Here is a 121,896-nt window from a genome sequence, read left to right on the forward strand (position 1 = left end):
TAATTTTTTTAAACCCAAAACAGAGAGTGAAATAATTACAGCATCATCTGCATAAAGTAATAAAAAGAGTGGGCTATTGTTTAAATAAGGAGTATGAGTGGTTGCGTTTTGAAGAAATAATGGTAGGTCAGATAGAAATAAATTAAATAGGGTAGGGGCCAAGATACAGCCTTGCCTAACTCCTCAATTATTCAGAATAGGACCTGCAAGTCTACCATCTTTTGATACTTTAACATATATTTGGTTATTAGAATGTAAACTTTGAATCAGTGTAAGTAGATATGGGTCGATACCAAGGTGTTCTAGTTTAGTCCATAGTTTATTGCGGTCGACCGAATCAAAGGCACTTTTTAAATCCACAAATGCCACAAAGAGTTTTCGTTTATTTCTCATGACATATTTATCCACAAGATGACTTAACACTAGACACTGGTCAAGAGTTGACGAGCCTGCCTTAAAACCAGCCTGCTCTTTACCAGGTAGACCTTTTGTCAGCATCCATTCTTCCAATTTAATAAGCAGAGATTTGGCATAGATTTTACTTATGCATGGTAAGAAACTTATAGGCCTGTAGTTCTCTTGGCAATTCCTATCACCTTTTTTAAAGATCGGTACCACTATTGAGTTGTTCCACGACTTAGGTACAAGAGCTGAGTGATAGATAGAATTAAAAAGCGGTACAAGTTTATTGGCCCACCATTCTACATCTAATCTCAACAGGTCTATTGGAATGCCATCCATACCAGGTGATTTCCCTTGCTTAAACGAAAAGATTATCCTTTTCATCTCCTCAACAGTAATTTGAAATTGTGTGGTTTTTGCCAGAGAAAATTTAAAATTTTCCTTTTTACAAACTTGGTGATCATAAAAAACAGCAGTAAAATGTGAAATCCAAGCCTCATCGCTTATATTAGGGAAATCAGTGATATCTTTTATTGAGAGAAGTGACCAAAAAGTTTTGGTATCTTTAATTTCTAATGCAGTAACAATTTTAGACCATTTGGCTAGTGCGAACTCAGATTTTTTTTCCAGGAGCATGTTCTTAAAAGCTTTTTTCATTTCAAAATAAGTCTTCCAGAGACCTTGAGAGTTGGTAATGTAGGCTTCTTTTAGACAAGTTCTAAGTTCTTTCTTATAGTTAATACAATCTTTATCAAACCAGTTATACTTATTTGAAGGTTTATTGCTGAACTGAGGGTCTAAAAAAGAAGAAAATAATTCCTGGATAGTCTTATAATAACAATCATTATCCTCCAAGGGCATCAAATTTTGGTTAGCCACAGGTTCGAGAATAACTGGGTTATTTTCAAATACTGCTAATAGATCCTCCCTATTTTTATCACTTATATAAACTCTTTTGGCATAGATAGTCTTATCAATACTAATAAGAGGACTAATATCATTATTTCTAGGATTCCTGTACATCTCTAAAACTATTGGGAAGTGGTCACTTTCTGAGCGAGGTACAACTGTAAAAGAGGCAACTTCATTTAACATTTCAACGGAAACTAGAGAATAGTCAATTACGCTCCTACCCCTTTTGGAGCTGAAGGTAAAATTTCCTGGAATATCTGGCCACATTGAGCCATTCGAAAATGAGAGGTTAAATTCTAAAACCAATTGTAAGAGTTTTCCTCCCGCTTTATTAATAATGATGTCCTTTGAATTCCTCCCTATTCTCAATGGAAGTGGGGCATCTTCAGCTAGATTTGAGACATAGTGTTTATAGAGAGCTGTATTATCTGATCCAATTTGAGCATTGGTGTCTCCCATTACAATCAGGGGGATATTTGGGGATTTACTACGTATTAAATACAACTCTTCAGAGACTATATTCCAACCATAATCTGGTCTAATTTCTAACTCTAAGGGAGGAAAATATATATTTAAAAGAAGAGTTTCCCTGTAAACAATGGAAAATGATAACAGTTGTGCATACTGTCCAATATTTCTGATATAATTAATTTGAAGGTTAGAAGACTGTTTGATACCACAGATCAAACCAGCTTTAGGGCGACCTTTTGTTGACATTTTAGTAGCAGGTAAATTATAAGTAATAAAATTAGGAATATTTAAAGATTTAAGAGACCAGGTTTCCTGCAGACGTATTATATCATAAGACTCAAGAAAATTTATAAAATCAGAATCAGCTAATTTACATGAGAGTCCAGCTACATTCCAGGACATAATAGAAAGAGTTTGGAGAGATCTTTGATTTAAGGGTGCTAGTGAGGTATGCGTGGTGCATTCCAGATGTCACACCAAGTTCCTCTGATTCTTACTATTAGCCCTTTCAGCGGGTTCAGATAGTTCAGATGCTAATTCGATGATGTTTAAAGATGTATTCAGTATGCTCACATTTGAGGAGGGTGGAATGCTAAGATTGCAACCTGGCGCACCCATGCTGGGGACTTTATTTGGGGAGCCCAATTCAGTCTCATTTAATTATCTCATTTTATCCCATGCTAATGTAGTGACCAGGTTTGCCTCTGAGATGGGAGATATTTATTAAAGTTTCAAAAAAGGTTACAAAGAAAAAGTTACAAAATGGAAAAGGAAAGAAAAGAAAAAAGGAAAAAGGAAAAAAAAGAAAAAATACAAAAATACAAAGAAATACAAAGTACAGAAAAATAAATAAAGAACAGTTAAAAACAAATCAATCTTTTCATGTCATATATTTCATTTGCTTGTTTCCCTGACCTCCTCACACCTCCCTTTTTTGTATTCCAGTTCGATTAGTTAGTTCAGCAAACTCTTTCCCTCCTTGTTTTTATCTTTACCCTTTACCTTAATGTGTTATAACTTTACATTTTCACCTAATAACAATCCATTCTTACATACTCCTTTATAACATTGCTGCCAAAACCACTTAACTTCACTCCGACATCAATCTAACATTCCTTAATTTTGCAGTATTTGTCTAAGTAGTCTTTAAATTTCTTCCAATCTTCTTCCACCAACTCTTTTCCCTGGTCTCGGATTCTGCCAGTCATTTCCGCCAGTTCCATATAGTCCATAACCTTCATCTGCCATTCTTCCAGGGTGGGTAAATCTTGTGTCTTCCAATACTTCGCGATGAGTATTCTTGCTGCTGTTGTTGCATACATAAAAAAAGTTCTATCCTTCTTTAACACCAATTGGCCGACCATGCTCAGGAGAAAGGCCTCTAGTTTCTTCAAGAAGGTATATTTAAATACCTTTTTCATTTCATTATATATCATCTCCCAGAAAGCCTTAATCTTTGGGCACGTCCACCAAAGGTGAAAGAATGTACCTTCCTTTTCTTTACATTTCCAACATTTGTTATCGGGCAAATGGTATATTTTTGCAAGCTTGACTGGTGTCATGTACCACCTGTATATTATTTTCATAATATTCTCTCTTAAGGCATTGCATGCCGTAAATTTCATACCTGTGGTCCATAACTGTTCCCAGTCAGCCAACATAATATTATGTCCGACATCTTGTGCCCATTTTATCATAGCAGATTTCACCGTTTCATCCTGAGTATTCCATTTCAACAGCAAGTTATACATTCTTGATAGTATCTTAGTTTTGGGATCTAACAGTTCTGTTTCCAATTTTGATTTTTCCACCTGGAAGCCAATTTTCTTGTCTAGGTTGTAGGCCTCCCTTATTTGATAATAATGAAGCCAATCTCGCACTTTGTCTTTTAGTTTCTCAAAACTCTGCAGTTTCAATTTATCTTCTTCTTGTTCCAAAATCTCCCAATATTTCGGCCATTTGGCCTCCATATTGAGCTTTTTCTGAGCCTTCGCTTCCATCGGTGATAACCACCTTGGGGTTTTATTTTCAATTAAGTCTTTATATCTTATCCAAACATTGAACAATGCTTTCCTGACAATATGGTTTTTAAATGCTTTATGTGCTTTGACCTTATCATACCACAAATATGCATGCCACCCAAATACATTATTGAAACCTTCTAAATCCAAAATGTCTGTGTTCTCAAGAAGCAGCCATTCTTTCAGCCAGCAAAATGCTGCTGATTCATAATAAAGTTTAAGGTCTGGCAGGGCAAATCCCCCTCTTTCCTTTGCATCAGTTAATATTTTAAATTTTATTCTGGGCTTCTTGCCCTGCCAGACAAATCTAGAAATATCTCTCTGCCACTTCTTGAAACAGTCCATTTTGTCCAAAATTTGCAATGATTGGAACAAAAACAACATTCTTGGCAATACATTCATTTTTATAGCAGCAATACGGCCTAGCAAGGAAAGCTTCAAATTTGACCATATTTCTAAATCCTTTTTCACTTCTGACCAACATTTTTCATAGTTGTCTTTAAATAAATTTAAGTTCTTAGCGGTCATATTAACCCCCAGGTATTTTACTTTCTTAGCCAATGTTAAACCTGTCTCCTTCTGAAACCTCTCTTTCTCAATCGGTGTTAGATTTTTCTCTAGAACCTTAGTTTTTAACTTGTTCAACTTAAATCCTGCAACTTGACCAAATTCTTGAATCAATTCCAATACTCTTTTGGTACTAGATTCTGGCTCCTGTAATGTCAGTACTAAATCATCTGCAAATGCTTTCAATTTGTACTGTTTGGCTCCGACTTGTATACCTTTAACCAATTGGTCCCTTCTGATCATATTTAGGAGAACCTCCAGGACCGAAATAAAGAGCAGTGGGGAAATTGGGCAACCTTGTCGTGTCCCTTTCTCTATCTTAAATTCCTCTGTCACCACATTGTTAACAATTAGTTTAGCCTTTTGTTCTGAATAAATTGCACCTATACCATTTCCAAAACCTTGACCAACCCCCATCCCCTGAAGATTTTTCTTCATAAAACTCCAAGAAATGTTGTCAAAAGCTTTCTCCGCATCTCCAAATATTAAAACTGCTTTAGTATTAATGTTCACTTGTAGTTTTTCTAAGATATTAATTATATTTCTCGTGTTGTCAGACAAGTGTCTGCCCGGGAGAAAGCCAGCTTGGTCTTTATGTATCTCTTCCGCTAATACTTTTTTTAATCTTTTAGCCAAAATATCTGCAAAGATTTTGTAATCCACATTAAGCAGAGATATGGGGCGGTAGTTCTTAACTTGTGTCTTTTCAGACTCAGTTTTCGGTATAAGTGTAATGTAAGCTTCCTTCCACGACTCTGGTGCTTTCCCCCCCTCCAAAATTCCATTACAAACTTCCTTTAGTGGTTGAATTATCCAATCTTTCAAAGATCTATAATATTTTGAAGTTAAGCTGTCCGGCCCTGGAGATTTGCCCAGTTGCATATTCTGGATGGCACCTTCTACCTCCTGTTCCGTTATTTTATAGTTCAACATTAACTTATTTTCTTGAGAGATTTTTTGTAGTCCATTTGTTTTTAAAAATTGATCTATACCAACCTCTTTCTGTGGCCCTTGTGTACATAATTGTTTAAAGTATCTCTGGAAACATTTTCTAATCTCCACTGGATTCTGTATATTCTTTCCTTCCACTTCCAAATTTGTAATGGTGTTAAGTTTTTGTCTTTTTTTCATTTGCCAGGCTAACAATTTCCCACATTTATTAGCCGATTCAAATGTCTTTTGTCTCATCTGTTTAATTTTCCACTCTATTTCCTGATTCATCATTTTCATATATTGAACTTGATGTAACTTTATTTCTCTCAGAATCTCTTGTGACTTTGGTTTCGCTCTCAGTTTCTTCTCACCTTCTTTTATTTTCTCCAAGATTTTGTTTTCCCCCCCCTCATTTTGAATTCTCTTCTTTATTGCATTCTGTTCAATCAGAAACCCCCTCATAACCGCTTTGCTTGCGTCCCAGATTACTCTTTTTTCAATGGTAGTATTCATATTTATCTCAAAATAATCTCTCAGAGTTTTTTGGGCCTTCTTGGTAACCTCTTCGTCTCTAAACAAGGTGTCATTCATCCTCCATCTGAAGGAGCCAATTGGTGTTAGTTTCATCTCCATTTTCACAGCATTATGGTCGGAGCAAGTTTTAGGGCAAATTTCCACTTTTCTAGTCTTTGGAGCCAGTCCTCTAGTTTTCCAAATTTGGTCAATTATTGTCCATGTCATTTTGGCTTCAGAGAAGAAAGTTCCCTCTCTACCCAAGGGGTTCTTTGTTCTCCAAATGTCAACTAAGTCCATATTGTCAGTCATCTCAAAGAAGGTTTTTTGGTAGTCTGCCGTCCTTGGTAACTACCTGTCTCTGTGCCTTATCCATATTTGTAGATACCACTCCATTCATATCTCCCATCATGATGATATTATAGTCCAGATAGTCCAACAAGGTCTCATGCAACTTTTTAAAGAATTCAGATTTCCCCTCATTTGGTGCATAAACTCCTACTATCAAAAATTTCTCTCCTTGTGTTTGAATTTCAATTGCCACAAATCTTCCTTGATCATCTTTGAAGATAAATTTCGGTGATAGGCTCTCTTTTGCATAAATCACTACTCCTCTTTTTTTAACCTTGTCCGATGAGATAAACTCTTGACCCAATCTTTTATTGATCAATACTTTTCTATGTAGCCTTATCACATGTGTTTCCTGTAAACAAATCAAGTCCAATTGTTCCTTTTTTAATAAATGAAAGACTTTTTTCCTTTTCTGCGGGGAGTTAAAACCATTAATGTTCCAACTTAATAGTTGCAGAGCCATGATGTAGTTACTTTGTTTTTCCTCCAACTGCACCCAGTAATTGTTCTTGTTCTGTCGGTGGTATCACTTTCTCTGAGTTGTCCAATCCAAAAGGTAGTGTTGCTATGTCTAGTATTCCTGTTTTTAGTGCTCTTGGCTCTTCTCCAGATTCTTTCTGCAGGTCTTCTCCGTGATCTTTCAAAAATCTTTCTTTATCGTCCGCATCTTATTTTTATCTTTCTTCCTTTAAAGCTAAAGGATAGGCCTTGGGGAAATTCCCACCTGAAAATAATTTTATTGCTTCTCAGCAGGGCAACCAGATCTCCGTAGTTGGACCTAAGATCCAGAAGGTATTTCGGGATGTCTTTAAATATCTCCACTCTTGATTGATGTATTTCCAAGGTCTTCTGAAAATGCAGACTCAAGATTTTGTCTCTCTCCTCTTTTGTTCGGAGGGTGATCAAACAGTCTCTCACCCTGTTCTTTTCCCCCCCTCTTCCAAGCCTAAAAGCACTTACTATCTTAAAATCTTGATTCTCTGAATCTAGGTTCCAAAAGTCTGCAAATTCCTGCATAAGAAAGTCACTTAGGTTGCCTTTCTCAAGTTCAGGTACGGCCCTGATCCTCAAGTTTGTTTGTTTTTCCTTCAATTCAGTCATAGACAACATCGACCTATGGTCCTCAAGTTGCCTACATATTGGTGGTATCTTCTCTACGGCAACTGCTTTTTCCTTTGCTTCTTCAGCTGTCTTTCGGGTCAAAGTAGATTCCTGTAGCAATTTCTCAACAGTTTCTGTATTAGTATTCACCTTCTGTCCCAAATTATTAATGCTTGTAGTGTTTTGATCAATTTTAGTTGATGCTTCAGCTACTTGTTTACTTAATTTTTCCAAAGATTCATTGATTTTGCCTAATGCCAAAGCTAAAACATCTTCAGATGCCATTCCTTTTGACTTAAGTTGAACAGATGCTGCCCCTGGTGGTGCAGAAGGGCCAGATGCTGATGCTCTTCGCTGCTGCCACGATTTACCAGACCTTGTTGTTTTTTCTTGAAGCAAGTCTATTTTTTCTTTTTCATTTGCCATAACACTTTAATTGGAGCTCAAGGTCGATCCCACAGCCAGAGTTTGTTTTGAAGTGGAAAATTCCCCTGGCCAGTTGTTGTAACAATTTCAAACTTCCTCTAGGGGGACACAGTAACAGTCAATTTGTGAATTTCCAGTTGATCTTCCATAAGTTTTCCCATTGGGCCATGGTTATTGAATGGCCAAAATCCTGGGACCACCTCACCATTGCTACTGTTACCTTCTCCTCCTTGACTGTCCAGTCAAGGAGGAGTCGATAAGTTTTGGAAAGAGTTTTTCTTTTAGAATTTACACGATCAGATTCGAATCGGGAAGTTTCTGTTGAGAACCCCCTTTGTTTGTCAGATTTAAATTTTTTAAATAACTGATGGTATTGGAACCAGTCTGAGATGTGTTCTCTTATTTCCTCAAAGTTTTTTAATTTTATTTGGTTATCTTCATTTTTTAGAAGTGTTTTATATGTTGGCCAGCTTTCCTGAGTATTTTTCCTTTTTACTGCTATGGCTTCTATTGGAGATGTCCACCACGGCACTTTAGGCTCCATCAGGTCTTTATATTTTTCCCATACAGCAAAGAGTGACTTTCTTATTATATGATTGGTAAAATTTTTATGAATTTCCCCTTTCCATATATCAGGTAGGTGTGCCATCCCCAACGGTTTTCAAAACCTTCCAGGTCCAGGAGGTCCGGATCCTGCAATGTGCACCAATCTTTTAGCCAGGTGAAACAGGCTGCCTCGTAGTAAAGTTTAAGGTCGGGTAGAGAAAAGCCTCCTCTCTCTTTTATGTCTATTAAGATCAGGTGTTTAATCCTAGGCTTCTTCCCTTCCCACAGGAATTTGGAAATATCTTGAGACAACCTGCTTCACCCAGTATTGGAATCATTTGAAATAAAAAGATTAATTTTGGAAGCACATTCATCTTTATAATGGAAATCCTACCCAGAAATGTTAATTTTAATTTACTCCAGGTTTCAAAGTTTTTTCTAATCTCTAACCAAGTTTTGGTGTAATTATCCTGAAATAAGTTTATGTTCTTGGGGGGATCCAAATACCCAGGTATTTCGCTTTTGAGGAGATTTTCAGGCCCAATATTTTTTCTAAGTCGTCCTTTTCTTCCATGGTTACATTTTTAACAAGCATTTTTGTTTTTGTTATGTTCAGCTTAAAGCCTGCCACTTCTCCAAATTCTTTAATCAATTCCAGCACTCTTTTCAGACTTTCTTTAGGGTTTTCACTCATAACAAGTAAATCGTCCGCAAAAGCTTTAATTTTATATGATTTGTTTCCCAGAGTGATACCTTTAACAAGCTGATCCTTTCTTATCTGATTGTTCAAGACTTCCATCACCAAGATAAATATCAGTGGTGACTGTGGGCAGCCCTGTCTGGTTCCCTTGTTTATTTTGCACTCCTCAGTAATTCTTCTGTTGATGATCAATTTTGCATATTGTTCTGAATAGATGGCATTTATTCCTTTACAAATATTTTCTCCCAGTCCAATTTCTTCCATTAATTTTTTCATAAACTTCCAGGACACGTTGTCAAAAGCTTTTTCAGCGTCCATCAACATAATAGCTGCTGGTTTATCAATTTTAATATCCAGATATTCTAACACATTAATCACACATCTAATATTGGATTGCATAAATCGTCTGGGAAGAAATCCGGTTTGATCTTTATGAATTATCTTTTTCAGCACCATTTTTAATCTATTCGCAAGTATGTCTGCAAATATCTTGTAATCGTTATTTAGCAGTGCAATGGGTCTGTAATTGGCTATGTTTGAGGCATCTGTTCCCTGTTTGTGGATAAGAGTAATAAAGCTGTCCTTCCAGGGTTTTGGTAGCTTTCCATTTGTCAGAATATTATTCATTAGGTCTTTCATGGGAAGAAATAATGCTTGTTCTAACTTTTTATAGTAATTAGCTGGGAGACCATCTGGGCCCGGTGTCTTTCCTAATTTTGATCTCTGTATAGCTTGTTGCACCTCCATAGCTGTTATTGGTGAGTTCAAAATTTCAGTTTTTTCCTTAGGTATTATTGGTAGTTTATTTTTGCCCAAATAATCAATTATTTTTTCTAGATTCTCTGGACCTTCTTTATATAGATTTCCAAAAAAACTAGCAAAGTTTTTACTAATTTCCTTCGGTTCTTAAATCCATTTGTCTTCAATTTTAATTTTATTGATAATTCTATCTTCCTTTTTCTTCTTTAATTGCCAGGCCAGAGGTTTGCCAGGTTTATTTGCAAACTCAAAATTTCTATGTCTAGGTGTTATTTCTAGGTGTTAGTAGAAGAAATTCATAAAGACCAAGCGGGCTTTCTCCCGGGCAGACATTTGTCTGATAATACGAGGAATACAATTAATATTCTAGAAAAATTAAAGTGAATATCAATACTAAGGCAGTTTTGATATTTGTGGATGCAGAGAAAGCCTTTGACAATATTTCTTGGAGTTTTATGAAAAAGAATCTACAGGGGATGGGAGTAAGTTAAGGTTTTGAAAATGGTATAGGTGCAATTTATTCAGAACAAAAGGCAAAATTAATTGTGAATAATGTAGTGACAGAAGAGTTTAAGATTGAGAAAGGGACACGACAAGGCTGCCCAATTTCCCCATTGCTCTTTATATCGGTCCTTGAGGTTTTGTTAAACATGATTAGAAAGGACCAAGAGGTTAAAGGTATACAAGTGGGAGCTAAACAGTACAAACTGAAAGCATTTGCTGATGACTTAGTATTGACTTTACAGGAGCCAGAAGCTAGTACTAAAAGGGTATTGGAATTGATTCAAGAATTTGGACAGGTAGCAGGTTTCAAGTTGAATAAGATGAAAACTAAAGTTTTAGAGAAAAATCTAACTGTGAATGAGAGAGAGAAGTTTCAGGAGGAGACAGGATTAACATTGCTTAAGAAAGTGAAATACCTAGGGGTTAACATGACTGCCAAAAATGTGAATTTATTTAAGGATAATTATGAAAAATGTTGGATTGAAGTGAAAAAGGACTTAGAAATATGGACAAATCTGAAGTTATCATTGTTAGGCCGAATTGCTGTGATAAAAATGAATTTTGGACAAGATGGATTGTTTCAAGGAGAGGCAGAAAGATATTTCTAGATTTGTCTGGCAGGGCAAGAAGACTCGAATAAAATTTAAGATACTAACTGATGCTAAAGAAAGAGGTGGATTTGCCCTGCCAGACCTTAAACTCTATTATGAAGAAAGGAGGAGGAGTGGCGTTATATGTCAGGGATGCATATATCTGTGAAGAGATCCAAGATTTAGAACCTCAAAGCCAAAGTGAGAGCATTTGGGTCTAAATTAAGGGAGAGAAGAATAACAGTGACCTCATTGTGGGAGTTTACTATAGATCCGCAAGCCAAACGGAGGACATAGATGATGCCTTCCTGGAACAGATGGCCAAGCATGCAAAAGGAAGGGAGATAGTAGTAATGGAGGACTTCAATTACCCAGATATTTGTTGGATGTCAAACTCAGCCAAGAGTCAAACAGATTCCTCACTGGCCTTGCAGACAACTTCATTGTCCAGAAAGTGGGAGAAGCAACAAGAGGAACAGCCATTTTAGATCTGGTCCTAACCAATGTTGATGACCTGGTTAGTGGGGTAGAAGTGGAAGGATCATTAGGCGCGAGTGATCATGCTCTTCTGAAGTTTACTATACAGCGGAAAGGAGCAGCCAAGCATACTAGGACTCAATTTCTTGACTTTAAGAAAGCCGACTTCATAAAACTTAGGGAAGTGCTGGGTCAGATCCCATGGACAGTAATACTAAAAGGAAAGGGAGTTCATGATGGCTGGGAGTTTGTTAAGAGGGAGATAGTAAAAGCACAACTTCAGGCAATACCATTGAGACGGAAACATGGAAGGTGCCTAAAGAAGCCAGGGTGGCTATCTAAAGAACTTTTAACTGAGTTAAGATTAAAAAAGGATGTGTACAAAATATGGAAAAGGGGGGAAACCACCAAAGAGGAATTCAAACAAATAGCCAGCACGTGTAGACACAAAGTCAGAAAGCTAAAGCACAGAATGAACTCAGGCTTGCTAGAGAGGTTAAAAGAAACAAAAAAGGCTTTTATGGGTATGTTCGTAGCAAAAGGAAGAACAAAGAAACAGTGGGGTCACTCAGAGGAGAAGATGGTGAAATGCAAACAGGAGACACAGAAAGGGCTGAACTCCTCAATGCCTTCTTTGCCTCAGTCTTCTCCGATAAAGAAAACAATGCCCAACCTGAAGAATTTGGAGCAAATGATTCAGCAGAGGAAACACAGCCCAGAATAACTAAGGAGATAGTACAAGAATACTTGGTTAGTTTAGATGTATTCAAGTCTCCAGGGCCAGATGAACTGCATCCAAGTGTATTAAAAGAACTGGCAGATGTGATCTCAGAACCACTGGCAGTCATCTTTGAGAATTCCTGGAGAACAGGCAAAGTCCCGGCAGACTGGAGGAGGGCAAATGTCCCTATTTTCAAAAAGGGGAAAAGAGAGGACCCAAATAATTACTGCCCAGTCAGTCTGACATCAATACCAGGGAAGATTCTGGAGCAGATCATTAAGCAAACAGTCTGTGAGCACCTAGAAAGGAATGCTGTGATCACCAATAGTCAGCATGGATTTCTGAAAAATAAGTCGTGTCAGACTAACCTGATCTCGTTTTTTGACAGAATTACAACCCTGGTGATCGCAGTCTGACTGACTGGGCAGTAATTATTTGGGTCCTGAAATAAGTGAATGAAAGATAAGATAATGAAATTGTTTGGCGTGTTTTAAATTATTTTCATTTAGTTCTGTTAGTCTAATGTGTTAGTGTTATGTAGTGTTTTTATGTTATATTATGTAGTGTTTTTGTATTGTATTGTATTGTTTATTTCGTTTTGTTTAAATTGTTGGAAAAGCAATAAATATTATTTTTTTAAAAAAAAATTCTATGTCTCAGCCATTTTATCTTCCATTCTATCTCTTTATTTATTATCATGGAGAATTGGAGATTTTACTTTCTTGGGCTCCATGATCACTGCAGATGGTGACAGCAGTCATGAAATTAAAAGACCCCTGCTCCTTGGGAGAAAAGCAATGACAAACCTAGATAGCATCTTAAAAAGCAGAGCCATCACCTTGCCAACTGGACCATAAAGAAGGCTGATTGCCAAAGAATTGATTCTTTTGAATTATGGAGCACCCTGTTGCAACAGTTTTAATAAAGATCACACTTACTGGCTGCTTTGCTTCTCAATATTCTCTGGTTGGCCTCTGTTATTTTCTCCTACCGATAGGGAACCCACTTAAGGACTCTATATGGGCTCTTGGGTACCCCATAAGGGGAAAAGGGCAGATTTTGTTTACAACATTGGGCTCCATGATCCCTGCAGATGGTGACACGAAATTAAAAGACGCCTGCTTCTTGGGAGAAAAGCAATGACAAACCTAGACAGCATCTTAAAAAGCAGAGACATCACCTTGCCGACAAAGGTCCGTATAGTTAAAGCTCTGGTTTTCCTAGTAGTGATGTATGGAAGTGAGAGCTGATCGCTGAAGAATTGAGGCTCTAGAATTATGGTGCTGGAGGAGACTCTTGAGAGTCCCATGGACTGCAAAAAGATCAAATCTATTCATTCTGAAGGAAATCAGCCCTGAGTGCTCACTAGAAGGACAGATCCTGAAGCTGAGGCTCCAATACTTTGGCCACCTCATGAGAAAAGAAGACTCCCTGGAAAAGACCCTGATGTTGGGAAAGATGGAGGGCACAAGGAGAAGGGGACGACAGAGGACGAGATGGTTGGGCAGTGTTCTCGAAGCTACCAACATGAGTTTGACCAAAGTGTGGGAGGCAGTGGAAGACAGGAGTGCCTGGCGTGCTCTGGTCCAGGGGGTCACGAAGAGTCGTACACGACTAAACGACTAAACAACAATAGAACAATGTGTGAAGCAAACCACAGCCATCCCTTGAAATTTGCACTTCTCCAAATTTTGCAAAGCATTTCTCCTGCCATGTAATGTGTACAAAAGCACATGCTCATGGAAAGGTGTGCATAAAAATGTGTATATATTTGAAAATAACATTAAAAATGCATTGTATTAGAAAAAAATGGTTTGTAAACATGTGTACATTAGGACAAATTTACACAAAAATGCAGGTGAATTTTCATGAGGACATTTTTTGTTTTTTTCATGGTAACCTTAAAGAGAAACAGAGAGAAACTGAAATTGACAGATTTGCTCATCTCCAAGGGAAGAGTCCTGGTCTGGAGTGTGTGATAGCACTGCATGAAGGTAGCCTTCCCTAGGAAAGGAAATAGTATCTTGCTTGTGCAATGACATCCATTTCTATCCTCAGTGTAATGAGGGCCAGCAGCCCTCCTGTCAAGCCCAACCCCCACCCAGTCAGCCTCACCAAAGTTTGTTGCAACTACCACCCAGTCATAAATACCCTCTTTCTGGGAAAGGTGGTCAAGAGAGATAGGATAGGACAGTTCACCCATTCCAGTCAAGATTCAGGTCTAGCTATGGGACTGAATCGGCCCTGGGTACCTTTACAGACCCTCCAAGTGCCCCTATTTTCCAGGGGCAGTCCCTGATTTAAAGAAGCCATCCCAATTTCTGATTTGATCCCGGAATGTCCCACTTTTCCTTAGGATGCCCCTATTTTCATCACAGAAATGTTAGGGGGTATGAAATTATGCGACTCCCTGAGCCAAGGAGATAAGCAATTATACAACCTTTAGAAGACACCTGAAGGCAGCTCTGTATATGGAAGGTTTGAAATGTTTTGTTATGTTCTTACATATGTTGGAAGATGCCCAGAATGTCTGGAGCAACCCAGCCAGATGAGTGGGGTATAAATAATAACATTATGGTTATGATTATGGTGGAACAGGGTGTCCCTATTTTCATCAGAGAAATGTTGGGGTGTATTCCTTTATCAGGAGAAGGACACAGGGATTGTGACCCTGTTATCATTCCTTGATCTCTCAGTGACGTTTGAGACTGTTGCCCCCCATCCCAGTCTCTAAGTGGTGCGAGATTCCAGGGGTTAAGACACACTTACCCAGGGTCTATGTTACATTTTTGAAAATAAGGCCCAGGAGAGACTGTGGTGTCTTTAGGATATATCATTTACTTACACATATATGCAAACCTGAGCCTATTATGATGTACTTGCTGTACTATGGTCAATGCTTTTCCTGACAACAGCTAAGAGTCTCATCCGTCCACACCAGCACTTTTCCCTCTGGCCCTGCCCATCACTGATATGCACCCCCAGGAAAGTTCCCAAGGACAGGGTGAGGCCCTTGGACTGAGAAAGGTTTCCCACCTCTGTCATATGGCAGCTAACCCAGCTGAAACTCCATATTCAACACTGCTGTTAAAGCCTTTGCATCAGGCTGCCCTGTTGTCGTAGCAACTGCACACCTACACCCTGGTTAGTAAAGGTCTGGTTACCTGTTTAGTGGCTGAAGTGCAAGCTGCATAGATTTCTTTTTTGTGCTGACACCGCAAAATTTTTAATTCCTCTGACTTTTATTCTTTTTTTGTGTTTTCTGTTTCAGTTAGGATATATTCACCCATTAAGTATTAAATAAATGTTCTCAAGCTCGGTCTCACAGTAGCATATATTAATGTTTGATGGAGCAATGCCCACAGAGGGTTGCAAAGGAAGAAGAGAGCAACAATGGGAACAATCGTTCAAGTTAGCAGAATGTGGGTTGAATCTATCACTTCTCTAGAGCATCTCTCACTCCCTTTGGCTGGTGTAGCTGTAAGTAGTCCTCCAAAAGCTAATAATAATAATAATAATAATAATAATAATAATTTTTTATTTATACCCCGTCCTTCCCAGTTCAGAAACCGGGTTCAGGGCGGCTAACAACAAATTTAAAACACTTAATTGATGCAAAAAACAAAACAAAACACCAGCATAAAATACAGTATAAAACGTGAATAGCAATAAATTCAGAATTCAAAAATCAATTTAGGGGGGAAATCCATTCAATAAACGTTAGATGATCACCAGGGCTAGCTGGCTAAATTATTCCTATTTGGGCCAGCGAGGAGACTAGGGGAGAATAGCTGTGGGATCCCAGAGCGCGTAATCTTCATAAAAAGGGGAGGGGGAGGGAAGGAAGGGGAATAAAAGATCAGGCTAAGTTCAAATTGAAAGCCAGGTGGAATAGCTCTGTCTTACAGGCCCTGCGGAAGGAAGTTAAATCCTGCGGGCCCCTGGTCTCATGGGACAGAGCATTTCACCAGGTCGGAGCCATCACTGAGAAGGCCCTGGCCCTGGTAGAGGATATTGTGACTTCCTTAGGGCCCGCGCCCTCTAAACTATGATTATTCATGGACCTTAAGGTCCTCTGTGGGGCATACCAGGAGTGGCGGTCCCATAAATACAAGGGCCCTAAGCCACAAAGGGATTTAAAGGTCAAAACCAGCACCTTAAACCTGACCCGATACTCCACTGGGAGCCAGTGCAACTGGTAAAGCACTGGGTGAATATGCTCCCATGGCAGAGACCCTGTGAGGAGCCTCGCTGTAGCATTTTGCACCTGCTAGAGTTTCTGGGATAGCTTCAAGGGCAGCCCCGCGTAGAGTGAATTACAGTAGTCAAGCCTGGGGCCAGATCGGGGCGGGAGAGGTAAGGGACCAACTGCTTAATGCAACGGAGGAAAAATGTCGCCTTGGCTATTGCTGAAACCTGTGCCTCCATGGAAAGGGAGACATCAAGACTGCCTAATTAAGACTGCTTAATTAGCAAACAACTGTTTATTGAGATTTCAGACTTTAATAGGCTTAATCAGAAAATCAGAAAAAGCTTTACGTTCTCTGAACCCAAGCAGAGGCAAGTGTGCCTAACCTTATGGAACTCAACAGACTCTGGTGTGCATAGTCTCAGAGTCAGTCACAGGCCTGCTGACTTGGCCCCAGGACCATCAGCATCTGACGCCAGCACGTCCCCACAGGCGCTTGCCCTGATGCAAAAGTTTGTGGGTGCCTGGCCCCTCCCCCCACCTGATGCCTATGGTCTGTTAATTTGTTATATAGGATGGGGGGATGTTCCTTCCCTTCTCATATATATAGAATCATAGCATCATAGAACTGTAGAGTTGGAAGGGACCCAAGGGTCATCTAGTCCATCCCCCTGCAATGCAAGAATCTCAGCAAAAGCATCCCTGACAGATGGAGAACCAACCTCTGCTTGAAAACCTCCAAGGAAGGAGAGTCCACCATCTCTCACGTGAGTCTGTTCCACTGCCAAACAGCTCTTATCATCAGAAGGTTTTTCCTGATGTTCAGTCAGAAACTCCTTTCTTGTAACTTTTTTTTAACACAAGAGAATTTGGGAGACTCTGCAAAATGATGAGAGAAAATTGTGTTTTTGCTCTCCCACAATAAACATGGAAAACAAAAATTTTGTGTGAGAAAGCAGGAACGCCAGGAAACTGATTCGAAGGATAATTTCAAGTCAAGTAGTCAATAAATGCATCCAAAAAATTGCCCCTATGTTACTTATAATGTAGAATTGTGAACCACTTTGAGGTTGGGAAGGTTTCTTTAAAGCAGAGTATGTTGGTTTAAAGCAATCAATCAATCAATCAATCATCAATCAATCCTAGTGTGCTCTTATTAAATCACTATTTTCATCTGTAGATTTGTCCATTGTCTTCTTAGCATCTTTGTTTCCCTTTCCTATTGTTTATGCTTGTTTGTCAGAAGCAATCTGTGGAGGAAAAGTAGAAGCAAGGACATACAAGAAAAGGAAGCCACTGTTTGTCTCTAGAGACATTTAAAAAGCAGGACCCTCAAAGATTTCTGTATTCATCTGCAGAATGTCAAGCATGACATAAGATTAGACAGGGGTCATTTTTGCAACTGAAAGATTAATCCCCCCCACACACTTTGAAGCACACAACATTTACGAGCCTGTCCACACTCTCAAGAGTTGCTTTGTTTGCTGCATGGAATGATGACAGCCTTTGTCACCCCTTGCCTTCTTCTAGAAATGGAACTCATGGCAAGCTCTGAAATCCACCACCATCGTGGAGAGTGAGAAGCACTTACTAGGCTTTTGACACTTCAGCTGTACCCACCTTGTTTCTATAACTCTACATTGTTCTGAACTGTTTTTAGTGCCATGTTTGTAATTGTGGTAACCCACCCTGGGCCCTTGGGATGAAGGGTGGGTAGTAATTTTTAATTTTATTAATACTGCTTTTGTTTTAAGCTGTAACTTGTGTGTGCGGTGCTCATGCCGCTCTTTACAGATGAACCTTCCGAGTTCTGGATATCATTGCGTAGCACCGGGAAAACCTCAGATTCTGCTGTGTCCTTTTCTTCTGCTCTGTCTCACTGGAAGGAGAAGGGGAGGGTGATGAGGTGCAAAAATCACAGTATAGTCTGAGGCTTTGGATGCTCAGTGTATTCATTTGTGGCATTTATACTCAGCTTTTTCTCCAGGGAGCTCAGAGTGGTGCCCACAGCTCTCCTCCTCCTCATTAAATTCCCCCGACCCCCTTGGTAGGCAGAGAGGCAGTGACTGGGCCAAGGTCGCCCTGTGAGCTTCATGGCCGGGAGGCGATTATGAACCCTGGTCTCCGGAGTCCTAGTCCGACACTCTAACCACTACACACAGAGGGGTACGCTTTGCCACTCCACAACTGGGAGTGATGCCATTGACTCCTGTGGGGCTCAAGGCTTCAGCAGTAGCACCAGTGTGGCCCAGGGGCCCCATCCAGATTACTTCAGGCTATGCATGGACTCAGGAAGGACTGGCGTTCAGAGGAAGAAGAACTCCCTAAAGCCTACCCAAAATATGGAGTTTATGGATTGTCAGTTTCTTTTTCTGATGCCTTATTCTCTGGTGAAAATCATGACGATCCCATGGAGGTAAATAATTTCAAAATCGAGATGTGAGTGATCAGTATCCAACCCATTAATCCTCATTACTGTGACATAAATGGAATAATTTTTTTTAATAGATGGTGATTAGCATCATTTGTTAATCTAAACATTCTGGGGGTGTTTAATCAAAGAACAGACCTCCTAATTATTCAAATTATAGCTGTCTTCTGCCTTGCAGAAAGTAACCAAGGAGACGTCCTTACTTATGCAGAATCTAAAATATAGCAGATCCCAAGAACTGCACAACTAATTTCGGACATTGAAGAGGGATTTGGATTTCGATTGCTCAAATGGAAAGCCCTGTCACATTTCTGGAGGTTGCTTTTGAACCCAAGAAAAGCTTCAAAAACAGGTTCCATGTTGTTATATAAAACAAATTCATAGGCATTGCTGCGTGTGGCGGTCAGCTCAGCGGAATCCCATCCTCGTCGCCAGTGAAATATACTCAGAGTCGAGAGTGGATTTCATGCTCTTTATTCAGCTCATAGTGGTGAGGAGGGAATGAAAGTCCCCTCAAAGTATCTGCTTTATATACATTATTTACACAATGGGCTGCATGTGATTGGCTAATTCCGGAATTCTCCTGTAGGCCAATCAGGTTGTGGATTCACTTCTATCTGGAGCATGATTGGGTGGTTCCTGCCGACCAATCATACTGCTGCATTGTTCTAGGACCAATCAGACTGCTGCATGCTGAATCCTATTGTTCTAGGACCAATCAGACTGCTGCATTTTGGATCCTATTGTTCTAGGACCAATCACCGATGACTCAGGATCTGACAGAGAGGAGGTGCACCGAGTACAGCAGCGCACTCAAGCAGTGCACAGACCACAGCTGCCTCAACGAGAAGGAGGGAACTGTGCAAGCTGCGGGGAGAGTCACGAGAGGAGGACCTGCCGTTTCCGCAACGCAGAGTGCAGGCAGTGCAGAAAATTGGGACACATCGCCCAGGTGTGTCGGGCTCAGCCCACCCGACGCCAGGCATCAGATGACCAATCCAAGAGCCCCAGGTCCCAGGGCCCAACGCACCAAGGCAACTCAACGGAGCTCACAGACATCCAGGTATACCAGTTGCCCCACCCCAATGTAGAGAAAATTTATGTAGAGGTACAGATAGAGGGGGCCCCATGCCGCATGGAGCTTGACACGGGTTCAACTCTATCCATAATCTCGGCAAGGACCTTAAGGAAACTGTGTCCTAGTGGGGGTCCCAAACTCAGGCCGGCCCCATTCACCCTCCAGGACTTCCAGAAACGTAAGGTCCCCACAATGGGGGTGGGGACCTTCAGGGTGCAATATCGAGGGCGGACGCGGCAACTGGACTTGCTTGTGGTCAAGGGCCCCTACATTAGCTTACTGGGATTGGCATGGTTTGGACCACTGGGGCTAGCCGTCACCAGGGTGAACCACACTAGCTTACATGTGGACCTGGACACCATATGCAAGGAATCTCCGGGGGTTTTCGATGGGAAATTGGGACAGTATATGGGCCCCCCCCATTGCTCTACAGCTTGACCCTGCAGTATGACCTGTCAGGCTCAAGGCCCACGGGGTCCCGTTTGCCCTGAAACCCCGTATAGACGAGGAATTGGACCGGCTCATGGAGCAAGGAGTGCTGGAGCCGGTGCCTAATGCCCCCTGGGAAACCCCAATCGTCACACCCATCAAGCCTAATGGTTCAGTCCGCATCTGCGCAGACTACAAATGTACCATAAACAAGGCCCTCACGGCCCACGCATACCCAGTGCCAGTGGTCAGCCATGTCCTTGCCACCCTGGCTGGGTCGAAAATTTTTGGCAAGCTGGACTTGGCCCAAGCATATCAACAGCTGCCAGTAGATGAGGCCACAGCAGAGGCACAGACGATTGTGACGCACAGAGGAGCGTTCAGGGTAAAGCGGCTGCAATTCGGTGTCAGCGTGGCACCAGGCATATTCCAGAATCTAATGGACTCTCTCCTTAAAGGGATTCCTGGCGTCACCCCCTTCTTCGATGATGTGTTGATTGCCGGGCCCACACCAGAGGAGTTTGAGGACCGCCTCCGCACTGTTCTGCACCGTTTCCAGACGGTGGGTCTCAAGGTGAAGCGGGGAAAATGTCTAGTAGGAGTGCCTCAGGTGGACTTTCTGGGATTTATGGTGGACGCAGAAGGGGTCCACTCAACTGGGGACAAGGTACGGGCCATTTGTGATGCCCCAGCACCCAAGAGCAAGACTGAACTTCAGGCCTTCTTGGGACTATTGAACTTTTACCATTCCTTCCTTCCCCACAAGGCAGTGGTAGCGGAGCCCCTACACAGACTCCTGGACAAGCGGGCCCCTTGGGTGTGGCGCCAGCACCAGGAGGCCGCATTCCAGGTAGTCAAGGACTTGCTTGTCTCAAACTCGGTCTTGGCACACTTCAACGAGAGGCTGCCGGTGGTGCTAGCATGTGACGCCTCGCCCTATGGCATTGGCGCTGTCCTGGGACACCAACTCCTGGTGCTGGCCCCACACCCAAGGCCCCGACCCAGCACCTGCACGAGAGGTTATGAGCCTGGAACTGCTTCCCGACCGCCCCATTCAGGCACAAGAAGTTACACACCATTCCAAGAAAGATAGGGTCATCTCCCGGGTCCTGGACTGGGTGTGGAGGGGATGGCCCAGCAGCAGCCCCGGGCCAGAATTCACCGGCTACACAACCCGCAAACATGAACTGTCGGTCCACAAGGGGTGCCTGTTATGGGGAAGCAGGGTCGTTGTTCCCCAGCCCCTCCACAAAAGGGTCCTCACAGCCCTACACGAGACACACCCAGGGGTAGTAAGAATGAAGGCACTTGCCAGGAGTTATGTGTGGTGGCCGGGGATTGACGGAGAGATAGAGACCTGGGTCAAACACTGCCAGGCCTGCCAAGAATCCCGCCCAAATCCCCCAAGGGCCCCAGTCCAGTCCTGGGAGTCCGCCCGAGCACCATGGTCACGCCTGCATGTGGACTTTGCTGGCCCCTTTCAGGGGAAAACATTCTTCATAGTGGTGGACTCATACACCAAATGGCTGGAAGTCGCACTGTTACCATCCACTTCTACGTCCGCAGCCATCCGGGTACTATGCAGGCTGTTTGCAACCCACGGGCTCCCTGACACTCTCGTCTCAGACAACGGGACCACATTTATGTCAGGAGAATTCCAAACCTTCACAGCGCAGAACGCCATCCGACACATCCATTCGGCGCGATTCCACCCTACCACCAATGGCCAAGCAGAACGCATGGTGCAGACCACCAAGGACACCCTCCGCCGCATGACGCAAGGGGATTGGGAGTACCGCCTTGCCACATTCCTTCTAGCACAGCACAGCACCCCCAGCTCAATGACTGGCTGGAGCCCTGCTGAACTACTAATGGGTCGGCGCCTTGCAATCAGATTGAACTGCCTTCACCCCGATAGAGCTCAGGATGAGGTAGTGGTGGGGGAAGGCAGGAACCCCCGGACCTTCGAGGCCCAGGACCCAGTGTACGCAAAGAATTTTGGGGCAGGCCCTGCATGGGTACCCGCCACAGTCACCAGGGTCACTGGCCCCGTGTCGTACGAGGTGCTAATGGATGGGGGGCAATGCTGGCGCCGCCACTGTGACCAGATACGGCGACGATTCCCGGGAGAAAACCAGGAGGAGGACAGGTCAGAGGAGTCGCAAGGGAACAGAGGGGCAGTGAGGCCCATAGAGCACGAGGGGCCAGCAGGAGAGGCAGAATCAGTAAATACAGAGAGGACCTGCGAGGCCGAAAGGACATCGGAACCAGAACCACGACTGAGCGAGCTGGTTGCACCAGACCCAATGGCCCCATCACAGCCAGCATCCTTGGAACATGAGCCAGAACCTGAACCCCGGACCAGGGAACACCCCAGGCCGCAACGCACACGTAGGCCGCTGGCGTACCTTGAGGACTATGAATGTGACCTCCCGGGCAGGACTGGAACTTAGAGGGGAGGGGTGTTATGTACTGAGTTGAATAGGATCCAAACTGCAGCAGTCTGATTGGTCCTAGAACAATAGGATTCAGAATGCAGCAGTCTGATTGGTCCTAGAACAATGCAGCAGTATGATTGGTTGGCAGGAACTGACACTGAGGTCCAGCGCCAAGGGCCTTCTGGCAGTTCCCTCACTGCAAGAAGTGAGGTTACAGGGAACCAGGCAGAGGGCCTTCTCAGTAGTGGTGCCCGCCCTGTGGAATGCCCTCCCACCAGATGTCAAGGAAATAAGCAACTACCTGACTTTTAGAAGACACCTGAAGTTTAGGGAAGTAAAAAAAAGAAAGGAAAAGATTCGGTGTCATTTTTTGCTGGGAGCCGCCCAGAGTGGATGGGGAAACCCAGCCAGATGGGCGGGCTATAAATACTAAATAATTATATTGTTATTATTATTATTCTGCTCTGAGACTAAGATCTACCCAATAAGGTGTTTGGGGTTGTGTACTCAGAGCCCCCTAAGGTACAAAAGGGAATATGAAGGTGCAACATCAGGCACTACGATTGGCAGGCAGTATGAGATTGCTATAAATATTAGGACTCTAGCCCTCTGCTGTCACCTGGTCGACAAAGCAGTGTGTTATCCCTGTTGTACCTCAAGCTCCCCATCCTCAACATTCAGCAACAGAGCACAGGGGACCCTCCCCAAGGTCTGGATTCAGGTGTGGCTGCCCAGGCCCCAAACCTTCCTCTGACAGATATGAGCTGATGCACAAGCTCTCTGTGGTAGTTGATGGTTTGCAATGACTGCTTCACCCATTCATCCACTTGCGGTTGCTGACATTAAGCTTTGGACAGACATGGGCGAATCAGCCTTCAGGTTTGATGGCTAGAGTCCTTTCAAGCATTCCCACATGGTATTCCCAGAATGCAGAAGGTCCAAAAGGAAAGTGTTCAAGTTAATTAAAAATCAATAGTAGAAGTGTTCTGTTTCTGAAATAAACACATTAGATTGCAGCTGCTCTATCATCGCAGCCATGATAAATTAGCCTACCATTCATATCTCAGTGGGCTCTGAAGAGGGAACGCAAACGACACATGAGCCATGAGAGGGAACATCAATCTACTTGGCAGCTCTAAAATGAAACATCCAGTTCTGGAGGCAACTGTTTTGCAGGGGGGGTTCTTTGCTCAGTTTATTTCAGGATATACAGGCCAAAGCAGGCTTGATGGGGACTGACTCAATTTTGGTCTTGCTGAATCTCTATAAAGGGGTGAAGTGATAATTGAAAAAACAGGGCAGACGAGTGGTTTGGAAGAAGCTGAATAATAATAATAATAATAATAATGGAGGTGGTATATACAACACCACCATGTTTTGTTTTTTCTTGTTTTTTTCAGATTTAAGACAAATCTTATTATGTATCACCTTGTTTTTAACAATGTTGATTTCTTTTTAAATTCAGATCTTTTTAAAAATAATAATAATAATCTAAATGACTGCAAAGTCAGTCCAACAGATCTTTTTTCATAAAAACAATCCAAGAGGCTCACAGCAGAGCAAAGCCAGAAATTATAGATAAAGCCTAACTCTGGCAACTGACAGGAAGGGGTTTCCCCCCCTTAACCTGGTGTGCATGTGTAAAAGAGAAAGAAATCTATAAGCAAGTGATGCTATGCAGCAAGAACGAGCTAATGTGATCGGCACAGAAACAACAGAATTAGGAAGCATCATTGTTTTAAACAAAAGCAAAAGTTCCAGAAGGAATTGTCAGCTAGTATAGCAGTGCAACACTTCAGGGCATTTTTTGGCACAAAGAGGACAGATCAGTGTGATTTTTTATTCTAAGCACTAGCAGGGCTTTTGTTGCACTGCCCACTGTGATCCAAGCCAATTTTGCTTGTGTTCCTTTTACCCACAATAATTCTTAAGTACACACTCAATATCAGATTGCAGAACTAGCTGTAACATATCCAAGGGAAAACATATTAAGAGATTAAAGGAAAATAAACACAGAAAAAAGGATCATCTTACATAAATTATATGAGATAATTCTCTGTTAAAGCCCCTGATAGGATATACTAGTAGTGGCTTATGGAACACAGGAAGCTGAGTTTATTGTCTACCGTGACCAGCAGTGTTGAGGGTTTCAGACAGGGGGCATTCCCAGCTCTACCTGAAGATATTGAGGATTGAACCTGGGATCGATCTACTGCATGCAAAGCAGCAGCTCTACCACTACATGGGAATATATATATGGGGTTCAAGACAGCCTATGGGCCGTGTTCTGTGGTCTCAGGTGCATGTGGGCCAGCCAAAATCTGACAAGTCACTCCTGGTATTAAATTGTCCAAGCAAAATGGCATAGCTTAACCTGAACTTAGATATACCTCAGTCAGTAAAACATGAGACTCTTAATCTCAGGGCTGCGGTTTCAAGCCCGATGTTGGGCAAAAGATTCCTGCATTGCAGGGGGTTGGACTAGATGACCCTGGTGGTTCCCTTCCAACTCTCTGAATAGTTCTATCATTCTGTTGTATCTGAAGGCCTGTTCACAGGGAAGATGGAGCAAACTTCTTTTGTGAGAGATGCTTGTGCTGTGATTCCTGCACTAGAGGGGGGTTGGTTTAGAGGACCCATGAATCTCTCTCTCTCTCTTAGCTGGCTCCCAGTGGACAGGGACAGGGGGGATATCCCTCTGTTGAGTCGCCACTCCCGCATCCCTCCAGCTACTCACTCAGGACACCGGCAAACCTTCCAAGAGCTGTGAGAGTCTGGGGGCGGAGTCTCAAGGGGACAAAGGAGCAAGTGATCAGACGCCTGGGAATGGCCCCCGATTGCACCCGCCAGGCACCCAGGCAGCCCCAGCGGGAGGGGATGCAAAGAGGCTTCCCTGAGCTGGACGCAGTGGGCTCCAATGGGCGGCTGAGATGAGAGGAGAGGGCTGCCCCAGAGCGGGGAAGGGAGCGCGCCCTGACTCTCCTTCCTGGACACTCAGCCTGTGGCGCCCTCCAAAATCCTGGCGCCCTGGTGCCCCGTACTACTAATGTCTATGGGTAAGACTCCCCTGATCACCTCTACTCTCTGATGGTCAACTAGCAAAATGTAAAACAAAAACCAACAAACAAGTCAAGCTGGTGTTGGGAGATCTGTAAGAATTAACTTAGTTAAATTATCTTAACAGGTATAATTTATGTGCAATAATATTTTTTTTAAGGGAAAATAATAAGATAGATGTGAATTTCTGAACTAGACTAAGATCTGGGAATGAAATGAAATCTAGTCTGAACCGATTTTGCTCCTGCAGCTCTGTCCCATGGCAAATCACAATCTCTTTCTCTCTCTTTTTTTTCTCTCTCTCTTCAGACAAGCAAAAGTCAGTATTACAGTTCAAGGACACATTCCATCCAAAGAAAAGCACTCCAGGAGGGCCCAGACAAGGGCTAGTAGGAAGTGTGCCCTGGGGAAAATCCTGACCAGTTAGAGAACTTTGGGTGGCCATGTTTGGTTCCTGGACCTGAAGTTCTCCACCCTGGCTACAGATGATTCAGTCTCAAGATTCACCTGATTTCCAGGACAGGGATGGCTCTGGTGTAATATGCTGTAATATGCAGATACCAACTCAAACTTGTGTCCATGAATGAATGAGTTAACCTGAGCCCTGAGCTCTAGTTACCAGAGTGGGTGTGGCTTAGCAACCTCTGCTCCCTCTCTTTTCAGTCTGTTCTATTTGTGGAACAAATGTATGTAGGAATGAAAAACACGGCAGACGAGAGGTAGGTGTCACATGAGGCGTCTGACTGGGCAAGCCCCAGGCGTCTCACTTTTATTGAGTATTAACAAGCATTGCCACAGGTGTGCTTGTGGCTGATTGGTTGATACAAACACAAAGAAACTTGTTGCTGATTGGTTAACATAAGTACAAGGCGGGAATTACATGTGAGAGGTGGGAATTACATGTGAACATTAATCATCGATAGATTAAAGGCTGGGAAACGAGGTTGGGACTAGACAAACATGAAACCTCCTAATTAATTATAACTAAAGATTGATATAGCATAAAACAATTACTAATGATTGATCATAACATGAAAGAATATAATAATCAAGTTCTGTAGACGTGGTCAGCTATGCATTGAGAACAGGTCATCATGAACTTAAGATGAACTGAGCAAGGAAGGAATGTCTTGGTGTTTGGAACAAGTTTGTACAGTGTGTGCAGAAACAGAGAAAAGAATATAAGCGAGACTTCCCAGAATGCCAGAGAAAAGAAGCAATACTTCCCATTCCCATAAAGCCACAGTTATGTGCAGAAAAAGAACTTCCCTTCAAATGTAGAAGGAGACATGCAGCTTGGCTCCCAACTCAGCAAATGCTGCAAGTGAACTGTATCTCTCCAAAAGGGAAATTTTATAGCCTGCATCTTTGCTAACCCAAAGATTGCATGATCTTTTTTGTAAGGTAATAAAGTTCTTTTCTTTTGTATGGAACCTTGTTTTCACCTTTATTTTACTGCCAGTGGATGGGGATTTGTTTGCTGTAACTTCTGGAAACTCTGTGAGTAAAATATTGTCTTATTTGCACAGCTGTGAATCATTCTAGCCTATGTATTTTTGTGGGGAATGCTGTTTAAAATTGAGTGATGGCAGATGCAAAACTAACCAAGTTTTAATGGAGCAATCACCATTGTGCTACTGGAGAGTAGGATCTCTTTTCCAAACCTCTCTCTACAACATAATGAATATCCTGCTGTTCCTTTTTTCACCCTGTGGTAGTTAGATGTTCTTTTCAAAGGCAAGGCAATGGTACAGAAACACTATAGTACGTCATGACTGAGTGTTCAGAAAAGCAAACAATATTTTTAAAAAACTGTACAGTTTGAGACACATTTGAGATAAGGCTGTGCTGTGTGTACTATATTCCTATTATTTCTGAAGGGAGTTAGCTAACCAATGTTGCAAAACAGGGCTTTAGAGCACTGAGCTGACTTTTTATGATAATATTGTCCCAAGGTAATTTTCTAACTCTGCACTGTTGTTTGAATTCATCCCTGCCTAGACATTCTAGGATGAATAATTAAAATTGAATTCAATTGTATTTCCTAAAAATAATTAAAGCTGAGCTCAGTGCAACTCATTTATGGAAATGCAATTCACAAATTTTCTTCTAATTTTCACTGACAGCCTTTACAGGAGGAAAAAGGATTCTGAGATTTTACATAACAAAGTATGCAGCATAACGCAAGCAAGGTATTCAATCAAAGATGAGGTTCATTTTTCATCTCAATAGTATTCCCCAAGCATCCATGGCCTATTTTTAAACTCTGATTTTTCTGAAGATTTTTCTCTTATTGTTTCAAATGCAAGTAGCATGAAGGATGTATCTTCACTGAGGTGTGTAAAAGCTATGCTGAATTTTTTCAGGTAATGTTTCTCATTTGCTAGCAGAAAGACAAAACTATATGTAAACCAGGCTGGATGCATCTGATCAGTACGTCAGTGGCAGATAAAAAGGCGCCACATAAATATTGATTGGACTTTGTTAACTCTGCTAGAGATATGTTAACTAGCCTTGGAGAATATATAAGCCAGCTGCCAATATGCAGTTCCCCACAGTCTGTCATGATAAGTCAGTCATGAGACGAGTGGGGACTAGGCAAAGAATTCTGCTGTGACATCATGGCAGCTGAGCAGACCCTGCTCCATCCACCTGGAGGGATTGACAAATCTGTCCATTTCAGTTGCTTTCAGTTTTTCCATCTTAAATTCAGTTCTCCACATTTTCACATCAGTTTGCATTTTTTTAAAAAAGTTCTCATGAAAATTCATCAGCATTTTAGAATTAATTTCTCCTAATGCATTCATTTCTATGCAATTTTGCCTAATACACACATTTTTTGAAAAGCAATTTCCCCTGATAGAATGCATTTTTGTTATGTTCACCAATATAGTACATGCATTTTTGTGCATGTTACTTGGCTGGAGATTTGGAATTGCAAAATTCAGAGAAGTGTGAATTTCAAAGAAGGACTGTGTTTTCATTCAGAAGTGAAATTAGCTCTTTGAATGTGATCTGAATTGAATCTCTCCCCCAAGGGTCTGACGTAGCTCCCGCTCCCTCCGTTCCACACTTTAGCTCAACCATGTTGCTGACAGTGCATTGAATTGAAGTGAATGGAAATAATGCTTTATATGGTTTCAGGCTGATGCTAACATGGCCTGGATACTCTCTGAGGGTGGGGTGGCATATAAATATTTGTAATAATGCATGTGGATGCCTGACAGCAGGCTGGGACTACTCATGATGTCTTCCTTGTATGTTTGGCTTATAGCTCCAGAACAGCCTACACAGAACCCCAAGGGGGATTTTGTCACCAGGGAGAGAAAGATGGTTCCAGGCACGTCAGACAACGTTTCTACATGTATCACATTCACTTTATACTTCATAAGTGAATACTTGCCATTTATCCCTATAAACAATAGATGACACTGAGGCAATGAGAGCAAAGCTGGGACACATCTGATTTGGGTGGGGTACACAGGCCAAGGGGACTTTATGATACAAACCTCTCACGCATGCCACCCATCGTGATGTTGAGCAGGTAATCATAATGAGAACTGACCTGCTCTTGTGGTTAAGGGAGTATGCTTTGTGCCAGGAGGTCCACACAATATTAGAAATTGTTGGTATCTGTCTGTCTCAAGAGACAAATGAGTGCACCTCTGGGGGTGAAGTCAAACTGCTGACCTGATCAGGCTGCAAGCCTGGGCAGTGTGTACGGAGGTCCTGGGCTGCCCAGATAACCAGTCCCCCTCTCAGCCTTGCTGGTGTGGTCCAAAGGAAAGCAGAGCAATATGTTGGGCACCAGCTTGGCTGCAGAAGGAGGCATATGAAACACCATCTAACTGACTTAGAGATTTCCTTCAGATTTGTGTAGGGTTTATTCTTTAGCCTTTTGTTCTCCTGAAGATATCCTACTAGGCAGCAGAGGTTTAGGATCAGAGTTTTCTTCTCGTAGATGAGCTCCCTTCCCAGGTGGATGAGCCCCATTTGCCCCTCACTTCCCTCTACAGCACATGCAGAAACCACCTCCTTGACCATTGGACCCACTCTTGGTCTCGTCCACTCAATCCACAGGAGCCCATCTGTTTTCACATGCAGGGGAAGTCCCTAACTCACCGAGGGTTTGAGACCCATCAGCTACCCTCACCTGTTTAGCTAGTTGAAGCCATTCCCAGGGTGTGGCCACTGTCACATACTGATAGCTTCTAGTAGCCAGAGGTGGGAGTGGAGTACAGGGTGGGGACCAAAGGTGGACAAACTACCCCAGAAGAAGCACAACATGCCCCCCACCAAAGCTACTACCCCTCCTCTAACACCCCATACACCCCAACATTAGGAATAAAAATAATAAATCTCACCTTAACCATGAAGCCATTATTTGACCTTAGGCCACTGCTGTTCTCTCAGCTGCCTCCTGTGTTATGGAGATAAATATCACTGACCTATTTTCCACAAAAGCTGGGAAAATTAATTAGATAATGGGTGTGAAGTGCTTTTGGAAACTCAGAAATATATGAATCAGCATTATTGTCATCTGTTTTAATGGATGAATCCTGGATAGATGCAGAGTCGTTCTTTCAGGAAAAGCACACTGGGAATTTAGCCATTTAAGTTGTTGAATAATATGATTCCATTCTGCATTATTCCTCTGTAGCATGAAATTGCTTTTTGCTCCCTCTCTATAAATACTTTTACACTCTTTTGTCTAGGGGATAAGAGGAAGCTGATTATTTCAGTGTCTGGAAAGGAGTGCTTAAGTATTGTGCTGCTTTGGTTGTCCAAGCAAATTAGAACGGCTGCCTGCAGAGAGAAATTTCTCATTGACCAAACTGAACGCAAACATCTAAGTTCAAAATCTATGTGACGACTGCTGCTTATGCCCTCCCCTCTCTCTGGACCAGATTAATCTCTGGTGCCATTTAAACTGGCATCCACGAAGGGAGAATGTCCCTGATGTGGGATGGGATGGGGGTAGACCACAATTTGAGTTTTGCAGCTGGTTGGAAAGGAGAAGCTATATGCAGACTGTGGGGCCTCATTGTTACGAAAAAGGACCAATGCAGCAGCGAGCTCCAGGTGGCTGGAAAGCCAAACAGGATGTTGACGTTTGGGACTGTAGCGTGGGAACAAAGGAACAGTCTATTCACACCACTGAGCACCGGATGTTAGCTCAGAGTGTCATATGATCTGTACTGGAAGTACATGGGAGGAGTTATTCTTTCTCTGTTGTTGGTGTTGAGAGAGTGCAGTCATGATTTCTCTGTACTGCTGGAAGGACAGAAATAAAGGCATGTAAATACATTTCTGTCTGTCTCTCTCCCCTCCCTGGGGTGGCAGGGGAGGAGTGGTGTGTTCTTCTCACGTTGAGGAGGATCGCCGATTGAGATCTTGCCTGATCTTGCCGGGAGTCACAGACGGGGAGGTCAACAAGGAACTTAAGCCGGGTGCCTGGAGAGTGGCACATTCCTCTGACTAAGGCTTGATTCCGACAACTGGTAGCAGAGGATGGTTCTCAAGATCCATGAGAATTCAGCTTGAGAGGTAGATGGATCGTTGCCATCCTCTGCACCAAAGAAGATAAGATAACGTCTGCGTGCAGCCAGAAGCTGAACAGACGGCTGGACACCGAGAGGGGGTGTTTTCCAGGCAACGGAGCCCCAAAAGGTATGCTGAATTTCGGGCTAAAAGTGTGAACGCAGATTGATTCATTCTCTGGTTCACGGGAGCTGCGTTTGGAAAAACAGCTCTGAAAGCAAAGGCTTGCATACCAGGAATTCTTGTGGTTGATAAGATTTCCTGTACGGAGAAGAGGTATGCACAGTTGCTAGGCAACGACAGTCAGTAGGCTTGGAAAGTTACTGACTGGGTCAGTTAGAGCCTGGGATAGTGAAAGTTGTTTTTGCTTTGAAACAGCTTGCAGTTTGCCTGCCAGAGAAGGCAGTAAACAACCCAAAAGAGACTTTTGGATTTTACAGGCTCGAAAGTAAGAGCAGAGACTTGGATTCAGAATGGATGCCAAGAAGGGGGGAGGTTTACCTTATCCCCCTCCCCTGACTAATGACAATTATTCATCTTGGTCTGTAAAGATGAAGGCCCTGCTGCAGAATCAGAGGATCTTTGAGGTGATTGAGAACCCCATCCCTGCAGCACCAACGCGAGGTTGGGAATCACAGAATCTAAAGGCCAGGACGGCTATAATTCTGTGTGTCTCAGATAGCCAACTGGTGCATATTCAGAATTTAGAGTATGCGCGAGAGATTTGGGAGACGCTGCGTAGAACACATCAGAGGGATGCTGGTTCTTCAGCGTTGCTGTATTTTGAGAAGCTGACCAATCTGAGGCTTGCGCCTGATGGAGATGTTCAAGCGCACCTGACGGAGATGAAATATCTGCGCCAACAGATGGTGGAACGCAATTTCCGTCTACAGGAGGAAGTGTTTTGCTTCATGATGATAAACAGCCTGAATCGGACTTACAAAATGGTTGCCAGTCAGCTTGGTTCCCTTCCGGCTCAAGATTTGACCGCGGAGAGGGTGTGTGCCGTTGTTTTGAATGAACACGACCGCCTTGCTGCACTGGAAGTAAAGGACAGGGGGAGGGAGGAACGGAGTTCTAATTCCCCCACTGATGTTGCTACTGGAGAGAATGCTGTAGCAAGCCACTGTAAGAAGCCACGCCAGCCAAAAGGAGCTAAGGGCCGCACAGCAAAGCCTGAGGCATCAGGCAAAGGTCATACCAAGTCTTCAGTGAAACCTGCAAAGGCTTTGATGGCGAAAGGAACCACGCCAGATGTTAAGAACTTGTTTGTAATCGACACTGGATGTACTTTTCATATGTCCCCACACAGAGGACTCTTTTCAACGTTTAAGAAGCAAAGCTTCGCTGTGAAACAGGCCAACGGTCAGGAGCTGGAAGCGACCAGGATAGGGACTGTGTATCTTAAGAGTCTGAACTTGACTATAAACAATGTTTACTTGGTTCCTGAATTGAAGTTCAATCTGCTGAGTGTTTCGCAGATTGCAAAGAAAGGACTGAAACTGTCCTATGATGCTGAGAGCTGCAAGATCTTCAAAGATGGAGAGTTGTATCTTTCTGCCAGAGAGAAAGATGGACTGTATTTGTTGACTTATGCACAAAGTGATTACATGGAATGTAATTCATCTGTGTCTAACTTGATTTCTCTCGCAGGTGTGGCCAAAACGGACGCCAAGAAAATGGCCAGGGTCGACAGAGCGTTTCAGCGGGTGTATGCTGATGTGATTGGTCCTCTAGAACCATCTAGAGGCAATGCAAGATTTTATCTTGTGTGTGTGGATCATTTCTCTAACTTTGTCTGGATTTATGTGTTAAAAAGGCCACAGGAAGCCTTAAAAAGGTTTCAGGAGTTTTGTGACAAGATTGAAAATATGCATGATGCTAACATTGATTTTCTTTTCACAGATGAGAAGCAAATATTTCGTTTACAGGATTTTCAGGAGTTCCTGCAGAAGAAAGGGATAAGACACAAGGTTGCTGTTTCAGCGGAAGAGTGGAACAGGGGTGTCTGTGTACGGGTGAACAAAGAATTGCAAAAGGGGATGAAAGCGCAATTGCTTAGTTCACATCTGTCACATGAGTACTGGGCGGAGTCACTAATGTCGTTTTGTTATACGTGGTTGAGAAAGGTTTCAAAAGAGTTGGGAAGTTCTCCTTTTGAGAAACTGTTCCATAGAAAACCTTCTGTTGCCCATTTCAAGGTTTTTGGGTCTCATGTGAGGACAGAAGCTCCAGGTGGAGTAAAGAATGCCAGAGGCATTTTTGTGGGGTATGAAAAGGGTCTCTACAGAGTAATTTTGTCTGAATCTGGTCAGGTGATTCTCACAAAATTTTTAGAGAGTGCTCCTGAACAGGAGAGAGCGATAGTACACACATTTCCCACAGAGGACAATTCAGATGATGATGATGATTTTACTGACTACAGTGGTACTGAGAGCGACAGTGATAGCTCGGAGAGCTCAGTTGTCACAGTCATTGAGAGGAAATCTCACACAATGGATAGGCCTTCACAGGTGAAGGATGAACCACTGTTTACTATTGGAACTGGTTCTCCTAAGAGTCCTGAGACTGAACCAGTGAGCAGAGAGAATCAGCACCTCATACGAAGGTCTGAGAGAGTTACAAAGGGTATACCACCCAAGAGGTACTCAAATGAGTTTGCTAACTTAGCTGTTGCATGTGTTGCTGTTGTACACAACCAAGGACAGGTTGGAGCTGTGTCTAAGTCAGAGACTAAGACACAACAGAGAGTTGCTAGCCAAGGTAATGCAGATGCACTCATTCCTTGGAAGCCAGACAACCAGAGAGGTACACTAGGGAAACCAGTGGCGAGGAGTTCCAAGGGTGGAACTGTAACAACAGGGGAGTGTTATGTGTATAACAACTGTTTGTTTTCTTCTCTGGATCACGCTTTGCTTGCCGCAACACGCATTGATTCTTTTGGGGGAGGATGTTACGAAAAAGGACCAATGCAGCAGCGAGCTCCAGGTGGCTGGAAAGCCAAACAGGATGTTGACGTTTGGGACTGTAGCGTGGGAACAAAGGAACAGTCTATTCACACCACTGAGCACCGGATGTTAGCTCAGAGTGTCATATGATCTGTACTGGAAGTACATGGGAGGAGTTATTCTTTCTCTGTTGTTGGTGTTGAGAGAGTGCAGTCACGATTTCTCTGCACTGCTGGAAGGACAGAAATAAAGGCATGTAAATACATTTCTGTCTGTCTCTCTCCCCTCCCTGGGGTGGCAGGGGAGGAGTGGTGTGTTCTTCTCATGTTGAGGAGGATCGCCGATTGAGATCTCGCCTGATCTTGCCGGGAGTCGCAGACAGGGAGGTCAACAAGGAACTTAAGCCGGGTGCCTGGAGAGTGGCACATTCCTCTGACTAAGGCTTGATTCCGACACTCATATGCCCTGATTTAAAGCAGTGTGAGGACCAGGACAAAGGCTAAAGCTACCTTCTGAGTGTCAAATAAATGAAGCAACACTATATTGAAGAAATCAAATCCTTGTCTTTACCAATGAATCCGAAGGAATATCACACTTTGTGTTGAACAGATATACATACATACATACATACATACAGTGAACAAAGCAGAATCAAGACAGCAGAGGCAGAACTGGAGTTCACTGACAACTTTGATTAAAAAGAAAGGAAAAATGAACAAGAAATGGAAGAGTCACCTTTTTCTGAAGTGGGTGCAAGTTTTAGCTTGCAAGCTTAGGCAGCAAAAGTTCCAGGAAATGCAATCACAAATTCTAGTTAATTTAATTTAAAGGTAACATCATGCCAAGGAAAGTCAATTGAATAGAAGAGTACCAGTGAAGATTACCATTAATGCTGCAGATCTGTCACTGTGGCAGCAGTAGCACATGGGCCAGTTTATGCTAGTAGCAGGGAAAGTACCTAAAACTGTAACATGGTGGCTTACAGGGTGCATTATCAGCAGGTGCACCCCATGCCTCTGTTGGACTGTAGCATTTCAGATTGGTAGGGTAGAAATGAATAGCCAAAAACCTCCCGGAGAATACAAAGCTGTCATGTCAATGAGAAGAGTTCCTCTTTCATGTAGCATAGCCCAAATCTGTTTGCAGGGAAAGTGAATGCTTTCATTGCTAAACTTGTCACTTTCACTATTTGGCCCAGGACTCAAAAGTAGGGCATGGCAGCACTCTCTTGCTTGAGACTAAAATGGGCACAATTATGAGTGAATGGGCAGGTAAGCTGCCCATAGCAGAGTTTAACAACTCATCCTGAACCAGGCCTGCAAAATCTGTGACCCACCAAACTGAATGCATGTCCTATTAGTGGCCCATTCGACGCCTGTCAGCTGCTTTGTCTTCACAGTCCCCTCAAAGCAAACATTTATCAAGCTTCTGCTATACTTGGTGCTCTGCACACAGATTAGTAGGTTACAGGTTATACAGGTGTTCTGTTCCGCTCATGTTCTCCTTGTGGTGTTCTCAAAGGCATCTGGTTGGGGCAGTCTGAGCTATATAGGGCTTCAGATGGCATAACCAGCACTCTGAACTGTGCACAGAAATGGCTCAGTAGGTGGTGAAGTTGTTTTAACAAGGGGCTCACATGCTCCCTGAAAGCAGCCCCCATCAGCAGTCTGGCTGCAGCAGTCTGGACCAGAAGAAGCTTCCAAATGCTTGTCAAAGGCAGCCCCACATAGAGTGTGTTACAGTAGTTTAGCCAGGATACAAGTAAGGCATGTGTCACCGTGGCCAGATCCATCATCTCAAGGAATGGGTGTAGTTGGAGCCTAAGCCATAATTGTGCAAATGCTGTCCTGGCCACTGGTGAAACTTCTCTTCCAGGTTCAGGACATAATCCAGAAGGACCCTCAAACTGTGAGCCTGAGTCTTCAAGGAGAGTAGAACCTTATCCAGTGCAGGCTGGATCCCTCTTCCCTGATGCACCTTTTGACTGACCAGGAGAACCACAGACACTCCAAACATTCTGGATTACCCTAGAAGAGCAGTGGGCAGAAATGATAATATATTTGGTGTCTGTCTTTAAAATGCTGCCTGCGCTGTACAAAGACTTTGGATTGGACAGAACAAATTATGGCCTATTACCTCCCAATAGATCCTATTAAATTACTTCAAAGAAGAGAGGATGACACCTAAAATACGAAGGAAACTAATTACCTCTTTTCTATTAGTGGCTAAGTTCCAGTAGCATATGAATGGAAATTGAATTAAATCCCATACTCAGTGATTTGGTAAAATGTGGGACAATGGCAGCAGAATATGGAGCCAGTTGAAAGCAGCACAGAACTAATCTGGTCCAGATGAGCTCCTGGGCACTTTGTGGCCTTTGGGCGAATGGTGGGTTGTTTGACCAATGAAGGTTAAAGTCATATTCTTCTTTCAGCATACTCCGAAAGCTGGGGAATACATAACTATACAGCACAGGAACTACCAGACAAATTGCAGATCACAAGATTTTCTCTTTAATGCTACAGACTTTTTCCCCCTCTTTAAGGTTTTGCTGTAGCATGGATAAAATCCCCAGCTGCTTTTTGTGAGGCTGTGTGCATGAATGGCTTAGTGCATGAAGATAGCTTCCATTTCATGTGGCCTCTACCTGCATCTCTGTCCCATCTTGAAATGTTTCTGGGCATTATTGTTGTATGGTTGATTTTATTATACTGTTATTCTCTTCCGTTAAGAATTTTCTGGGGCAGCAGCACTAGATTTAGCTTCCATTAGATGAAACAATACAAGAGACTTATGGTGTTCACATCATCTTTGCTTTATTTTCAAATATACAAGCAGAGCAGAATAGGCATTCCTACAGCATGCAGCAAATTCACTAACCCTGCATTTGATTTCCCAGAGAGACAGCCTGCAACCTAAGTTGCTTCGCCTTCAGCCATTTCACATACTATTGCATTCCCTCCAGATTCAAATTGCAAAACTGGCTCCTACTATTGCCTGTTCCTTTCCCTCAGTCAGCATGGTATTGCTTTCCCCAAGCTCTGATGGGAATCTCAATCCAAAAACTAAAGAGAGATTCCCTAGCATCAGGAGAATATCTCTTGCCACTAGCTCTCATTCATCAATCAATCAATCAATCAATTGCTGAAGCCAGACATCAGTCGTTTTCTCAGTAAACATCTGCAATTATATCTCTTCTCTCTTGGAAGGCTCAGAGTTACAGTATATGGGGATTCCATCTGTTTCCTATTCACATCTTCCTCCCGCCCCTGTTAAGTTGTGGGTGAACATATCAGACGACACAGCGATTCTTCAAACAGCTCTTGTTTATTCACAGGCCAGGGCAGAACTGAACTGAAGGGCTCAGTCAGCCTGCTTATATAGAGCTCCAGTACCACGTTACTGTAACAACTTTCTAAAACTATCCAATCACTGAACGTCACTTTCGATCCTTCATTTGCATAACTATCTACAGTATCCCCCTGCTGGCCCAGGGTGAGAACTTCAGTACATAACACCCCTCCCCACCGAGATAAGGCGTTAGTTATAATAGTAATGGTTTCCTTATATACAGCACTACACGTAATGGTTCAATTAGGCACAAAAGCATATCGGTTACATTTCACATACTTCCACATACTTAGACCATTGTCGGAGACAAGGACATCAGGACACCCATGCGTCGCAAAGAGGCCTTGCAGCACCCGGATGACGGCCTCGGTAGTGGTGGAGGGCATCAGGGCCACCTCCAGCCATTTGGAATGGGTGTGCACCACTATCATAACGGTCCGGCCATGAAAGGGGCCGGCCAGTTCGATGTGCACCCTCGACCAGGGTGTCTTGAGCGTCTCCCAGGTGTGTCCCTTAGCTGCCGGTGGCGCAGGCCTCGATTCTTGGCACGCTTGACAGGCAGAAACCCAGGCAGTGATGGCTTCGTCCATGTTAGGCCACCAGACGTAACACCGAGCCAGCGCCTTCATTTTGACGATTCCTGGGTGGCCAACGTGCAGAGCCTCCAGGACACGTTGACGGAGTCTTTGGGGAATCACGACGCGGTCTCCCCACAGCAGACAGCCGCGATGAGCCGAGAGTTCGTGTTGTCTGGTTGCGAAGGGCTGGAACTCCGATGCAAAAGGCCCTTGTGGCCGCCCCCTCCACACCCAGTTGAGCACACAGCTGATGGTGCGATCCTGGGCAGATGCGGAGGCCACAGTAGCAGCCAATACAGGCGCTGCCGGAAGATCCTCAATCAGGAGGAGCGATGAAGCAGGAGCCGGGTCTTCCACAAACGCTGGAAGAGGGCAACGGCTGAGGGCGTCGGCATGGCCCATCGATTTCCCCGGGCGATGGACAAGTGGTAGGCAGCCAGGAAAACAGTCCATCGCAGCATGCGTGGCGAGAGGAGTTGGTCGATCACCGGCGAGGAGGCCCAGGAGCGGCTTGTGGTCAGTGATGAGGTTGAAAGTCCTGCCGTAGAGGTATTCATGGAACCTCTTCACTCCAGCCACAAGTGCCAGTGCCTCCTTGTCGAGCTGGCTGTAATTCCGTTCAGTCAGAGATAGCGTCCTGGAAAAGTAGGCGAGCAGTGCCTCTCTTCCGTCTGGAAAACGGTGACTAAGGACATCGCTGATGCCAAAAGGTGAGGCGTCGCAGCCAAGGACCAGCAGCCTGGCTTCACTGTACTGTACCAGCACACTATCCGATGAAAGGAGAGCCTTGACTGCGTTGAAGGCGGCCGTCTCCCGATGACCCCAGGACCAAGGTGTCTTCGTGCTGAGAAGTCGGTGAAGAGGCTCAGCCACCGTGGGTTTGTGGGGCAGCAACATGTTATAAAAGTTCAGCAGTCCGTCTTGTTCTTCGGGATGGGGGCCTGCTGGATAGCGCGGATCTTGGATGTGGTCGGGTGAAGGCCGGAGGCATCGATAAATAGCCCAAGAACTCCACCTGTGGAACAGCGATCTGGCACTTCTCCTTCTTTACCTTGAGTCCGGCCTCCTGGAACCTGGTCAGCACGGCGCGGAGGCGCTCGAACAGCTGCTGGTGCGAGTCTGCAGACACCAAGACGTCATCAAAATATGGTACCACGCCCGGAAGCCCTTGCAGGAGACGCTCCATAAGGCTTTGGAAGATGCCAGGAGCCACACTCACCCCGAACTGCAAACGGCGGCAACGGAATGCCCCTCGGTGGGTGACAATCGTTTGGGCTTCAGCAGTGGCATCATCGACGGGCAGTTGTTGATAGGCTTGGGCAAGGTTCAGCTTAGCAAAGACCTTACCCTCACCCAAGGAATGCAGCAGGTGTTGGACAACAGGAACCGGATAAGCATGCTGCTGAAGTGCCTTGTTGATCGTGCACTTGTAGTCAGTGCAGATTCTCACCGACCCGTCCGGCTTGACAGGCATGACGATGGGGGTTTCCCACTTGGCGTGGTCAACCGGCTCCAAAATTCCTTGGGTGATCAGCTTGTCCAGTTGTTCGTCCACCTTAGCCTTGAGAGCAAAGGGAACCCGGCGTGGCTTTAGCTTGATGGGGGCGACTTGTGGATCAAGGCTAAAGGAGATGGGCGTACCTGTATATTGTCCCAAAGTGCCATCAAAAACCTCGGCAAAGTCTTTGACCAGACCCTCAGTCTCTGCGTTAGAGATGCAGTTGATGCCGGTGACTTCCAGGCCGAGGGCATCAAACCAGTCTAGCCCTAGGAGGATTGGCTGCTGACCTTCGACCACCACCAGTCGGAGCAGGCCCGAAAAATCGATGAAGGCGATCAAGAACCGGCCAATGCCTACCACGGGAATGTTGTTTCCCTGGTAGTCTCTCAGGTGTACGCGGTGAGAGTCGAGTTGCCTTTTGGACACTCTGGGTACCAGTCTTTTGGTGGTGCTCCAAGACACGATGGACAGGGCAGACCTGGTGTCGATCTCCATGTCACATGGAGCTCCTTCAATGAGCACCGTGACGTTCAGCTTGCGTCGCGTAGGCGAGTCAGTTTGGCCAATCGTGGTTCCAGACGGGCAGCGGCAGTTGGTGAGAGCGAAACAGCTTTCCTTGGCAGACTGGAGTGAAGACTTGGACTTGCGAGGTAGTGAAGGGGGGGTGTCAGACGGAGCCGATCGGCAGACCTTAGCGATGTGGCCCCTTCTGGAACACGTCCGACAGATGGCGTCTCTGAATCGACACTTGGCACGGGAATGGTTGCCTCCGCAGCCGGCACATTCCGGTTGGCCCTTGGACTTCTGTTGGAACTTCCTGCGCTTCCCCTTTGTCTGGTGCACGTCATTGTCTTCACTGGAGGATGCCTCATCACTGCTGGCCTCTTCGTGATGCACTGGAACTCGCTTCCTAGCAAGACGCGGGCTGCTGGCCTTGCGGATCTCCTGGGCAGCTTCCAAGGCCACAGCTTCCTCAATGGCTTTCTGCAGCGTGAGGTCTGGCTTGGCGAGGAGACGCCGTTGCAGATGGATGTCCCGGACCCCGCAGACAATTCGATCCATCAGGGCATCATCTAAGTCTCGGAACTCACGGTGCATTGCAGCCTGTCAGAGGGCGGTGGTGTAGTTGTTGATTGACTCCCCCTCTGCCTGGTTCCAGTGGTAAAATGCATGGCGGGCAGCAATCTTGGACGACTTTGGCGCATAGTGGTTGCGGAGCTTCTCTTGGATCGTGTCCCATGGTGTTGCCTGGACTGCTTCAGGCACAACCAATGCTCGGCCGTCTCAAACACCTCAGGCCCACAGAGGCTGAGGAATAGGCCCCGCTTCCGTTCCTTTGATACTGCTGTCAGCTCGTTGGTTTGGAGGTAGCAGTCGAACCGAGCGAGGTAGGAGTCCTATGGTTCAGAGGCTGGCGCAAACGGCGGTAGAGGCACAAGTGAAGCAATGATTCCGATGCCGGCGTGAAGGGCAATGGATGGAACACTGTGCTCTAGCCAGAACAGTCAGCTCTGAATTGGTTCTGTTCAGTGATTTCGCTCAGTGATTCAGCTCAGTGATTCAGCTCCGTTCAGAGGATGGCTGCATCTGGCTGTGCTCTGATGTCCATCAATCCCACCTTCGTCGCCAGTGTTAAGTTGTAGGTGAACATATCAAACGACACAGCGATTCTTTCAAAGCAGCTCTTTATTTGTAAGCTGGAACAGAACTGACTGAGGAGCCCAGTCAGCCTGCTTATATAGAGCTCCAGAACAATGTAACTGTTGCCATTTTCTAAAACTATCCAATCACTGAACGTCACTTCCGATCCTTCATTTGCATACAAACTATCCAATCACTGAACGTCACTTTCAATCCTTCATTTGCATAACTATCTACAGTATCCCCCTGCTGGCCCAGGGTGAGAACTTCAGTACATAACAGTGGTGGTGATGATGGAAAATGGCATGGAAGGAGAGGATTCATAGAGAGAGAAAATTTCCCTAGAGCCATGGTTCCACACAAAGAGAGAGGGGGCTGGGGAGAGAAAGAGAGAAAGCCTGGCTAGAGTCATGCAGGAAGCTTCATAGATGTCTGGGGATTTGAACCTGGATTTCTCTGCTCTGAGACTTCCCACTGGGAGGTTTAAGTCTTCCCTCTCCAGCTATGTGAAAACATGCCCCACCCCTTGCTAGTGTAGCAGTTTGTATGAGGAACAACACCAATCTGCTAAGAGCTTCCCAGTTAAACTGTGAAGGGGTTAGGTAAGCCTCAAACTAAGTAAAAGGCATGGAAAAAAAGAAATGGCCTGTGTCTCTCACTGGCTGCTAGAGAGGCAACCCTTTCACACCCAGCAAGTGTGTCAATCAGGATCAGGCCTAGGCAAACTTGGCCCTCCAGATGTTTTGGGACTACAACTCTCATGATCCCTAGCTAATAGGACCAGTGGTCAGGGATGATGGGTGTCATAGTTCCAAAACATCTGGAGGGCTGAGTTTGCCTAGGCCTGATCAGGATAAAAGGAACAAGGTCCAGGTCTCGCATCTCTCTCATGGGTATGCTGCCTTTACTAACAACCAGGCCATAAAACATTAGAGAGCACTCAAGTAAAGGCAATCCATTAAAATGTATTTTCTTTGCATAAACCAGTAGCTGCTGACTCATGCCCTGAGGGAGGAGAAATTGTATTATTAATTTGTATTGTACCCCTTCTTCTCTAAATATGAATGACTAGCAATTCATGTTAAACCATGATCGCAGAAGAGACCTTTTGCCCTGTGTGTCACCTGGGCCTCAGAATGCGTGCATGGCAAAGCTGAGCTTTGTTTTTAAAATTATGAAGAAAGCAAGCAAGACATAACTGTGAAACTTGGGAGCGTACATGGTCTATGAAATAATAACTGTGCTATCATTTGTAAGCTATGTAGCATCCTAAGCTTGCTTACCAAGGCTCTAGTGGTACACAGTGGTCTGGGTTGCAACCTCATTTGTACAAGATGTTAGAAACGCAGAGAGTTTTCTACAATGATTGAAGAATTAATTTAGCATTCAGATCCGAAACTCAACAACCTGGTTTCTTGGCAATTTTCTCCACTGAAGTTTTCATCTTTAGGAGTCCTCTATCCTATTCTTTGGGGCTCTTTGGAGAATTCTCTCACTTTCTGAGCAAGGTTAAGAAGAACAGGTTGAGAGCAAATAATAAAATGATTGAAGGAAACCGCAATATGTATTAGCAGGTCTATTAATCCTTTAGTAAGAGGTGAAGCTCCAACTGCCCTTACATTTCCATGAGCCCCAAAATGGATGGAAATCTTCAGGATATCCATATTCATGCAAGAAACTAAGTAGCTTGGGAATTGCCTTTTATTCATACAGGCTGCAATGAAATATAAGCAGAAGCTCATTAATACAAATAGCCCAAGGAAACGGTCGAAGCATTTAGAGAAATACTTTCTGTTTACACAGAAAGTTAGTTTACACTGCAGTTAGTTACTTAGAACTAACTGTAGAACACAGCAACAAATATGGAAAGTTAGAGACTGCTTTTCTACTGGGAATAGGTTTATGGAGGACATAAAGACTATAATAACATTAATGCAACCAGTGGCGCCGCAACGGGGGTGCGGGGTGTGTGCTGTGCCCTGGATGCCATGCCTGGGGGGTGAGAAGAAGGCACCCCGCAGGGGCTCGCCCCACCGCAATGGCGTGAGCAGCCATCGCGCCGCCGCAGCTGCATGTGGAGGATTCTCTGTTCGTGCCTGCAGGCACAAGCAGAGGACCCCGGCACCATCCGTATGGCACTGGAGCAGCACCGCCAGCAAACCGCTATGTACAGCGCATGTGTAGCGTCACTACGTACGGCGCATGCATCGTACGTATCGACGCTGCACATGCGCCCTACATAGCGACACCCCACCCCAGGTATCAAGATGCCTTTGTTCGCCCCTGAATGCAACACGACAATTAAATCTGATCTACCAACCAAATCATAGTTAGCACATAAACTAATAAAAAGGGTATATCAAAATTAATTTGGGTATGTTTGTGGAGGACCTCTCACTGCTAGTGCTGGACTTATTTGGGTTCAGATTTATCTCACCAAGTTAGATGGTTCACAGTTGAATCCTTCATAGAATCACAGAATTGCAGAGTTGGAAGGGATCCTGAGGATCATCTAGTCCAACCCTCTCCAGTGCAGGAATATACAGTTGTCCCATACAAGGATTAAACCTGCAACCTTGGCATTATCTGCACCAAGCTCTAACCAACTGAGCTATTCATCTCTTTCCAAGGAGACCCCGGCAGAAGATAAAGGAAGATGCTCGGGGTGAGGATGATGCTGTGCCCCCCAGGCTCCAGCTCTAGCGCTGTTCTTGCTCCCAGATTGGCTGTCTTCTTTGAGGATGGGCAATTTGTTGCTGAGGAAAGCCACCTTGGCCCCTAGCACATCTATTAGCCAGAGAGCAGGTAACAATGAGCTCCCAAAGTAGGCAGAAGAACACTCCTTATTCTACACCATCCTAACTAGGCCCAAACAGACCCTCCTAGTCGTCTTCAGGAGGATCTCAAGCCCCAGTTGCCTCTAACATTGCCTCCGCTGTGCTGCAGGTTGACTATTCAATTAAATGAACTCAGTCTTTAACAATAAAGAAAAATAAAGAACAGCAGCAGCAAAAGAGATGGTATTCATCTCAGGTAAACTGAAATATTCCTGTAAGAAGTCTTTTCATTTCCTCTTAAGGTTTTTATTATTGAAAACTCACACAATTTCTGGGGATGATAGTCAAAGCTCATAAATCAGTTGATTTAGAACTTGACAAGGCAATGGGTAAGTGTTGTTCTGTGACAGCCTGCATTCTATCAGCTCCAGACCTTTTCACTTTCCTTTATGGTGACAATGACAGCACTGGCAGAGGAAGAGGAGGGCGGTTGGAGCGCACCACCCCTGCAGCGCGATCCCGGTGGGGTGCCATCACGGCTGCCCCCCTGCCCGCACTGGGTGCCACGGTCCTGCAGGTGGTGTGCCACACCCCCAGGACGCACACCAGCCATACCCCCGCCTGCTCTCTGCCCCCCCTGCTGCTGGAGCATGAAGCTCTGCCACTGAATGACAGCTGTGCAGGGGGAGCTGGGGGTGGAACCTTATTCACAGTGATTCAGGAGCCTATGAAGTAATTACTCAAGTGATATGATTTATTGGACACAGTAAATTAATAAAAGTGCACTCTGAAGCAAACTCAGATTCTTTTCCTATGGCATCAACACTGAAAAACAGTGATGCTCTGAAAATGAGGCTCATCATAAATTCTCTGGGGGAATTTAAACAATCGTTATGTCAAAGGGGATTCAAAACGTCTGCTCAGAAAACCTCACAAGGTGCAGCCCACCAATGGCAAATCACATTGAAATGAATGAGCTCAGCAGGCAAGACACTCCTTGGAGGGGGACATCATTCTGGAGGTGGGGAGTTGCCACAGAAAAGTCTAATAAAGCTGGTTGCTAAGAGGACGACCCTCTGGCAAGATTTGCTGGGATTAGCATTTTTGGATGTAGCAGATCTCCAGTTCAGCCAGCTGATTACAGACTCAGCCAGACTCAGCTGGCATTAAGCTCCCCACTCTGGTTCAGCCAAGGATTGTTGTTGTTGTTTAGTTGTTTTGTCGTGTCTGCCTCTTCATGACCCCCTGGACCAGAGCACGCCAGGCACTCCTGTCTTCCACTGCCTCCCACAGTTTGGTCAAACTCATGCTGGTAGCTTCGAGAACACTGTCCCACCATCTCGTCCTCTGTTGTCCCCTTCTCCTTGTGCCCTCAATCCTTCCCAACATCAGGGTCTTTTCCAGGGAGTCTTCTCTTCTCATGAGGTGGCCAAAGTCTTGGAGCCTCAGCTTCAGGATCTGTCCTTCCAGTGAGCACTCAGGGCTGATTTCCTTCAGAATGGATAGGTTTGATCTTCTTGCAGTCCATGGGACTCTCAAGAGTCTCCTCCAGCACCATAATTCTAAAGCATCAATTCTTCGGCGATCAGCTCTCACTTCCATACATCACTACTGGGAAAACCATAGTTTTAACTATACGGACCTTTGTTGGCAAGGTGATGTCTCTGCTTTTTAAGATGCTGTCTAGATTTGTCATTGCTTTTCTCCCAAGAAGCAGGCGTTTTTTAATTTTGTGTCACCATCTGCAGTGATCATGGAGCCCAATTTTGTTAACAAAATCTGCCCTTTTTCCCTTAAGGGGTATCCAAGAGCCCGTATAGAGTCTATAAGTGGGTTCCCTATCGGTAGGAGAAAATAACAGAGGCCAACCATAGAATATTGAGAAGCAAAGCAGCTAGTAAGTCTGAACTTTATTAAAACTGTTGCAACAGGGTGCTCCCCCCACATGCAGGAGAGAGGAGAAAGACCCAGAACAAAGGTGTGCCGGCCCTTATATAGACTTTTGAAATTGCCCACCCTCAAACTCAGGACCACCCCCAGAAACATTATACATCACAGAATGGGTGTAGCCCAGGACCACCCCCACCCCCCAAATACATCATACATACATCACAGAAAGAGGTGGCCTCCAGCAAAATCCTATCTGGTAGAAAACTTGTCAATGGTCACTGACTGGATCACCAAGGCAGCCTGGCCATTCTTTTGTAATGATAAATACTTAATTCCTTAATTCCTCACCCTATTCACACCTTAAATGTGCCCTTAAGGCAGTATTTGTGAGCACAGAGACAATGGGGAGGCTTTTACATTTCCTCCCTCCTTGCAGAGAAACATTTGGTCAGTTTGGGAGAGTCAAAATGGTTTCAGGACTGTCTTCCTGTACTGTTTCAGACATGTGGTTTATATATTTATGTACGTGTTTGCCTTGCACATTTAATTTATATATTTGAGACCTTAAATTCTTATAACACCAAGAAAGTAAAATCTCTCACTTCCTCAATTTCTTCCCCTTCTATTTGCCAGGAGGTGATGGGACCAGTGGCCATGATCTTAGTTATTTTGATGTTGAGCTTCAGACCATATTTTGCACTCTCCTCTTTCACCCTCATTAAGAGGTTCTTTAATTCCTCCTCAATTTCTGCCATCAATGTTGTGTCATCTGCATATCTGAGGTTGTTGATATTTCTTCCGGCAATCTTAATTCCGGCTTGGGATTCATCCAGTCCAGCCTTTTGCATGATGAATTCTGCATATAATTTAAATCAATATGTCAAGACTACACTGGCATAAACTTGCTCATCCCAACTCAGCTGGGGCTCAGCCAATATTGGTGTAAGTCTCCCCAAAAGGGTGTTATGGGGACATGGCAGAAGTGGAGCCAGAAGTTGGAGGCTTGGTCAGGATCCTAAGTCTATTTAGGTCAGTTATCTGACCTGGCAACCCAGCACAGAACACTATCATAAAGCCTTGGATTCCCACTGCGAGACTTAGGTACAGCAGAAGCAGTAGCCCTACTGCTGAACAGAGTTTGGATCTGGTGTGAGTTTGTACCAGTCATGATCTAGCTGGCTCCCAGGCTTAATAAGCAGCAAATAGACACTGTCAGTTTACAAGCAGATTTGTTAAACACAGTAATTGCACTCAGAGCAGCTCCCACAGGCTACTGTCTCTTTCAAGACGTTGAGGCATCCGGGCTCCGACCAGCACCAACAGGAAGCACGCCAGAACCCCGCCTCCCGCTTCCTTGATTGACGCCTTCCCCTGACCCTCGTTAACCTATGGGCACGGGGAGATTCTGGCTGGCCTTCTACCTAGAATTTATCTCCTCTTCTCCGGCTGAGGAGAAGAGGGATTGCAGGCAACTGTCTTCAAACAGCTGAGAAGGAAGCAAACTACTCCTTGCCCCTCTGACTCCCTGTCCCCCTCATCACCCTCATCATCGCTCTGGGGAGCCCTGTCCCTGACAGCACCAGTTTAACTTACACAGGCTTGCTTGTTTTATACCAGTTTCTTGAGCATAAGATTGCCTCTTTAGTCTACAGAAATTGACAGTCCATCCTTCATTCAACAATTGGTGGAAATCCCATGCAGAATGGTTGTTACCTGTACAATGCAAAAGTCACACTAAGAAGTGCTACATCCCTTAGCAACTGAGAAGGTTCAAAAATAATTGGTTCCAAGGGACAGATCACACTCTGCCCACATGTACTCTGCATGCAGTGGGGCAAAGGATGGGCTCACAGACTCCTCCCACTGCACTGTCATGGAGCAAGCAGGTCAGTGAATCACACAGTTCAAAGGTGGAGTCAACTCTTTATTAGAGAAACACGATCTGCACAAACTCAGCAGCTCATGCCCTGTAGGTCCTATTCCATGAAATAAGTTGCTGAGACTTAAAGCCCCCACCTCCCCACTGCCGTCTATGTCTCCTCTCCAGAGCTTCTTTCAAGCCATCAGAAATTGCACATGCATGAAGCTGCCTGCTGCTCTGCCCATTTCATCCCTTCTTCTGGTTCTGGGAGTCAGCTTGTAGCAGCAGGAGGGGGAGTCACCCATGACTTTCCACTAACTTGGTTCATCTCTGCCTCTTGACCGCCCTCCTTCCACCATCCTGCTTCAGCTTCTGCCTCTGATTCCTGACTTCTCTCTGCCACAGACTCTCCCAACTCTCTGAGCCCTGTTACCCCTTCAGCTTCCATTACCTCCTCTTCCCAGTCTTCTCCCTCTAACCACTCATCGTTGTCCCATCACCACTTCCCATGCTCTGAACCTTCTTCCCTTGGTGGCTCCACCCGGTTCCTCCTACCACTCACTCCTTTATGCCCAACCAGTCCATGCATGCACAACATTTCAGGTGGACTGATGTGCACTTGACCATGAGTATGACCCCAACCACATGGTCCATCTGCTGCAAAAAGGGATAGATTGCATGTGTGAATGTGTATAGCTGCCAGCTCTATATGCATTGTGGGCCACAGGAAGCCTAACGGTTACTCCCATATCATCAACACATGCTCCCCAGTAAAGGACATGTATTCTTATATGCTCAGATCTTCAGGGTGGGAGGTGCTGCTCTATATCCCACTACCATCAGAGGTGTGGGTGGCTGGGCAGCCTCTGGGGCAGCAATCACATTTATGGAACTTTGATTCCTGGGAAATGCACCTGGCCTCCTTCACAATATTCCCATTCCAAGTAAAAACATTTCTGCTCACAGAGGCCACTGTCCTGTGCATTTTTGAGCTGTTATTTTTGAGCTTATTAATATTCCTCTTGTGCAAATAGATGATTTCTCCTGCTGTTCTTGTTTCTGTTATATATAATTTAGTATTATATGTTTTATATTTTGTCAGTGTTAGGTGCCTTGCCTTGGGCATCTTGGAAACAAAACGAAAAGGTGGAATATAAATATTTTAACAAACATGTGAGGGGCTCTTGTTGGAACAAAATAAATAGGGTAGGAATGAAAATATAAACCAACCAGCCAATATAGAACACCCATTTCTAATTCCCAACATCCACAAATTCTCTGAAATATGATTTATCCCTTACAAAGTTAGAAGGGTTGTTTTTGTAATGAAGTTTTTCACATACACACACCAAAACACACACACACTTAAAAAAACAAAACAACAACAACCAACAACCAACAACCAAATATTGTCTGGAAACTTACCGAGTTAATATATTCCCATAGCTTCAAAGCTATCTCTGGGCAAAGAGTTCTACCTATATCCTTCTAAGAGTAGACATCCAGAACAGATACACTGTGAAATACGGTATTTCCCATTTTACAAATGTACAATTTGGCATGAATGTCACACACCACAATGATATGTAGGCATGATTAGTTTAAATGACAACTATATGGCAAAGCAATTGCTAGCCTTGTCAAGATAAAAACATGAAATTCTCTGCTCCTCTTCATGAAATAAAAGGAAAACAACTGCTGTGTCTCTGGCAGGATAACAGAGGCAGTGCCTATGGCTGCACTGTGCATAAGCAGAGAAGGATGACAGCAAAGAGGTGTCCTTAGAGGTGGACCAGGAGTGGACCCCAGGAAATTGTGACTGTATTTGCTGGTGCCTGTGAAAGTTTTGCTCCTGGAACACAATTTGTTTGAATTTTCTCCACTTAAATGGGCTTGCAAAATACTACACTTATTACTCTGAGGATTTCACTTCTTGAAGTATGCTGCAGCAGAATGAAATCAATAAGGATATAACTTCTATACTCTAACCCTCTAGAACAGATTTTCAGATGGGGCACTGGGGCATGCAAGGAGGATTGGCAAAGATAATTTCTCTTCCTCCACTAATGGTGAATTCTTCCCACTGGAGCAGCAGTGCTAAGAGACCCATCTGGATTCTGCCTTATTAAACAACTTATTTGCAGTTACAAATTCACCTTAGATTTCATCCAGAAGTTTCATTATGATAGTGACTGATTTTGCATCAAATGAGAGGGTTACTTCCATTTCTAGGAAAAACAAAAAGTAAAACTCTAGCTAACAGGCAGCTCACCCAATGTGCTTCAACCTTGGGTCCCCAGACGTTGTGGGACTACAACTACAATCATCCATAACACTTCGCCAAGCTGGCCAGGGATGATGGGTGCTGTAGTCCCACAAGATCTAGGGACCCGAAATTGAAATTCACTGAGCTAACCTCTCTTTTCTTCCAAATTGCTTTTCAAAACCCACCTGTGGATTAAAAGCAATTTTATGCCATTTTAACAGCCATGGCTCCCTCCAAGATCAAGAGAAGCAATCAGAACGCATTATGCAGCACATCACAGGGTTAATTTTGAAACATTTTTTGCTTCCGCAGAAATTTGAAGAGTTAATCGGATTCCATATCTGATTAGCCAAACCTTGACTCAGAAGCAAAACACAAATAACTTTTTGATGAGTGTTTACACAGTGTAACCCAAATCAGGCCAGTTTGTTGTTGTTGTTGTTGTTGTTGTTGTTATGTGAGCCTTCACAAAAAAATTAAATGGTGCCTAGGATTTAAGAGATGATAATTTTTGCAGCCTGCATAGACTAGAAAGGACTAGAAAGGATCCAAGATTTAGAACCTCAAAGCCAAAGTGAGAGCATTTGGGTCAAAATTAAGGGAGAGAAGAATAACAGTGACCTCATTGTGGGAGTTTACTATAGATCCCCAAGCCAAACACAGGACATAGATGATGCCTTCCTGGAACAGATGGCCAAGCATGCAAAAGGAAGGGAGATAGTAGTAATGGGGGACTTCAATTACCCGGATATTTGTTGGATGTCAAACTCAGCCAAGAGCATAAGGTCAAACAGATTCCTCACTGGCCTTGCAGACAACTTCATTGTCCAGAAAGTGGGAGAAGCAACAAGAGGAACAGCCATTTTAGATCTGGTCCTAACCAATGTTGATGACCTGGTTAGTGGGGTAGAAGTGGAAGGATCATTAGGCGCGAGTGATCATGCTCTTCTGAAGTTTACTATACAGCGGAAAGGAGCAGCCAAGCATACTAAGACTCAATTTCTCAACTTTAAGAAAGCCGACTTCATAAAACTTAGGGAAGTGCTGGGTCAGATCCCATGGACAGTAATACTAAAAGGAAAGGGAGTTCATGATGGCTGGGAGTTTGTTAAGAGGGAGATAGTAAAAGCACAACTTCAGGCAATACCATTGAGACGGAAACATGGAAGGTGCCTAAAGAAGCCAGGGTGGCTATCTAAAGAACTTTTAACTGAGTTAAGATTAAAAAAGGATGTGTACAAAATATGGAAAAGGGGGGAAACCACCAAAGAGGAATTCAAATAAATAGCCAGCACGTGTAGACACAAAGTCAGAAAGCTAAAGCACAGAATGAACTCAGGCTTGCTAGAGAGGTTAAAAGAAACAAAAAAGGCTTTTATGGGTATGTTCGTAGCAAAAGGAAGAACAAAGAAGCAGCGGGGTCACTCAGAGGAGAAGATGGTGAAATGCAAACAGGGGACACAGAAAGGGCTGAACTCAATGCCTTCTTTGCCTTAGTCTTCTCCGATAAAGAAAACAATGCCCGACCTGAAGAATTTGGAGCAAATGATTCAGCAGAGGAAACACAGCCCAGAATAACTAAGGAGATAGTACAAGAATACTTGGCTAGTCTAGATGTATTCAAGTCTCCAGGGCCAGATGAACTGCATCCAAGAGTATTAAAAGAACTGGCAGATGTGATCTCAGAACCACTGGCAGTCACCTTTGAGAATTCCTGGAAAACAGGCGAAGTCCCGGCAGACTGGAGGAGGGCAAGTGTTGTCCCTATTTTCAAAAAGGGGAAAAGAGAGGACCCAAATAATTACCGCCCAGTCAGTCTGACATCAATACCAGGGAAGATTCTGGAGCAGATCATTAAGCAAACAGTCGGTGAGCACCTAGAAAGGAATGCTGTGATCACCAATAGTCAGCATGGATTTCTGAAAAATAAGTCATGTCAGACTAACCTGATCTCGTTTTTTGACAGAATTACAAGCCTGGTAGATGAAGGGAACGCAGTGGATGTAGCCTACCTTGATTTCAGCAAGGCATTTGACAAGGTGCCCCATGATATTCTTGTAAAGAAGCTGGTAAAATGCGGTCTTGACTATGCTACCACTCAGTGGATTTGTAACTGGCTGACTGACCGAACCCAAAGGGTGCTCATCAATGGTTCCTCTTCATCCTGGAGAAGAGTGACTAGTGGGGTGCCACAGGGTTCTGTCTTGGGCCCGGTCTTATTCAACATCTTTATCAACGACTTGGATGATGGACTCAAGGGCATCCTGATCAAATTTGCAGATGACACCAAACTGGGAGGGGTGGCTAACACCCCAGAGGACAGGATCACACTTCAAAACGACCTTGACAGATTAGAGAACTGGGCCAAAACAAACAAGATGAATTTTAACAGGGAGAAATGTAAAGTATTGCACTTGGGCAAAAAAAATGAGAGGCACAAATACAAGATGGGTGACACCTGGCTTGAGAGCACTACATGTGAAAAGGATCTAGGAGTCTTGGTTGACCACAAACTTGACATGAGCCAACAGTGTGACGTGGCAGCTTAAAAAGCTAATGCAATTCTGGGCTGCATCAATAGGAGTATAGCATCTAGATCAAGGCAAGTAATAGTGCCACTGTATTCTGCTCTGGTCAGACCTCACCTGGAGTACTGTGTACAGTTCTGGGCACCACAGTTCAAGAAGGACACTGACAAACTGGAACGTGTCCAGAGGAGGGCAACCAAAATGATCAAAGGCCTGGAAACGATGCCTTATGAGGAACGGCTAAGGGAGCTGGGCATGTTTAGCCTGGAGAAGAGGAGGTTAAGGGGTGATATGATAGCCATGTTCAAATATATAAAAGGATGTCACATAGAGGAGGGAGAAAGGTTGTTTTCTGCTGCTCCAGAGAAGTGGACACAGAGCAATGGATCCAAACTACAAGAAAGAAGATTCCACCTAAACATTAGGAAGAACTTCCTGACAGTAAGAGCTGTTTGACAGTGGAATTTGCTGCCAAGGAGTGTGGTGGAGTCTCCTTCTTTGGAGGTCTTTAAGCAGAGGCTTGACAACCATATGTCAGGAGTGCTCTGATGGTGTTTCCTGCTTGGCAGGGGGTTGGACTCGATGGCCCTTGTGGTCTCTTCCAACTCTATGATTCTATGATTCTATGATAGATTTGTAGCTGGTTGACTACCGAACCCAAAGAGTGCTCAGTAAGGCTCCTTGTCACCTTGGGCAAAAGTGAGAAGTGGGGTGCTGCAGGGTTCTGTCCTGGGTCCGTTGTTGGTCAATGTCTTTATAAATGACTTGAATGAAGGAATTGAGGGGATGCTCATCAAATCTGCATATGACAGCAAGCTGGGAGCGGTAGCTAGTGCCGGTGAAGACAGAATCAGGATACAAGAAAACCGTAAGAGATTGGAGAACTGGGCCCAAGTTAACAAAATGAATTTAAATAGGGAGGATATCTTAAACTGCAGTCTGACTTCTCCAAGTGGGGACCATCCCAACCATCTTACTGCTACCATCTTTAACTTTTTGGGTTACGCCATCTCCCAGATATGTAGCTGACAGGAACCCAAAGTTTTCTGCAAATGAGTTATGGAATCTGTATGTGCCTGACACTGGTCAACAACAAATTTGTTGTCTGCATTTTTTCAGTTGATTTAGGACGAATCAGATGTGCTGAATCCAAAAATCACATTGGTTTTGCTCAATCAGGTCAAGTTTTTAAGCTATGGCCACATGTCGTTTTTTACGTTTTTGTTCACATGTACACTTGTGTGGAGCACTTTAGAAGAAGTTGGTGGGGGTAAAATGCCATGTCGAATAATTGTTTTGATTGGAAATGATTATTTTAATGACAAGAAGTATTCAGGTCCGATAGTTCTGGGTGATTATGTCGAAAAGGGATCAGTTTGAAGTGATAAAACCTCGAAATCTTCCATAAATTGGTGCACAAGTTTCATAAGGTGTGCTTACCATGCTTATTTTGGTATTAAACTTGGTGACCAGGATAAAGCTTGGGCGCCACAAGGCATGCACTGAGACTCTACATGGGTGGACCAATGGCAAGAGGAGTCTGAACTTTGAAATTCCCATGGTTTGGAGGGAGCCAACAAACCATGTCACTGACTGCTACTTCTGCACTGTTGATGTGACTGAGATCAACAGAAAGAACCAGAGCAGCCTCAAGTATCCTGATCTTCAATCAGCACGTCGTCCTGTGCCTATCTTCGGAGAACTTCCTGACATTAGTGACAAAGATGCCTCCAGTGTTGAAGGACATGAAGAAGAAGAAGTGGTTCTTGAAGATGAAGCTCCACATCCATTTTCCCAAAAGGAGTTGAATGATCTAGTTCGTGACCTCAGCTTGTCAAAGGACTCTGCCGAACTGTTGGCATCCAGATTGAAGGAAAAAAACCTCCTCTCTGACAGTGCTCACATCAGCTTCTTCTGCAACAGGCATCAAGAGAAGGACTTGGTGTACTGTGCAGATATTGTGTAGCTTCTGCTCAAGCTTGGAGTGCCACAGTACGAACCCAAAGATTGGAGACTGTTCATTGACAGCAGCAAGCGATCACTGAAATGTGTTCTGCTACACAATGGCAACCAGTTTGCCTCTATACCCCTGGCTCACTCGACTACACTGAAGGAGAACTATGAAGCGGTGAAGTATGTGCTGTAGAAAATTGGTTATGATCAGCATAAGTGGTTTATTTGTGTTGACCTGAAGATGGTGAACTTTTTGTTGGGACAACAATTACCCATGTTTTCTGTGCATGTGGGATAGTAGGGACCGTGCTCAGCATTACACGAAGAAGGACTGGCCTGTGCGGGAGGAATTGGTGCCTTGCAGAAAAAGGAACGTCATCAATGACCCTCTAGTGGACAGAGACAGAATACTCTTCCCACTGCTACACATCAAGCTCGGCTTAATCAAGCAGTTCACCAAGGCTCTGGACAAGGATGGTGACTGCTTCACTTACTTGTGCCAGGCTTTTCCAGGATTGACCATGGAGAAGTTGAAAGCTGGCATCTTTGACGGTCCTCAGATCCATCAGCTCATCAGAGATCCAGAGTTCGGAAACTCAATGAACGAAGTGGAACTGGAAGCATGGAAGGCATTTGTTCTGGTAGTGAAGAACTTTCTGGGCAACAATAAGGCCAGAAACTACGCAGAACTTGTCAACAACATGCTGACAGCTTTCAGAAACCTGGACTGCAACATGAGCGTCAAGATGCACTACCTATTTTCACATAGGTAGAACCTATGTGAAAACCTGGGTTCAATGAGTGACGAGCAGGGGGAGAGATTCCATCAGGACATGAAAGAGATGGAGACCAGGTATCAGGGTCGCTGGGACGCAGTCATGATGGCTGACTACTGTTGGACTCTGAAAAGAGACCTTCCTGCCGCTGAGCATTCCAGGAGTTCCAAGAAACGGAAGTTCAAGCCCTGAAGTTTGAAAAATGGTGAAGCAACATGCAATTTACGTGTACTTACCTTTATCAATGGGGACGCGGGTGGCGCTGTAGGTAAAACCTCAGTGCCTAGGGCTTGCCAATCGCATGGTCGGCGGTTCGAATCCCCGCGGCGGGGTGAGCTCCCGTCTTTCGGTCCCAGCTCCTGCCCACCTAGCAGTTCGAAACCACCCTTAAGTGCAAGTAGATAAATAGGTACCGCTTTATAGCGGGAAGGTAAACGGCGTTTCCGTGTGCTGCGCTGGTGCTGGCTCGCCAGAGCAGCTTCGTCACGCTGGCCATGTGACCCGGAAGTGTCTCCGGACAGCGCTGACCCCGGCCTCTTAAGTGAGATGGGTGCACAACCCTAGAGTCGGACATGACTGGCCCGTACGGGCAGGGGTACCTTTACCTTTACCTTACCTTTATCAATGCCCACCATTGAGTTTACAGTAATCGATGTTTCTATCAGGTAGTCAATATACCGTATGTTGTTGGAAAAACATTTTTTTCTCTTAAAAACATATTTAGGATGATATGTGTTGACAAAAATCAGCTGATAATGCCACAAAAATGTAATCGATTTTGTCACAAGATCTGATTTTTTTCAAATCAACATAGCACAAAAACCTGACCTGATGGAGAGAAACGGATGCCATTTCCTGATTTAGCAGTGCAAAAATACTCTAAATCATTTGTAGAAATCTAGACAACATTCAAAAAGTAAAAAAGTGTTGCCCAGTGATCATACTTCCACTCTGAAATCCTTATTTGAAAAAATCTCATCCATATAATAAAGTCTATAGTCATTCTAAAGTCTAAAGTCATTCTCCTACTGTTGGGCATACTTTCTCATCACAACAGCTGAAACTTGAAAATCATATCCTCCCCAATTCTTTCTCTTTTCTTAAGAACACACAACAGGGAAGCCAGTGTGGTAAGTGTTTGATCTGGGTCAGGTAGATCTGGCCTCAAATCCTTACTCAGCTGTAAACCTTGTTGGTTACTGTGGTGAATCATTTTCTCTTGAAGCTAAACTACACGTTGTTTGTAATTCTGTTGTACTATTTCCTTGATTTTTCTCTTTTTTTAAAAATGGAAAGTATCCATTGGAGACAAACAATAAATAATAGCAGTTGGGTCAGAACATTCAAAAGAGCTGGCAGAGATGAATGTGGGGAACCTCTGTCCCTTTGATGCTGCTGATGCCCAGGGCACAATTCAGCCAATGCGTTCCCAGCCTCACACTGAAAATCCGACATGCAAGTGAGGCTGCCCTGGTCAGAAAACTAGGCCTGGCATGCAGAGCCTCCTCAGTGGAGAGGAACTGGCCCCACCTGTTCCCACTTAACCCTTGGTGCATGAAAACAGAAAAGGATTAAACTCAGGCCTGAAAAGAAAAGGTAACACAGTAGAAATATGGTGGGGGTGGGGGTGGGAGGGAAGTGTTGTACAATAATGTGCTTTGTTTGTTTTTAAGTTGTCAGTCCCTCACGATAACCAGCAGGTCTGACATCCCTTGCTTCGAGTGTTCAAGAGCAAGATTCAGTCACTTCAGATGATGGGATGTTCAGGCTGTGAAGATAATAAATCCTGGCTGGCTGCTAGCTGCAATGGCTTGGATGCAAACAGACCCATGCATGAGTGTTGGGAACATCTTCCTGGGGTGTGTGGAGAGCCATGGCAAGAAGTGGGAAGGATACAAAAGGTCAATTGTATGTCCATTTATACACATGCAGAGAGCAGTGGGGGTTTGCAGATGTGGTTACCATGTACTACTCAAAAGTCCTGGAGCAGAGAAGAGCAGAGATGCATTTCACATTAGATTGAAATAACCAGCCAAATCTTCAATTGAAGGTTAGTGGTTGAAATACATTTCCATTTCCATCAGCCTCAGAAAGAACAGAGCCTCTTCTAGTTAGAGAAATGTCCTGTCACAGGCACACTGTTTTATTCACAAGGGTGTCTCATAAAAAGAGAATAATCATCCCTGCATGCTGACATAATTAGGATCCTAAGCACCCAAATTGCATTTACGTAGTTAAGGGACTCAGAGACCTACAAGGAAGAAGAAATGTTTTCTGGCCTGAAAATCTGAAATGTTATCTTTAGGAGCACTTTCAAAACCAGCACCAGGCTTTTATTGAAACATTAACTTTAATCACAAAGGTGGCTATTTTAAATAAAAGTATCAGACCCAGTGAAGTGCTCAGAGAAAGAATACAGCCTGGAAGCAAAACTCCACCCATGATAAGTTGTTTTGGAGACAGGGAGTACTCCATTTCCCTCCTAAGTTGGGGGTGGGGAGAGGAAACTGTCAGTTTACATTTCTTAGTGCAGAAAGTATTGATCTGATGTGTAGAGATCTTTCCTATTCTGATTAATTCAAGAAGGTTCTGGAAGCTACTGGAAGCTTCTCTGTATGAAAGAAGCTTCATGATTGTTTGGGTTATACCTTCTGGGAAGCTGGTTTGAACTGGTTCTCTTATCTCTTCTAATTAAGGTCATGCTGACTATAAATATAGACCAGAAGGAGCCTGGGTTTTACTTTCTCTCTTCCTTTTGGTGTGGTATTCTGTACATAGTATGCCTAGTGTTAAGGTTTAGTCTTGCTATAGGTTTATAAGTTTTTGTAAGTGCTGCAACTGGATTTTTATGGACTGTGCCAAGCCTGAATGTACTGGATTAGTGGCCATTATGCTCATCTGCCTTCAGTAGCAAGTAAAGCTCTGCTGCATGAAGTACAATTGCCTCTGGTCTATTTTTTGGGAATCTCTGCTACATGTTTAAGTTTTTCTTCCACACGTATGACAGAAACTACATTTGCCCTGAGGACAAGCACATTAGGGCTCAGAGAGTGCAGTTCCTCCCTAGTATCACCTCACAGTGGGCCTTCTGAAAGGAAAAGAGCTTCAGCTCCCATGGACTTGAAAGCAAGCTCTCTTTCCTCAGTTCTCCGTCCCCCACACCTGGCCAACTGCTCCTCCCTCAACCCCTCACCCACCTCACCTGTCCCAACACAGCTTGCCCCACCTTCCCCACACAATGCACTCCAAGCCCACTTTTAATGGAGGGAGGAAGCTCTTTACGGAATGCTTTGTTCAACTGCTTTGTGAAGCGTCTTCCCACACTGTTCAACTGCTCACCTGTGCCACCTGCCACCTTGTTGCCACACTGGTGTTGGCATGGCCACCTTGTGAACTGCAGCATGACAACAGCCTGCCATTTTTATGTATATAGGAAGATATCCCACCTTTGCTCCAAGGAACTCAAGGTAGTATACATGGTTCATTTGCTCTTTCACTCTATCCTCACAATACCTGTCCAGACCTCGCATCTGTGTGCCACCTCCTGCCTCTATAGGCCCCCCATAGCTGGAGCAGGCTTTGGGAGAAACAAAGTGCCATTTGTCCCCTTCCCGCCAGTATTTTTCTGGAAGGCTCTCTAAGCATGTTTGTCCCATTCACTCAACTCAATTGGACTCAAAGCCAACTTTAGGTGTGGATGACTATATGTGTCTGTACATTTTTGAACATCTTTGTATTTCGAATTTTTGTTTTCACTCAAAAAAGCAGTTTTTGAAACCAAGGCAAAACACTTTGCAAAGCAACAGACCAAGAGATCAGAGTATTTTGTACTGTATTTTATACAGTATTTTTAGTCAGAAAGGAAAACTAATGCAAGAGTGCCCCCTTCCTGTAAAAAAAGAAAATATTCTAGTGTAATTCAGAATCTCATAATCAACCCAGAACAGAAGGGGTGAGTTTTTTTGTTTTTTAAAAACCATTTCTTCTTCTTCTTCTTCTTCTTCTTCTTCTTCTTCTTCTTCTATTATTATTATTATTATTATTATTATTATTATTATTATATTATCAACTCCCTTGGTAGCTCATTAGTTCAATGAATGTAAGCACCACAAGGAAGATCTCTATCTATAGCACAATCACATATAAGTTTTGGGGTTGTATCCAAAGTAACAGTCAATCAGTGCAAGGATTGTGCAGTGACGGGCTGTCCTTCTCCCACCTCGTAGAAAAGCCCGCAAGAGCCGTGCTCCCTTTCACAAGCCTCGCGGAGCGTGTGTGTGGCTCTTGGGGGCTTTTCTCCCTCCTCAGGGAAAAGCCTGCAAGCGCCGCACACACACTCCACGCGGCTCATGAAAGAGAACGCTGAGCAGAGCCTGGGATGCATACAGGTTAAGAACAGACCTCCAGAACAAATTAAGTTCTTAACCCGAGGTACCACTGTACTTTATCTAAGGAAAGTAATATAAAAGGTAAAGTTACCCCTGCCCATACGGGCCAGTCGTGTCCGACTCTAGGGGTGTGCGCCCATCTCACTTAAGAGGCCGGGGGCCAGCGCTGTCCGGAGACACTTCCGGGTCACATGGCCAGTGTGATGAAGCTGCATCTGGCGAGCCAGCACCAGTGCAGCACACGGAAACGCCGTTTACCTTCCCACTATAAAGCGGTACCTATTTATCTACTTGCACTTAAGGGTGGTTTCGAACTGCTAGGTGGGCAGGAGCTGGGACTGAAAGACGGGAGCTCACCCCGCCGCGGGGATTCAAACCGCCGACCATGTGATCGGCAAGCTCTAGGCACTGAGGTTTTACCCACAGCGCCATCCGCATCCCAAGGAAAGTAATATATGGATCCCTAAAAACTACTCCAATTATGAGTAGCTTTGATTGAGCTCCTTGGAGGAGAAGTAGGATAAAAATGAAATAAATAAATGACAAACAAGAGAGCTTTATAAGATTAGCCAGCAGTTAAAAAAACCACTGTTTCCACTAATCATTCCAAAATGGTAGGTTTTCAAAACAAAAATCGTAACTCTTCTTTATTTTATATTTATAAAAATATTTCTATACTGCTGTATTGTAAAAATGTACCACAGTTGTTTACAACATAAAAACATAAAACCAAACAGCATCACAGAAAAATTAAAGTTAAAAGCAGTAAGAAATTAAAAACAAACATCAATAGACCATCCTGGGGGGCGGGGTGTTCTCTTGCTTGCCTGCATAGGCCTGGCAGAATAGAAAAACTTTCAGCAAGTGTTTAAAAGCTGGCACAGAAGGCTCCCAGTAAAACTCTATATTAAGAAAGGAATAAAGTGTCCTCTTCTTTTTGTCCTTCAAGTTCTTTTCTCCTTTAGACAAATGATACAGCTGTTGGTCCTGTTGCATTGCTTAGAAGCATTTCCCACATTCCCCATATTAGAGTTGTGGGTTTCCTATTGACATTAAGCACTGAAAAATACAAATGTATTCACAAAACATGCAGCCACTCACTTAGATGACTTTAAAGAAAAAGTCCACCAATTATTAGAGGACAGGATTGGCAACAGCTATGAGCCATGCTAGCAAGATAAAAGCTCCAGTTTCAGAGGCAGCATACTTCCTGTTTATTCCCAGCATCTGGGAATGAAGTATCTGCTACCCTCATGTCCTGCATGGGCATTTGTGAAACAGAATGCAGGATCAGGCAGGTTTTTGGCTTGATCACAGTATTGTGATAACACAATGAACAGAAAAGGTCACAGTGGCAAATGAAGAAAGTTGCACCACAGACACATCTGGCTTTGAAAATTTATTAAAAATCAAAGAATACAAAACTTCACATAAAAATATGTATTTTAGCTTCCCACATTGTTATACACACAAAAAGAAACTGAACATGATATTTTAATTAGCTATCCACAGCAGCATATAATATAACCAGAGTGGTAGCCAGTGCAATTTATTGGTTCACCATGACTTAAATGGAACATGATATCTGCTTCTCTTAAGCCTATTCTGCTTTTAAATGGACTCTGTTTAGGACACAGAGGTTTCCATAACATAGGTTCATATTCAATATTGCTAGCATGTAAAAGTGAGTACAGGTCTATAATCAGCCCTTGAATACTGGTTTATTCAAGTTTAGATCCCTTATTGTACCAGCATCTATTAAAAACCTTTCACAAGGTTTAAAAAACAGTCAAAGCAAAGATACACATCCAATATCAAAGCAGGACTGAGATTTTTGGCAATTCAAAATCCAATTGCTGTTTACATAGTTATCAGTTGTAAAATTATCATTCATCTGGAGCAGTATATACACCAGGACTGGGATCCTACAATTCTGCATGAGAAAAGGGGCACACAAACAACTTTCCCTTCTTTCTGCAACCCCTTGCACTGCATTAGATGCTGCTCTGAAGAGCTCCTCAAGTTCCAAGAGAAGCTTTTCATGAGGTCTGAGAGGCATTGTGAGACAGAAAAACCTTTTGTGTATGTGGAGATCTTGGCAAAAATGTTCAAGAATTATTCTGAGAAAGCTTAGTATCTTACAACCTATGACCGACTAGGAGAGACACTGATTGTTTACTTCTGGCTGCAGGCTGCCCAACTGCCAGTGTGCATTTGCAAAACCTCTGCCTTAATCACATTTGCCTGATGAAGAGGTTTTATACACATAAACGTGACATACCTTTCCCGAGAGATGCTGGTACAGTAAGTCATATACATTTTATGCCCATGAGAGTATCAAAACAGCAGCTACAACCAATACCAATATGAATATTCATTAATAATAGGTAAATAATATTTAAAGTTTTATTTCTTGTTAAACTCTGAACTGCAGACAAAATGTGCTACTCTACTTTGGAATGTTGCGCTCTCTTCTCTCACTACCCAAAGGCCTTGCATTAATTCGGACAATGTTTTCTTTAATATGTGCTGCACCACCTTTCAAGGGAAGCCTACAGATACTAAAGCTCACTATTAGAAAAATCATTCCGTGTCAAACATTCAAATATCAGTTAAGAACATTCACTTCTGTATATCCTTCAGATGTCAAGATAGCAGAATTCTTTCTAAGCTCCTCCTCTAAGCAGAGCTACTTATACAGTGCTGTTGAGATTTAAGACTTCTTATCTTTAAAACAAGGAAAAGATGCAGCCAGTGACAATGAGAATATAGTGCTTTTTTAAAAACCTAGGGCTACACAAGATGTGTTTTCTTGCTTTAAAAAAGGTTAACAGAGGTTGCCATGGCAATGCACACTTGCATAGAATCCCTGTATGCATCTTTAAATCAAGTGACTGCCACAGACGATCGTGTCGCACGGGACTGTGCTCTTTTACAAGTTAACAGACTGATACTTTAAAAGCATAGAGAAGCCCAAAGGTACATTGCAGGTAGTTGCTTTTAACAGAACTAATGCACGCTGCTAATCAGATTCCTTAATGGAATCAATATATGTTCCTTTCTCCACATTCTTTAAGTTGGATATTTCATTCAGCAACAATGCTTGGAGCCAACCAGAGGGTAAATAAAACTAATTAAAAGCATTTGTAGATGAACATCTGGGACTTATTCACCTTTACCCTAAAAGACTGGAATTCTTTATGCTGATCTCTGTCCAGTTTTAAGGAATCAATTGAAGGTCCAAATTATCTTGCGTGATCCACATTGAAACAAGTATGACCTGTGCAAGAGCACTAGACTGTGCCCTCCCCATTAGCTAGAGTTAACGTAGTGAACCCCAACTTAAAAAATGCAGTCTGGGAAAGGATCTGTAAAGCAAGCAAATAATAAAATTACATTCTGTACACCCTTCATTCCTTAAATATAACTTAAATGAAAAACATTCAGAGTTATTGCACAAAAGTTATGTTTGATTTGAGTATGGTAACAAAAAAGTTTAAACAAGAAATGGGAAGGCAACAAGCAAAGTCACAAAAATTTGCTACAAAGGAAAGGAAAGTCCAAACCATCTATACTTTTCTGACAAAACAAAAAAGCTATAATGAACAAATGCAGCTACAGCAGAGGGTGCCACCGCATTTATGGTCCTCACAGTACTTCTGCTACAGCTGCTTCGGCACTGTAGTAATCATGGATAGGCAGAAGACAAACTTCCACATTTAATAAGGCTTCACAGATAAGCACAATTATTTCTTTTAAGATGGACTCCACCACCACACAAAGAAACATGCAAGGTTGGATGCAGATATTTGGCAACATCCACAAACTGAAATGCCCAGTGCTGTTCTCAAGTCCAGACTAGTGTCACACATACTGCGTAAGTCTTAAGTGGACACTCTGAGGTTGGCCATTATCTGCTAAGGCTAATAGGCAAACTGTCTCTGTATTTCTTTCTTCTCCAGATATTACGGTTATGTTGGTGGTGCCCTCGGTTGCTAACAGGCTGCCTCATGGCTCCATTACCAGAAGAACTGTATCCGCTGCCTTGAGTATGATTGTGAGCTGCTTTGACCGTCAGCTTCATTCCATTGTGCTGCTGGAAACAAGAGGAAGTGGTCACAATTAGTGCCAGCTAAATTGCAAATTTACCAAATTTCCTAGCAATTCACCAAGGCCAGACTCATACAGCTGTTTCCACATGTGTGACCGGAAGAGATGCAAACTGCATTCAGACAGTAAGATATAAGCAAAATGCTTCAAGAAAATCCATTTTAGAATAGTATTGCAAGCCAACTGACTTTCTGCTCCACCATCACCACTATCCAATGGGACAACTTCCATCATATAGTCCATACCTGATTATTAGTAGTCATAATCAATGTTCTTGCAGGCACAGACTGAGTTTTACCACTTGGCACAGGCAATGCTGGTGGTAAACCAACTGTAAGCTGAGATGGTGCTTGGAGATTGAAGTGGTACACATTAGGAGTTGTGCAAGGTGGAGTATCTGAATCCTTGTGACAAAGAAAAGGGGGGAATAGGTTTGTTGTTCTTTTAATATGAAAGGAGCACATGCTTACTACTCATTTAAGCACCCACACAAGCAAATACCAATAACACTGTAAGCACCAGAAGATGATAAATATGTCAGGAAGCTGATACTTAGTCCTCTTAAGATGGGGTTTTCACCAAGAATGGTGTAGAAATGTCCTGTACTAGTTTGTAATGCCACTGGAGATCAAGGAAGCCTTTGTAAGAAAGGCAATCATGTTTGGGGAAAGATCCAAAGGGGATTCAGGAACTGTGGACTTTCCCCCAGGACATGACACCATACGTATATCTACATATACTATACACCCTGTATGTTCTGGGACTTAAATAAGCAATTCCTGAGATTGCCTGATCACTATTTTTTATTATTTATTGCATTTCTGTCCCACCTCTTTCTCTAAGGAGCTCAAGGTGGCCTACATGGTTCTCCCCCTCCTCCTTTAATCCCCACAACAACCCAGAGAAGCAGGAGAGGCTGAGAGACTGCGACTGGCCGAGGGTCACCTGGTGATCTTCATGGCCCAGTAGGGTTTTGAACCCTGGTTTCCCAAGCTCTAGCATGACATTCTAACTGCTACACCACAGGTTTTACATGGCAAGTGTAAAACCTGCCATGCTCTGTCCATACTAATGAGGATGATATAGTTGTATAGGCAAGAAAGGTGCAATCCACATGAGCAACAACTTTTCTTTGTCTTATAACCTTTTTTAAATCTGTTATTTCATGTGCTTTAATACATTTACCTATTTAAATTCAATGGTGTTGTTCAGGACTTGGGAAACATTTTAAAGTTAAGAAGCATTTTAAGACACCAAATACATAAAATACAGAGCTAAAATGGCTGCAACAGAAAGGAAGCAAGGTTTTTAAGAACTAATTACTTTAATTGGTGCTATAATGCTCTTTCATTTAAGTGCTTCTGTGTGGTTTTCTTTTTAAAAAACTTTACAAATTATTTTCTCTCTTATTAAAAGATTGATTTAACATTAAATGTCATTATGACAGTTAAGGTGACATAGGCATTTTATCTTTCTGAAAATACAGCATGATAAATCATCAAGTTTTAGAGAACAGCAATGCACCGTATTTTTCGCTCTATAAGACGCACAAGACCACAAGACGCACCTAGTTTTTGGAGGAGGAAAACAAGGAAGAAAAAAAAAATCTCAGAAGCCAGAACAGCAAGAGGGATCGCTATGCAGTGAAAGCAGCAATCCCTCTTGCTGTTCTGGCTTCTGTGATAGGTGCATTCACTCCATAAGACGCACACACATTTCCCCTTACTTTTTAGGAGGGAAAAAGTGAGTCTTATAGAGCAAAAAATACGGTAACTGGAAAAGTTTCAAGCTCAGTTAGTTTCAACAAAAGTTACGGAAGTCCTATTGCAATCTTACACAGATATACCAAATTACAGTCAGAAAAAAGGAATAAACAAATAGGAAACAGCTTCAAGGGGGGAGGAATGGGACTTACAATATCACTGCCAGAAAGAGAAGAAACGGAAGAGGCAGATGAGCCTGATGACAGCTGCTGAGTACCAGTAAATGACAAAGCCAAAGGCTGGCTGTATGCCGATTCAGCGTCACCATTCTGGACTACATTACATGCAGATATTGGTTCTCTCCCTTTCATTGGAATACCTGTAAGCATACACATTTATCAGTTTTGTTTGCAAATAAATCACCTTTCACAGTCCCTTGCTGTAAACAAGCGATGTTATGTAATTATCAGATTTACTGCAGAGTTTAGCCATGACCCACATGCTCACTTCAGATATCACATCAAACCAAGATGTGGTTGAAATTAATTGAAATTTTGATGTGAGTTTTTACTTCAAATCCTTTACTCACCAAGATCAGGTGACAAATTAGCTTTGCTTCCCCATTTCTTCTTAATCCAAGCTCTGTAGTCAATCACTTCCTGTGTCACTTTGATGATTCTTCCTAAGGTACTGGAAGAAATAGTGACCTACATAAGAAATCTACACTGATTTATGGATAGAAGTTTGCAATCAAGAGCCCTTGTAGATAAAGGCTTGCATACACACAATCTTTCTTCATTTTGACAAAGAAAGTTTTAAACAGCTTGTCATGCAGAATGGAGGAAAGACAGCGAGAGGAAGAAGGGGGAAGGGAGAAAGAAACAAGTTTCACAGTTACATTAAGCTAGTCATGCATTTCAGGATACAGTACTGTATGCTGACATCTCCAGTTATGAAGCCATTTAAGAAGACCAATAGTGCAAAGTTGGATTTTCAGAAGCCATGCAATTAACACACTCAAATTGGTTACCTTTCCGAATCTCTGTTGGGATACGATCTCGCAAGTGGTGATACTGCATGGCTTAGAACAATGTAGGCATAATCAAAAACTTGCTTTACTTGCATGGCACCATAACAACTTCTTCCAACATCGTTGCCTATAACGGTTAAATTAAAAATTTAAATAATGTTGACCTACAAGACCTGTTCATCATTTTTAAAGCTGGATAGTAATGGACACTTCTGATTCCATGTTGTCCTTGGAATGCCCATACATTTACCCCTTAAAATCTTGAAACAAGCAGTGATTGCTTGGAGAGGTTCTTAGTCCTTATACACAAACCACTTTCTGCACATATTGTGATCCATACTTCACCTAGGTCCCCGATCTGCTATCGGACAGACTGTTCTGGTGACCAATGCACACACACTGTTATAAATTATTGCATTTTCCATATATTTTAAAACAGTCCATTTTCCAGCCTCAATAAGAAATTCCATTCACATCGCTTTTCAGTTGGAAGCTCAGGGTTACAAAGTGATAGGGCGGATCTACACTCATGGTTTGTAATGTTAAGGAAGGGTTACGGAACGGTTATCGTAACATATTTAGACATACAGCAGTACCTCGGGTCAAGAACTTAATTCGTTCCGGAGGTCTGTTCTTAACCTGAAACTGTTCTTAACCTGAAGCACCACTTTAGCTAACCGCTGCATGATTTCTGTTTTCATCCTGAAGCAAAGTTCTTAACCCGAGGTAATATTTCTGGGTTAGCGGAGTCTGTAACCTGAAGCGTATGTAACCCCAGGTACCACTGTACAGACCCTTCAGGTTACAGACTCCGCTAACCTGGAAATAGTATCTCAGGTTAAGAACTTTGCTTCAGACTGAGAACAGAAAACGTGCAGCGGTGGCGCAGCAGCAGCTGGAGGCTCTATTAGCTCCATGGTACCTCAGGTTAAGAACAGTTTCAGGTTAGGAATGGACCTCGAGAATGAATTAAGTTCTTAACCCAAGGTACCACTGTATTACGTTTTGATTGTAATGTTAATAATGTGTTATTAAAATGTGACACCAGAGTGCGGTGCAGAGCAACAAGGAACCAGCAGTAAGGGAAATTGCATTGTTACGCAAGAACGTTAAGGTAGGAAACTTCCAGTCATAGTCTACACTGCAGATCAAACCTGTGTGTCATTTACAAGGCTCATGCTACATTCATGCCTAGCAGCAACTGAAGGTGAAAGTGGTCAAATTAGGAGAACACTCAGTTTGCTCAGCAGAGGATTTTTGCCTTTTCAAATCCTGAGGACCCCAACTCCTTCCCTACTATTGTGGATGCTTCACAAAACTTAGCATGCGGTGTTCAGGTCCATAATTTTGCCCCAGAAAAGTCAAATGCAACAGGATGAAAAGGAAAGGATATAAAAACTGATTTACTAAGCCCTTATTATATGGAAATTCTTGCAGCCATGGATACAGAAAATAGGGAAATTCTGGTCTCAGACGTCTTAATAAAAAAGCAGCACCATTTAAAACATTAAAAATATACTACATTCTACTACTAATCTCTATGTATTATATGATAGTAAAAACAGTGGGGTAAGAAAACACACACAAAATTGATGGCGGAAAGAAATCACAAGATCAAGGCAAGGTTAAGGGCTTATTTCTGAATGGTTATTTAAAACAAGTAACAGGAGCACCCATTTGAAGGATTTCCTCAGATAACCTTTAAACTCTGTGTTAAATCTGCATTCTTAATGGAAAAATATGAAGCAGCTTGCTATCTCACCAGGCAGAAGAGGATCTTCAATACATAACATGGAAGGTCGATATCCATTGGTCATGGCTTTCATGATTTCTTCTTTGGCAATATAGGCGCCTCCATTTTTTATTCTAATACCAGTTTTCAAGTAATTAAAATTCCTTCCATAGAGTTCAAAAAATTCTATTAGAAGCATTCCAAGATTTTCCTCCAGTCTTCTAGCATCAATTCTTGGGTGCAACTACAAGAAGAAAAATAGCAGTTTTATTATGCTGGTGTATGTGATCATTTATACTTCTATCATCTTTATGGTGAACCATTTAAAGTTGGAAATGAGCATTAACTATCAACAACCAAAAATAACCTCAACTTCTTTAATATCAGATAGTCTTCTCTCACTTTAAGATTTTAGGAGATAGACTTTCAAAGAATTGTATGCTACAAAAAGGTATCATAACTAGTCCAGTTCAAATTAATTACATACATTTATTCATAAGAAGGGATGCAGGTGGCGCTGTGGTCTAAACCACAGAGCCTAGGGCTTGCCGATCAGAAGGTTGGCAGTTCGAATCCCCGCAACGGGGTGATCTCCGGTTGCTCGGTCCCTGCTCCTGACAACCTAGCAGTTCAAAAGCACATAAAAGTGCAAGTATATAAATAGGTACCGCTTCAGTGGGAAGGTAGACGGCGTTTCTGTATGCTGCTCTGGTTCGCCAGAAGCGGCTTAGTCATGCTGGCCACATGAGCCGGAAGCTGTACCTGGCTCCCTCAGCCAATTAAGTGAGATGAGCACTGCAACCCTAGAGTCATTCGCGACTGGACCTAACGGTCAGGGGTCCCTTTATTTTTATTCATAAGAAACATGCCATGTGAAATACAAACTATTCAATTACTGCTATTTGAAAAGTTATGCAGTATGAGGCAGCACTGAAAAATGATTACACAACTACATGAACTCTATCCTTAACCCCAGGATAGCCCAAACAGCGTCCTCCAGCTATTGTTGGATTCCTGCTCCCATCATCCCTGACCAGTAGCCATGCTGGCTGGGGCTAACGTGAGTCAACATTTGCACCATACACACAAAATCTGTGGAGGAGTGAAAGTTTACAGCGGAACAGCATCATGTTTCTCAGCCCACTTTACACAAAGATTCTACTGTCTTTATCCCATAGCCTTTTGTTGCTTTTTGGACAGAACTCTTGCAGGAATTACACACTAATAAAGTAAAATCTACAGCCAATACAAAAGGTTTTGAAGTGAAAAAAATCATATAAAGGTAAATAAACATTAATTGCTAACCAAAAATTTGTAAAGAATTCTTCAAGACTGACAGTACCAAATCACATACCTGTAAGAAGCTAACTGCCATTAAAATTAGGCTGTAAGAGCTAATTCCACCAGTAAAAACTTCATTCAAATCCCTTTGAAGGAGGAACTGTTTTAATACTAAAATCAAGTAAGGCAGCAATGAGTATTTCTGCAAATGAAAAGAACAGTTAATTTTCTGTAAGACAAGTTCTAGGTGATACGTTTATCATTATTTACTATAAAATACAAAAGATTTCTACAAAAAACCCCCAAAAGAATAATGGGAGTAAAAAGCCTTTATACATTCTTGTGAATGAGCTAACGTATTTTCCTTAAATTCATATTTATTACCGACAAAAATATGTGTCACAAAGTAAGGCATCAAGAACTGCTGTTAACACCAAAAATACAAACTTTGACACAGTTAGCAAGAAAGTTGCACTTGTTAAGGGATGTGAAAGGATGTATTAAAAAAATTGAACTATGTATTTGTACTAAGCACATCCACCAAACCTTAAAAAGTATTCAGAGATTAGTGTTTTTTTAAATTAATATTCCATCTTACAGGGAATCAGAAAAATCAAGACAGACCTTTGTGATGGTACATGCAGTGAACAAGTGATTCACCGGATTGTATCCATACAAAATCATTCAAGGGCAACAAACTTCTAGTTTATTCAGCCAATATTCCTGAGCCTAGTGGGTAATCTGAAGGCACCTGAGCCAGAGTAGGTGAAACCCAAGGGTCCACTGGGAGCCCCATAGGACAGCAGGATATAGATAGAACTTTTTTTTTTACATTAAAAAACCAGATTACTAATTTGTTTCATCCCAAAGAAAAATGCTGTATGAACTTGCCATTTTTTCAGAACAGCAGTAGAAAATTCACAGAGTACTTACACTGTATAGTTCATTCATTGTTCTCAGTATCAGGGGCTCAAGGTTTGAGTGAATATGTAGTGCCAACTCTTGATATGCTTACCTCCAACTTATGAACTGGCACTGATAAAACTGTTCACTTGAAGATAACCCATAAGAACATAATTAAGAAATATGCCTCCGGCAGTAAATGCAAGATGCAGGTTCAAAATTTATTCTGTCCTGAAGTGCACAGAAAGCCTTTGTTAAATCACTGCAGTTTAGCCTATCTACTTCACAGGGCAGTAGAGAATAAAACTGAACGCCTCTATGTATAAGCCCAGAGCTTCTTGGAGGGGAAAATAACAGAACTGAATGGGATGGCACTATACAGATATTGCCCAGTTGTGGAAGGAAGACTCAGGAAGAACTAGTGGGCTAAGAGGATTGGGATGTGTAATTAGGCCTGAATGAGGTCAACTGCTCTCAAGAAATCACCTGGGTGGAGGACTTGGCTATTTTTTCAGTCCAAAATTATCCATTTTATTGACCAGAGATTTTCAGGAAGTCCAATCACCTTTTTCCTGGTGGGCGGGATTGCAGTTGTAGCCTTCGCTAACCCCTCCTCAGTAAAGGTATGCTAAAGGGATCCAGGGTGTGAATCCTGTTCAAAGCAGGACGGGGGCTCGGGCCATGTCACAGCCCCTACGGGGACCCCTCGGGGTGCCCCTCTTTGATGTAAGTCATAGCACACCTCCTATTAGTGGTTTATCCTTAAGGGGACTCCCTGCAGACGGGCAGGAGTCAAGGTAGTCTGTAACCAATAAAGTTGTGGCCTATTTGAACCCATAAACCAAAATACTTTTGTCAGCATGTTTTATTGTTCTCCTGGGAACTTTGTGGCTCAGGTGCCTCGGCACGCAACTTGAGGTCCAGAAGTAGTTGCAAAAAAGTTATTTTATTTTTGCACCATGAAACAAGAGAAAATACCAAACAATATTTTGGACAACTAATCTGGTTCTATGATTGATGGGTATGTCAGGTGCTTGATGTTGACCAAGATTCAGTATGTCTGGATTTCAGACAAGGGAGAGAAGAGGAACCTGCCCCTAGTAATGGCACTCAGTTTGAAAGAGAAGGTGATAAATTGTTTCCAGCATCCACCAATCCAGTTATAGAATCTCAGAGGGCCTGGAATGTCCGCGGTCACCTTACAATAGGCGTGGCATCTTGAACAAAGTCTGATGAAGAGCTGTCACCCTCTCTATAAAAAGACATGGTGGAAAGCTTAGTCTTTATGTCCCGATGCTTGAATGAAAAGCTCCTGCAGACAACAACCTGAGGCTATAGCTCTGCCACAGATTAACAGGCAATCCATATAGAAGCCTGCCATAAAGTTTGTCATTTTTCTCCATGTGTTAGATGTTCCCTAGGATGCTTGGAACTTCAGAGGACTGCCCATGCCTACAATGTAAAAGCTTTTGTCAGGATGGATTTGGCAGCGACTGCTTTGAGGGAAAGCAATGAAGTCTTGTGCATTCTGCACAATGCTACTTCATTATTTCTAGGGAGCACATGCCTATAATGGGAGTCACAGAGTTGAGGAAAAGGGCAACCAAGAGGTGAACTTTAAAGAGCCCATGATGCGTGGAGGCAGGGTGTAAAATGGTTTAATTGTGTACTCTGAGCCTGGCTGGATTGTTCTGCTTTGAATGACATAGTTAAAAAATGCTGGTAACCATATGAATTGTTGCATTTCGAAAAGCAATAGAAATATCAGGGAATATCAAAATTTGTTTATCTTCTATTGACTGTACCTTCATGTAGTCTTGGATAAGTTGAGCTGCCTTCACACCAGTTTCCATATTAAAACTAATGTCAACTTTCACTTCTGTTTCCTGGTCAGTAAGCTTTATTATTGGTACCTGTAAAGATATTCAAACCAGTCATTCAACCAACTCCAACAAGTAGACCAACAGTTTTTATTTTAAATTAAAATATCCAAGCATGACTTACAAGGACAATTTAACTTTGCATCAATGCAGATGATGTGCAGTGAATAAAATTAATTTCACAATGATCTAGAGCAGTGTTTCCCAACCTTGGGGCTCCAGCTGTTTTTGGACTACAACTCCCATCATCCCTAGCTAGCAGGACCAGCGGTCAGGGATAATGGGAGTTGTAGTCCAAAAGCAGCTGGAGACCCAAGGTTGGGAAACATGGATCTAGAGAAGTCTTGCAAAGAACTGCTTTGAGGTAGCTACCCAGTATCTGTTCAACCCATAAGCACTGCTTCTTTTACCATGCCAATGTTGCTACTGTCAACATAAAGGTAAAGGAACCCCTGACCATTAGGACGACTCTGGGGTTGTGGCGCTCATCTCACTTTATTGGCCAAGGGAGCCGGCGTACAGCTTCCGGGTCATGTGGCCAGCAGGACTAAGAAAAATATATGTGAGGTGCAAACAACGCTAGTGGGGTTTCAAGAAGCACTGTAAAAGTTTAAGAGGTATTGTTAAAAGAAAATAGAAAAGGGAGGGAAGACAAATGGCAATGCAATCAAAGGAATGCGTATTGAAGGGTAAATACGGATGATTACCAGAGAAGCTGAAGGAAGACCAAAAAGAGTAATTTGTTAAAATTTGTTAAAATTTGGATAAAATTGTATGATTGTGTTGGAAAATTAATAAAAATTTATATATATATATAAAAAGACTAAGCCGCTTCTGGCGAACCAGAGCAGCGCATGGAAGCGCCGTTTACCTTCCCGCCGGAGCGGTACCTATTTATCTACTTGCACTTTGACGTGCTTTCGAACTGCTAGGTTGGCAGGAGCAGAGACCGAGCAACGGGAGCTCACCCTGTAGCGGGGATTCGAACCGCCGACCTTCTGATCGGCAAGTCCTAGGCTCTGTGGTTTAACCCACAGCACCACCTACTGTCAACACATGCTCCTGCTAACTCAAGTTCTTCTTTTGACACTGAACTGGCACCAGCGTATGCAGCCTTTATGGCACTTTAAAGGAGCTTCAGCATCCTTTGCAAAGTGTTACCATCAGAACAGTACACCTGTGCAGATTCAGGTGATGGAGATTTAAATTGTATTTATTTAATAGTTGTGAGGAAGCAGTTTTGAACAGTGTTTCTGCTCTGTTTAGGCTGGTGAGCTCATTCTTTGAGAAGGGAGACCTAGTCATGATCACATATTAAGATCATGATTAACACACGCAACATGGGGCTGCCTTAAAAAAAGTAACTGGAAATTTCAGCTGGCCAAAGAAATGCAGCAGCTAGATCTCTAATCAATAATCAATCAGAGTTCCATAATTTTCTTTTGTCCTTCTCTCTCTCAAACTTTCCCCCCTTTTGTGTTAAGTCTTTTTAATTAGATTATAAGCCTGAGAGCAGGGACTGCCTTAGTACTGATATTTGTATGCTGTTCTCATAGCCTTTTTTTGCTGAAGAAAGGGATAAAAATACTTTCAATAAATCAGTCCCAGTTTTGTAAACCATGCAACGCCAGCACGATTCAATTTGTATTGGCTTCCAGTTCATTTCCGAGCCCAATTCAAAGTGCTGGTTGTTGTTTTTAAAGCTCTAAGCTTTAAGAACCATCACTTAGTGTATGAATATGTCTATTTAACTCAAAGTTTTGGGGAGGCATTGTTTTGTGTCCCACCACCAAATACAGATGGTAGGTGTTTGGTAGAGCTATCTCCGCTGGGTCACCCTGACCTGAGTGATCAGACTGGTCGTTTCCCACATAGTCTTCAAATGTCAGACCAAAAAGGTTTTATTCTAGCAGGAAAATGGGTTGGCTTGCCCCTGAAACTTGCTGCTAAATATTATGCTTCAGTCTTGTATTTTTATTTAGGTTATTTATTTTTGTATATTTTTTCTTGCAAGTCACTTTGCTACTTTTTTTAAAGTGATGAACAACTTTAACAAAAAATAAATATGATGCTGATTCCCTACTGTGTTATTTGGCCCAGTTTGCATGTAATGCTAAGTCAAAACATGGCTTAGCACAGTGAGCATGTCGCCAGGAAGGAGACTGCATTTGCTGTATTCCTGCTTTGGTCCAAGGCTAAGTCATGGCTTGGCTCTGTGTTCTGTCCCCCAAACAAACTATAAGAAGTAATCAAAGTTGGTTTCAGTTTATGGTCTCTCTAGAGCAGGAGTCCTCAAACTTTTTAAACAGGGGGCCGATTCAGTGTCCCTCAGACACTGTCGGGGGCCAGATTATAGTTTGAAAAAAATATGAACAAATTCCTATGCACACTGCACCTATTTTATTAGTAGTGCACAAAAAACAAGAAAAACAATACAATCTGGGGTGGGGTTGTTGTTTTTTACAGAGGCAAGAAAGAACACGAAAGAATTGCAACCAGCACCACACAGGCCCGCCTCCTACCGCCGTTTCCAAAAGTCCTGCTATCCACCCTAGGGAGTTATGGAAAGGCTGGAGGGGAAAGAGGAGGCCACTTGCGCCTGAGAGGAAAGTTTGCTGTGGCAAGATTGGGGGCGGGGGGAGACGACCAGGAAGAACAGAAATGAGATGCGGGGTGTGGGAGAGAAAGGCAAGAATGGAAGACCTGTGGTTATTTAAAAAAAAAAAAAACAGAAAGCATGAGGGGAGTCAGGCAGCAAAAGGAAAGAGGAGGTATGCTGCCCCTTTCCTTGCCATCTCCTCTCCTCCTCCTCATTCTCCTCCCTCTGTGGGGGATCCGTGACCAGCTGGCAGCCGCCACCACCAGCACCAGAGCCTGGTAAAGCAGCCTCCGACCCTCCCCGCCGGCTCAGGCCATCATCACCTGTCAGGGACCAGAGCAAGCTAGGAAGCAAGCACGGGAGGCATCTGAGCATTCCCCCCCCCCTGCTCCTTGGACGAGGAAGGAAGGGAGGAGAAAAGGCAGCTCTGGTCTTCCCAGTTCTCTCACCCACTCAGCAGTTCCTGCTGCTGCTGCTGCTGCTGGCGGCGGCCCCAGCCCTCCTCGGAACTGGCAGCTGATGGGGCTGGGTGTAGTTGTGGGGGGGGAGTGGGGGGGGGAGCTGGAAAGGAGGAGCGGTTCTTTCCTCCATACCTCAGTCTCTGATTCTCCCAAAGGCACCATTCCGGGGACTCCCGCTCAGCTCCGGCAGCTCATTGTCACCTCTTGGCAGCCTGGCCCCATCCCTCCTCCTCCTCCTCCCTCCCTGGTGATCTTGGCTTAGTAATGGCGGCGCAGAGAAGCCAGAAGGAGGGAGGGAGGAGGAAAGAAAGCCGCTGGCACCAATGAGAGGGAAACAATGCTGCTGGCACCAATCAAAGTCCAGCCCCTTTCCTCCACAGGGCGGGGAGAAGTCAGGAGGAGAGAGGAGGTGCCACCGCCACCGTGTGAAGGAGAGGGAAAGAATGCGCACGCTGGCGCAGCCAAACAAGCAGATCCACGCCGCAGGCCGGGTTTAGAAGGCTATTGGGCCAGATCCGGCCTGCGGGCCTTAATTTGCCAATGCACACTCTAGAGCGAGGCAAAGCACAAGTGCTGGTTCAGACATAACATTAAGTCAAACACAGCTTAGCCCTGGGAAGAATGACACCAAATGGGGGAAGAGTGCTGCAGCTGCAATCTCCACTCTGAGAACTCATACTTTTGCTCACTCATGTTAAGCCATTAGTTCAACACAGCATGCAAGCTGGGTCTATGTTGTTACCAACTACACTGTGTGTCTCACTGTAAGTTTAAAAAGTGGGATATTAATATTTTAATAAAGTAAACATGGGGGTTTGCATAATTTATTAGTTTTTGTTATGAGGCAGGGTGAGAAAGAGTTTGAAGATTCACCATGCTGTCTTTGAAAAAAGAAATCCCCTGGGTAAGATAATCTTCCACCACTTTTTAAAGTCACTCTCTCCAAATAAAACAGGATCAGAGTTGAATCACCTGCTGAGAGTTTCATGTAAAACCAAGTTTCTTGCACCAAAACTCAAGATTTGGTGTCTTAGACATAGAAATCTTTAAAAAACAGGGTACATGTCTATTCACACCACAGGCTCTATCTAATTCCCAAGCACATTTACTATTACGGCATCAAACACCAGCTCATTTACAGTGATGCTCTAGTCTAAATACAGAATCTGTATCTGTTTACTGAGAGTTCAAGTGATGGACTGAACCTTTGAACCCTTGGACCTACCAATATTACCAGCATTTCAAAACAAATTTGGAGATGTATAATTTGACCACTTAACTTCAGAAAAAATGACACAGTAAGACAATAAGAACTAAAGCCGCAAGGCACCATCAAAACAAAGGCAGCCTACAAACTAGATGTGTCTGGGAAGTGTGCTAACTATTGCAAATCCTCTGAAGCTATGACTCACAGGCTAAAGGCAGCCTAGCATGTGCCAGGAGGAATCTTCCAGTGTCAGCATCAGCAAAGCTGGGGGCAGTATAGACACTGAACACCATTTGTCAGCGAAGTTGTCAGGACCTTAACTCATGGACGAAAAATCAAACAAGACAAAGGCAAACAAATGGCTAAGTTTATGGTTGGTAGGACTGAAGATTTTATATCAGGACCCAGAAATGGTTCTCAAGTTGGCATGTAGAGTATATCTGTATCACATGAACAAATGATTATAACAAACTTAACTATTGAGCGATCAGTCTGAATAATAACAGAAATGTAACACTTATGTTTTAGGTTATTTGGACCACATATAATGAGGTGAGCTAATTTGGAAGAATTAATCAAGATAATGAAAACTGCAAGCAACTTTTATTTTTATTTATTATTGTTGTTGTTGTTGTTGTTGTTGTTATTTATTAAATTTGTGGAGAACATATTCGTGAACAGTGACAGTCATAAACAGTGATAGCCATGAATCAATTGCAATACTGGGAATTTGATAGGAAGTCCAACAAAAGAGAAAACTACAAGGAAGTTTCCAAAAGGGAAGCATTTTTAAGGAAATATGAAATATATTTGCAAGTTATTTTGAACTAAGAAAGGAAAAGAAAAATGTTTTTTTTTTTTTGAAGTGCTGCTAATCAATGAGATCTATATTTGAACAATGAATGTGAAGTAGTAGTTTTGCTGAAGAAATTTACAAGAGGTTTCAGGCCATTGATGGGTAAATGGAAGGAAGTCTACTTGATGCAATGTTCAAAGAAAAGATGCAGGATAACCAAAACAAGCTTAACTCTACATCTGGTATTTTCTGCACATCAATAATTGCAAAATGGATTATAAAATAAGTAACCAAATTACTATAAAATAATCCTAAGATTTTAAAAATAATTCAAATAATACGTTAAATACAGTTTTTATGTGCTCCTCAGGCATGTCTAGTTACAAAAGATAAAAAATGCTGATTTGAATGTTTCAATTAGCTGTTTTAACCATCGGCTGTGGTGAGGACTGCAGGGCCTGCTCCCTTCCAGGGCCTTTTCCAACTGGCCCAGGGGGCGTGGCCCAGGCCCTCACTCTCCCAGCTACAAAGGGACTCCTGCTGCGTTGGACCATCCGCTGTGGTGAGGACTGCAGGGCCTGCTCCCATCCAGGGCCTTTTCCAACTGGCCCAGGGGGCGTGGCCCAGGCCCTTATTTGGAACAAACTTTTGGGGAAGTGTGGGAAGTGTTGTGCCATTGTTTCCCTGTTCCAAGTGGTTAATGTGTTTTAAAATGTCCTCAAGCAGTTGGTGGCAATTTAAATTTTTATTTCTTTTTTTCCTTTTTTCCTTTGTTGGGGGTGGGGGGGTGGGATGGATATTTGGTTGGGGATTAATTTTAGTATAATTGTTCTGTTTTTGTTGTTTTATTGGTTCTGTATAGTTTGTGCTTTGTTTTTAAAGGGCGGGATCAGGGCTGCCTGGGAGTGGGGCCCCAGCCAACACAATGGCTGGGACAAGTTCCACGGGGGGGGGGGGGGAGCACTGGGACATCCGATCTCGGTGATCATGGGCAGGAGGAGGAGTTACGCTAAGACCAGACCATGTCATTACCGAGGAGGCAGGTTTAGTCGTTGTTTGAGGACTATCCCTGCCTCCGGGTCTGGCCTTGACCGGATGGATACTGGAATCAACAGGGGAAACCCACATGACCTGAAGGTGTTGCTGTGTAATGCCAGGTCAGTGATGAATAAAACCACTGCCATCCACGACCTGATTGTGGATGGAGGATTTGACCTGGCATGTGTGACAGAGATCTGGTTGGAGGAAGCAGATGGGCCTGTCTTTGCCGCTGCTTGCCCTCCAGGTTTCTCTTACGCACAGCAACCCAGGTCATGTGGGCGGGGAGGGGGGGTCGCAGTGATTTTTAGGAAGTCATTAACTTGCATCAGGCGTCCTACAGGGAAGACCCAGTTTTCTGAGTGCATATTCTGGAAGTTGGGCAATAGGGGCAGTACAGGATTCCTTTTGGTGTACCGACCTCCCCGCTGCACCAAGGATTCCCTGTCCGAACTGCTTCAGGTCGTGGTGGATGTTCTCCTGGAGACACCTAGTTTGGTTGTCCTAGGGGATTTTAACATCCATGCCGACACGACCTTACAAGGGGCCACTGGGGACTTCGTGGAAAGCATGGCCTCCATGGGGCTGTCCCTGAATAAGTTTGGCCCAACTCATAGTCATGGACATGCCTTAGACCTGGTGTTCACCTCTAGTGACGTGGGTGATCTGACACTAAGTAAAAGTGAAACAAAAGAAGTGCCATGGTCAGATCACTTCCTGGTGCAACTGGACTTCTTCGTGACCCTTCCCCTCTGCAGGGAGGTGGGACCAATTCGGATGGTCCGCCCCCGCCACTTAATGGATCCAAATGGTTTCCAGAGAGTGGTAGGGGATGCTTTATCCCATGTTGATGGCCTTTCAGCTGATTCCCTGGTGGCCCGCTGGAATGCGGAGTTAACCAGGGCTATCAACTGTCTGGCTCCGAAGCGCCCTCTCCGATTGCATGGAGCCCGGACAGCCCCATGGTTTTCTTCGGAGCTGAGGGCGATGAAACAATCGCTGAGACGGCTAGAGCGTTGGTGGCAGAAAACTCACTCCGAATCTGACCGGACACAGGTTAGAGCTCAACATCGAGCCTACCAAGTGGCGATAGCGACGGCGAAGAAGACTTTCTTCACCGCCTCTATTGCATCTGCAGAAAATAGTAGCAGGAGACTCTTTCAGGTGGTCTGCAATTTAACGGAACCACCTTTACCACCAGGGACTTGTAAAGACCCCAAGATCTCCTGCAACAATTTTGCAAAGTTTTTTGCAGATAAAATCACTCATATTCGGAAGGAGCTAGACACCACCGTGGGAACAGGGCTGGGTTGGGAGAGTGCTAGAGCCCTGTCTGGTCAAGTTGCATGGAATCAATTTCAATCCGTTACCCCCGAGGATGTGGACAGGCTGCTTGGACGCGAGAAACCAACCACCTGTCTCCTTGATCCTTGCCCATCCTGGCTAATAAAAGCAAGCCGGGAAGGGCTGGGCAATGGGCTCTGCAGGGTGGTGAATGCTTTCCTCTGTGAGGGAACATTCCCAGATCCGCTGAAAGAAGATTTGAGACTGGGCGATAGTTGGCCATACTGGCCAGGCCTAAAGATGGTTTTTTTAAGAAGCGGTTTAATGACCGCTTCTTAAAAAAACCATCTTTAGGCCTGGCCAGTATGGCCAACTATCGCCCAGTCTCAAATCTTCCATTCTTGGGCAAGGTGATTGAGCGAGTGGTTGCTGAACAACTCCAGGCACACCTGGAGGATGCGGACCATTTGGATCCCTTCCAGTCGGGATTCAGGCCTTGGTCGTGCTGGTTGATGATCTCCGGCGGGCTAGGGACAAAGGTGAGAGCTGTTTCCTAGTTCTGCTGGATCTCTCTGTGGCCTTTGATACAATCGACCATAACATCCTCCTGGACCGTCTAGAGGGGCTGGGAGCTGGGGGCACTGTTATACAGTTGTTTCGCTCCTTCCTCCTGGGCCGTGTTCAGAAAGTGGTGTTGGGGGATGAGTGTTCAGACCCCTGGGCTCTCACTTGTGGGGTGCCTCAGGGTTCCGTCCTCTTCCCCATGCTTTTTAACATCTATATGAAGCCGCTGGGAGAGATCATCAGGGGGTTTGGACTGGGTGTCCATCAATATGCAGATGATACCCAGCTCTACCTCTCTTTCAAATCAGAACCAGTGAAGGTGGTGAAGGTCCTGTGTGTGTGCCTGGAGGCGGTTGGAGGATGGATGGCGGCTAATGGATTGTGGTTGAATCTTGACAAGACAGAAGTACTGTTTTTGGGGGACAGGGGGCGGGCTGGTGTGGAGGACTCCCTGGTCCTGAATGGGGTAACTGTGCCCCTGAAGGACCAGGTGCGCAGCCTGGGAGTCATTTTGGACTCACAGCTGTCCATGGAGGCGCAGGTCCATTCTGTGTCCAGGGCAGCTGTTTATCAGCTCCATCTGGTACGCAGGCTGAGACCCTACCTGCCCGCTGACTGTCTCGCCAGAGTGGTGCATGCTCTAGTTATCTCCCGCTTGGACTACTGCAATGCACTCTACGTGGGGCTACCTTTGAAGGTGACCCGGAAACTAGAACTAATCCAGAATGCGGCAGCTAGACTGGTGACTGGGGGCGGCCGCCAAGACCACATAACACCGGTCTTGAAAGACCTACATTGGCTCCCAGTACGTTTCCGAGCAGAATTCAAAGTGCTGGTGTTGACCTTTAAAGCCCTAAATGGCCTCGGCCCAGTATACCTGAAGGAGCGTCTCCACCCCCATCGTTCTGCCCGGACACTGAGGTCCAGCGCCGAGGGCCTTCTGGCGGTTCCCTCATTGCGAGAAGCAAAGCTACAGGGAACCAGGCAGATGGCCTTCTCGGTAGTGGCGCCCGCCCTGTGGAACGCCCTCCCATCAGATGTCAAAGCGATAAACAACTACCTGACATTCAGAAGAAATCTTAAGGCAGCCCTGTTCAGGGAAGTTTTTAATATGTGATATTTTAGTGTATTTTTGGTTTCTGTGGAAGCCGCCCAGAGTGGCTGGGGAAACCCAGCCAGATGGGCGGGGTACAAATAATAAATTGTTGTTGTTGTTGTTGTTGTTGTTGTTGTTTAGATAATCTTATTATCCTACTTACTCCTTTTATAAACAGTTTTGAGGTTTTTATGATCATATACATTTTGTGAAATAAAAAATAAGTTTAGGATTCAAATACTACTATTACAAACTCAGATAAAGCCGTTGAGTCAGAAACCTGCATCTTCAGAAGCAGAAGTATTGAGATTCAACACAGCATAAAAATAGCTGCATTAAAAAAAAAATCATACTAAATAGCTTGACTTTCTAAAATGGAATATAGCTTGTTCCTGTTACTTACCGTAGCTTTGTCAAGTACTTTAATTGAATATGGCTCAGCCACATTGTGTTTCCTTAGTGCTTGTTCCAGAAGCTGCAGAGGGGGGCTCTCCCATTTCCCAAAAACGACTAAATCAATATCACTATAGATAATACAACATACATAAAGGTTCATTAGAGGATTACACATTAATATTCCTTTGAAGATTGTTAAATCCAGTCTTCAGTAGACTAACCTTACTACTAATCCCATCAAACAGAATAGGAGGGCTTCTAAAAGTAGGAAAATGAATACAGGATAACAGACTGTGAAGTTATTACATTACAGCCTCAACCAAGAGCACCACACACAGGTATAAGTGTTTGTGTGTTTTGTGTATTTTGTCACATAATGTTGGCAATCTGGTTAAATTTTTAAAAGGCCCAGATTACTGCCTACATGTATACATACTTTCCTTTCTGCATTTATAGAAATATTTAAACTCTGGAAAACAATTGCTAACGTCAGTTTTTTTCATAATCATTACTCTGTATCTGCCAGAATATTACAGAGTAGAAGTCTAAAATGCTAGCATACATAGTGATGTGATATGTTGAATGCTATGAAACACCTCAGTGAAAAGTCAGTATCACACAAACAATTCTGCTAAATAAGACTTAGCTTAAAAAGTTATGCCAAATTCAAGGACAGATATAATGAAGATATATTAACATATTCCCATTACATACCATACTATGTAAACCTACGTTTTACATAGTACATACTAAACCTAAGTTCATTTTAACGGAAATAATTGCATGTTTATCCCCGATTCAATTTCCTTCCCCTTTCTTTGGTGTCTTCCCTGTATTGATTTTAAGACTGGGAAGAACAAAAAATCCCTTTTGTATGATAGCATTATTAACAAAATACACTGAGAGCTGGAAATGTTTGTCAAGGCTTACCTAGTTGGCAGATAGAGCCCTGTACTAAAACTTCCAAATATCTGAACCTGCAAAAGAAAAACAAAGTTAATGCAGATCTCACAATTCTGAACGCTGAACTGAAAAATCCCTCACGGAAATCCACATGCCTTTATCTTCAGAAACAGTTCCTTTTACTGTTATTTGCTTCTTCCACTCAAAAACTAACTGGCTTGCTTAAAAGGTCATGCTACTCAATTGCTAATCAAATGATTTGGTAATCAGAAGTGAATTATTTCTTTACTGGTTTACTCTAACCAAGAGTTTGTTTGATTCAGTTGTCATGGAAAACTGTAGGTTACAGAAAACCAGGAGGTCAGAAACCCTACATGGGGATGAGGGAGCCCTCAACACATTCCTATTACTTGAATGAAACCAATTTATAAAACTGAATTAACAGGGAAAGACAAATATTTATGTTTTGTAATATTTATTACCAAGACTGTGATTTTTCTGGCAGGCGTCTCATCAGTAACGAAGATCAAAAACAAAACAGATTCTGAAAAGGAGGCATACCACAATAAAGGTTTCAATGTTTCCTAATAAGAATGTGCCCTGATTGGGAAGGGACAGTGCAAAGCAGCATTTTCATAGATGGCAAATCACAGTGGAACACTCTGACTACTGTCTCTCTGCACCTATCCCCATATCCAGCTTTAAGGCTAAGAAACATGAATGTGGTCACAATATCTGAAGCAGTGCACAGCTGTCCCTCCAGTGTCATAAATATAAATAGTTTTATTGGGATGGCTTTTATGACAAAAAGCCTACTGATGTGTTTTCATGGGGGGGGGGTAAATTTAGTATAATAAGGGAAGTTTCCACAACACTTTGGATCTACTGAATGCTAGCCGAGAGCATTGTATACATCATTTTAAATAAACAGAGACAAAAGGTATTAAGGATCCTATGGAAGCCATCAACGTGGCACAGCGCTTAGAAAGAAACCTTGTTTACCCCAAGGCTTTTGATTTGGGTCAGAAGACATAAGGAAGTCAACCCTATGTTGTGCCCAGTCCACCCACGTTATGGTGAGAATGGAGTTGAGAAGAGCTTGGGGACCTAAAATAACAGTCTGAGATGTACTCACATCTGCTGTAGGCCAAAGATCTTTGATGACCATTTTTATTCTTTTCACTACTTCTCTTCTCATGACTTCTTCTTCAGGACGAGGGGACATGAAGGCATAAAAGTCAATTATTTCTTCATGAAGCCTATGGGGAAGAATAAATTTTTTTAAAAAATTATTTATACCTAAGATCCAAGTCTGGGTTTCTAAAGCGAAACTTCCATCCATTAGTATGAAAAAGTACATTAAATTACAGTGGTACCTCGGGTTAAGAACTTAATTCGTTCTGAAGGTCTGTTCTTAACCTGAAACTGTTCTTAACCTGAAGCACCACTTTAGCTAATGGGGCCTCCTGCTGCCGCTGCGCCGCCGGAGCACAATTTCTGTTACCATCCTGAAGCAAAGTTCTTAACCTGAGGTACTATTTCTGGGTTAGTGGAGTCTGTAACCTGAAGTGTCTGTAACCCAAGGTACCACTGTAGTCTGAAAATTCATCCATTGGTATGAAAAAGTACACAAATTTGAATTTAGAACAGTGTGAACTAGAATATTCTATAAAAAGCAAAATTTCCAATGATTATTATGTAATTTGGAGGAAATTCCATTCCTAGAAAGCGGTTTGTGTGCAGGAAGCAAAATATGCAACCTGAAAAGACAAATGAGTTTTGGTGAACTGCAGCACAGCTGTACCTTGGTTGTTGAATGCCTTGATACTTGGATGTTTTGACTCCCAAACGCCACAAACCCGGAAGTGAATGTTCCGGCTTGTGAACGTTTTTGGAGGCCGAATGTCCGACGCAGCTTCCAAATGGGTGCAGGAAGTTTCTGCAGCCAATCGGAAGCTGCGCCTTGGTTTTCGAACTGTTTCGGGAGTCAAACGGATTAAGTTTGACAACCAAGGTATGACTGTAATTATAATGAGTAAAGAATAATTTAACAAATATTAACGCCTTGGAACTAAATACATTTAGAAAGTTTTTTCAACTAGGGTTGTCTGTATACTCTAAGGGTATGTTTCTGGTGTGTACAGAGACAGCAAACATATGAATATGTTTTATTCATAAACCAGAGTACTGTTCTGAATCCTAACAGTATACCTGAAGGAACGTCTCCACCCCCATCGTTAGGCCTCGATCAGCCAAGGGCCTTCTGGCAGTTCCCTCACTGCAAGAAGTGAGGTTACAGGGAAGCAGGCAGAGGGCCTTCTCAGTAGTGGTGTCCGCCCTGTGGAACACTCTCCCATCAGATGTCAAGGAAATAAACACTATCTGACTTTTATAAGACACCTGAACGCAGCTCTGTTTAAGGAAGTTTTTAATGTTTGATGTTTTATCGTGTTTTAATATTTTGTTGGGAGCAAATCAGGGTGGCTGGGGAAACCCAGTCAGATGGGTGGGGTATAAATAAATTATTATTATTATTATTATTATTAACACTCAGAACTGATTTGCAGTAGAAATCATTAATTCAACTAGGCCTCAGAGGATCAGATATTTAAGGATGATAGGCACAACAGCTACTACAGGAAACAAATTATAGATTCTGGGTATTGATATTAGAGTTAAGGAACTGATCACAGGTCACAGTAAACTGTCAATGGATTTTTATTTCATGGCATAACCTTGGCCATACATTATGTCTTTCTCATGTGACATGTAGGACAGTGTACAAACCACATGGAATAATCCAATATAAACTCTCTCACACATACAACTGAATGACAATGGCTTCCCAATACATGTACACACATTAAAACTTGTGGGACAACCACAATTTTAATATTACACAAGTCCCATCAATGTATCAAAAGTATGCTTAATAATAGAGCACATGAGAGAGACTGGGACAACTAGCTTTAAGGGAAGTTGTAGCTTTCTAAGCTCCATCTTAGGGTCATTCCACATTATGAGATGGAAGAGCAATCCCAGTTCTGCCATTGTGTATATTTGACAGCTGCAGCTAATTATGGCTCCTTGATTAGTGCTTTAGGTGTGATACAAGTTTTCCTAATATACACATTTAGGTGTGCAACATCGCTTCACATAATTAGTTTGACAGCAAATCAAGGCCATTCCAAAATAGGATCAAAAATCTACATTCTTAGGCATCTTCTAGGACGCAGGTTGTATTGTATGTACACATAACGTTTGTAAATTTTCAAAAATAAAAAAGAAATTTAAAAAACATCCTGTAAGATTTCAGGGCTTACAAAATGTTTAGCACAGTTCAGGAGAGAAGGTCTGCTCAAGCCACTAACATGTTACAGTATCCTGGAATATTGAGGATTAGAACCAGGCCACGGGGTGGGTGGGTGGGTGGGTGTGAATGAATGCGTGTCATGGGGTTAAAAGACTGATCTTTGCAATACAGGGGGTGCTTCAGGAAAAAGAAAATAAAAAGGACATATTTCCCTTTCCCACTCTTCAGACCCTCCTCATTACATAAAGTGGTAACATGTTCAGGCCCTGTGCCCTCAATCACTGTATAGCATAAAGCAGTTGCCAACATTTTTGGACTAGTGAGCACATTTCAAATTTTGAGAGTGTGCTGGGGGCACCAGTCGCAACATAGCAGCCATGGAAAAGGCATGGCATAACACAAAATGGCTGCCATGTGAGTGTGGCATAAGATAAAAATAGAGAGACAACCACTTCTGACAACCTTATGCTTACAATGGGTAACAAACTATTTCCTGCTGGTCCAGATTATGGAGATCACATGTATACACAAACGGATGCTGTTGTTGTCTAATAAAAGAGAGCATTCCTCAGTACTAGAAAAAATATACAAGGGTGCAACCCCTTTCACATAAAACTCCCCTCCACAAACTCCTAAGGCTTCTGCTGATAGATGGCTATGCCTTTAACAGGTGCACACCTCAAAGTTTATAGATACAATGCAAAAATTTGTTAAGAGGTTCCACTCTGGCATGTGTGACAAACCCGCCTTCATCCCAACCTAGCAGCTGGAGAAAGCCTGCTAGACCAGGCCAACTGCCCATCTAGACCAGCATCCTCTTCTGACAGTGGCCAACCAAATGCCTGTAGGAAACCAGCAAGCAGATTTAAAGCACAAGAGCACTCTCCCTTCCTGTGATTTCCAGCAACTGGTATTATTCAGAATTTTACTGCCTCCAATTGTTTTCCCCTCTTCAGCTGCAAGGCAGAGAGAAAGGTGAGGGGGAGATTTGTTGCTTGTGTATTATTGTACTTGGAGAACCTCAGGAGCGCAGTAGCAGAACAAACCCCTTCACCTTTTTAGCTTTAAGTGGTGGGGGGTAGGTCTCTGATTTCTTTACTATGGACAACATCTTACATCTACAGGAGTAGTCCTGGCAACTATTTTATCTCACTACCAAGGCCAGCCAAAATTCGTGCAACTTTGCCTGCAATCTATATAACAGTCCTTTTGGGGATGCTAAGATTGTCAGAGGAGCTGCTGTTGGTTTGTTCCACTGTCCTCAGAAGCTCACAGTGGTGTGGGAGAAGGCATTCTCTGTGGCAGCCCCTAAGATATGGAACTCCTTCCCCACAGGGGTCTGTTTAGCATTTTCATTGTACAACTTTCAGGGAATGTTGAAGACAAACCTCTTACAACCTGGGCTTTGACAGTTGATGTTTATATTTTTAAGACTCCCCTCATTTCTGGAATTGTAAGCCGTTTCTAACATTGTTTTAATTGTTGTAACCCACTTTGGGAACTTAGGATGAAGGGCAGGTGATAAACAATCACAACAGCAATGTAAGTCAGCGCTATCCTAATATTGCAGATATACTGGGGCAGGGATGAGAGCGGTTCTCCAAAGGTTACCTACGGAGTTCATTGTTAGTGTACTAGGGAATTCCTTCTTTGAAGCTCAGTCTCATAGCTATAATACTAAACCAGGTGAAAAATAATTTTGAACTGTTACACCTAAAACACATGGGCAGAACAGCCATTCCTAACTACAGGCTTCACGGAAAGTGGACACCTTTCAGCCACAACCTCATTTTACTCTGAAGTATGACCACTGATCACAAAGTGACTTAGACCCCAATTTAAGTGTATATAGAAAGGAAAGTTTCACATGTGTTCTGCAAAGACGACCCTGCATTAAGACACAGGTCACCTTGAAAAATCCCACAATCATCCTTCCTGTCTCATTCTGTTAATAGCTCAGCCAATAGAACATTAGACTCTTAATCCTGGGTTTGAGCCCCATGTTGGGCAAGATTCCTGCACTGCAAGGGGTTGGACTAGATGACCCTTGTGGACCCTCCCAACTCTACAATTCTATTATTCTAAATGGAGGTCCTAAGCCAATTTACTGGATTTCTCAGTCAGTCCAATCGAGAATGCCTTACTGTTAGGATTCATTTCTTGTCTTAAAATCATCCAAGCACTTTCAGCCTACAAAAATCAGCCACCAGGCAGCCTTAGTAGAAACCCCCTCTTAGGGGTCCAGACTTAGCACGGCTACAACGTATCTATGAATAGGACCCCCCCCCCCCAGTCTAAAAGCAATCACTGGGGAGGGGAATTTCAGGCGAGGGGTCTTGGCCCCGCACAGCTGAGGAGCCCGTCGCAAGCAAGCGCCCAGAATGGCTCACCCTTGGATGCCGGGGCTGTAGCGCTGCCTGCTTTTCCACGGGGTGCCCGGAGCGGGGCCGAGCGCGGGCTGGGCTTGGGGACAAGGCCCGCCGCCGCCGCCTCCTCCTCCGGAGAGCAGGTAGTTCATCCCATACGTGCTGGCCTTGTTCTCCCGTTTCCTTCGGCTCGGGTGGTACTGGTGCTGGTGCTGGTGGAGGTGGCGAGCGGGCAGGGGCGGGGGCGAGGCGTCCGCCGGCCTCGGGCTCTGCGCCGCCGCTTCCCCGCTCCGCTTCGCCGGCTTCCCCCCGGGCGAGGCCTGACGAGACCCCGAGGGCGGCGGCGGCGGCGACGAGGGGAACGAAGGCGGCCCGCCGGGGCTGTCAGCGCCGGACTCCGCGGAGGAGGAGGAGGAGGAGGGCGGAGGCCCCGGAGGAGGCTTGTGCAGCAGCAGCAGCGGCGGCCGTGGCGGCGGCGGCGGCCTCTCGGTCAGGAGCGGCGGCTTGGCGGCGGGCGTCGTCGTCAAGCGGCACAGGGAGTGGCGGGCCTGGCCTGCCTGAGGGAAGGGCGGCGGCGGCGAGGAGGGCGTAGACGGCGAGGAGGAGGAGCCGGAGCCGCCTCCGCCGCGGCCCTGCGAGGTTTCCCAGATCTGCATCCAGAGCGCATTGGCGGGGCCTTTCTGCTCGGGCTGGATCCAGGCCACGCGGGGATCCATCCATCCATCCGCCCCGGCGCCTCCCTCCCCCCGCCCGTTCGCTCGCTCGCCGGCTCCGGCGGCCTGTCAGGCGCGTGCGCGCAAGGCCCCGACTTGTGAGGCGGCGCGAGGGGGCGGGGAAGGGGCGGCGCCAACCGCCTCAGGCCCCGAGGCCGCGCGCCTGCGCCCTGCTTCGCCCCGCCCCGAGCGCCTAGAGCTAGGAGAGGGGAGAGTGCAGAGGCGCCTTCGGGTCGCTTCGGCTTCAGGCAGCCAAGGCAGCAGCTGGGCTCGGCACGCGGAAGAGGCCTGCCCAAAGGCGGAAGGCAGCCGCTTCAGGAGCCTCAAAGCCGCGGGAGCCCGTGTGCTGAGCAGCCGGCCTTCTCGGGGACCCCGGGAGCGTGGGCTGCCAGCATCTCGGGGCGCACAGAGGATGCATGCGCATTCAACTGCAGAATAGCATCCGGCGAGATTCAGTGGTCCACAGACTTGGAGGAAGCCACCTGATAAAGGAAGGCATTTTTTTTTCACCTGCTGGCTCTCTAACTCCTTCCCCGCTTGCCATAAAGTGGTCGTTTATGCATAGCAAAAAAGAGAGGACAAACGCATCAAAACAGAGGATGAAATATGACAGGGATTTGCATAAGAAATGCCCCTGCAAATTTATACATATAGATGGAGATTTAGAAAAAAATACTGTCACTTAAATACAAATACATCTGAATAATAATAATTTTACCCCACCCATCCCCAGCAACTCTTGAACCATGGCAGGGAAGACTTTAAGAGCTATGTGCCTGCTTAATCTGTGTCAAGGTGCTAACTATTGATGGGCAACTTCAAGACCCCTCCTGCTGTCCCTTCTTGTGGAAGGGGGCATTGGGTGTTGCTCACCAGAGGCATTTCATCCGCCAAGCTCGGCACGCTCCCTCAGTTGTTCATCCTTTGGGAAACGCATTTGGCTGGGAGCTTGCCCTGAGAAGAAAAGGACTAAAACTACAATTTTTGCCTTGGCAAGACCAGCCAAAAATGATAGATGCCTACCAATAGCTCTTGATGAACCTGTCATGTTCTATTGTACAGCAAGTGGCCATCAGAACACCTTGTGGCAGTAAACTCCATAAGGTAATTAAATGTGTAAAATATCCACTTCCAACCATATGTCCTGTACCTGCTGCTAATCATCTTCAACAAAGGCCAAACTTTGTTCTTAACCGTCACTTTTAAAAAGGAAAAGAAAGCAATAGCAGCCACAGGGGGCACTAAGGATTTTTAGGATTATGTATAGCAGGTAGGAATGGGGGAGTTAACCCTTTCCTTCCTTGACACCATCCTGACAAACATAACTTCTCTGAATCCGCTGTGTGCATTGGGAGGTAAGCTCCCATTGGCACCCAAGAAAATTAACAATTTTGGAGGAATGTGCCTTTTGTTGTTGTTGTTAGAACCACAGCAGGGGAGGAAAGGATTATATTGCTCCTCTTTGCCAGGTTTGATCCTTAGTCCTACCCAACCAGTGGCTGTTGTTTGCATGATTTTTCTAAAAAACAGTGACAGCTCTGTTGGTTTGTTGCAGCAGAAACAGAGACTCTTGTGACTGATTTACTATAGTATGCTTTACAGGACAATCCTAGGCACAGGGAGGTGGTACAGAGTAAGCTGGTGCAAATGAGGTGTGCGTAAACCTATCCTGAGCCCATTCAAAAGTCCCAGGGAGGGGGACATGCTGGCCAGTGTTGTTATCAGGGGTGCCTCAGAGTTTTCCTGCCCCCCCCCCGGAGGGATCTGCATGTTGGGACCTGGGAGCAAACCACAAGGCTCTGGGAGTGTGGAGGCCTGGGGCACCCATGTGGGGGTGCAAGGGATATTTGTGCCAACCACCAGCACTCCACATTAGGAAGAGGGTGTAGCTGAGGCTCCCCTCTCCTTCCAGAGTGACCAATTTCTGGGAATCAGGCTATCCTCAATGACTTCCATGATGCAATTTGAGTTAGAGAACCCTTTATGCTGATTCACCTCCCACTGAGTTCCTGGCTGAGCTGAATGAGCTTAGGGTGCAGCATATATCCCTGACCCATACCTGCCACACTCTGTTTTCAGGGTTTTCACTGGCTTGCAATCTACTGGGCTTGGCTGCCCCAGTTTGACAAACTGGAACGTGTCCAGAGGAGGGCAACCAAAATGGTCAAAGGCCTGGAAACGATGCCTTATGAGGAACGGCTAAGGGAGCTGGGCATGTTTAGCCTGGAGAAGAGGAGGTTAAGGGGTGATATGATAGCCATGTTCAAATATATAAAAGGATGTCACATAGAGGAGGGAGAAAGGTTGTTTTCTGCTGCTCCAGAGAAGAGGACACGGAGCAATGGATCCAAACTACAAGAAAGAAGATTCCACCTAAACATTAGGAAGAACTTCCTGACAGTAAGAGCTGTTCGACAGTGGAATTTGCTGCCAAGGAGTGTGGTGGAGTCTCCTTCTTTGGAGGTCTTTAAGCAGAGGCTTGACAACCATATGTCAGGAGTGCTCTGATGGTGTTTCCTGCTTGGCAGGGGGTTGGACTCGATGGCCCTTGTGGTCTCTTCCAACTCTATGATTCTATGATTCTATGATTCTAGTTGGGTCCCTACTGTGCTGGGATGGAGGAAAGGGCATGGGCACCTTTTTGGCTGAGCTCGGTTGGGGGACTCAGCTCAGCTGCACCAGAAGCCTTCCAGTTCAGCTGGAGATCCACTGCATCCTAACATGCTCAGCCTGGCAAATCTTGCTATAGGACTGTCCCCTCAGTATTTAAGGTGCAACAAGATGGTTGTGCTGTTGTTTGTAAAGTATGTGCTAAACACAAATGTGTGCTTGGTCCTGAATGCCTCAATTTCCACTGTGATGAGAGAGAGGAGTTTTTTGTCCGTGGTGGCCAACTGTCGCAGAGAGTAGAGTGGGCTGATGGTGTTCAGCTGACCTCCAGATGGGCTGTTGGTGCATTGTCCCTCCACTCCATCTTGGGATGTATCAGTGACCCAAGTGACCAGGGGTCAGGTGAGCACCTCTGGCCCATGACACCATCTAGTGGTCAGAAAGCTACTTTTGGGGGCTTAATCCGGTCTGCCGGTTAGTTTAATCCAGGTCCTGTGGCAGTTTATTTCCTGGGGTAAAATCATAAAAAGCTCAACAACTTTGGTTGGCCCTCATGGCCCTTCACTTCATCAAATCTGGCCCTTTTTGAAAAAAGTTTGGACACCACTAGCTTTCCCTAAACTATGAAACCCCAACTTCTTTTAGCCATCCCACCCAGGGAAGGTGCTCCAGTCTCAGGTTAATTTCTGGTGTCGCTCAGCTGAAATTGGTTACCTGCTAAACTGAGAAAAAGCTCCTGATTCTCAACTCTCCGGCTTGTCACATATTTGCCTCTCATAAGTTTCTATATGTTCCAGAGATTCTTGAAACAGATCTGCCTCTCTCATAACTTGATTCTGGTACAATATTAATTCACTGTCTATTTTATTAGGATGAATCTGGAAAATAACAGAATAGTTAACATTTAATCTGCTCCGGAAGATTAACTTCACAAAAGTTCTTTTTGGGTTAATAAAGGGACACTGGATAGTTGAATTAGAACTTGGATAATAAAATGACTTATTTAAAAGAGTTCTTGCCTTGAAAAATGACAAAGCAGTAAGTTGATCTCAATTATCCTCTCTACTATTGACATTCACAGCGGTTTCTTGGGAGATTTTTTTACTCTGGTATCAAAGTACATCTATACTGTACTATTCATACTGTGTGCACACATGCTTAAAACAAGGCTTTCCAATTTTAAAAACACTGATGCAGTAAGAGGGAAAACAAGTCCCCTGCTGCCATGGATTATAAAGGGGGACACACTGTATTTTGAACCCAGGTATATAAACCCCCCAAACAAAGTATTTTGATAGTGTTATCCCTCACTGAAGTACCAAAAATGCCACAATGTTCCAGGTTCATATTATACCAGAGGTAGAAAAAAATGCTTTTATTAGATTTATGAAGTAAATAATTCCATCCAACAGCATAAATTATAAGAGCTTTGCACTGAATTTGTGTGCTACCTGACAACACATTTCTCAATTCTTCATGATACTGTGGCTTAATGGTTTCTATTTAAATTTAGCTTTTTCACAGAACAGACTTATTTCAAATTGACAACAAAATTATTAGAGACCTATAGAGATCTAATTTGATCCACCCACCAAGAATGACAGCTTTACAGACAACTCACATTGCTTTTCTGGTATTTCACAAAGGACAAAGTGAAAAGACATAACTGTGGCTATAAGGTATTTGATATTGTCTGTACAGTACAATAAATGGAAACTGGGATAGCTCAGTAATAAAGGATGAAGCTTTTAATCTCAGGTTTGTGGTTCGAGCCCCACATTGGGCCAAAGATTTCTGCATTGCAAGGTTGGATCAGATGCCCCTTGCAGCTCCTTCCAACTCTACAATTCTATGATTCTATGAAATATCCCACAAACTTAATATGGCACTAACTTAAGACCTTTATGACACCGTGTTAAAACCTTCCTATTTCCCAGGCATTTCACTGCTTGTGACAAGCTATACTGACCCCTATACTGTTGATGTTTCACTGTTGCAGATGCAGTTATTGCAGTTGTTTATTAGTGATGACTGGCATGTTTTACTGGTGTTTTTATTTTATCTGTAAGTCGTGTGCAGACTATTTTTGTATTAGGCATCTTATAAATCATAGAATTGTAGAGTAGCACTTCAACAGAAAATTGTGGAGAAGATACTTTGGCTAAATAATTCCAAAGTGCTCTGTTGTCTGCGAACTGAGACATCCTAGCACCTAGAAAACTGAAGTATTTCCCAACCCTGGTAAGAGCTTATTCCTCATGAAGAATCTCCCATAATACAGTGGTGATCTAACTCTTCTTGGCACTGCTAGACATAGGCCCAGATGAACTGGAGTTCAAAGGTTATGCTCCCATGCCAAGTTTGTATATGACTAAGCCATCGGATATGACTAAACTGCGGGAGGCAGTGGAAGACAGAAGTGCCTGGCATGCTCTGGTCCATGGGGTCACAAAGACTAAATGACTAAACAACAACGACTAAACAACAACAAGCCATCGGATTAGCCAAGGGAGGTGATCATGTGATATTAGGTATGCTTCGTTTTCACAAAATAGCCTATAACTTATTTAGAGGTGATGTATGCCATACAGGACAAAACATATTATTTTCCTTAAAATTATTTTGTTTTTGCTACCTGCCTTTCTGCAGAATGACTCAAATTCAATGAGGCTAAGCAGCTGAGAAGATGAAGCAGTTGCATGTCAGATTACAATAAGCTGCAAGATATGAAGGAAGTTTTTGACAACTGCTCTGTGAACAGAAAGCCAGGAGAGCAGGCCAAGCAGGCCAGGAGACACCAGGAGCATGGCTTCTGCTGCTCCAGCTGGAAGGTCTTCTCTGCTGCAGGGCTATTGACTGCCAAGGGCCCTGTGGGGAAGGACACCCCCCCCCAGGTTTAGTAATCTGGGTATGTTTTAATGTGCATTGATGTTGTTCGTGAGTCCCTTTGAGTTTTGTACCCTGAAAAGTCGGCTGTAGGTCGGGGTGGGAAGTCCCTATGGGCAGATCCAGAACTGGTCCAGGCTCTGCAGACCACGTGGGCAGGTGGGTGGCCTCAACCGCCTTTCCACACCCTGACATCACAGAATATCAAGTAACTCAAAGTTCAAGAAGCACCTGCAAAGGAAGAATCAGAAGCATGCTTTCTGGGTGCTCAGAATTCTCCCGTTATCTGAGGCTTGGACTTTCCTGTGCTCAGCGCCATGTCTTTTTCACTCTATAAGATGCACCCGACCATAAGACGCACCTAGTCTTAGAGGAGAACAAGAAAAAAATAATTTTTCCTCTCTGCTCAGCGCCCCTTCAGTGAAGCGGCAGGAGAAACGGAGCCCCTTCCATTTCTCCTGCCGCTTCGCTGAAGGGGCACTGCAGAGAGGGAAAGCTGCACAGCACCTCCCCAGCGAAAGCAACGCGAAGCCTCCTGAGCACAGCGGGAGGAGTGTTCCCGCTGCGCTTAGGAGGTTTGTGCGGCTATCCCTGAAGCCAGGAGAGCAAGAGGGATCGGTGCGCACCAATCCCTCTTGCTCTGCTGGCTTCAGCGATAGCTGTGCAGCCTGCATTCGCTCCATAAGACGCACACACATTTCCCCTTACTTTTTAGGAGGGGAAAAGTGTGTCTTATAGAGCAAAAAATATGGTACATTAGGCCCAGGAAAGACAAAACCCAGGGAGCAAACCTCTGAGGCTTGGAGGGCTAACTAGGCTCACAGGCTGGAGATTTCTACCCCTGCTAAAAAAAAAAACCCTCTAAAGAAATAAATTCTGCACAGACTGAAGATTCATTGGCTATAGGAGCAAATTACTATCAGTAACTGAAGGATTGAAATACACCTCTTTAGTTTTAGAGTTGACAAGGTAATGTAGTGGCTTGTGTATCTGAGTATCACTGGGAAAACCTAGGTTCAAATTCCCACTCCACCACGAAACTCACTGAGTAACCTCAGGCAGTGGCTCTTTCAGCCTAACCTATAAGGTTGATGTCCAAGTGGCCTGTCAAGGGCAGGAGTCCACAGGATCCAGCCTGCCAGAATAAAAGGATTCCCCACCCCTGCAGAAACAGAATGGCATAGTAAACATATGTTTTGTGCTGACCTGCAGTAAGTACCCAGAAATCTAGTGTTGCGACTAATAACCTGCACTTTATAATTTTGTAAATTTAATATATTACATATCTATGACCCACCAGATGTTGTGGGACTAGAATTCTCATTATCCCTGACAGTTGGTAGGGAGCTGGGAGTCCCAACAATCTCTAGATGGCCACAGGTATGTTAGACGGTATCTAATGGCCCAATCTATAAACTTAAATATAAAACACTCAAATCAGTTACATAGCAAAGCATCCACTGGAGAATAATTAGGAGGGGGAAAGAAGATTTCAGAACTATTAGGAAAAAGCTGAAATTGGTGAACTTTTTGAAAGGATACACACGACTTTTCACATCGTTATGAAGCCCTTTACAAACAAACACATAAACAATCCATCAAGCCCCGCTGAATATAATGCATCTTACTGGGGTTGTAGCCGTACAGCAGAACCCTATGCCTACTTCTAGAAAATGAAACCCCGTGGTGTTCATGGGGTTGCGGAGTTGGCCATAACTCGGGTGGCTTTCGAAGAGGGCTGGACCCATTGAGGGCGGAGAGGGCTCTCCGGGCTCTCTACTCGTCGGGAGGCAGCCGTGCTCGGATCCCCTGGGGGCTCAGCTGGGGGGCTGGAGCAGAAGGGCCGCCCCCAGCTTCGTCCTTGTCGCTGGGACCCGACGGGGATCTCTGGCGAGGGGCGAAAGGGGAGCGAGCAGGATGAGGCCTCGGCAGGAAGGGCAGCAGGCGAGCTCAAGACAGGAACGAAAGGCCCCAATGATCGGCCCCTGGCAGCGCAGGGCGCGGGGGGAAGACCGAGCGGGGACGGAGAGAGGAAGGCGGCGAGGGGGCTGCCCCCCAGGCGCCCCCCTTGAAGAAGCTGCTCTCCGCGGGCGCAGGCGGCCCTCAGCTCCCTCGCCGGCCCGCTCCTCCCGCCCCCTCCGAAGCGCCCTTGCGGCCTGCGAGCGGCGGAGGAGCAGCGGCGGAGACTGCGGAGGCCGCGGAAGCGGAAAGGCGCGCGCGGGGCGGGGTGTCCCTCCCTCAGCGCCTCATCCTGCACTCGCCCCCCCCCAAGAGCTGCGCCGGCCTCCCGCGCCCGAGAAGAAGAGGCGCGCGCGTTGGGCCCGCGAGGCGAAGGAAGGGCCGCCCCGGCAGGAGGCGAGGGGCCTCGGGGACGGGCGAGGGGGTCCGCGCTGCCCCCTCGGACCACCTCAGAGCCAGGGAAGCGGAGGTAAGTAAGAGGTGCGCCGGAAGCGTCGCCCTGGCCTTCTGGGAGGCGCCGTTCTGCCCCGTTCCTTGTTCCCCTGACAAATGGCTGCCTAATTTCCCCATCAGCTCCTCTTGCCGCTGCGATGTGGGAGCCCCGGGCTGAAGCTGCAGCTCTGCCTTAGAATTCCTGCTCAGATTTACAGAGCGTCCTGTCCACAAGATGATGCTCTAGGTAGGGCGGACCTGCATTCCTATTCCCTGGCTACTGTACTACTACTACTATATAGTACAGTAGCCAGGGAATAGGAATATAAAATATAATAGTAGTAGTAGTTGTATTTGTATAGTAGTAGTAGTAGTACTACTACTCAGGACGCGGGTGGCGCTGTGGGTTAAACCACAGAGCCTAGGACTTGCCAATTGGAAGGTCGGCGGTTTGAATCCCCACAATGACGGGGTGAGCTCCCATTGCTCGGTCTCTGCTCCTGCCAACCTAGTAGTTCGAAAGCACGTCAAAGTGCAAGTAGATAAATAGGTTATCGCTCTGGCGGGAAGGTAAATGGCATTTCCGTGCGCTGCTCTGGTTCACCAGAAGCGGCTTAGTCATGCTGGCCACATGACCCAGAAACTGTACACCGCCTCCCTCGGCCAATAAAGTGAGATGAGCGCCGCAACCCCAGAGTCGTCCGCGACTGACCTAATGGTCAGGGGTCCCTTTACCTTTACTACTACTACTACTACTAATCACTTGTGACCTGCCAGCTTGGGCCAGAGCCAGACGCTTTGCTAAAAGACTTACAGGATATTGGAGACTAGAATTTGTGTCCGTACCAATGGTCAGCTGTCTTATTATAATTAAACTTAGAAGAGACTGTCTTACGGTTTGCAGAAGCAACTACCATGCTGGAAGTAGTTAGTGAAATTACTGACTGGGAAACTTGGGTATTCCCTGAAATTATAGGATCATTCAGAACTGTAGGGAGCAGTATTGCTCAGCCTTTGAAAGGTGTTTAAATCTTAAACGTTTTGCTCAACAGCATGAGATATGTAAAATGTTTCTTATTTGCTAACCATGCCTGTCAGAGCAGTTTCCTACGAGCTTATGTATGTCATGTTCCCAGCTCCTGCCAACCTAGCAGTTCAAAAGCACACCAGTGCAAGTAGATAAATAGGTACTGCTGCGACAGGAAGGTAAACGGCATTTCCGTGCGCTTTGGTTTCCATCATGGTGTCCCGTTGCACCAGAAGCAGTTTAGTCCTGCTGGCCACATGACCCGGAAAGCTGTCTGTGGACAAACGGTGGCTCCCTCGGACTGAAGCGAGATGATCGCCACACCACATTGTCGCCTTTGACTGGACTTAACCACCCAGGGGTCCTTTACTTTTTTTACCTTTTAATGTTAAGACAACCTGTTGGCTCATGCTCAGAACAGGATATGATACCAGAAACATGGAAAACTAATAATTTTTTCCTTAACAATAATTTATTTTGATTAAAGTGGCTACACTTTCACTGAACCACCATTTTTTCTCAGGCTGTGTTTTGGCAACATGCCACATTTATGTAATGGAAATATTAGTAACCTATCTCATGGGGTTACTATAGTGGTCAATGATATTCAGCATTATAGTATGAGTTATAGGCTTGAATTCAGTGGCAAAGAAAGCACCACTGCACACATGACGGCCCTGGTGCAGGATTTCTGTGGATGGCATTTGTTAGGTGGATCCTGTGTTGTTCAGACACTTAGTTAAGGTGATATAAGTGAAGCAGTGGAAAGCAATACTAGTCTTTTTCTTTCTTTCTTTCTTTCTTTCTTTCTTTCTTTCTTTCTTTTTTTTTGCATTCCAGAAAGATTAGAACCCTGAGATGAAACCTCACCAAACAATTCCTTTTTTTAGAACATTGCGTGTTCAGTGCTCTCTCCAGCAGCGTCATCTTCCTTTACTTGGTAAGAGAGCTACTTGTTGGACAAAACTGAATACTTTTCAGCACAGCTGGGATTTGTGGAATACAGTTGCCCCTATTGTAGCATTTAATAACTGGCCAAGGAGATATCACCAGACCTCAGGAACACTCTGGAACCTTGAAGCACTGCAAACGTATTTACAGACTTTAAGCCAAGAATACCAAAGAATGGAGAAATTGCTCAGTGATAGCTCAGTAAAAGAACACAGAAGAAGAGCTCTGAGCAAGAGACATGCTGAACTGTTCCCGCTTGCTGTGACATTTAAAGAAATTCAAGAGGCAGAAAAAGAACTTCAAGATTTGGAGATACTTTGTTCAAGTAAGTTATGCAGCTGTTTTGCTTAGCTCACCTCCCCCTGCCATCTTCAAGACCTTTTGCTTAAATTTCATCTAATAGAGCAATTGTACCCTGACATCCACCAACTCTCTGTAGCTTTCTCCTCACCTGTTGGCTTTACAAGCCATTCCAAGTCTCTCCCACTTTCTTCTCAAATTCATGGCTTCATTAAAAGCAGTGTGCTTGGACCAGGATTCACTGAGGACGGACTGCAGGAAGTACTTCTTTAAGTGTGTTTACAGAGATCTCTCAGTAAGGATCCCCTAGAGCAGGCATGTCCAACACATCGATTGCGATCGACCAGACAGTCGCTGGATTGAGAGAGAGAAGCCCGGCGTGCTCTGACTGGCTCCTCAGAGAGAGAAAGGGCTGGTTTAGGGAGAGAGAGAGAAGCAGGGAATCATGGAGCAAGGAAGGAAGCAACTCGGAAGGGAAAGAGTTACCGACTGGCTCATCGGATCTGTGTAAACTAATAAAAAATATAGTTTGACTTTTCTCACTTGTTTAGTTACTTGTCCATCTAGTAACTATTTGGATCTGTCATGATGATATCCAAACATAACTATGGTACAGTGGTACCTCGGTTTTCGAACAGCTTAGTTCCCGAACAACTTGGAACCCGAATGCTGCAAACCCAGAAGTAGGTTGTAGAGCAGTGGTGGTGGCTGGAGGTTTGTTCATCTCCTTCCTGCTGCCACTACCTGCCCTGCTCATTGAGACCAAAAAGTCTGGATGCTATCCTAAAGTTTGAAGAGCCACATGAAGATATGTAGCTTGCCCAGAAAAGCTGCTGTCCCTTTCCCCAGCAAACAGTGATAAAATATTTGACTAGGGCAATAATATTGTCTGCTTTCACCACCATCTTTTATGGGGAAGGAAAGAGCCTATTTTCATTTAGTTCCTCCTCTCTCCTATTGACCTACACACCCCTTCAATTTCATTTTTAGCAAAAGCCAAAACCCCTGCTTTCTTACAATTCTGATATTACCGTATTTTTCACTCCATAGGGCGCACCTAGTTTTCAGAGGGGGAAATCAAGGAAAAAAATATGACCCCCCCCCAGCTCTGGGAGCAGCGGACAGGCTGCAGGCAGCCTGTGCGCTTCTCCCAGACCTTATTCCTGCTTTTGCGGGAGGTGGGGGAATTCCCCCACCTCCCGCAAAAGCCCAGTTTGGGGAGAAGGGGACAGAAGCGTGCAGCCTGTGCGCTTCTCCCAGACCTTCTCCCTGCTTTTGCGGGAGGTGGGGGAATTCTCCCACCTCCTGCAGAAGCCGTGCGCTCTTTAAAGGGGCTGCGCAGCTTCTCCTGGCTTTTCTGGGAGGTGGGATTCCCCCACCTTCCGCAAAACCGGCAGAAGCCGCGCGCTATTTAAAAGGGCTGCACAGCTTTTCCTGGCTTTTCTGGGAGGTGGGGGAATTCCCTCACCTCTCGCAAAAGCCCACAGAAGCCGCACACTCTTTAAAGGGTGCGTGGCTCCTGTGGGCTTTTCCAAGAGATGGGAGAAGGGACTGATACAGCCAGTCAGTCCCTTCTCCCTCCTGGGGAAAAGCCCGCAAGAGCGCACGGAGCGTGTGTGCGGCTCTTGGGGGCTTTTCCCACCTGCCTCCCCCCTGCATTCGCTCCATAGGATGCACACACATTTTCCCTTGCTTTTTAGGAGGGAAAAAGTGCATCCTATAGAGCGAAAAATACGGTACATAATTCCATTTCAAGGTTTTCCCTGTGTCCTTCATGGCACACTGCCTCAAATGTCTTTAGATGAGCATGGATGCAAATTTGCCATCTAAGTCCAGGCTGGACCTTGATGGAAGAATGTAGCACATGTCTACAGGAACTATGTCAAGATGGTTCGCAGAACAACAAAGGACAAAAGTGAAATAAAATTAAATGAGGCAGATGCACCCAAACTGTTTGTTTTAACAAGATTACTGAATGTTTACTTCTTCAACCACTTATCCCTAGAGCTAAACAGGCCAGAAGAGAAACCACTACTAGAACTTGCTCTAGAGGAAAAGGAGATTATTGACCAGAAGATCAGCGCTCTGTGTCGAAAGGTGAGCAGGGGACCATGGATGGATTTCCTGATCCAGCAATCAGTTTGATTGATTTGATTGATTGATTTGATACGTATGGAGAATAGTGTGCACTAGACTCTTGTGTAGGAAAAACAAGGTTGTATCTTCCCATTTATCTCTCAATGTGGCCAGCAGCCTGGAGTTTTTCTCTAGGGAAAAGCGGTGCTGAAACTGTCCCCGCCCCCCACAAGCCCTTCCATAGCGGGCTGCTGCTGCTGCTGCTGTGCTCACAAGGATCAATTTCTGATTGTGCAGGTGCTGGGCTTAACTATGGGAGGGAGAGGTGGGGAGGGGGCAGCTATGGCCTGGGCTGGGGCTGGAGCCATCCAGCCTCTGAGGGGGGCTTCTTAGGGGAGACAGGTTCTCTGTAGGATACAGAGAGGTGTTGGCCTCTCACACTGGATACTCTTCAGAATCAGAAGCAAAAAGCATTTGAATCTGCAGTGTAGTACTGTGGTAGCCTGTGTTATGAATATTTTCACAAAGCTTCCTAGTTTGTGAGAAAGTATACCTACACATAAACTTCTGATTCACATTATGATACTGTGAATGAAAAAGTAGGTTATGTGTTCCTGTACATAAAACATTAGCGTGAACTCGCTCCTGAATATCAACCCCACCCACACAAAAAATGTGTGTTTTGTCTTTGCTTTCTAACTATTATCAGCATTGATAATATTTTCCACTTTGTACTTGTGAATTAAAAACCTATTTTATTTTTCAGATTTTCCAGATCTTGATACCAAGAGAAAAATATGATGACAGTGGTGTATTGTTAGAAGTAACATCTGGCAGGACAACTGGAGGTCAGCAAAGTCGCCACATAAAAACCACCCTCCTCCTAGTTAAGGGGCTTTCCGTTTTTGTCAGTTGTTTTGTGTTAGAAATTAGATATTGATTTAACGAAGCTAAATTATTAGTGGTGGTGGTGATGATCCACAGTCAGAGGCAGTGCTTCAGAATACCTGTTGCTGGAAATGACAGGAGGGGAGAGGGCTGCTCTTGGGCTCCAGTCCTGCTTGCAGGTGTCCCACAAGTTGGCCCCTGTGAGACCAGGGAGCTGGGCTAGGTGGCCCTGAGCCCCCTCATCTCCTTATGGTGACAGCATTCTGCACAGCACTGCTCATATTGACATTTCAGTAGCATTCAGAGAAAACTCTTGCATTTCAGGTGACATTTGTCAGCAATTTACCAAAGAGGTATTTGACATGTACCGGAATTACGCTGATTACAAATGCTGGACCTTTGAGACTGTGAACTACACTCCAGCGGATTACGGTATGGCTGTAGCCTGTTATACTAGAATCATAGAATCATAGAGTTGGAAGAGACCACAAGGGCCATCGAGTCCAACCCCCTGCCAAGCAGGAAACACCATCAGAGCACTCCTGACATATGGTTGTCAAGCCTCTGCTTAAAGACCTCCAAAGAAGGAGACTCCACCACACTCCTTGGCAGCAAATTCCACTGTCAAACAGCTCTTACTGTCAGGAAGTTCTTCCTAATGTTTAGGTGGAATCTTCTTTCTTGTAGTTTGGATCCATTGCTCCGTGTCCGTTTCTCTGGAGCAGCAGAAAACAACCTTTCTCCCTCCTCTATGTGACATCCTTTTATATATTTGAACATGGCTATCATATCACCCCTTAACCTCCTCTTCTCCAGGCTAAACATGCCCAGCTCCCTTAGCCGTGCCTCATAAGGCATCGTTTCCAGGCCTTTGACCATTTTGTTGCCCTCCTCTGGACACGTTCCAGTTTGTCAGTGTCCTTCTTGAACTGTGGTGCCCAGAACTGGACACAGTACTCCAGGTGAGGTCTGACCAGAGCGGAATACAGTGGCACTATTACTTCCCTTGATCTAGATGCTATACTCCTATTGATGCAGCCCAGAATTGCATTGGCTTTTTTAGCTGCCGCGTCACACTGTTGGCTCATGTCAAGTTTGTGGTCAACCAAGACTCCTAGATCCTTTTCACATGTAGTGCTCTCAAGCCAGGTGTCACCCATCTTGTATTTGTGCCTCTCATTTTTTTTGCCCAAGTGCAATACTTTACATTTCTCCCTGTTAAAATTCATCTTGTTTGTTTTGGCCCAGTTCTCTAATCTGTCAAGGTCGTTTTGAAGTGTGATCCTGTCCTCTGGGGTGTTAGCCACCCCTCCCAGTTTGGTGTCATCTGCAAATTTGATCAGGATGCCCTTGAGTCCATCATCCAAGTCGTTGATAAAGATGTTGAATAAGACCGGGCCCAAGACAGAACCCTGTGGCACCCCACTAGTCACTCTTCTCCAGGATGAAGAGGAACCATTGATGAGCACCCTTTGGGTTCGGTCAGTCAGCCAGTTACAAATCCACTGAGTGGTAGCATAGTCAAGTCCACATTTTACCAGCTTCTTTACAAGAATATCATGGGGCACCTTGTCAAATGCCTTGCTGAAATCAAGGTAGGCTACATCCACTGCATTCCCTTCATCTACCAGGGTTGTAATTCTGTCAAAAAACGAGATCAGGTTAGTCTGACATGACTTATTTTTCAGAAATCCATGCTGACTATTGGTGATCACAGCATTCCTTTCTAGGTGCTCACAGACTGTTTGCTTAATGATCTGCTCCAGAATCTTCCCTGGTATTGATGTCAGACTGACTGGGCGGTAATTATTTGGGTCCTCTCTTTTCCCCTTTTTGAAAATAGGGACAACATTTGCCCTCCTCCAGTCTGCCGGGACTTCGCCTGTTTTCCAGGAATTCTCAAAGATGACTGCCAGTGGTTCTGAGATCACATCTGCCAGTTCTTTTAATACTCTTGGATGCAGTTCATCTGGCCCTGGAGACTTGAATACATCTAAACTAGCCAAGTATACTTGTACTATCTCCTTAGTTATTCTGGGCTGTGTTTCCTCTGCTGAATCATTTGCTCCAAATTCTTCAGGTTGGGCATTGTTTTCTTTATCGGAGAAGACTGAGGCAAAGAAGGCATTGAGGAGTTCAGCCCTTTCTGTGTCCCCTGTTTGCATTTCACCATCTTCTCCTCTGAGTGACCCCGCTGCTTCTTTGTTCTTCCTTTTGCTACGAACATACCCATAAAAGCCTTTTTTGTTGCTTTTAACCTCTCTAGCAAGCCTGAGTTCATTCTGTGCTTTAGCTTTTCTGACTTTGTGTCTACACGTGCTGGCTATTTGTTTGAATTCCTCTTTGGTGGTTTCCCCCCTTTTCCATTTTTTGTACACATCCTTTTTTAATCTTAACTCAGTTAAAAGTTCTTTAGATAGCCACCCTGGCTTCTTTAGGCACCTTCCATGTTTCCGTCTCATTGGTATTGCCTGAAGTTGTGCTTTTACTATCTCCCTCTTAATAAACTCCCAGCCATCATGAACTCCCTTTCCTTTTAGTATTACTGTCCATGGGATCTGACCCAGCACTTCCCTAAGTTTTATGAAGTCGGCTTTCTTAAAGTCGAGAAATTGAGTCCTAGTATGCTTGGCTGCTCCTTTCCGCTGTATAGTAAACTTCAGAAGAGCATGATCACTCGCGCCTAATGATCCTTCCACTTCTACCCCACTAACCAGGTCATCAACATTGGTTAGGACCAGATCTAAAATGGCTGTTCCTCTTGTTGCTTCTCCCACTTTCTGGACAATGAAGTTGTCTGCAAGGCCAGTGAGGAATCTGTTTGACCTTATGCTCTTGGCTGAGTTTGACATCCAGCAAATATCCGGGTAATTGAAGTCCCCCATTACTACTATCTCCCTTCCTTTTGCATGCTTGGCCATCTGTTCCAGGAAGGCATCATCTATGTCCTCCGTTTGGCTTGGGGATCTATAGTAAACTCCCACAATGAGGTCACTGTTATTCTTCTCTCCCTTAATTTTGACCCAAATGCTCTCACTTTGGCTTTGAGGTTCTAAATCTTGGATCTCATCACAGGTATACACATCCCTGACATATAACGCCACTCCTCCTCCTTTCTTGTCTGGTCTGTTTCTCTGAAATAGATTGTATCCCTCCATTATTACATTCCAATCGTGGGACTTATCCCACCAGGTTTCAGTGATGCCTATTATGTCATATTTAGTTTGCTGTACCAAGAGCTCAAGCTCATCTTGTTTATTTCCCATGCTTTGCGCATTAGTGTACAGACATTGAAGTCCATTAATCATTCCCCCGTGTCTCTTATTTAAGGATTTTGTTCCTCCCACCACTAGGTCTGTGTGCTGTTTGCTCCATTTGGTCTATGACATTTGGATGATCATCTTCATCAATTGATAGACTCCTACCTTCAGGAGCACTGTCTCCCTCCCCCACATTAGTCAGTTTAAAGCCCTCCTGATAAGGTTTCTGAGATTTTTGGCAAAAACATTCCTCCCAACCGTTGTGAGGTGCAGCCCATCGCTTGTCAGAAGTCCATCTTCAAGAAACTGCAGTCCGTGATCTAAGAATCCAAACCGTTCCTGTTTACACCATTTGCGAAGCCAGTTGTTCACTTCCACTATTTTTCCCTCTCTCCCTGGGCCACGTCGTTCAACTGGGAGGACAGATGAGATGACAATTTGTGCATTTAATTGCTTCAATGTCCTGCCCAGAGCCTCGTAGTCTCTTTTGATCCTCTGGAGGCTATTGCTTGCAGTGTCATTGGTTCCCACATGAACCAAGAGGAAGGGGTATTTGTCAGTGGGTTTTATGATTCCTTGCAGTCGTTCAGTTACATCTTGGATCTTAGCCCCGGGGAGACAGCACACTTCCCGAGACATCTTGTCAGGCCCACAGATCACTGCTTCTGTTCTCCTCAGTAGGGAATCCCCTATCACCACTACATGCCTCCTCTTAGGTCTGGTCGGGGTTCTTCCGTGAGCTGTCCATTCCAAGGTCGCCTGCACATTCCCTGAGGACTGACTTTGCTGCTCGTCTTCATATACCTGATCGACTGTAATGAGGGAGAGATCCTCAAATGGAGTCTGCTCTTCGTCTTCCATGCTAGGGAAGCATACTAGTCGCATAGATAACATATACTAGTCGCATAGATAACTTAAAAGATTGCCTTCACCCCTTTCCCCAACCTGTAATGTGTATTTAAAGGTGGGCTACACCATGCTGCTGCTCGTATTTTGGGAGACGACGTCTACAGGCGTTTGAAATATGAAGGAGGGACTCACAGAGTACAGCGAATCCCTGAAACAGGATTATCTTCCAGAATGCAGCGGATCCATACTGGCACCATGTCCGTGATTGTCCTCCCTCAGCCAGATGAGGTATTCATTTCAGTCGGTGTCTCTTGCTGTGTAACTCCATAAATGCTAGTTTCTAAGTAGAATGTTTGTTAACTTGACCACAACACCACCTTATGTGATGTTCCGGGGGAAATAGCCGTGCCCATAACTGCCTCATGAGATGGGCCTGTTGTGCATGTGTCTGTCTTTTTAGTAGGTTTCTGGTGCTACTTCAACTCTGCACAGGGAAGAAAAGCTGAGCTCTGGGCAAGCTGCATCCCACCAGTCTCCATGGGCCAGGCCAGCTTGCTTTACTCCCATTTCTCTTAGGCACAAGGGATAACCAGAGGGGTGTGGGGTACCGCAGCTCCCATTGTCCCTGGCCATTGGCCGCACTGGTTGAACTGGAGTTAGGAGCGAGCAGTGAGGTGACCAAGTTTGCTGATTATACGAAATTGTTCAGGGCAGTTAATTCAAAAAGAGATTGAAAAGAGCTCCCAAAGGCCCACCTGTCAATCAAGTGGCATCCCGAAGCCAGGACTGCAAAGCACCATGCAGGCAGGACCATGCTGTTAAAAATGGTTTTTATCTCCGTTTTAGCCGTGCATTTGGGAATCCAGCCCAATTGAACAAGTTCAGTTCCTGCAGGAAATTCCCCTTAGCTGATGTGGGAGGAGGTCCGTGCTGCCTAGGGCTGAGCACTGTGGGGCTGCTTCAAAGAGCAGCACAGAGTGTGCTACGACTCCTCTCTCCAGGTGCTACTTTGAAAGCACTCTCAGCCAAGGCTAGCATCCCCTTTCCCAAACATTAGGGAGGGTGACCCAGAAGTCAAAGCTTCACCATGGACATCCATGCTTGTGGGGTGGAGGAGAGGCGCTGCTTGCTTTGACAGTGTGTGCTGTCCCCAGAAAGGAACAGGGACGTGCGGCTAAGCTGAGTTCTGCAACTGCTCTGTGTGGCTTCTCCCAGCTTCCCATTTTGGAGGCTGACAGGGTCAGGGGGCGGCTGCATTAAAGAGCAGCACTGGTGAGTGGGGGGCAGTCTCCTATCTTCTCCAGCAAAGGAAAATGGTGCACTCAAGCCTTGCTCCGTTGAAGGAACAAAATTGGCCGATCCCTTTAAGCTCCTTAAAGGGTGGTTGGGCATGGCTTCCTCCAGACGGCCTGGCAGGCAAAATGGAGAGGTCTGGCCAGTCAGGTTTAACTCACAAGCCACAGCTTCCCCTCCCTGATGAAGAAGATACTTCTCCTCAACCAAACATAACCATACCAAACAAAAACAAAAAAGGGATTTTTTAAAAAATGCATGCAGCCCCAGCATGGCTTCTTTGGCAGTTCTTCTGATTCTCTGAATAGGGTGAAGGGTTTTTCACACACACACACACACACACACACACACACACACAAAAAAACACCTTTGGGGGATGGACACAGGCTTTCCCCATAAAATTCCGTGTAAGATAGTAAAATGTTCTCTCTCTCTCTCTCTCTCTCTCTCTCTCTCTCTCTCTCTCAAGGTGACAGTTAAAATAGACCCAAGAGATTTGCGTATAGATACATTTCGAGCCAAAGGGGCAGGAGGTCAGCATGTCAATACAACAGACAGTGCTGTTAGAATTGTACACATTCCCACAGGTAACGCTTGTATAGTTTGTTTTATCTTTGCTCCCCTTTTCACAGAAACATGCACATCAAATATATAGGAACCAGTATTCAATTTGTGATACGCAGGCTGTCTTCTGTGGCTATGCTAAAAAAGAGGACTGATGCAGATTCCTGGGGGACAGTGCTCCTTAGAGGAGTGGGTGGGGCAACCAGCCAGATGGGCAGGGTACAAATAAAATCATCATCACCACCATCTATTTATAATCTATTTGTATTCTCTGCTTCCTGTTCTTTCACCAGTTACAGATCCATAAGAGGGCCTGTTCCTTTATCCTGTGACTGCTAAGTTTTTTTGCTGAGGGAGGGACTGTATCAAAAGCTTTTTTGAAAATCTCCTTATACAATGTCTGAAGGATCATCCCTATCCTTGTTGCCGCTGCCCGAGCCTCTCTTGCCCAGGTACAGTGGGAGGCGCACTTTAAGGCGGTGCACCACCAGCCGCATCTCCCCCTGCCCTTGCATGATGTCACATACGACATCTGGTGTGCTGTGGTTTGGGGGGAACAACCTCATAGGCCAAAGTGGAACACCTCCAGGGCCCAGAACAAGCTGCCAGCTGGAGATTCTTCAACACTATTTCCCTCCTTTCCTCAGACTCTCTTCCTGAGAAAATTGACCAAGGCATAAGGATCTGTCTAGATGTATTGTTTGTTATAATGTAAATATATAGTCAATTACAAGAAAGGAGATTCTGACTAAACATCAGGAAGAACTTTCTGACAGTAAGAGCTGTTTGACAGTGGAACTGTCTCCCTCGGGAGGTAGGGGACTCTCCTTCCTCGGAGGTTTTTAAGTGGATGTCAGATGGCCATCTCTCATGGATGCTTTAGCTGGGATTCCTGCTTTGCAGGGGGTGGGACTAGAAGGGATTGGGTCCCGTCCAACTCTACAATTCTGTGATTCTTTGATTCTGTTTTTCTGGAAATAATTTTTCATGGATAATATTTTTTGTGATTATGCCAGAAAAACAGTTTTAAAATACATAAAATAAGAAGTTTATAGATGGGAACTTAAACTTCATAGCGTCTGTGTACATTTTTGTTTCTTGGAGCACAGGATTTTCCATTTTACCAAATGGGAGCAGTAGCCCTGCTTGGTCAGCTTAGCATGAATAATTTGCAAGACATGGTCACTTATTTCCAAAACTTATGCAGGCAGGGATTATCTGATGAAAGCTTTCTAAAAATTCTGAAGGGTTAACCACTGAGTGCCAAGAAGAGCGATCTCAGCAAGTGAATAGAGAAACTGCTCTGCGGACCTTGAGAGACAAGCTGTACCAGCAGACCATAGAGAGAGAGCTGAGGCAGAGGCAGAGCGCCAGGAAACTGCAGGTGAGAAGATGGGCCACTGCTTCCCTTAGGTGCTCCCTGTGTGGAAAGGGGGGGGGGAGCTCTGCAATTGGCCTCACTCCGTAAGCAGGGGGTTTGTAGGCAGGAGGTTTTGGATTCAGCCTCTGACATCACCACAAAGCAGGTCTGAAGCTCGTCAGTGTTTAGTAATGGGTGACAATCACATTTAAATAAAAATCCAGGATACCTGAATTGATTTCTGTGGGACAGCATTCACTTCACCAGGAAAGGTTGGCATGCAATATGTGAGCAAACCAGTAATCTAGGCAATGGGTGCCCCCCCCCCCCGCAGCCTTCTTTTTGGGGGTCTAATACATGGATTTCTCTCCCTGGGTTTCAGTCATTGCTATGACTTCATACATTGACTGAAGGCAGGACCAAATTAGTTTCTCACAAAACACATGAGATATCTGCATATTTTGCCTTATGGCTTTGGTTCTACAAGTGCTAGAAAGTTTTATTTAAAATAATGAAAACCAAGGATTAGGGGGATTATGGCCTGGGCAGGGTGGCTGCCTCTTGCTGCAGATGCCCAAGGATCAAGGCCTTTGAGCTACTTTGAATGCATTTTGCACTTGTATAATTGCAATAATTACAACTCGTCTCATAAGGTTATTATAATACATTATCTATTATAAAGCACCTAGATTGAAAACAGTAAAGCTACAATGCAAAAGTAAATTAGATTTTAAGACCTGCATTCTTAATTGACACTTTGCATACAAAATAAGTACTATATTTTAATAAGCTTTATAGGTTATTTTATGGCTTTTATTGTAATGTATTGTTCTTTTTCTGATTTTATGTTGTGCTTGGAGTCTCCTTTTGTAGCAAGTGACTAATAAATTGAATTAAACATAATAAATTCTCAAGTGTTGAAAAATGTGTAGACATTGATCAATAATAATAAATGCCAAGCTATTGAGACTATAGCAAAAATGTTTTAATTATTATATTTTTTAAATTGTGAAACAAAACAAAATGTTCTTTTGCAGTTGGGGACAAGAGCCCAGTCAGAGAGAATTCGCACATATAACTTCCACCAAGACCGAGTCACTGACCACAGGGTTACCTATGAAATCCGTGACATCAAGGTATTTGTCTCTTAAAGGGATCTCCTATGTTGGCCTGGAGCCTCCATCTTCTCCAGTAATGCAAGACCCTGCAGCAGTGCATGGAAACCCTGTTGCCCGATACTCTTTTCACTGGGACTTTTGCATGTTGCACCATTCAGCTTCAGCTCTTCCCCTTTACAGTGGCACTCAGAAGAGGCTGTGCAACAGTCCGTTGCGGGAGGGGGGGCGCTTCTGTTCGTGGCTCCAGCTATTGCATTCCTTCATGGGGAGGTGGTGGATGACCCTTCCTTGGAGGTTTTTAATTTTTCCCCCCAAATAATATTTATTATTTTCAGTAGATAAACATAGTAAAAAAAGAAAAGATTAACAATAATAAAAACAAACAAAAAATAGGAGAAAAAGAGAAAAAAGAAAAAAGATACATACAACATATTACCACTTAATTAATTAAAATTAAGTACCATCCATCTTCATAAACATAGTATTTGACTTCCTCGAATCTCTTCCATCTGAATTTCTTAGTAATTATATGTAGCAGTTTCCAATATCAGAATTTCAAAAAACCATATCACAGTCCTAATCATATTACATAGCTTTCCTTATCATACATTTTCTTATTTATAAATTTAATTCCATTTTAATCCTAGGCCTAATTGTTTCTTTCAAGTGGTTACATATCTTTAATATTACAATACTTATTCAAATAGTCTTTAAATTTCTTCCAGTCTTCTTGGTGTTCCTCTTCTTTCTGGTCATGGATTCTCCCGGTGAGGTCAGCCAGCTCCATAAACTCTACCATCTTCATCTGCCATTCTTGTACCGTTGGTATTTCTTGTGTTTTCCATTTTTTGGCTAATAAAATCTGTGCAGCAGTTGTGGCATACAAAAATAATTTTACATCTTTTTTGGGCAGTTCAGAACCTGTTATTCCAAGGAGAAAGGCTTCTGGTTTCTTCATAAATGTATATTTCATCATTTTTTAAAAAATTCATTATAATTTTTTTCCCAGAAGTCTTTTACCTTAGAGCAAGTCCACCACATATGATAGAAACTACCTTCCTTTTCTTTACATTTCCAGCATAAATTACCACAATTGTGGTAGATCTTCACCAGTTTAACAGGGGTTAAGTACCATCTATACATCATTTTCATAATATTTTCCTTTAACATTGTACATGCAGTAAACTTAACCCCTTTCTTCCAAAGTCTCTCCCAGGCCTCCATCGTTATATTATGTCCCACATCTTGTGCCCAATCAATCATAACCGATTTTACTTGCTCATCTTTTGTATGCTACTCCAATAACAAACTATACATTTTAGACAAATTTTTAACATTAGTATCTAACAACTCTGTTTCCAGTTTGGTTTTTTCAATTGCAAAACCTTTTTTCTTATCAATCTTAAATAATTCATTAATTTGGTAATATTGAAGCCAATTTACTTTGTCTTTGATTTGTTCAAATGATTTTAACTTAAATCCCTCCACGTCTTCAACCAATAAATCTGAGTATCTCAACCATTTATATTAAGCTTTTTTTGTGCCTGTGCTTCCATTGGTGAAATCCATTTGGGTGTTTTTCTTACCCAAAGATCCTGATATCTAGACCAAACATTTAAAAGTGCTTTCCTAATTATATGATTCTTAAAGCCACTATGGGCCTTTATTTTGTCATACCAAAGATATGCATGCCAGCCAAACCTATTATCCAATCCTTCTAGGTCCAAAATGTCCTCATTTTCTAAATTGATCCAATCTTTAATCCAGCAGAAGGCCGCAGCCTCAAAATATATCTTTAAATCAGGTAGGGAAAAGCCTCCTCTTTCTTTCGAAGCTGTAAGTAATTTATACTTAATTCTCGGTTTTTTCCCTTGCCAGATAAATTTGGACAGGGCCTTCTGCCATTCTTTAAAGCATTTGACATTATCAATAATAGGTAAAGTTTGAAATAGAAACAGCATTTTCGGCAATACATTCATCTTAACCACCGATATTCGTCCCATAAGTGAAAATTTTAAGTTTGATCAAATCTCTAAATCTCTTTTTATTTCATTCTATACTTTCTCATAATTATCTTTATACAAATTCAAATTCTTAGCTGTTAAATTCACACCCAAGTATTTAACCTTCTTCATAAGTGCTAGGCCTGTTTTTTCTATAAGGGTTTTTCTTTCATCTTTATCTAAGTTTTTATCGATTACCGTATTTTTCGCCCCATAGGGCGCACCGGCCCATAGGGCGCACCTTGGTTTTTTGGGGGGGAATCCCCCCCCCTTATTTCCCCCTCAAAACCAGGTCGGGGAACAGCGGGATAGTGGCGCTGCGCCTCCCCGCTGTCCCCCGAGCTTGTGGGGCTGCCCGATATCTGCACAAAGCCCGGGGCGCGCTGTGCAGCGCATCCCGGACTTCGGGATGCAGGCTGCTATCCACAAGCCTTGGGAGCCCAACGGGAACTCCCGCGGAGCTCCCAAGGCTTGCGGAGAGCAGCCTGAAGCCTGGAGAGCGAGAGGGGTTGGTGCGCACCGACCCCTCTCGCTCTCCAGGCTTCAGCGAAAGCCTGCATTCGCCCCATAGGACGCACACACATTTCCCCTTCATTTTTGGAGGGGAAAAAGTGTGTCCTATAGGGCGAAAAATACGGTACTTTGGTTTTGTTCTTGTTTAATTTAAAACCAGCCAGCTGCCCATACTCCTGTATCATCTCCAGTGCTTTTACTGCACTGGTCTCTGGATCCTGTAAAGTTAGAACCAAATCATCAGCAAAGGCTTTTAGTTTATATTGTTTCAAACCCACTACGATCCCCTTGACTTTCTCTTCTTTTCCCAAACTGTTCAGCCTCCAGGACCTCCAGGACCACAATAAATAATAGAGGGGAAAGTGGGCACCCTTGCCTGATTCCTTTCTCAATTTTAATTTCTTCCGATACCATTCCTTGGAGGTTTTTAAGCAGAGCTGGGATGGCCCCCAGTCAGGGGGCTGGACTAGAGGACCCTGGGACCCCTTCCAACTCTACTGTTCTATGATGCTGCAATTCCATACCTGCTGAGCATGCTTTGTCTTCAGGGGCCTGTGGCTTTGGCTTTTCTTCATTTGGGGATCTTTGGAGTATGTGTCTTATGCCTAAAATCTTTTGTTTATTCTATTGATGTTTGTGGACAGCTGTCTCTTCTGTCCCTGGGTACATTTTAAAACAGCTTTAAAATAGTGAGCCAGGAAATGAATTATACAGACAATGAGATGCTTATTTCTATCTTTTTATATCTGTGTTCTTCTTCCTTCCTCCTCTTCCTGCTGCTCCATCCCATTCTCCCTCACACTCAGTTGCCAGCTTTTTCTCTTCTTTTTCATCCAGTGTCCCATGCCACCCAAGTCCTTACGGAGCGGTTTTTGTGGTTTCCTCTCAGGGATTTTTTCACAAGAATTTTTCAGAATCTGCAGATTTCAGGTTCTCATAAATCTGTTGGTAACTTCTCTCATGTATGTTAGTGGTGCCATTTTTGGCTACAGCTTTGTAGGCAAAGGAGAACTTGAATCTGACATAGAAGGGGTGTTATAATTAATGTGGCCGAAAGCAACTTCACAAGTAGACCATGAACATTATACATGTCCATATGCTGCTTACTGATGTAATCCAAACTCATGTTGATCCTTTCAGTCCACAGTAACGTGTTTTATTTCCCCCCATCTTTTAATAGGAATTCTTAAGTGGGAAGAAGCTCCTGGATGAACTAATCAGCAAACTCTTAGAGGCTGCAGAGATGGAATCTCTGATGGAACATTTGGAAAACAATTTAAAATCTCTGCAAGCAGACTCCTGACTTGAAAAGTGTAATGGATGCAAATGCTTTTAATTGGCTTGCAAAATGTAACAAACCTCACAGAAGTATGAGTGCTCTTCTGCATTTTAATATTTCATTATCACTGTCGCTGACTTTATGGCTGTGACCTAAACAAATGGCATATAAAAGCATGTAGAACTTCATGCAGAGACAAAGGTTTGTCTGGTGCTTTATTTCAGGCTCCATAGTTGCTCTGACAAATCATACAAATAAAATTTTTAAAGGGATGGGTGCACCTTGACTAATCAGACTGGCAAACACACACACTTATCCATGGAAGACGCAACTCAGTTTTCAAGCTGTTGAGACACAGCTTCCAGGGAAGAGCTAGCGTGTTAGCCCATATAATCTGCAACATGTAGTGTGCAGAAAATGGGAAATCAGTCAAGTAGGCATCATACTGATGACTTCCAGGAAACATGGTGGACTGAAGAGAGCTCTCCTGGAGACTCCTGCACCACCTGAGAAAACCCAGGCCCTCCATGTGCAGGATAGCGCAGAGCAGCAGCCGCTTGGAATGAAAAAGAGGGAGAGAAAACCACACCGTCCCCAGGAAAGCAGCAGGGAGATCACCACGCAAGGCAACCTCTCCGGGTCCCGGCACAAGCTTCTTCTCCAGCTTCCATGTGGAGGCAGGTAGACTCTCCCTGACATGCCCCCCCCAGCACAAGACACAGCAACCCGACCCCGCCCATGAAGAAATTACATCCCAGAGAGAGAGGACTTTAAGAAACTACGGGACTGAGAGTCCGCTGGTGGCACTGCAACTGCAAGCAATCAACAGCAGCCAAGCATTCCCTCTGATCTCTTGCTCTGCCAGCAAAACTAAGGCTGCCATCCACGTGACGCTGACGGAAAAGCACCGCTCATATACCTCATAAGGAATGAAAGTTTACTGCCCCCGTTCTCTTTCTCTGTTATCTTCCCAGTTCTCTTTCCCACTCAGCCCCACATTGCTTACAACATATAGGTCACTAATGGACCCATATGAAGGACTCTGTGACTTGAAAACAGAGACACTAAAGGTACTTTTGTAAGTCATGGAAAATCTTTTAATGAAAACATTTTTTAAAAAAGGTCTGCATCATACCACACGTGTCTGTGTGACAAGAGTCTTTTAAACAAGTCAAATCCAGGTGATCAAAAACTCATTTCCAAAGTAGTTAACATCTATTCCATCTTGTAACTTTTAGGCCTTTTCTGGTTTATTTATATTGTCTTAAGATTCAGAATCACAAAATGATTATGATTATTTTACATTTCAAAAGTGGGAAAAAGTGATAGTCTCACAAATACACTATCAACAATAGTATATAATTAGGAGAACTAATCTCAGTCATGAAGCAGCATGAAATCATTACAGATATTCTAGATTCATACGTTAAAGTCCAAAGAAAAGTAAATACAGTAACTGATTTATTTTTTTAAGATTTTCTAAGCTGCTTAAAACCTAATCTGTACTAAATTCTTTATTTTGTGAAAGCATAGAGATGTTGTGCTGTTGACTTCAGCAGGAGTCACAGTTCAGCCTAGCTCTGCCGTCGTGGAGCTGAACACTCCTAGGTGTATTTGCGACTAAGCTCGTTAATTTTCATAAACCCTTCTTTGTTGTTAATAGTCTTGTGCACAGTAACGAGAAAGGGAAAAGCAGACGGTAACTCCACCCGCCTGCTCAGTTTCTGGTGTCCCCAGTGAAGACACCGAAGCTTGTCTGCAAGGTCTTTCCTTCCTGACCTTTCTAGAGCATCCTGAAGCAGTTTGGTCTTGTTAAGTTTGTGCCATGATTGTTCGTACCTGCGTGTGAAGGGGGGAGAGGAGGGTGTATAGTGGTTACCAAAGGCTCCAAAGCCATTTGGATAGTCTTCAAAAGTGCTGAACCCAAGTAACAATTGCTCTGGCATTTCATCTGTACTTTGACATATCATTTCCTAAGGCTAATGGCAGATAGACTGGTGCACAAGCGCATTTCTTGTATAGTCAGCTCTGGCCAGAGGCATACGTGCATTAGCTGCATCTTGATAGGACTACTGTAATGCTCTCCTTGTGGGTCTGTCCTTGAAAACTACTTTGGTTGGTACAAAATGCAGCTGCTAAGATCTTGACTGGGGCAGGCGTTGGGACTTTCATTAGTTGCCAGTTCATTTCCAGGTTCAAGTCATGGCACTTCAATTACTGAAGGACCAGCCATTGCGGTGGCGTGGCAAGACACCAGCCGGGCATTGGCCTCAGCTAATTAAAAAGACTTGACCGAGTCCTTGAGGCAAAACTGGATGAGTAACTCAAGGTGGAATCAACATCATCTCATTGCCTTGGGCTGATCTTAGACCAGTGCTTGTTCTAAGCAGCAGGGTTTGATCATTTTTAAAGAGAGAGTACTTGCAAAAGAGAATAATTGACTGTGGAATATTTTGTTTGTATCACATTAATTACAATCCATGCTTGCCTCTTCCTCTACCCAGGTGGCAGAGAGGCTACATCGGCGACCAGCATTTATTTAATTTGTTGAAAGCCACCCAGAGTGGCTGGGGCAACGCAGTCAGATGGCAGCATACATGTTGCTGTTGTGAATTCTATCTTTTTAGCCATTATCTCTGAGGAGCCATTGTTTCTGTGAAGGAAATGCAAAAATCATGCTCAAGACTAAAATAAAGGATATTTACCCTCTGCTCTGACCTACTTACCAATGCTCCAGCATTTTCTGGGCTTGAGCTGTCTTTTTTGTGGTAGCTGCACGAAAGTGGTTTATCTCCACACGACTGAATCCCAGCTCAGAGGCTACCATGGTCCATTCAAAACCCAGTTGCTTGCCCAGTTCTTGCACTGATTTGAGGTTAATGACAGCATCCTATTGAATTTATATTTGTGTTATTAATTCAGAGGGCGTTCTTTTCTGGACATATTGAGGGACCTGTTAAACCAGTTTTGTACAGTGCAATCTACATAGATTTTGCTACAGAAACAAATGACTATATTATTAATCATCACCATCTTAGAGCGATTACACCAGATTCTACTTATATTGCTACTTTCCTTCTTTCTCGTCTATACTGTATACCAGGCATAGGCAAACTCGGCCCTCCAGATGTTTTGGGACTACAACTCTCATCATGCCTAGCTAACAGGACCAGTGGTCAGGGATGATGGGAATTGTAGTCTCAAAACATCTGGAGGGCCAAGTTTGCCTATGCCTGGTGTATGCTGTAATTACTTTCTCTTTTACATGGGCTTTCCCCCCAGGATATTGTTCTGCGTAGGTACAAGGAAACTAGGTATGCAAATAGATTAGTTTTTGATGGCACAACACCATAGCCATATTTCACTCAACACTAAATGGTAATTGGGAACGGCTGCCTTAGTTTCCATTTCTTTAATGCAGAAAAAGTCTTGCTGCCAGCAGCCATATCACATTAACCCCAAGGTCTTGAAAAGGGTTGCAATTAGGCAACTGTGTTTCAAAACGTGAAGAAAGCATGCAAATTTGTGTCCTTACTCATGATGCAGGTCAAGTGGTATGTTCACAGAAAAAATAGGCATGCCTTTAACAAAAAAGAGGACTGTTGAGCATCTTAAATTATTACTTATGTATTACCAAAACTTACCATAAAATGAGCAGTTTAATTCTTTTGGTTCCTAGACAAATACACTTGTGGGGCCTCTTGTTTCAGTGGGTACAGGTGGGTATATCTGCTCATAGCTGGGCAATCATTTGACCATTCTTTGAATATTTGTTTGACCTCTCACTGTACCATCAGTGTTTAGGTTTGAAGCTGGTGGGAAATGCCAATCAAGGGAATCTTTGTATGCCCAATAGAAAGTTACTGGTAGGTTGCCTTCCTGACCGCATAGGGAAAGCAGGGCTGCAGCTTCCCTTCTGGTCGTCCTTGAAGCAAGTTGCTTGTGGGAGGCAAAAAGGCACCAGAAACACAGATAATAGCACTATCTTTTTCTCATCTGTTATCATTCAACATTCTGTCCGTGTTAAGACTTTCGTTGACTCAATCACAAAATATAAGACAGGGTTGCATGACAAACCAGGTTACGAAGTCCCACCTCACACTTCGAAATCTGATTTTTAAAGACAAGCCTCCTATGATTGCTGGAAAAGATGTACAAGTGAACAACCGTGTGATCAGGAACTGTGCATGCAAAGTATTGAACTCACTTTCTGAAGCTAGAAGTGCTTGTGTATGATTCAGAATAAGCAGTCTGAAGAAAAGTCAAAAGGTCAGCTTACCTCCTGGGCTTTATTTGGCATTCTGTTTCACACTTGTTAACTCCTTTATTTTTAGTAAATCTGTTGGGATGGTAGAAAATGTTTTTCCCCACTAAATAATAGTAGTACTTCTTTCAATAATTATTTTGCGCTATTTTCATTATCATTTGAGTAATTAATCTTGTGACCCAAGCCTGTGTAATTTATTCTATAATTGAGTCTACTGATAATTTGATAATATTTCTATGAAAAATATAATTGGATCAACTCTTTAGTGATTGGTACAGCATTTATTCACTCTTTACAATTGGAGTCAGTATGAGGGAACAGATTATAATTTTTGTTTTGGCTGTTTAATTCAGATTCCCAGCTACTCTTGGCAGCCCAAAGCATGTTTTCCCTGAACTCAGCCTCATTATTTGCAAACTTCTAGTTAGTGTGCAAAGGTTTACAACCTGGGAACCTAAGTAAAAACATCTCCAGTATATATTACCTGACAGAATTGCTGTGAGAACTGTAACACTATAAATATTGTGTGTGTTTTTTTGTCTGAGTATATGCAAGGCAGCATACAAAGTTAAAAAGATATAACAACAGAATATGCTAAAACACGTTTTTAAATAACAGTAGCAAACAGACCCCATAGTAAATTATTGTTAACAATTATTCATAATCTCCCAATAGCCATTAAAACTCTACTTGCTTATGAAAGTACATTTCAGAGTCAACAAAGCTGCTTTCTGACATACCTTGTTTCTGTGTTTTATTCAATAATTGCTCTTCTTCCTATTATACAACTTCTTGTTAAATACATATATTTTAAAATACTATTTTCTGTGCTATTTTGAGCAGTTGGTATGCTAAAATATTACTTAAAATATTACGTTTCTGAGGTACCTTTGCAAAAGAAGTACCTAATGAAAACTGATTTAAGTTAAGAGAACTCTTTGAATATACTCTTGCATGTTGCTAGGCAGCGACTGCAACATGCACTCCTGTTAAAATAGTTAATTTTTAAAATGCTTAACTGAGAACTGTTTGTTACTCATGATAAGTACATCCAAAGAAGTTATTTCCTCAAAACTCTTCTTGAATAGCCTTTTTTGCTCCACCACAGAATAATTTGAGTCGTGCAGCTCCAAAGAACACATTGTTTTATTAGAGACTGAGGGTCACCATTGCTTTCCCCATTTAAAACACAGCTGCCGCCGGTGGCCATTACAACTGTTGGGGTGGGAAGTGGGAAGCCCAACGGTTCAGTTGGAGCCAGAGTCAAAGGCAGGCAGAGCCAAGCAAGGTGAGTTTTCTCCCCATCCTCCCTGGGGAAGTTCTACAAGGGCAACAGGCAAACAAAAGGATGACTTGGTATGGGGAAAAGGGGTGGGTGGGTGAGGGGTGGGTGCTGAGCTAGAAGGGCAAAGCCAGAGAGGGGAAACCCACAGCTGCATCAGACCCAAGGTGACTTGTTCCAGAAGCTCTGGGCTCTGGGTATTTGCCACCGATGCCCTCATCTAGTCAGGGGAACTGATGTTTGCAGCTTTGCTGTATAAAGAGTATATACACATCTGCTTGGGTGTGGACAAGCCATCTCCTTGCTGCACTGCCTGTCCCACGGCTGCTGAGCAGAAGGGCTAGGAGTCTGGGAACACTCATTTGCTATGACTCCCCCAGAGGGCCTGGGGCATGTGCCTCAAACCAGAGGAAATGATTGCAACACAGACAGTATAAAATGTACTGGATCATAGAATCATAGAGTTGGAAGAGACCACAAGGGCCATCGAGTCCAACCCCCTGCCAAGCAGGAAACACCATCAGAGCACTCCTGACATATGGTTGTCAAGCCTCTGCTTAAAGACCTCCAAAGAAGGAGACTCCACCACACTCCTTGGCAGCAAATTCCACTGTCAAACAGCTCTTACTGTCAGGAAGTTCTTCCTAATGTTTAGGTGGAATCTTCTTTCTTGTAGTTTGGATCCATTGCTCCGTGTCCGCTTCTCTGGAGCAGCAGAAAACAACCTTTCTCCCTCCTCTATGTGACATCCTTTTATATATTTGAACATGGCTATCATATCACCCCTTAACCTCTTCTTCTCCAGGCTAAACATGCCCAGCTCCCTTAGCCGTGCCTCATAAGGCATTGTTTCCAGGCCTTTGACCATTTTGGCTGCCCTCCTCTGGACACGTTCCAGTTTGTCAGTGTCCTTCTTGAACTGTGGTGCCCAGAACTGGACACAGTACTCCAGGTGAGGTCTGACCAGAGCGGAATACAGTGGCACTATTACTTCCCTTGATCTAGATGCTATACTCCTATTGATGCAGCCCAGAATTGCATTGGCTTTTTTAGCTGCCGCGTCACACTGTTGGCTCATGTCAAGTTTGTGGTCAACCAAGACTCCTAGATCCTTTTCACATGTAGTGCTCTCAAGCCAGGTGTCACCCATCTTGTATTTGTGCCTCTCATTTTTTTTGCCCAAGTGCAATACTTTACATTTCTCCCTGTTAAAATTCATCTTGTTTGTTTTGGCCCAGTTCTCTAATCTGTCAAGGTCGTTTTGAAGTGTGATCCTGTCCTCTGGGGTGTTAGCCACCCCTCCCAGTTTGGTGTCATCTGCAAATTTGATCAGGATGCCCTTGAGTACATCATCCAAGTCGTTGCTAAAGATGTTGAATAAGACCGGGCCCAAGACAGAACCCTGTGGCGGCCCACTAGTCACTCTTCTCCAGGATGAAGAGGAACCATTGATGAGCACCCTTTGGGTTCGGTCAGTCAGCCAGGATCAAATATCACTGTCAGGTATGACGCCCTAACTCTGACCTAAGTCCTTCGACACTGCAAATCATAATGCCCTGTGGACTGTCCTTCTGAAAATCGGCTGCCCAGATAAATTTGTGAACATTCTTCGGCTCCTCCACAATAATATGACAGCAACAATCGCAGATTACAATGGCTCTCAAAATGAACCATTCACAGTGGGATCAGGTGTTAAACAGGGTAGCGTTATTGCCCCAACTCTATTCATTATTTTCATTGCCATGATCCTATACTTTGTCAAAGGGAAACTCCCCACCGGAGTAGAAATCATATATCAAACAGATGGAAAGCTCTTTAATCTGAACAGGCTGAAAGCAAAGAGTAAGGTTACTGTAACTTCCATCACAGAGCTTCAGTACGCTCATGACAACGTAGCATGTGCATGCTCAGAGGATGACCTCCAACCCATCCTAAGTATCTTCGCAGAAGCTTACAAAAAGCTTGGCCTATTGCTCGGGATGCGGGTGG

General features: G+C 44.0%; 2 protein-coding genes across 10 annotated transcripts; one reads left to right on the forward strand and one right to left on the reverse strand.

The window, feature by feature from the left end:
* Positions 1-61,001: 61,001 nt before the first annotated feature.
* TENT4A (terminal nucleotidyltransferase 4A) lies at positions 61,002-89,088 on the reverse strand. Of its 4 annotated transcripts, none has more exons than XM_053397544.1 (13): positions 88,302-89,088; positions 83,734-83,857; positions 82,626-82,672; positions 81,703-81,823; positions 72,180-72,287; positions 69,545-69,673; positions 68,221-68,434; positions 66,459-66,585; positions 66,018-66,118; positions 65,641-65,807; positions 63,971-64,129; positions 63,639-63,708; positions 61,002-62,983 (listed from the first exon to the last, which is right to left on the reverse strand). In XM_053397544.1, the coding sequence occupies exons 1-13, from the start codon at positions 88,991-88,993 to the stop codon at positions 62,958-62,960; spliced, it is 2,085 nt and encodes a 694-aa protein (XP_053253519.1). In that variant the 5' UTR covers positions 88,994-89,088; the 3' UTR covers positions 61,002-62,957. The 4 variants fall into 4 exon arrangements, with proteins under 4 accessions (XP_053253519.1, XP_053253518.1, XP_053253517.1 ...); XM_053397543.1 differs by having other exon boundaries at positions 63,639-63,711; positions 88,302-89,086; XM_053397542.1 differs by having other exon boundaries at positions 61,002-63,708; positions 88,302-89,086.
* Positions 89,089-96,805: 7,717 nt separating this feature from the next.
* MTRF1 (mitochondrial translation release factor 1) lies at positions 96,806-114,558 on the forward strand. 6 transcript variants are annotated; one of them, XM_053397546.1, is made up of 10 exons: positions 96,806-96,914; positions 98,745-99,180; positions 101,161-101,252; positions 101,998-102,079; positions 102,444-102,551; positions 106,344-106,516; positions 107,991-108,108; positions 109,333-109,469; positions 110,483-110,581; positions 114,260-114,558. In XM_053397546.1, exons 2-10 carry the CDS (start codon positions 98,763-98,765, stop codon positions 114,380-114,382), a joined length of 1,350 nt encoding a protein of 449 aa, XP_053253521.1. In that variant the 5' UTR covers positions 96,806-96,914; positions 98,745-98,762; the 3' UTR covers positions 114,383-114,558. The 6 variants fall into 6 exon arrangements, with proteins under 6 accessions (XP_053253521.1, XP_053253522.1, XP_053253526.1 ...); XM_053397547.1 differs by having other exon boundaries at positions 96,835-96,918; XM_053397551.1 differs by having other exon boundaries at positions 96,836-96,914; positions 98,749-99,180.
* Positions 114,559-121,896: the final 7,338 nt, after the last annotated feature.

This window comes from Podarcis raffonei, chromosome 7, assembly GCF_027172205.1.
Source record: "Podarcis raffonei isolate rPodRaf1 chromosome 7, rPodRaf1.pri, whole genome shotgun sequence".
NCBI classification, from domain to species: domain Eukaryota; kingdom Metazoa; phylum Chordata; class Lepidosauria; order Squamata; family Lacertidae; genus Podarcis; species Podarcis raffonei.

What these genes read in the sequence shown, in the direction of transcription:
- TENT4A (XM_053397541.1), bottom strand. Translation starts at nt 88,993, where the DNA reads ATGGATCCCCGCGTGGCCTGGATCCAGCCCGAGCAGAAAGGCCCCGCC. An exon ending in TGAAGATCCTCTTCTGCCTG is followed by an intron (nt 66,586 to 68,220) that starts GTGAGATAGCAA and finishes TAACCGTTATAG; the next exon opens with GCAACGATGTTGGAAGAAGT. An exon ending in CCCAACAGAGATTCGGAAAG is followed by an intron (nt 66,119 to 66,458) that starts GTAACCAATTTG and finishes TATTTCTTCCAG; the next exon opens with TACCTTAGGAAGAATCATCA.
- MTRF1 (XM_053397546.1), top strand. Translation starts at nt 98,763, where the DNA reads ATGAAACCTCACCAAACAATTCCTTTTTTTAGAACATTGCGTGTTCAG. An exon ending in TTTGGAGATACTTTGTTCAA is followed by an intron (nt 99,181 to 101,160) that starts GTAAGTTATGCA and finishes ACTTATCCCTAG; the next exon opens with AGCTAAACAGGCCAGAAGAG. An exon ending in CTACACTCCAGCGGATTACG is followed by an intron (nt 102,552 to 106,343) that starts GTATGGCTGTAG and finishes GTGTATTTAAAG; the next exon opens with GTGGGCTACACCATGCTGCT.